The sequence below is a fragment of the Empidonax traillii genome, unplaced genomic scaffold (assembly GCF_003031625.1).
Source record: "Empidonax traillii isolate 1590-97213 ecotype Southwest subspecies unplaced genomic scaffold, ASM303162v1 scaffold230:size732421, whole genome shotgun sequence".
NCBI classification, from domain to species: Eukaryota; Metazoa; Chordata; class Aves; order Passeriformes; family Tyrannidae; genus Empidonax; species Empidonax traillii.
Genome location: NW_020955423.1, coordinates 66,999 through 204,387, shown reverse-complemented (window position 1 = coordinate 204,387; position 137,389 = coordinate 66,999). Strand labels below are relative to the sequence as shown.

The following is a 137,389-nucleotide window of genomic DNA, read 5'->3' as shown; positions in this document are numbered from 1 at the left end:
CTCTGTTCGCATCTCTCTCTCTCAGTCCCGGACGATCTGCTGGGCTCAGTCTCTGTCCCGATCTCTCGGTCTTCCTGTTTCGGTTCAAGTCTCTCGCTCTCTCTGTCTTGGTTCTGGTCTCGGTCTCTGTCCCGGTCCAGGTCTCTCGGTCTGGGTCCGGGTCCTGATCTCTCGTCGCGGTCTCTGTTCCGCTCTGTGACAGGATCTCTCAGTTTCACGGTCCCGGTCCCGGTCCTGGTGTCTCTGTTTCCATCTCTCGGTCCCTGTCCCAGTCCTGGTGTCTCTGTTTCCATCTCCCGGTCTCTCTCTGTCTTGGTCCCGGTTCCGATCGCTGTGCCGGTCCCGGAGTGCGGGTGACTCCAGGCATTGGGATGCGCTCCCTGCTGAAACTGACGGTGTCGCGCTGGGTTCGGTCTATTCCATGTTTATTTCGGAGCGGTACTTGGGGTGGGAACACGTGTCTTGGAGAAACGTCGTGCTTGGCGCTTATAAACTCTTTTTTTTTTCTCTCAGTGTGGGTGAACACGGTGTGGGATCTGGATTTCACGGACACCGAGCCTCTGGATTCCTGTATAGCAGAAAAGATTACGGACGACGGGCTCGACAACTTTACCAGCCTGTACAGTGCTCTGTCACCGTTTGCTGCTGAGGACTCGGAGAACAGAGAGGTGAGACCACCTGGTGTCTGCTGAGCACAGAGCCAGCCCCCCTCATTTTCTGCTTATCACCTCTGTCCTGCCTTGAAATTGGCAAAATACTCCAAGACTGCCCCAAACAATTCTTGTACTATGTGTTGGAATGCTTCAGAGAGAAGCTACTCCCAAGTTTTAGTAATATATTTATAATTAAACATCTTATTAACTATTATTAAGACTTATTTTAAAATATGTAATTTATAGGGAGTTGGTCGCAGTGACGGCTGTTCAAAATCTGAATAAGGGCTAATTTTGGACAGCTGTGTTGGTATGGGGTTTCTCACTGCCCTTTGCCTGTTTTGCCTCAGAATATCTGGACCGTGCTTGCCGAGAGCAGCCTGTCCCACCAGGCTCTGGTGGCCGTGCTCCACCACTTTGTGCACGCGGGGCAGGACAAGAGAGCAGATGCACAGCAGAGGGTTTATGGTCTGCACGCAGCTGGGCTGTACTTCCTGCTGCTGGAGATCCCAGGTGAGCCACGGGATGGGCCTCTTTATTGCTGGATGAAGCATCATTCAGGCAAGGTCTGAATGTTTCTAAGGATCCCAGGTGGAGCAGGTGATGGTGTTGGCACCGTTTACCTGCTGTCCCTGAAATCCTCAGGGGCCAAGCTGAGTCGTGGGGTGAGTGGTGAGTGTTACAGTCTGGTGGCAGCTTGGCCTCCTGTAACAGAGTGCTCTGATGGCCTCAGTCCAGATCTGTATCCCGTGACAAGGTTGACAGGACAACCTGCACAGTGCACAGAGCTGGGACCACACAGATCCCTCTGGTCTGACAACAATATCCTGTTCCTGCTCTGTCGCTGGAGAGGATTTCGCTGTGCGGCAGGTTTGGATGGGCTTGTTTGTGATAACAAAAAATATGAGTTTAAAGTAAGCAGCAGGTGAGATTTTCCAGCAGGTCGGTTCACAGCAGGATCTCTTTGTATTCAAGGCTGAGGCACGCTCTGAAGATTTACTGCTATTCATCTGGAAGGGGTCAGCCAGCTGGTGATCCTAGTGCAGAATGTCAGTGCTGATGACACGTCAATCCTGGTGCACTTGGGCTTTGTTCAGACAGTTCTTTGTTCTTCTCTTGAGCTTTGTTAGGCTCTAGGACAACACCTGTGGAGAGATCATAGAGTTACAGGCGGCCTTGGGTTGGAAGGGACCTTAAAGCTCATCCAGTCCCACCCCCCTGCCATGGGCCACCTTCCACTAGCCCAGATTGCTCCAAACCCTGTCCAACTTGGCCTTGGACACTTCCAGGGATGGGCCATGTTGCCTGGGTGATTTGGTGTTCTCTGTGTTTTGTCTGCCAGAGGACTGATGTTGTCTTTTGTGAGCAGGCAGTATCGGTAACCAGCTGTTCCATGAGGTGATGTTTGATAAGTGCCTTCACACCCTGACAAAGTGTTGGCCTCAAGAACTGAGGGGAAGAAAAAAGACGCATTCTCAAAGCTCTCAGAGCAATCCAGGACAGAATAGAAAGAAAGGAAAACGGCGCAGGAACAACAACTCCAGTGTAAGATGTTTGTGTAATCTCTTCAGATATAAATTGCTGTTAATAAGCAAATTGTTAGCTAGATGTTTCTCTTTTCTACCTGTGTAGATGGAAGAGAGATTGGAAGAGGAGGAAGAGGAGGAGGAGGAGGAAGAAAACGATGAACATGTTTACTTTTCAACACAAGATCTTCTTCAAATCCGCAATGCAGTCTTCCTTCTTTTGAAAAACTTCTTGAAGCTTCTACCCAAGTTCTCCCTAAAAGAGAAGCCTCATTGTTTTCAGAGCTGCCTGAAGGTAATAAAGGTTCAACTTGAGGAACCTTATGCCCCCTAACATAATGCAGAGCACTCCACATGGAGGGGTGGCAGCCCTGCCTTCCTTTGACAAGTCCCTGAGTTGTCAGTGGAAATCTGGAAGTGGACTGTCTGCTCCGTGTCTGACTCAGGCTTAGACTTGCTGGCTGGTGCCAGCTGTTTTGTTCACAGAATCATAAGTCTTGGGTTGGGTTGAAAGGGACCTTAAAGCTCATCCAGTTCCTCCCCCCTGCCATGGGCAGGGACACCTCCCACTATCCCAGGTTGCTCCAAGCCCCGTCCAGCCTGGCCTTGGACACTTCCAAGGATGAATGAGCTCAGCTTGGCTTTGTTCCCTGGCAGGTCTTTGTGGAAATGGCAAACTTTGAGCCAGAGGTGCACGAGTTCCAGTTTTCATCAGCAATGTGAGCAAATGATTCTTAATATTTATACGATGCTGTGAACAAGTGAAGCCCTCAGTGCTTGTGTTATTGTTCTGTTTATATGGAAATGAAAGTGATGAATTCTTTTGCTGAAGATAATTATAACATGTTCCACCTACTAAGAGCAAACAGCATCTTGTGAATATTGAATGTTTTCCAGTCAATGAGTTCTGTTAATTGTAATAGTTGTAGTAACTGTTTCTCTTGAGAGGGAGAGACATTTCTCTGCCTTTTTTCCTAGGGATGTTAATGAAGCCAAGAACATTCCTGAGCTGGCCTACTATGGACTGTACTCACTGTGTTCCCCTCTCCACAGTACAGAAGATAAGGTACAAGTTAAAACAACATCTTTTACATCCTCACAGCAGTATTGAAAAGGAGTGCTTTCTTTTTTCCTGTATGTTATTTTTGCTTACATGGTTATTTTTGCTTTTCACATCAGTTTTCCTTTTTGTGCATGTGCAGGCCTTTGCTGGGGGAGAGGAAAGATGTTTTTTTCCACCCCAGTCCTTATTCCCTTCGGCTTGTTTGCTGATGCGTTTGCGTGCGGTGAATTCCGTGCTCCAGTGACTCTCGTGGCAAATGAATCGAGAACAGAGGCATAGCTGCAGTAGCGTTAGACCTGTGTCTTAAAGAATAGAATTCCAGGTTCCAGCATTTGCCTGGAATGTTGTCATTCCCTGCTAGATGGAGCTCCAGCACCGCCTGGCAGCGTGTGTGGGGTTTGGGCTGTGCAGCGCTGGAGCATGATGGGGCTGTGTTATGTGCAGGGCTGGTTCTCGTTCAGGGCATAGTCTGTGATCATGGACCAGCCAGTTCTACCAGAAACCTGTCTGCAGCTTTACATTTTTATTTGGTTGAAGTCCAAGCAGTCTGGGTCGTGCCCCACTTCTGAGTGCTTCTGCTGTGGAGATGGGGCTTCTGGAGTGTGGGTGTGACCGGGCTCTGTGTCTGTGAGTCTGTGTGAACCCACCTGGGCTAGTTCTGGGCCACCAAGGCTGGGTATTAACAGCTGTCTGGTTAGGAAAGGCTGCAGCTTAGTACACACTAACCTGATGCATTGCTGAGCGCCTGCCCAGCTTTAGCAGCCTTAGGCCAGCGTGGTTCTGCTTAGTTTCTCAGCGCAGCAGGAGCTTTTTGGAGCTGTTGGCATTTGTGGTGGCAGGAAGGTGTAGTTGCCTCCCTTCCCAGACCTGCCTCACCTTCCCTGCCTCTCCTGTTTGCTCAGAAATTGTCAGGATATTGAGGCAAAACTGTGTTCCCAAGAGTGTGGCAGGGAGAACACTTCAGAAGTTCAAGTGCACATGGTGGTAAAAACAGGCATTTAGTTTAAGATGTCTTCTGGGCAAAACCCAATGAATTTACTCAAATTCCACGTGATTCTGGGGAATTAAAGTCCACAGCTTTAGAGAGGATCTGTTGATGCTTTCAGGAAGCCTTCTTAGGCTTTACTGAACTTACATGAGATTATGACAGCCAGGAAGGATGTTGTGTGCGTTAATGAACAGGTCCTCTTGGAATGATTCTGCCAGGAGTCACACTTTAACATGTGCTATTGTTTGGATCGAAGTTTGTTTGGTTCAGAATTACCTAGTAATTATTTCAGAAGGCTTATCCACAGAAACAAACCTGAAAATAACCTTTCCTTTCCAGGCTCTTCACTATGTCTTCTATCAAATGCTCTATGTCATTCTGATGGTGAAAAGTTCTTTCGGTTCCAAATACGAAGTCCTTCCCATCACATCAGCGGTGACCAGTGCCAGGAATCGGGCTGTAAAATTCATCAGGTGATGTACAGAGCTCTGGCACTGCCCTTCCTGGCTGTGGCTGCTCTTTTCTTCTCCTGCCTTCACTTTGCTGTTGAGTTGATAAAGGGATGAGGCAAGCTGGCGCTGGCTTTGAAGTTGTTTGTGCAAATGAGGTTTAGTTAAAATGTCTGTAATGGGAATTTGCTCAACTTGGTGGCAGAGGGGGAAGAAGGCGCTGTCTGACAGGAGAGTGGCAGTGAGTGGAAGGGACCCAACGTCTGTGTTTTGCTTTGTGTCAGTTTTTCAGGTCTTGTGTTTTACTATAGAGAATTGTAAAGGAAATGAAAGATTAGCATGGAGCTCATTTCTCCTTAGTTCTTTGCTTTCTCCTACTTAATGATATGTTTTGCCTATGTTTATTATTCCCCCTGTTGGGGATCCATGTGGTTGGAAAGTGTAGTTTGTGCAGAGATTCCCAGACAACATATAAAAGTAGATTGAGAACAAAGAAGCTTTTTTTTTTTTCTGTTGTTGTTTACTTGTGGAAGGGTATTGGAAGAAATGTTTTCTGCCTGCAAAGGCAGGTTAATGTGAATGTGATTCTCTGATCACATCCTGCTTCACTAGCACTCATGATTCCAGAATGCCCACTTTTCCTGCCCTTTCAAAGGCATTCCAAAAGGAATATCCTTGTCTTGATTTTTCTTCTGTTATAAACCAGCTTTATTAAAATCTGCTTCTCTTTCTGCTGTGCAGTTCCCTGGTAGATGAGCTGAAAGAAGCTGTATTTCGTCTTCTTCGAACGTTACTGCAACATATCTGTGTCAAGGTATGCCAGGCTTTATTGCTTCTTGAGCTGGAGAACTCGTGTGGATGCACTGGAGTGTCTGTAGTATCTGTAATAATTAGGAAATCTGTTTTCACAACGTTTTGTAAGGAATGAATGGATGTTATAGTGAAGTAGTGACCCAGAGAGCTGTGACTGTTCTCCCAGCCGTTGATGAATGTGACCATATCACCTCATTAAATAAAAAAAAAAAATACTTACCTTAAGCCCTGAAATGCCTTTCTGGCTTCTAGAGCAGAGCACTGAAATGTCACACCATGCCACTGCCCTCGTCTTTCAGGTCCCAGACAAGGCTGATTATCGCACGTACGCTGCACAGGCCCTGGTGACTCTGCTGAACAAACTGCCTCGTGTGGAGTTCGCTGAATTCATCGCTTGGCTGTATAAATTCTCACTCCTTAGCAAAGTAAGTGCATCTCCTTGATGTTCTGAAGATGAAAGGTTCGATGTCAGCGCTGAACAGCAGTGCTAGTGCTGGCACCCAAAGGCAGGTAGAGCGAGCAGGCAGTGCCTGCGCCTTTGCTTACATTAACAGAGCACCTCCTGTGCTTTTCCTTCCCACAGACTTCCTACAGAGTGTTTGCTCTTGACGTGGCCTTAGCTTTGCTGGATGTGCCAGAGAGGAGCCTGGATGACTCCTTGCCCCTGGATCACCAGAGGTTTCTGAAGCACAAGTTCTTAGTGCAGGTCATGGTGTTCGGCCCGTGCTCGGACAAAGCCCCCGCGGTCCGGAGCAAAGCTCTGAGCAGCCTTGCCCACTGCCTGGAGATGAAGTCTGCTGCTACCCTGGAGAGCATCCGGGACTTAGTGCAGAGCTGTAAGTGCTGTGGATGCATCACAGAATGGCAGAATCACAGAATATGCAGAGTTAAAAGGGACCTGCAAGGATCGAGTCCAGCTCCTGCCTGGCCCTGCACGGGACCATCCCCAAGAGTCACATTACAAAGAGAAAATAATTCTTGAACTTCCTGGGGGAATAATTGCTGGGAGGTAGGAGTTGTCAGGCACTTAAAAATTGGCACGTAGTATCCTTATGTATTGTGTCGTAATGAGAAGCAACAGATGAGTCTTACTACTCGTGAAACCTTATATTTGGAAGGGACTTATTCTCCTGTATCACTTCTAAAGAGATTCCTCTGTGAGGTCCCTTTGAAGGATGTTTACAGGCAACTGAAATTGCTCATTGGAGGTAAAAAAAAAAAAAAAGGCGGTTCATTCTTGCCTGACAACTGATTAAATCTTGAGTTGCCTTTTGCTTCTGCTAAGTTGTTCTGTTCGTGACTGGCATTCCCAGCTCCCTCAGGTGTGGTAAAAGGCCAGATGGCACCACTCAGAAGTATGCACAGAGCATCCCACGGTTAGATTACTTGCCTGAAAAAAATCTGGAATGACAGAATATCTGGAATTAAAACAACTGGTTTGATTTTTTTTTTTTTTTCTGTTTCTTTTCTTGGCAGCCTCTGTCCATACAGTGCTGGAGGCAAACACAAACACTGCCAATGGGAGAGTCAGTGCTGAAGGTATAGAGTCATTCTTTTCCACTAAGTCTGAGGGGTTTTTTGGCATGCCACTCCCTAAAAATACTCTGTTAAATATCTGTTAAACCTAGGGCATGCAGGAGGGCTCTCTGTTTAACACTGAACCTCCTTGCTGGGTGAACATATGCCTTTACGAGTCTTTAACTTTTATCTTTCAGCTGTGTCCAACCATCCACAGAAGGCCTTACCTGCTTTCAGAAGTACTGAGCTGACAGATAGCGGCAATACCGCTGTGCTTGAGGGTATGTCAAAAATTAATCCAGTCTTTTCAGATAACCATCCAAAGCCTTAATTGAAATTAGACTTTCTGAAGTGCATGTGTTGTCCATTTCTCAGAGGAAGTGGGGAGAGCTTTCTGTAGAGCTGTTAAAAGACACTTATAGGTGATGGAGGGGCTGGAAATGCCAGCCATAAAGAAATACTCTTGCCATCCAGTCTGAAAAATACGTTTTAATCTTGAAATACTGATGTTCGTTCTTACTAATGTGGTGGCAACACTTGTTGAAAAGCAGGTAATTTATTCTTCCCAAAAAGGATGGTAATTGATGTGGGATATAATACTTGGAGCTCCATAAATTTCAGGGTAATTAAATCTCTTGCTCCAGTGCACAAAGAGCTAATATATTTTGCTGCACAAGGCACAGCACCTTAGAGTAGCAGTGTTCTGTAGGGAGGGATTCATTTCTCTGCAGCATCAGGTATTGAGTTGAAAGCGAAGTGTCACATTAAATGTCCTGATGCAGCATGGCAGGCTGGGTCTAATTTGTTGATAGCATGAAATCAGCATGTAAGTTGGCTTTTGTGGCCGCGACGTTCCTTCTTTAAATCTCTCCCTTTCTTCTCCTCTTGCGTGTAAGAGCTTTTCTTCCTAACCTTTAGGCCCCTGCCGGTATCTCTGCCCTCAGTTCTTGCTGCTCACCTCCCTTGAACTGCTGACAATTCAATTCCCTGCTCGGTTCACATCCTGCAGTCGTGTCTTTGTTCCACGTCTCGCATGGGGATCTCCCTCCCTATCTCCAGGAGCCAGGCTCCAATCTTCTCCATTGAAAGCCTCCCTTTTGAAAAACAGTCCACTGATAAATTTGGTTAATCTGCTCTCTCAGATAGAAAAGTCCTCCAGGCCACTCAAAGTATTGTGTATTCCCTGCTTAGCTGCAGACTCCTCGTGCCAGAGGATGCCTGGTTTTGTATCTGATACCCAGCTGAGCATACACTTGGCACTTGGCAAAACAAATTAAGAAAAGGCTTGAATGAAAAAAAAAAAAAAAAGACTGTCTGGAGCTCAAGAGGATACTGAAATTCAGGCAGTCAAGGTGCATTAGCGAAGCTGTCTGGCACACGCTTGTGCTTGGCTTATGCCTGTGCTAATTTTGCACTTCTCTGAAGACCAAACAGCTCTCATATTTTAGAAGAGAAATAAATCTTGGCTGGGGGTAGTCAGAACGTGCTAAATGCTCAAGGGCAAAGATAAGAAGGGTGGGGATAAACTGCAAGGTCAGGTGTGCACTGCAGAATTCCCTCTGCCCAAAGGAAACAATCATTGTCCTCCCCAGAGAGTTCTCAGCCATTTAGAACTTGGGGTTTTTTTTTGTTGGTTTTGCTATTTTTTTTTCTTTCTCTTTTCCAAGTCACTCTGAGTAAAATCAATGTCAAAGTGTGATTATTTTAGCAGATTTGGTCACCTTCACAAGACTGGACTATTTTCATGGAAAAATCTTGCCATGAAAAAGTTCTGTGTGTGCCCTTTGTGTCCAGCTGCTCTCAGGCAGGGGGAAGATGGAACTGCAGTTAACTGCCCTTTAAGAAAGCCCAGATCAAAGTCCCTTTGCTTCCTTTGATAAAAATTTATTTTTAAACTAGTTTTGATTAGTTCCCTGTGACTAATCCTATTTCTTAATAGCAACAGTGTGGATGTCCATATGAATCTCTCTAACAGATCTCCAAATTTGGCATATATTTGGGAAATCTAACTTAATGCTGTGAGAAACCTAGCAAATAGCAATAAATAGAAACCTTGAAAGCACTGGTAAAATGTTTTAAGTCATTATGTCCAGTCAAATAGTCCGGTGATTCAGAAGGGAAGAAATAATTAATTGTGGCTCTGTGCATTCAGTTGTGTGCCATTTAGGAAGCCATCAGCTTGATGATGTATTCTTTTCTGACAACATGCAGAAATAAATGTGAATAGGGCTGTGGAAAGTAAAATTTGAGCCCTGACTTGGCATTCAGGGAGGAGAGATGTGTTCTGGCTTCCTTGTAGACTCTGGAGTGGTTCCTTGGAGCTGCCATTCTGCAGCCTCAAGGAATTCATAAGCAGAGTAAGTGCCCCTCTGTAGAACACAGCAGTTCATATGTGAATTCCTGGTACTGTGTGGAGCTCTGAGGCAGAACTCCCAGAAGGTTGTGGGTGTTCTCAGCTCCGTGTAAACCTATTTTGGCTCTGTGTTGTTTCCATTTGCCTGTGCTCTGCCCTCCACCTGCCCTTCCCACAGGTTACCTGTGCCACTGGCTTTTGTTGGAGCTGTGCATGATTCATCTGAGGAGCTTTCAGCCTGTGAGGGCAACCCAACCTCTTTTATGCAGGCAAATAAAGAGGTCAGAAACTCCAGATTTATAGTGAATTGAGTAATTTGGTTTTTCGTTTTCTTTGGTGGTACATTAAGACACGTTTTTCAAGTGGAAGCCCTTCCAACCCAAACCATCCTGGGATTCTGTAATTCTAAAGGGTGATGTGGCTAATTTCTTTTTTTTCCTGGTTTTGGATAGAAAAAGAAGTTATGGCCATGCTGAGAGAGAGAGCTGGAGATGAGAAAACCAACGTGAGGAAATCTGCTCTCCAGGTACAGTGCTTTTTACATCCTTCCCTGTTCTCAGTGATTACCCAAAATGTCATGTATATAAATAATCAGGCCATGGTTCTGTGGCAAACTCTGTCACTTTGCCCACTTGTAGCTTCCTGCTTTCCCTGCAGAGTTCCTCTAGGCCCTAAAGATCTTGTTTACTAGCTCCTGATAAGTAAATAATGCAGGCATAATGATGGAAATTTTTCTGATGCTCTTGCTGACAGTCTGTTATTCCGTCATTTGCAAAGAGAGGCTCTTGTCAAATGTCAATAGGCATTTCAATTAAGACACTTCCTCATAAACTGAAGCATATTAGCTGCTTAGTTTGTTTTGACCTTGTTAGCAAAGGGATTAGGTTATATCCAGCCTCTGTGTGTAGCTTTGCCTGTTGCTCATTTTTTTTAATGAGGTCGTAGCTTTTAAAGAGATGCTTCAATGGAAATTTCCTTGTTTTAAAAAATAGGTGTCTGCTGCTGCCTGCCTTCCTCTGTTAGTCCTCTTCATTCCAGCTCTTCCCCCTCAGTTCACACACTGATTTGAGCTTCCCAGTTAAGGCTTCACAGTTCTTGTTTTGATGCTTTTTGATTAAAAATAAAAATAACTCCCCTCTCCCTTATTACCGGGTAAAAACCGTGGCTCATACAAGAGACGTGTTATTTTCAGGGTGAAATTGTGAAATCCACCTTCATCCGAGCGCTGTTACAAAACAGGAACGAGTGAAATGATGTTTCCCTGTTTCATTTTCACATCTGGTTGTGCCCGGCACTCATGAATTGTTAATGCGCTGTTCCGCTCTCGGCGAGATGGATCTCCAGTTAAAAGTTGGCAGGGGGTAGATTGTGTTTTTGATTTGCCACTCAGCCCCCGGTGGCCTGTGCTCCCGACAGAGCTCTGCTGCTGGTTTGACTTGCAGGTCCTCACGGGCATCCTGAAGCACGAGGTGACCCCTTGCTCTGCAGAGGATTTGCTGCCCCTCCAGGAGCGGTGCCGGGACCCCGCCGTGTCCGTGAGGAAACAGTCCCTGCAATCCATCACTGAGCTCCTCCTGGTGAGGGAAAAACCGGGAATCCCGATGCACACCGAGACGGGCAAACTGGGGGTTAAAAGGAGGAGGATCCAGACCAATCAGTTCTTCATTCAGTGAAGTGCATTTCATGACTCTGTTCTGATTTTCTTCGTTCCCTTTTGACTCGGAAGTCATGACTCATCCTGGTACCTACTTGTGATTTATGGAGAACGCTTCCAACTGTTGGGAGCACTGATTCTTCTGGCTGTTGATTTATGTGTCATGGGGAAAATGTTTATGTTGCTGGCCTTCTCAAGTTACGAAAAAAAAAACCCTGAATCACTTTCAGATGTAATGTGTAGATGATAGCACTGCTATATTTTTCTTTCTTTTCTATTTATTCACAAAGGGTCTGTAACTCAGGCTTGGAGCACAGGGTTTATATTAAGCAAAGCTCTTTTTTTTTTAGTGTTAAATCATCTGCTGTAGAGCCTTATTCCAATGCTGTTATAATTCTTTACAGAGTTAAAAACAAAGTATTGCAGTACTTTAGCAGAAGCACCAGGTATTTATCATAGATATGATCAAATATCTTGTGATGTTGAGGAGACACAAGTTCATTTGTCCCACCTGCTGTCACATTGCGGTGCTGGGGTTCATTAAAATTCAAAGTTGGTAGCAGGAACTGAAGGCCTTTGCTGGTCTATAGGATCCTCTAATGCTTTAAAAATGCTTCTAATTTGTGTGTTTCTCTCAGTCTCAGCACAGCAATGTTCTAGTGCAGAAGGCCTGGTTAAATGGAGTGGTGCCTGTTGTGATGGATGCAGAAAGCTCTGTCCAAGAAAAGGCCTTGGAGTACCTTGATCAGCTCTTGTTGCAACATATAAAACCTTACCAGAAGTTCAGGAGTGATGATGTGAAGCAGGGGCTGGCGTGGGATCTGCTCACCCTCTTGTCTTCAGAATGCCAGGAGCTGAAGTAAGAGCATTCTTCCTTCATTGTGGACCCTGATGGCTCTTCTGAAATACCCTTTTGTCCAATGTATATGGGATGCTTTTATTGCCTTCACTATATTAACATTCAGGAACAAAATCCAGACTTGTTTAACTTTTTTAATCCTGCCAGAACACACAACTTTTCCTTTACAGAAAGAAATTGCCTCTTGACTGGAGGGCTAAGATAAGAATATGAGTTTGTGCTCTCATCCCCTGTGTGGCCACAGATTATTAGGTATCACAGTTGACACACTGTTAAAATGCACGTGCTGTCTGTTGTGCAAGGACAAGAAACTCAATTTCCCGGGGATTTCTTTTAAGCAATTTAAATTCCCTGCTTGAAAGAACGAGGGGAAGTTCGTGTTACTGCTAGGGATGGAAACTAGCACGTTGAGGTGCTTGTGGTGCTCTGCCAGTTCCTGGGACAGAGGAGCTGTTGAGCATGGACAGGCTGGCAGGTGGTGAGGAGGGTTCAGTTTTCCTTTGTGTCAAGTGTTTTTCACTTGCTGCTCTTGTTACCTGTGCTCTCTCTCCCTGGACTTGAGTGTTGGTTACAGCCTGTTCTGCATGCATTGGTAGCACATGAATATTCAACTCAAATGGAGGTGTTCCTCTGACAGAAGTGAGAGAGGATATATAAAGCAAGAACATCACCTTGTATTAATTCTTATGTACAATATGTTACTTGTCTTATGACAAATCGAATTATTCTGCCTTTTGCAGAATGCTGTGGGAAGAAGCAGGAGAAATGGGATGACACACAGTATGACAAGGACACAACATTGATTAAAGACAGCTGTATGTTTATTAGTCAACAGGGCATAATAGCTCAGAAATAGAAAATGAGATACTGGTGGTGCTGCTGTGCCAATCCGGGGGACTGTCAATGTTCTAATTTGGGCTATTTTGTAACAGAGTTTGCAGATTCATGGCACCTTCTTCTTCCTGACCTTAGAGTACCTGCCAGCTCTTCCAACATGAAGCAAATAATTAGGGCTAACCAAAAAAATTAGCAGGGTATGGCACCTTAAGATGACTTTTCTGTCCCATTGTCCCTGGAAGTGTTCAAGGCCAGGTTGGATGGAGCTCTGAACAACCAGTGGAAGATGTCCTTCCCCATGGCAAGGTGTTGGAATGAGATGATCTTCAAGGTCCTTTCCAACCCAGGCCATTCTATTTTGGGTATTAAATAACAACTGCTGGAAAGTCTGTGTTACAAATGGCTGAAATTATATTTTCTTGCTGTGTCGAGGCACCACTTGGACCTTCTGTCTTCCTGCCCCACAGCACTACATTCATTCAAGGATGCCAGGACTGGAGTGGGTCAGGCTTTTGAACTAGAAGACTAAAAATGCATATTAAATGTGTAAATTCTGAGTGTGAATAATGGGAATGCCAAGTGACAGCAGCTTTGTTTTATTGCCCAGCATTTCCTGGACAGGGATGTGGGATTTTTCGTGGGTTTTACCAACTGCTTTGTTTATTCCTCATCTAATTTACTCTTCTTTCTTCTCTGTAGTGGTTACTTGAGCAGAGCTTTCAGCACCTGGTCCCAGCAGAACAAGTTCACCCCCACTTTCATCCGTAACCTCCTGTCCCACGTGGAAACGGAACGTGCTGTGGCAGCTTGGATGCTGCTTGCTGAGGTGACAAGTTCTTCACCCAGGATGGATTATTCGGAGGTCATTGAGTCCTGGGACAGTGTGGGCAGGTTTGTGTGTGCACTTGAAACTCTGGTCTGTGGGAAGGAGGTGGGAGTGAAGAGGAGGAGCAAAACAAGGGAGCACTTTGTGTCTTTCTTCAGGCTGTGGGTTCTGCAGCTGGGAGGCAACAAATGGCCCCGAGATTCGTGCAGTAACCAACTCTTTCCTCAAGCTTTCTGAGCTTTCATTGGGTTTGACAGCTCTGCCTTAATAATGCATGTCCCAGATGAAAGGACTCTTCAGCTGTGGTTTGTTTCCTCAGCTGCTGTTCACGTTGGTTTGGCTGCTCCCCTGTTTTCCAGGCAGCAGAACACGAGCGCTGTTATCACCAGACACGTCCTGTGTGCCATCGGGCACGTGGCAAAGCACCTCCCAAAAAACACCTGCGAGAGGCTGATTGGTGAGTGGCCCTGAGGGGCTGCAGAGGGGAAGGGAGGCTTCCTGCCTCCCCTCCCAGAAATTATTTCTGCTATGTGTAAGCACTTGATAAGCTTAAAAAGTGCTCATTTTATGTGTGGTCTCCTTTCCAGACAATATCAAGTGCTGGCTGAAGGAGTTTCAGTGGCCCTTGGAGGTGATGAGCCCTGCTGTGGAGACCCTGCAGAAGCTCTGCCGTGGGTTTGCATGTGTGTCAGAGAAGGCTCAGGTGTGGCTTGAAATAACTTATTAAAATAGCCTTTTAAAATAGCTTGTTCCCCACACAGGGGGGGCTGTGTCTTGGAGGCAGCTTCTGTTTCCAGTTTGTGGGTTGATTAGTTCTAAAAAAGAGGATCTGACTTCATCATCTCAAGCCTGTTCTGCTCAACTCCGACTTGCTTTGCTGCAGTTGTGCTGGAGAACATCCTGTAGCTAAGGATGGACTTGTAAGAAATCTTCTTTCTTCCAGAGTATCTCCCCACACACCTCTAAATATCTTGCTTTTGCTTTCTGTCCGAGTTCACAGAACTCCTAAAGGAGACCTGTTGCTGTGGTTTTATTATAGCAACTATTTCTCAGTCTTGGTCCAGTCTGAAGCCATAGATTTATACCCTAATCTCTGACTATTCTATAGCAGAGCTGCTGGACATACACATATTTTCTAGATCTCTTCCATGGGACTAAACAGGGAGTTAATAACTTGCACATAACCTTTTTCTGCCCCATTTGTTTTATGCCTTAGCTTTGCCCTGCTCCCACAGTGGGATGTTAAGCCATATTTTGCTGGTAAAACAGAGATCTCAGCCACAGCACAGTTGCAAAGAAGCTAAAACTGATGCAGGTCTCTGTCTCTAATGATATCTCTTTGTGTGTGTTTTATATTTCTCTTTGTAGTGGGTTGACCTTGTCTGGACACCACCCAGCCTCTCTATCACTCCCCTTCCCAGAAAAGGGAGAGGGAATAAGATGGAAAACAACTCGAGGGTTGAGAGGTGGTGGAGTCACCAGCCCTGGAGATCAGACTGGTTTAAGATCAGACTAGACTTGTCACTCAGTGCCATGGTCTGGGTGACAAGGTGGGGCTGGGGCAGAGCTTGGACTCGATCTCAGATCTTTTCCAACCTAGCTGATACTGTGATGTGTGTCACAATCTAGCAGACAATTTAGACAAGCTTTTTCCATTTCCCTTCCATCCCTTGGAAGTGAAACATCGTGTTTTCACTGTCATGGAGCTGCACTTTCCAAGCAACATCTAAAAATTCACACAGACACCTCGAATGTGTTGAGTGTACATGAAACAGTCGCCTAAATCCTTTTTGTTTAAGTCTCTGTGATTTCTATAATGAAGTAAACTTAGACCTGTGGATCATTAAAAGCCAGATTTTCCAAGGTATTTTGACACTTGCACACATCCCTTGATGTGCAGGAAGAATTTTAAAGCTCTAAGGCACCGTCAGATTGACTTTAATAGGATCTAGATTATTAAAAGCATATAAGGACTTTGATATTAGGGATTCATGTGTGGACAGATATTACTGCTGCCTTTTGTTTAATTAATTAAGTGCTGAATTAATTTTGTTTAATTATGGAACAGGAGCTGCTCAACCAGGTGTTTGGAGATTTAGTATCCACCTGTGAGAGCTATATTTCGAATATAGTCCTCAAAGAGGATGGAGCAAAGCAGCTGCAAGAAGATCTCTTGGTAAGTTTGGTTCCCCTTCACAGATTATTCAAAGGATGTAGGTGTACTTGGAATTGGTGTTCCTGAAAGTTCATGCCAATAACTGGGATAATGGGAATGTGCATGCCTTGTGTGTGTAATGAAATCATGTATTTATGAGCCTGGGAGCATGCAACAGCTTTACATGTCAGCAGTTGCTTTAAGGATGTGATACCCCATGTGTTTTTAATAAAATTTTTTTTTTTCTTTGCTTTTCCACTCCAACTTCTTAGATGAGCTGTTTAGGAAACAAGTCTGTAAAAGGCATGGAGTGCTTTGAGGAGTATTTCAGTATTATTAGAAGTGTGGGGGGTTAGAGCATATCAAACACACCCACCCAGGACTTCTGTTTCAAAGCCTCACCTTCTGTTCAGCCACTGCCTTCTTGAAAGGACTGAGGAAACTTGTTTTTTTGGAGAAGTACAGACTCCTGCTGACTTAATTTGCAGCTCAGCCGTTGCCTTTTGACTGCAGTGGTGCTTTATCTGTGCAGGTGAGACACCTCCTCCTCCTGGGGCACGCTGCCCAGCAGTGCCCAGCCAGAGTGGGCGAACACACCTTCCTTCTGGTTCAGTCCATCCTGGCTTCTGTCGACAAGGACCAATGTGAGGCACTCCCCTTGCTGCCTTCAGCTCTGTGTTTACAGGCACTTTACCCTGTTTTCATTCCTGGCCTGCTCTTTTCCAGTGGCTAAATCTCTGGATAGTGAGGAGAGTGCGGGTTTTCAGCCGCTGTCCCAGTTCAGAGGCTCAACCATGCCTTCCGTGGTCAGGGCCCATGCCTTCATCGCTCTGGGTAAGTGTCCCCCTGCACTCAGCCTTTCTGGGGAAGTTCTGCCCAAAATCCTGGAGAAAAGGAGGCTCAGGAAGGACTTTTTTACTCTCCAACTTCCTGAAAGGAGTTGGGAGCCAGGTGGTGGTCAGGCTCTGCTCCCAGGTAACAAGTGTAGGATGAGAGGGAATAGCTTCAAAGTTCAGGTTGGACATCAGGACGAATTTCTTCACAGAAATGGTTATTAAATGTTGGAATGGGCTGCCCAGGGAGGTTGTGGAGTCCTCATCCTTGGAGATGTCCAAGGAATGACTGGATGTGGCACTCAGTGCCCTGGGCTGGGGGACAGGGTGGTCACAGGTTGGACAGGATGAACTCCGAGGTCTTTTGCTAAATAATTCTGTGTCAGCTGTGACAGATATCCACAGTGCTCTGTTTGCATTACCTCAGCTCGCAGCTTTTAGCAATGCAAATATCCATGGTAACAAATTGGGCAAGCCATAAAAACCCTGCCAGCTCTGTGACTGCTTCTCCAGGTGGTTAATGCATTAATAGTGATCAATAATTAGCAATGTCCTTCAGCACTGTGCTGTCCTTGTGCTCGGAGCTGGCTGCTGTCTGGCTGAAGGATCATCTTGCCTGTAAGATACCCAACAGAGGGTGAAGAAAACTTGGTGCTTTTGATGTAGTTTAGAGCAGCATGACTGTACATGGTTACTTGTTCTCCCCAACAAGAGTGAGGAGAAGCCTAGTCAATCTGTACCCCCAGGATTATGAAGAATACCAAGTGCAAGTTCTGTTTTTTAATACCACTGTGGTTCGGAACAAGTCTCTTCTGTTGGAGATAGACAGCATTATTCTTTCCTTAACTGCTTTGGAAAGTTTAATACCTTTGTACAGAGCTTAGAAACGGGGAGAAGCGATGTTAGAACGCAGGCTATTTTATTTTAAGTTGGTTCAGTGATGCTCTCAGAGGTGGGTGTCTCCCTGCTATGCCTATGACAGCTGGGGCTGTTCTTTTTAGCTGCTTTGAATAATACCCTGTACACAGAAATAGTTTGCTGTGAAGGAGGGAATTTGGCATAGAGACCCACTCTATAGGTCTAAGGGGAGTTTGGAAGAACTTGAAGTACCATCTCTTTGAGAGATCGTGCAGATTGCTCATCAAGTTTCAGCATGAGTTTCTTGTTTATTCCCCTGTTTACTTCCTGATTCCTTTCTTGGCTCCTCTTGGACTCGAAGGAAGGCAGTGAGCTGGGCTGGGGTGGTTGGGAAGGAGAATACATTCACAGTCTTGTCGTGTTTCACAGGTAAACTGTGCTTACAGCATGAGGAGCTGGCAAAGAACAGCATTGCACCTCTGGCCCGGGAGCTGGAGGTGTCCCAGGACGTGGCTGTCAGGAATAACGTCATCATTGTGCTGTGTGACCTGTGCATCCGTTACACATCCATGGTGGACAGATACATTCCCAACGTTTCCCTGTGCCTGAAGGACCCAAGTCCCCTCATCCGTAAGCAGACCCTGATCCTGCTCACCAACCTCCTGCAGGTAAGGAGAGGGTCTGAGCTGGGATGAATCCTGGCAGCCTGTCCAGTGCCTGTATTGCTTGTACCTTCATGAATCTACACATAATTAGGAATACTTTGAACTGTATCTCTTGTTACTTCCCTTTTTTATTTTTTTTTTTTTTGCTGGTTAGGCAGAAATCATATCAGCGACACTTAAAGTTGGATAATGAGGTTATTTTTAGTCAGTGGTTACCTCTTTTCTCGTCGTGGTTTCTTTGAACTCCCTTCAGCTTCACTCCTCTCTGAATGACTACAGCAGGTACCACAGCACCTTTTTCTCCTGCTGTCTCTGCTCATTGTTCTGGAGATGTGAATGTTGAGAGGCTCAAGATGTTTACCCTCCCAATGTTCACATGAAGTCACTCAAGGCAGGTTTGGAGTGCATGAAACTCTGAAAACAGTCTCTGCCTTTGGGTGGGAGAACAGAGTTTTCATTTTTTTTTTACTTTTTGCAGTGGCTAACCTGCTTGAAACATCCTCCCAAACACCGTTGTTTTGGGGTTTTATTTTGCCTACCTCTGGATGAGGTTTCATAGCTGCTTCCTTTGCCTGATGTACATTGTAGGCTCCATCAGATGCTGTCCTGACTACAGTCTGGAGGTTCACATGTAGTTTTCCTGACTGATGATTTGTTTTCTGCTGATTTTCTGGCAGGAGGAGTACGTGAAATGGAAGGATGGTCTCTTCTTCCGTTTCGTCAGTGTCCTGGTGGATCCAGTCCCAGACATCGCCAGGTAAAATCCTCAACTGGGAAACAGTGGAGGAGAAGGTCAGAGATGTGCTCAAAATCAGTCTCAGCCTTGCATCTCCACATGTGAAGAAAAATTCCAGGGAGAGAGCAGATTATCCCATTAATCTCCTCACTTCCTCAGCTTTTCAGGCTTTAGGATCCTCTGTGGTAGCAGAGGAGGGGTTGAGCCTCTATCCAGGTCATTTAAAGGTCCCAAAGTAGCAAGCTGTGTGTCCTTGGCTGTCCTCAAAACATGCTCTGCTTAGACTCCAGAAAAAAAAGGAATTTTTGAAACAAGCCTTTGTGAAATCTTTCTTGTGGTTTTCTGAGAGGCTCTGTCTTGACTGCTGAGTTTCTTTCAGGACTAGGATTAAATATTTTCTTTATTGTCTTATATGATATGCCCTGCCTTTTCAGCCTTCTGCCACCAGGAATTACGCACCCTGGCTTTGGGTGAATGTTTATGGAGGTTTCTGTAGGTTTCAAAGTCTCCATCTGCTCTGTTACCTGAGAGATGAGCAGGGCAGGTTTCTCCAAGGATGGGAGATTGTGCAGGGATGAGGGATGCTGGATGCAGAGGAGGCCTGGATACCTTGCTGCTTGTTTCTGCCTGGAGCAATCAGTCTGAAGATGGATTTTTCCAGGACCATCAACCTACTGTCACTTACTAGTGCACAGTGACACTTTCTTTTCTCTTCAGTGAGGTTTTTAATATCTAAAAATGTCTTTCCAGTAGATGGTGACATTGCAGCATCATGTTCCTACAGGAACATGGTGCTGCTTCTTTGGGAGCCTTCTTTCTTTGCATCTGCATTCAGTGACTGCATCCAGACAAAACCACATTCTTCAGGTCTGGGGTTGACTTGCAGCTCTTGCAGGACCTTTGGTGATTAACTTGTTGCTAATTGCTGTGCCTCAGCCACAGCAGAACGTAAGTTATTTAAATAATTGAAGTTCAGATTTATTTCTGACTCTGTTTACTTTGATGGCCACAAGAATAAGTAGGGTTGTGGATGCTGGAAATGTCTGTTTCTGGATGAGAAAAGACTGAAAGTCAGTGAACTTGATATCCTTGTTCCAGCCCAGATGGAGCTGGGCAAGAATTAAATGTGGTACTGAGGGAGACTTGGCAGAGGAAAACCATCCTCCTGCCTTGAGAGCCCCTGTACTGTGTTTCACAGGTGGCTTTTAGATGATAAGATCTTTCTTTTCCTCCTTTCCAGTCTTACAGAGTTCTGCCTGGCGCATCTCTTACTGAAGAGGAACCCAGTCATGTTCTCCCAACACTTCATTGAGTGCATCTTCCACTTCAATAGCTATGAGAAACACGGGAAGTACAACAGGTTCCCCCAGAGTGCACGGTCAGTTGAGCACATTTCTGTCTGATTTCTGCTGAATTTTGGGCTGTCTGGCCACGCAGCTCCCAGTGGCAGCAAAGCATTTGTGTCAGTTCCCCATTACATATGCAACAGGCTGAAAACAGCTGGGGGAAACAGCGTTAAATTGTGTCCTGCCTTCCCTGTGACACTGCTGGGAGGAATTCTTCGTGTAATTTGTGGGACTGTGTGGTGTCCTAACAGGCTTATGGGTCTTGAAAGTGGCACGCAAATATTCCTCGCTGATTTGAAGTCTTATTATTCCCTTGAGCTGGCATAACGTGACTCGGGCCCTTGTAAAACGTCTTGCTCTGCCACAGGGCGAAGCATCTCTTCTCTCTGAAGGGGAAAGATAACAGAGAAAAAAGGATGCAAATCTACACCTTCCTGCTGGAGCATTTCACAGACGAGCAGAGGTTCCGCATTACAACCAAGATCAGCGACAGCATCCTAGGTAAGGCATGGCTTTAAAAAATTGAGCAAACAAAGAACTGGTGTCTGTAAGAAAAGCCCCCCTCAGGCTCATAACCCAGGTGTGTTATCTTCCTGTCTTCCTCGTCACCGCTGCTTCTGGGAAAGTACTTCTTATTTCACTCCTCACTTCTTCCCTGCTGGTGTTCCAGCTTGCTTTGTGGATGGGGTCCTTCCACTGGACGTGGAAGCCGATGAGCTGCTCTCAGATACGTTCACAGTCCTCAGCTGCAAAGAAATCAAGCTCTCAACTCTGAGGTCCAAACCCGAGGAAGACCTTGAGACCGATGAAGACGAGATGACAGTGGCCAGTACTGTTGTACAGGTGGCACAGAAAAAGCTCATCTCGCAGGTAAAGGGCTCTTGGTCTGGTGTGGCGGGAGGGATGGGCACCTGTGGGAGCTCTGGGTCTTGTAAAAACAAAGCATTAAGGGAAAACTTGTGAAGGATGCTTGTTTTTGAGCTGGAGTGACGAGAAATGCGTTTCCTCAGAGCCCAGTGAAGCTGTGCTGAGCTGAATTTGCTCCCCAACTCTGTTGTTGGCAAAGCATTTGAGCGTAACAATGTTTTTTTTGGTGCACCTTTTGGGCAACTTGCCTTCAGTGTGAGAACTGAGTGACTTAGTGATGCATCTGAAAAGACTCCACTTAGGTTAAAAGCCTCTGTGCATGAGTAAGAGCAGCCTTAATTACAGTAATTCTCTTGCTGTGGAGGGACAGCTCCTCTCACTTAGGCCATTCATCTAACCAGAGTGGCTTCTCCTTTATTGCGTCGTCTAACTGTTCGTGCCTTGTTGAAAAAAAAAAAAAGGTTCAGAAGAAGAATCTCATAGAAAACATCATCCCAGTAATCACAGCACTGAAGTCTCTGATGGAGGAGAAGAGGATGGCAGCTCTTAAGGACCTGATGAACTACCTACGGGTAAGGGGAAATGTTTTCCTGCTGGCCTGGGGGTTTTAATCCTCTCCTGAGTTGGTGTGTTGGATGTGCAACCAGTAACAGAACGAGCAGCCCTCTTAGAGGGAAATTTAGCAGACAGATGATGTTGTGACACTGCCACTGTGTTAAATAATGTAGGAGGTGAAGGGATTTTAGATAAGGATCTTGGTTGTGTTACGTGTGAGCCTCCTCTGTGGAACGTGGGTAGAAAGCCTGAACGCTGGAAAAGCTTTTTTATGTTCTGAAGCGCAAATTGGAGTTGAAACTCTTAGTCTGTTAAAAACACCTCTGCTCCACCAACTGGTATTTCCTTTTGCGCCTTAAGCAGCTGTGATCTGAATGGGGAATGGGAATCAGGAGGGATTTCTGAGAGGGTTTCAACGTTCCTCGTTGCTGCAGGAAACGATGCAGGATTACCGAACCGAAATCAAAGACATCTTCGCCGCGGACAAGCGGCTGGCGGCCGAGCTGGAGTATGACATGAGGAAATATGAAGAGCAGCTGGCCAGGGAGGAGGAGTCAGGCCACCAGCAGGTCCTGGCAGCGCAGGCAGAGGTTGTTGGTGCTGTTAAGTCTGTGCATGTGCGGTCTCCTCTCTTGAAATTAGGGTGCTCATAACCCCCCAAACTCTGTCTGTGGACCTTCTTCCATCACTTATGAGAACATTCCATAAGCCTTCTGCTATATCTCTTCACATTTCTTGGCAGGACCTTTGGTTTCAGGGTTACTGATACGCTCAGAACATCAACACGTGTTAGGCAAAGAGGAGCAGCAAGTGATGAATGTAGAAAGAACTTAATTTAAAGGGAAAACTAAGTCTAATTTGGCACTGGCTGTGCTTAGTTGCTCTCTGTTCCCACAGTGATGGACTGGCCAAAGAGTTCACTTTGACTTTAGGTGTCTACAGAGTGGAAATTCACACCTGTCCTCGTCATGCAGGTCCTCTTTTAAAGTCAGTGTAAAGAAATAAGTATGTGCTTGAGTCAATTGTCCTGAACTATTTTAGATACCTACCTTAAGATGAGGTGACTTCTAGCCTGGAAGTACATTTCTCTGCAGACTTTAGAAGAGCACCTATATATAGACCTCTAAACTAGGACATGTGTGTCCCAGCAAAACTTTCTTTTCACTTCTTGTTAAAGTTTTGGCCAATAAATTCTTCCTCCCTTGCACCCCTTTACCTCCATCACACAAAAGGGCAGTTCTTCATCACGCAGCATGCAGGTCCAAGTGTCTTGTAGGGTTTTCTGCTCTTGTACCCACTGATATATGATCTCTTCTCCTGTTTTGCATAGGCATCTCCATCTTTGGAGGGAGCTGCACCTCTTGGTGGCCAGAATAACACTGCTCAGCCTCCTGGATCAGTCCCTTCCTCCGTGCCTTCTGAGCTGGCTGCAGCTCGTGCTGGTGCCCTGAAGGAGCAGTTCCTGGGTCGCAGGTATGGGTTTCTCCTTTGTTCCATCTTATGATGCCCTGCAGGGCTGTTGCTTTGCTGGTGCACTCCTGAGTGGTTTGAAGGTCACCAGTTTGTAGGGGGTTGGCCCTGGCTGGGTGCCAGGTACCCACTAAAACCACTCTCTCCCTCCCCTCGGCAACTGGGCAGATGGGAGGAAAACAAACAGCAAAGGATTCGTGAGTGAAGAGCTGGGAGAGGTCACTGACTGATCACCATCACGGGCAAAACAGACTCAAAGTGGGGATGTTCATCAAATTTATTACCAACAGGATCAGAGCAGAAGAGTGAGAAGTTTTTCTGTCCTGGTTTTTGTCCTTAGGGCACGATCCCTGAACACACTGGCCATCCTGAACTCTGCCAAGAAGGCTGTGGAAGAGCAGCTCAGGAAGTGTGCCAGGAGGAGTTTATCAGCTGCATCAAGCACAGCAAGCAGCAAGCATGGTAGGAACATCACTGCAAACTGCACTGGATCCAGTTTTACACAGTTCTACTTAGGCCCTTGAGTCTTGAATGCGTTTCTGTTCGTAATTATTTCCTTGTTGTTTTTAGTGTCCTTTCAAAACCTGAATGGACAGTCCTCTGGAGACAAGGTGGCCTTGGCAGGTCGTGCCATCAGCACCCCAGAGCGTGAGTATAACCCAGGAAGCCCTTCCCAAACTGGGCTGAGCGCTCCTTCTCTGAGAGAGAGAGAGGTATCAGTGCAGAGCCTTCCCTAAAGGGAGGGCTCAGAAAACCAGCCAGGAGTAGCTGTGGATTATTGATTTATGTAAGGGGTTGTAGTAAAGAAGAAGCACTCCAAAACTGGTGGTTTCATGGGAAGGGACAGTCCAGTAGTCCCCATGTGCACGTCCCAGGGTATCAGAGCTTTGGGTCAGGGCAGGAGAGAACGTGTTTTGGGATGCTGAAGTAACAAAGCCCTCTCTTCCTTCATCGACTCTGGAGTGCTGAGGAGGAATGTTGTTGTGGTTCCTTACTGGCACTGCCCAAAATGTGCAAGACTGCACACTTGCTCTCCTTGGCTCTGGAAGCAGAGCTGAGCATTTTTAGACTGAGTTACAGAACCTGCTGCAGAAGGAAATCCTCAAGGTCTGGCCCTTTCCAGCTTTAAGGGGGTTCCTGTTGTCCAAACAGGATCTGGGGTGAGCTACAACCTGCTTCTGGAGCAGGCAGCAGGGTTAAAAAAGTGCAGGAGAACACAAAGATCTGCCCAAAGGGGTTAACAACCTGCACAGTAACCAAGTGTGTATGTTCCATGCCGAGAGAGAACTGAGCTGAGCACCGGAGAAGGAGTGATTTGGTTTTCTTACTGCTGTGGAAATGAAAGTAAAAATACACAGAGAGGAATCTGATGGACAAATTGGGATTGTCTGCTGTGCTTATGTCCAGCTGAACTGCCTTCTCACAGGGCCTGACCATCCACAGGCAGGTTTTACTGGAATGCTTTCTGACAGCCCTGCAAGCACAGGAGGCAGTTACAGTAAAACACAAATGGATCTGAGTTCCAGCAGGAGATTCCCCTCCTTGCTGTCAATTTTAGGGCATCTCTGCTGTAGTGTGAGTTGTGTGATGAACACCCTCACGTGCTCCGGGGAGAGCTCCACATGAAGTGGGTGTGTGACAGGTCAGCTCTCATCAGGCTTTGGGGGTTGCTGTGGGGAGGGTCTGGCATTCCCAGACAGAGCTGTCTGAGCTGTCTCTGCCTGTGTCTGCATCCCCCTGCCCTGCACACACACAGCAGACAGAGCCAGTAAGGCAGTCTGGGAATACCTGACAGCCGTGAGCGGGCAGGAGCGAACCAGTGGTGTGCATCCACTGGAAAATCTGATCCTGCTCTTCCCTCTGTGCTCAGAGTTGTCCGCCCTGATGTTTCTCTTTTGCCTGAGCAACAAGCAACGGTCTTAGTGCAAAAAAAAAAAAAAAAAAAAAAAAAAAATTGGGGATGTGTTTTTTAGAGAGCAGAATTCTTCAAGCACCACGTCTCTGGAAGGCTGCGCGGCTGTTTCTCCCAAGCACCATATGGTGAAAAAAAAGAGGAAAAAATGTTAATCTGCAGTGGTACTAGGGCTGAATCCCTCCTCTGCTTGGAGGCAGCATGTGTCCTTCAGCAGGGAGACAAACTGTACAGAGCAGGATCATCACTTCAGTTGGCGTGTGTGGAGCCATCTGTATGGTGGCGCTGGGTCTCGCGGGCTGAGAGACAATCAGAATAAAACACGTCCATTACTCTGGTAGATCGTTCTAAAAGTACTGGAGATGCAGTTCTTTGTAAACACTTTTGTACTTGAGAAGTTGGGAGCAGCTGTGCCTCCTCTTTGCCTTACTCAGCTGTTCTGTCTGTCTCTCTCTTCCCTTCTGTCTTTGGGGCTCATCTCCTGCTTGTTACTCTGAGAATGGCCTAAGTGGGTCTGGGTGAGTGGGGATTGCACATGAATAAACGTGTTGTGAAGATACCACCTTCCCCCACTGCATGGGAAGCCCTACTTGATACTTCTTTGCTCCCCCCTTTCTTTGCCCCCTGTGTCTCATTACCAAGGTAAATTGTTCAGGCACACAAAGGTAAATTGTTCACTGCATAAAGTCAGGACACTGACACAGGCCATCCCTGAGAGATGCAGAGAAGAGCTAAGGCAGATGGATCAAGTTGGATTTCCACTCTTAAGCTTCAGTGATTCCCTTCCAGGACAGGGCAGGAGTTAAAAGAGCAAACCCAGTTAAAGCTGTAAAGAAAAGTCCTTTTAGCTGAGTTTTCAACTCCTGCCCTATGAAACACTTCCTACCTTAATTCCTTGTGAAAGGTTCTGGGAAACATGAGCATAAAACAGAGCGTTGAGTTAAGTAAAATCTGAATATTGTGACATCTCTCCTGAGATAAATGACAGGAAAGAGACAGCTGACAACTAGGGCCTATTCAGGCAAGCTAAATTCTACCCAGCTCCCTTGTCAAGTGATTCCTCTTGTCTGGCTGCAGGCAGCTCCCCATGGAACATGCTCAGGTCCTTTGGCTGTTTCCAGGGGCCCCTGGTTTCCAGACCCTGCCTTGACCAGGCAGAGCAACTGGTCTGGGTTGAACATGTTGCTATGAAAGAGGGCAAAGCTTCAGTGGGAGGTGTGGCTCTCCCTCCAGGGCAGGACAAGGAGGCACACCGTCCCCTATTTAAGGAATTTCCTCCACCCAGGAAAGCTGGAGTGTGAAGCTGATGTGCACAGTGGCCCATCAGACTCAGTACAGAGGCTGGATGGGAGAAACTGAGGTCTGGTGGGCTGAAAATACATATATATATATATATGTGTGTGTGTGTGTGTGTGTGTGTTTGCAATTAACTGGATTTACTTACTCTGTGACACTTAAAAATTTCACAGCATGCCTTGCCCTCTGGCTGTGTCACAAGCTGACTGTTAATATGTTCTTGCCTTTCTTTTACTTCTGTTTTCTTCCAGAGACCATTGATGACGTGAGTTTTGGTGCTGGGGTCAGTCGCATCAGCCTGACACACACACCCCGTTTGGCTCCAGGCAAGTCATCTCTGGGATCCCCCTCTGGGGAGGAGAGGGGGGAACCAAACCCAAATGATCAAACCTGTGGCTTTTTTTTTTTTTTAAATACCAAAATGTGTGTGTCCTTTGCAGAGGATGACGATGAGGATAAGCCAACTGATATTATCTGTTTGCCATCGCCGGAGGAACCGTAAGTTCAGCCCGGAAATTGCAGGGGGGGGAAAGGCTGGTCGAGTGCCTGGAAATAAATAAATGGTGGTTCTGCTTCCTTCTTCCAGCCCAGCCCCACCTCGGCAGTGGAACGTGGAGTCCCCAGCCAGGAGAAGGAGCAGCCAGCAAGCCCCTCCGAGACGGTCCCACCGCAAAGCCTCCCAGAAACCGAAACAATGAGCCTTTCACTGAGCTCGTGCACAGGATCACCACGGTGCCTTGCCTGAAACCTTCCCCTCTGCAATTATAAATTGGGAGCACACGTCCTTCCTTATCTGTCTATTCTTAGCTGGCTTTTTCCACAGCACTGCCCAGAACATGGGCAGACAAAGCCTGCATTAGCACATTATAAGCTGCTGCTCCTGACAGAGCTCACTGTGGAGGGCTGGGGAGCTGCAGCAGAAAGGGGGGTTTGCTCTTCGCTCTCAGGATGTGTAATTTGTCCACTTGAAAAAGTGAGTGTGCAGTGTTGCCACAATAAATGCATTTATCACAGCTTGCAGGGCAGTGAGGGTCTGGGCTTATTCACCCGAGCCCTTGTGGTCCCTCTTGGTTTTATAATAGTTGCTTTAATTTGATGAAAAGGTAAAACAGCTTGTCGCTGCCACACCCCTAAATCTGGTAATTGCACGCTACATCACCTCTTATTTGTTGCACAAACTCCTGTGTGTATGAACAGCCTTAATGTTCTTTTTATATGGAATATTTCCATTCCTGAACTGTGTTATTTCCAACTATTAGCATTTGATGAAAATAAATGGTTACAGAATTAATTCCGCCCACGCCGTCTCCCCTCTTGTTGAGCTGACAGAGAAATGATATTTTTTTTTATTTTCTATAGATTTCTACAGCCTCTTAAGTCTCTTCTACCACACCATTGGTATCTTGGGCCCTCAGTTCAATTATTCACGTTGGACCCAGCAGCTTTTAAACAGAGCCTCTGGTTTAACTGCAAGCAGGATATGACTCAAATCACGGCGGGTAAGTCAGAGCTGTGTGCCCTGTGCAGGTGACTTAGAACTGTGCTGTGGAAATGCTGGAATCTGAGCATTCCTGAGTCTCCCTGATGCCACGTGAACCTCACTGAAGTTTTCCTGTGGTTCCCTTCTGTCACAGAGCTCGTGCCCTGGATTTCATTGGAACTTGAGACTGGGATCTGTTTTATTCTTGCTGGTTTGTCTTACTCAGGCTTTGCTGCAGGAGTGGAAACAGAGACACTTCCCTCCTGCCCTGGAATCCCATCATTTGCCCTCACTTTCCCTACTCTGTTTTGGAGATCACAGAAACCTTCCAGTGAGGTTAACCTTGTATTCCCAAAATCGAAGCCAAAACCTGGGAACAGAGGATGTATGGAATGGCTCTGGCTTAAGGGATGGTCGATTATGGCCACATCCTTTTATTCCATACCTCTTCTCCTGCCTTAAATTATCATTTAACCACTCTGAGTGGTTCATTGGGATAGTTTATTTCCTACTTTGTGCTTCTGTTGTTTTTGTTCTGTCCTCAAGCAGTATTTGAGATGTGCCCTGTGTGCCTTAATGAGTTTTCTCTAGGGAAGAACCAGGAATACACAAATGTCCAAGGAAAAAACTGATTAACAGCAACACACCTTGGACTTTGACACCTTCATCCCAATAAGTGCGTGCTCTGACAGAAGCACTTCCCTTATTTCACTGAATTGAAAACAGAACCCAAACCCAAACAAAAACCCCTACAAGAATGCTTTATAGCTTGGTATTTATGTAAAACATTCTTGGCAAAGTTAAACGTAATACATTAGTACAAACCTGAATATTATTCACAACGATACAATGAAATCCATCCATCAGCTCCCACAAGCTGTGTGGGGAGGGGGGGATCACCTCCCCTTCTCTCGTTAGAGATGCCACTGTGCATTTTGGAACTGGAAAGAATGAAAGTTCTGATTCTTAGCTTTGCTGGTTTTTCACAGGAAGGCTGCTTGGTGAGACTGTGGATTGTGCTCCCAGAGTGCCCAGAGCTCCCCTGATTCCTTCCTTTCCTCTCTCTCCCTTATTACAAGTATCCTTGCAGCAGCATAGAGAAGGAGCAGTGGATATCCAGGGGGTGCCAAGGAATGTCAGAATGATTAGAGGCAGCAATCAGGACTGGGTGGCTTGGCTGCAGAGCTTGTCTTAGGAAGGTAACCAGAGTATAGTTGCAAAGGAGCAGTGGTAATGTCTGAATTACACAGAGAACATCTGGTTATTGCTGCCCCATCCTTATTTTTACTTTCATCAGCAGAAGGACGAGTGGAAATGCTTTGTTTAGGCAAAACAAATGCAGCAATGGCATGTCCAGAGAGGGCCTTAGGAAACAAAGCAGAGTAATGCAGAACACTAAAAAATAACACTGACAGTCCAAATCGTCAAGTATCCAAAATACTGTATACAGGAAAAGTTAAGACAACTCAATTTATATTGGAAATACAAGAACACTAAATTATGCTACATTAAAAAACTTCTTAAACCACAGCACAGTTCTAGTGTTGCATCCACATCTTGTATCACCCAGTGCTGTTCAACACTACCAGCGTGGATGTTTCCATGTGTTTCCAGCTATTCTCTCTCAAGCCAAGAGAACCAAATTCGTTTTCTTTTTTTTTTTTTTTTTATCTTTTCTTTCACCACCTAGAGAAAAGTTTCAACTGACACTATGAAAGTGCTTTTGTGTTGAGCTTTTGCTTTCCCAACTCCAGAAACAGTGGCCTTGGCCATGCAGTTTAAACCTCTCGGGTTGCTGTAGCTGTCACATTGTGTTAGTGCTTTAGGGAACTTGCAGAGGGGCAGCAAACACTGAAGTCACTCTGTCACCTCGTTGGAACTGAATCCAAAAGCCATCCCTGGATATTTCTTGCAACAACAAAAACAAAGTGTTGGTCACTGGCAAGAGAAGTTTCCTATATAAAAAAAAAAAAAAACGTTGATAGCTCCTGCCATAAATTTACAAAAACTATCCCTGAGTGACTCTGTTCTGTGTCTGGTAAGACCTCTTGTGACAAGGAAATGGCTGAAGCTGGTTTAAGAGGAAAGAGATGCTGTTCCACCTGCAGCTTTTTAATACAAATTTGCATTAATACTGATATGCTCTGACAGTGCCATATTAGAGCAACATTTGAGCTCCTCTCTGTAGCTTCAACAGTAAAAAAATAGCTCCGTTACTTAAACACTGCTGGCATCACGTATTTACACTTTAAATAGAAATGTTACCTTTTTCTGAAGTAATCAAAATAGATCTTTGCAAAAAATTTAGAAGGTGGGGTTTTACAAAAGAAACGGAGAAGGTAAAAAAAGCTGGAAGATATCTCAGTACCTTTTATGGCAATCTCAGCCCAGGAAAAAGTATTTGGCTTTTAATTTTCCTGAAGGGGATGTCTTAGCACTCGTTCTGTGCCTCCTCTCTAAGCCTCTTTCAGCACGGAAAGGACTCAGGAGGCAAGTCTGCTTTGTGCAGATTAGATGGAGGGGTTACCTGCGTGCAACGAGTTCTCTACAAAGCAGGGAACAGAAGCAATCCTGGCCTGGTGGGTCATCGTGTTAAATAACAAGAATTAAGTTTACACAAGGGCTGAGAACATTAGTGGTGTTCGCTGTTGGCTGTTCGGAGACGCCCCCCCTCTCCACCTGAGCAGTCAGAGTCAAGCACAGGACAACCCCAAATGTGTAGAAGTCACCAGCCAGGCCTGGGCAATGAGCTGCTGGGGGGAAAAAAAAAACCCTTGCATGGATAAATCTCGCTCTTTGAAGTCCATCTACTGCTGTATCAGCACCTTTTTTTTGTCTCCTAGTAACACGTACTAGCAATGTCTACTACACGTTTACCTAAAGCTGTTCCCCCTGGGTGGTTTGCACATTGTGGCCGTGTCCCTGCAGCACAAAGAGAAGGCAATTCCACAAACTTCCCCAGCCCAGTCTCTTGGGAAGTATTAAAATGCTCCCTTAGCCCAAGGACAGGGTTAGGTGATCCTGTTGGTATCTCCAGAGGCAGGGGAGACGCGAATTGGGCAGTGAGGAGTTACTTTAAAACTTTGGCAAAGAAAAAAAAAAAGATATACAGATAGCTAGCTATCGAGTTCTTGTGTGTTCCAAACTCTTCCAAGCGCACTTAATTAATCTTTTGCTCTTGCTTTGAGTTCCTGGAGGAGGTATTTTCACACTTGCTTTTGCTGGTTTTTGCAGAATTCTTTTGGCGTCCTATATGACGAACGAAGACTTGTGTCTGAAGTCGCCCTGCAACGAAAGAGTTTGGGATGGAGGAAGGGGTTTAGGAGCTTTCCAGGCAATGTGGCATTCCTGCTGCCCCCCAAAATGTAGATCCAAAGTGTTATTTTTAGGGAGCCCCATCTTCCAGCTGGGAAGGAGAGGGAGGCACCAGTTGCACTGGTGAGGTGCTGCCTCCTCCTCCTCCTGTCCTCACACACCAAGGCGTGGCAGGAGACTTTCCCATTCCCTCATCAGTGTCTCTGCTAATGGCAGAGGCTATTTCTGGTCTTAAGCTTTAGTGATCTACTCAAATCCCAAAATACAAATTCTCTCGTAAAAAGCATCATGTCCTGCCCACTTAATCCAATGAAACTCATCCCGAGGGGGTCAGGCCACGAGATAACTCAGAGCAGAGCTGCCTCTGATAGCTCCTGGCATCAGTCACTTCAGGCAACTTAAACTGTTCATCATTTCCAAGGAAATGACTCAGCCTTCACCCTTCTGTTTTCCCCGTGTTCTCCAGCCTTGTTTCGGAGTGGAGCCCACTCTAAGAGAAAGTCTGTGGGCCCTAAAAGAGCGGGTTGTCCTCTGCCCACCCTCCTCCTCTCCTCAACAGAGAGATGTTAAATGCAAATCACTTGTTACCTCATCATCTGTCCGGATATAGTTAACGCCATCGGGTTTTGCTGGAGCCTTGTAGCTGAAATAAAGAGGAAAAATAATCTCATTTCTGGGACAGGAAGGCTGCAGGATTTTGGAGGGGTGGTGCTGAGAAAGATGGAAATGAGGAGGAGCAGCTGAATGAAAAGCAAGCAGAGAGAAACCCAGTTTGTTTCTCAAATGAGAGGTCTGTGTTTATTCCATCATTTGTCATGACTGGGATTTTTTTCTATTTCCCCCTCAGCACAGGGTAAAAAGATTGCTGCCTGATTCCACAGGACTCTGCAAAGAGATTAACTGGTTCTTCTCTGGGCTCTCCTGCTCTGGTCCCTGTCACTACCTTTCTGTGCCTCCTGCACTGTTTCCCGTGGCAATTATAAAGTTCATTTTAATCCTTCACTGCCAGATGCCTTCAGCATTTTTCTTAGTTATAAGGAAGCACCACTTGTTTGCAATCCCACAGGAATTCAGGATTTATATCCGGCTGTCAGGCCCGGTGTATGCCAACCCTCAGCTGCATTTAAATAGGGTATTTGGAGCTTTCTCTGAAAGACAAACCAAACCAGAGAGGAGGAAAAAAAAAAAAAAAAAGAAAGACAGGGCTTGTGCTGAAAAGCAACATTTAGCACAGAACAAATCTATCTGGTGAGAATCTTGGGTTTACATACGTTATCTCTTCCACAGACTCTGTAAGGACATCGAGGCTTGTCTCTGATGCTGTTGTTTTTAACATTTTTAATGTGTGCCTACAGAATGGCTGTTTTTCATCCCAAATTTAGGTTCTCACAACTAGTGAGATTTCCTGTGGAGAGCCTACTCTGCTGCACACATTCCCTGTGCACATCCTGATGCTTCCAACTAACTGCGCAGCGAGCTCTGATCATCAGACTGAAGACCTCGTTCTGCCAGCAGCACGTGATCTATTGGAAAAACACCTGTAGGCTTTTAATTGTGCTGGTCCCCCTCCCCCCTTTCCCATGCAAATTATGGGGATATTAGAGCACAGTTTTCATCCTCTGGTTGGTCTTGGCACAAAGCACAAGAGGAGCCACATCGAAATTCTCCCTTAAGTGAATACTGTCCATTCCTGGAAGCGTTCAAAGGGCAGGTTGGATGGAGCTCTGAGCAACCTCATCTAGTAGAAGGTGTCCCTGTCCACAGCAGGGTGTTGGAACTGGATGATTTTTAAGGTCCTTTCCAACCCAAACCATTCTGTGATGATTCTGTAAGATAAACCTGGATGGTGCAGCGTTTACAGCAGGGAATTAGATGCCTCAAGAATTGGGCTGGCATGCAGGCTCTGGTAGGGAATCGGGAAGAAATATATCCAAGTCAGGGATTAAAATTCCAATTTTTGGTGCCCTTTAGCCCCCTCCATGCTGGCTGTGGGTGCAGGGACTTTTCTAACAACACCTGGGACCCCATCTTACCTTTCCCCGCTCTCTTTGCCATTGGCAAAGTATCCCCTCCTGTAGGCACAGCAGATCCCAAGGGTGATGAGCACCAAAACTGCCAGCACCACCAGGACTCCCCCGATTATCCCACCGATATTGAGGTCATCTGGCAAAGAGAGAAGCCCCCATCCAGTATTTCTTTAAGGCAGCAGTGACATTCCAGCTTTACAAACACTAAAAAGACACCTCCCAAATGTTTTACGCAAACCCCAATGACTTCTAGTGGATCCCTGGTTTCAAGACAAAATCTGTTCATGACCTGAACAGTGTTTTGATTGTTCCCCTGGATTTTGAGATTATTTTTTTTACATCCTATGTTTGGGGCTACGAGAAACCAGGAGAGACTTAACGGCCTTATGACGCCCCCCCTTCATTCCCTGTGGTGATGGCAATTTATTTATGGTGATGTATCAACCAGCATTGATGAAAACTGCATGTAGAGCTACTCACAGACTTCCATCTCCTGCTCCTCACACTTGGCAAAGCCAGCATCATTTGTTGCTATGCAGGAGTAACGTCCTGTGTCACCTTTGTGCACTGCGTGGAAAACCTGCCGAGGAGAAAAGGATAAAGGGAAGGGAGCAGGGCATGAGAAACACTGTGAGGGCATTAAAATGTATCTAAAAATGCATCTCTTCTAGGCTTCACGGTGAGACACCTTCCCTCTTTCTAAACAGGTAAGTGGCATCAGCAGTGATCAAAATCAAAGTACTGGGACGTCCTTCCATCAATCTTCCCTCTCCCTATAAACCCAGATCCTGGAACACCTCACCTTCTTCAAATTATTCCTTCCTTGAAAGCCAGGAAATGTTTGTTTGTTTATCTTTTTTTCTTTTATAAACAACCTTAAAAATAACCTATCCAGCGAAACAAGTCTTGATGCTGCCTGTCAGGGCATTACCAGAGTGCCTGTGGCGGGGTTCAGGGTGTAGGACGAGTTGTGGGGCTTCGTTTTCGTGTCGGGCGACAAAGGCTCGCTGTTGCGGTACCAGCTGTAAGTGGACTTTGGGAACCCTTCATTCTCGTGGCAGTGAAGAGAGGCTGACTTGCCAACAGGTACAGCTTTAGGCACGGTGCATCTGGGAGTCATGGGTTTCACTGCGGGACGACACAAAGCAGGTGAATGGCACTGCCGAGCAGAACTAAGGAATTTCTGAAAGCGTCAAAACTCTCTGCTGTTTCCAGCTGGGACACTGGAGAGAGCCACAGCCTCTTGCAGAGGTGTCTGGGTGTGGTGCAGTACCTTGGACTGTGAGCTGGATGTTTATCTCGTCGATGGTTTTGGTGTCGGAGGGCGCTGCCACCTCGCAGCGGTACGTGGCAGTGTCCATGCGGGTGGTGTTCTTGATTACCAGGGATGTCCGGCTCAGGATCTCTGCTCGGGTCACAAAGTCTCCTGACGCAGAGGAAAAGAGGGAGGAAAAAATCAGGGGAGTCACACAGGGCTCATTTTGGGCATAAAAATTAAGAGGTTGATCTTCGGAGTCAAGGGAACCACCTAAAAGGAACTTGATGCTTGAAAGGCCACAGAGGAAAGCAATGCTGCCAACCATGGAAGAGGATGAACTGGAAAGCACCATTCCAAATCTCACAAAGAGTGGCAAAATCCAGCATCCAAGAGAGCCTCAGGCCTTGTCTCCTCTGGAAGATTCATTTGGATGTGGCTGTTGGTCCCATCTAAAGTGCTGGAGTAATTCCAGATGGAGTCAGGCCCTCCTGGCACTGGAGTTTTCCTATAAAGCCAAGGAGCTGGCTTCTAATCTCGTGCTCCCAGGATGCTGCAGAGCCCTGTGCTGCCTCAGCAGTGGGCACTGACAGCTCAACACACACATCCCTTCTGAAGGGCAGGGGGAGCCCTCGGATGCCACAGGGAAAGACAGGAGGGGTCAGTGCCTGGCCCTGAGAGCTCAGACACCCAGTGATCACACAGGACCCAGCAGGCTCTGCAAAAGGGGAGCTGCAGCCTTTGCTTTCCTACCCAAGGAGTATCTTTTACCTTCTCCAGCTCTCTGTGGCTCCCTACTGTGACCTGTCAATAATGAGGGCAGGGAGGAAAGAACATCCTGCTCTCTCTCCATCCTGCACTTTGACTGCTGGACTCTGTTCCAGAAGAAAGCAGCAGGACAGCCAGAGCTCCTGCCTTTCACAGCCTTGTTTGTTCTCCATTGTGCTGCTTCTGAGGCTGTTTCGGAAAACCTAAGAGCAAAGAATCTTCATACCCTGCATTTTATTTTCAAAAAACACGTAAGAGGTCTCTCCATCTCGGATTTTCTTCCACTCGATCCTGGGATCTGGCGTTACGGTGGATTTAATGATGCAGGACAGCTCAACACCTAGCAGAAAAAATAATGGGAATGCAGATTAATAGGAAGCAGCTGTATTTTTGCTCTGCTTTAAGCAGCCTCACTCAGTGTTTTATTAGGAGATGCTGCCCACAAAGCAGAGCCTTCCCTTTCATCTGACAAACAGAAACACTGCTGGGTTCCAGGAGCTATTGGGGAAGATGGATTTTGGCCAGCAAAAATAATAGCCAAGCAGATATCAACTGTGGAGAGGAATGAACACACTGTTCTCTGCAGGCTGTGACTTATGGCAAACAAGCCCTGGTGACAGGGTGAGCCCACAGCACTGTCCTGCTGCTGCAACATGAGTCAGGGAGGCACAATCTCCCTGGGCAGTGTCTGGTGATGGGCTGAGACCATGATTCCTGGGGAGAAATCCAGAAAACACCCTCCCCTTTGAAGCTGGCGCTGGCATCTCATCTGTGCAGAACAGGGCACGAGAGGTGGCTTCCCAGTATCCCAGTGCAGCTTCAAGAGGACCAAGATAAAATATAAATCTCCTGACTCCCTCTTCAATATATTAATTGCAAGGCAACTGCTTTTCCTTCTTTTGGGATCCAGTTCAACAAAGCACTTAGGCAGACACTTAGCAGTGCCAGTGGCTTGCAGGGGGCCTCAATAAACCATTTTAAACAGGGTGAAATAAAGACATGTTCTTAGGCACTCCTCTGAATCGTGGTCCTGCCTCCCACAAGAAACCAGACACCAATAAGAATTTTCCCCAATTGTTTGGCCTGCTGCAAATCCCCAGGCAAGCACAGCCACTCACTTTGGAATTCCTGCACCACAGGCTTGGTGTTGCTGGATGTCAGCTCCACAGCCAAGAGTCTGCAGCCTGGAAAAACAAACAGAAGGGAATAAGAAATAGCACAGCTCATAAGTCACCCAGCTAGAAACACGCTGCCTGCTGAGAAATCATCTCTGAGGACTGGCTTCCCCAGATAGAACCTTTTCCTGGCTGCTAACGCTGCTCCAGCAGGACTAAGTTTATTTAGGAGTTGTGGTGTAAATACAGGAAAATATAATTGTTAGAAGTAGCAATTAAAGAGGAGGATTAACATAATGGCACAAAAGCAGTGCCAGCACGAGCCATTTCCTTGTGCCTTGTGCTTATTTAGGTGGTAAAAGAACTCTGATAATGCAGGAGTGAAAGTCTTTATTTTGCAAATGAATTTGGTGGCCAGGAAAAGGGAGGAAGCAGAGCAAGCTCCAGAGATGTGGTCAGTGTTTGGAAATGAAAAGTGCCAGGCCTGGCCCAGGACACATGCTGATTGCATCTGAAGGGTTTTAAGTGTGCTAATGCAAAATGTGAGGTAGTAAATCATGAAAGAAGAAGACAGGAGTTCAGATCTCTGTGTAGAGCCCCAGCCAGATCCACACTGGGGCCAAAGCTCAGCCCTGCAACACTGAGACACCCCTTGTACCACCAGCTTGCTTGTTCCCTTCTTGCTCTGAGCACCAACGTGTTCCCAATTAATCCAGTCATTTCCCCTCCTTCACGTGTTGTTTTGTTTTGAAAAATCTGCCATCCACGTCCCTTCTGTTGTTCATTCCCCCAGAGCAGGTACCCACAACACTCACGCTCTTCTGGATACCCAGCTCACCAACAGCTCCCTGGAGGGACGAGGAAACAAGCAGGGAGTGCCTGGCATGGCACAGGAGGGAAAAAGTGAACCAAACACTTTTATCACAGAGGATATTTTGCATCTGGATGTTCTGGCTGTTGCAAATCCTCTCAGTCAGACTCTGGTGTTCACAAATCAGGCTGCTCCTGGCACGGATGGATGCCCACTGACCTGGCTGGGCATCGATCACACAGCAGGTTAAAGATGATGGGAACCAGTGCCCCGGGGACAGGAGGTGCAGCTAAAGGTTAGGACTGTCTTAGGCAGAGGAAAACGCCATAACAAACACGAATAGAAAGCAGGAAAGGCAGCTGAAGGGAGATGTGGAGAAAGAAATGATCTTCAGCATCGTGACAAACAGCTGGAAATTCCTGTTGCTGGCTTTCAGAGGGGAAAGCTTTTGGAGAGAGACCCTGACAAGGCATGGGGGAAACTCCTCTGGTGGAGTGGCTCAGTCTAAGACAGCAAGGCAGCAGTCTGAGAAACACCCAAGAGCTGCACAGTCACTCCCACTGAAAGCTTCGAGGGCCTTCAACACCTAAAATCCTTCCAGGAATTTTGAAATGTTCCCTGCTGATTCCTGTCCCTCATTGTTTGCTTTCCTCGAAGCCCCGGTGCTGATACCCCGAAGACCACCAGGGAGAGCTGAAGTTTGGCAAGGTTCAGAAGCTGCCTTTGTGTACAAAAATCATTGTTAGCCACTGGCTGAGGCAAAATAATAGCTGGTCCAGCCAAAACTGCTCTTAGAAGGACCTTTGCACCCTTCCCCCTCCTGCACTGGAGGCAGTCATGCAGCATTTGGGATTAATCCAATACTGAGCTAAGATGACAGTGCTCTGGACTGTGGCCTGAACTTTAATGTAGATATTTGGGAGAAGTCTCTGTTCATCATAGATTCATGGAATTGTTGGGTTGGAAGGTACCTTAGAGCTCATCTCATTCCACCCCTGCCATGGGCAGGGACACCTTCCACCAGCCCAGATTGCTCCAAGCCCCGTCCAACCTGGCCTTGGACACTTCCAGGGATCCAGGGGCAGCCACAACTTCTCTGGGCAACCTGTGCCAGGGCCTGCCCACCCTCACAGGGAAGAATTTTTTCCCAACATCCCATCTAAAGCTGTTCTCTTTCAGTTTGAATCCATTCCCCCCTGTCCTGTCACTACATGCTCTTGTAAGACGCCCTTTGATCCTCTCAGGTGTTCTGCCTGTGATCCTTGCTTTGCTCCCTGGAGAGGTTTCACTGATCCCAGCAAACCCCCAGAGCACTGGAAGGAGTCAGTCCTGGAAGACAAGACTTTTGGGAAAACCCCTTTGAAATCTTTGGGGGTATTTTCAACAACAAGGCAGGGATCTTCATACAGACAAGGCACTTGGTGGCCTCTGCTGCTCCTGCTTCTGGAACCAAGAAAAAATTAATGGAGAGTCACAGAAGGCACCTTCCCCAGCACCCCTCTGGTCTGTGCTACCCTATATAATCTCTTGGAAAAAACTAGAGAAAGAAGGGGAGGGAAAGGATTCTTCTTTCCTTAAAGGAAACTTGTACCACTTTGGGTTTTGTTACAGATTCTTGCTTACACAACATAATTTTTCACAAAAATGGTGCCCTATCAAAGAGACATCACGATGACAGTCCTACTGAGGTACATCTGCTGCAGCTACAATATCAGTTCAGCTGTAGGAGGGGACAGTAGAACCACAGTGTTGTGTTGCTCTGAGGGAGTTATGACTCCAGAAATGTTCACTCCAAGGCAGTGGGACTCCATCAGCTCCAGCCCCATCTCATTGCTCAGAAATTGTTCACAGCAGGCTTTTTTCTCACCCACTAAACACAAGAGATTCAGGTCCATCCCTCGGGCACAAAGCAGGATGACAACAAATTTTAAGACAGAAGCTGAGTCCTTGGAGACTGTGTGAGAGGTTCTGACATTATTACGTGTATTGACCGTGGGCAGAGATCATTGTGGCTGCTTAAATCACTGCTAAGACAGATTTATTCTCCTCTCTGTGGCAGAATGCTGCAAGGAGCATGTTCTAAATTACAAGAAGGCGACAGCAAACCAAAACACAAACCTCAAGTGGCCACACAGACTGCAGAGCAGGGGCAGAATGCCTTTCTAGCTCTTCTTAGCATTACTTTTGGGTATGCCTTGTTCTCCAATCTCCCTGGGGCTGCAGGAATCTGCACCAAGCCAGTGCTCCCCAGACGTTTCTAAATCAGTGCTGGGGTGATCCGTGCTCTGTCCCATCTCCCTGCTGTGGTCAAGGCTTGTCCCTCTGGTGGCCACACTTCAGGGCTGCTTTGTTTTGCGTGTTAAATCATCGTTAGTGCTTAAGCCAGCTTTTAAAAGGAGTGCTCCCAAGGTGTTCCTTTAGGCCTCTTTTAGTCCAGTGCAAACAAGCAGCAAAGGTTTGGTGTTATGTAAATCTCGCTTCAAAGGCACCCAGGGTTTGGAGAACAGCAGGAATAGCCATGGATTCCCTTTCCAGAGCAGCATATGTGCCACAGCAGAGGCACCTACCAGATCTGCATGTTCTACATCCCTGCATTCCTCCCAGATCCGTGTGTTCGATATTCCTGAATTCCTACCAGGTCTGTGTGTGCTGCATCTCCCAATTCCTACCAGATCTCTGCGTGCTGCATCTCCCAAATCTCACCAGATCTGTATGTTCTATGCTCCTGAATACCTACCAGATCTGTATGTGCTACAGAATCAGCCAGACATATGGTTGAATCCCAAATGTCATCAGTCCTCCAAAATAGAATCCAGGACAAGGCAGTGAAGTCTATAGCATATTCTCATGCCACTTTTTTTTTTTTCTTTCAGCAAAAGAGATCCAGCCCATGCTTGTTACTGTGACTCATGTTATCTGAATCATTTTAAAATGCTGTACTGAAAAAAAAAAAAAAAAAAAAAGGCAGCTTTGTAGACAACTTGATGTGTTAAATCTCCTCTCTCTGTACTGTTCAAAGCCAAGCCTGACCTTCCATCTCCTTCCATCCCCGTCTCTGTTTGAAAACTCCAGGCAGAAACTTGAAGAGGGGGGTGAAGTGTTCCTGAAGAACTGCAGGCAAAAGTAAAAGGATGACCAGGAAACAGGTGGGATAAGTTGCTGCCAACAGTCTGTGCTGCAGCATCGCTCGATATCGCGGTTATCTGATACGGTAATTTTAGTTAATGCACTGTCAGGCACAAGCAGTACAAAACCACGCAGCTGTATTTAAACACCTGCCCACTAAACCAACAAAAATATGCCTTGCTTGAGGTGTCCATCATCACTAAGCCCTTGCTTGATTTGCAATTCAAAGCGTGTCTAAGCCATGTGGGAATGCTGCGATAAACCACATGCCTTGTTAAGCATCTTGGCTCTCTGGGTGGTTACTCAGTGTGGCAGGAGAGCTACTGAGTGAGTGATATGTTGTTAGGTGTTAAAACATGTTAGCTGAACCCTCTGCATGTCAGCACCGTTTGTGGCAGCCAGTTTGGAGGTGCCCCTGGAGCATCACCCTGGGAGTGGAGGGGACAAGAGCTGTGAGGGGCAGCTGACTCCAGCACTGTCCCTGCCTCCCAGGGGATGTGCAGGGAGGAAGCTGATGGTGAAATGTGGGGGAAACACCCAGAGGAAGAGGGAGGAAGCCACGCAGAGCTGGGCTGGATAAGGCAAGGAAGGGGGAGGCCGGGTTTCTGCCCGCAGCTTATTTTGAGGAAATCACCATAAGCCCTTTCAGGAACATCTGACCATCTGCCTTGAAATATCCATCCTTTTGTCTCCCAGTGCTCCAGGCTCTTAATCCCCCTTCCTCTCTATCCCCAGTGTGTCTCTTTGTGATTATACAATGCAACTTGTGCCAGGTGGTGGAGGGCAGACAACACAGCATGGCACAGGAACGAGAGACCAGAGCGTGCCTGGCATTTTCTGGTTATATTTTTGGGGGATTCTTTTGTCTGTCTTTGGAGCTTCAGGAATAGCTCAAGGGACTTAAATGTACTTGTGATACATCACGACTTGATTTATAAAGGGTGCATAAACGTTTTGTAGCACTCAGTCTTAACTTCTAGCCCCAGTGAGCTGGTTGGATGTTTGCTCTTGTGGCAGGTTCAAAGCCCCTTGAAGCTGATGGAAGGGAGCTGGTCCAGTGACCTGAGCGAGCTGCATGCCTTTTTTATTCCAATTTTCCATGGTGTCTCCCCGAGATCAGCAAGCCAAGCCTGACTCCGGGGTGGGAGAACAATGTAGATGTGCAGCGAGTGATTAGTGAACAAAAGCTTAGGAGTGTCCCTGTCCAAATTAAGTAACAGATGGACCTGGTCTGTGTGGGAGCTGATAACAGTTATAAAAAGGCCATCACCAGACTGTGGCCAGCCCACCCTGGAAAAAACCCACTCAGTCGTAAATCCTCTGTGCTGTTATAGCTGCTTGTGCTGGTGAGGCTTTTATTTTTACCAGCTATCATAAACCAGCATGGCTTATTTTAGATGCAGGGCTTGTACCGCTCAGCTAAAAGGGTGCCAGCTCCAAACAGGGGAGATGTGCCCGCCTGGGCAGGGAGCAGGAGGCATAATTAACCCAGAGAAGGCAAGTGCAATGTTACAGAGCAGTTCTTTGGCATTCCAAGTGGTCCTGGCTTTTGCTTTCCTCCTCTCTTAGGTAGCTGGCTGGTGGCCCTCTCTTCTGAAATGCTGATCACAAGGGTCTGGTGGTCCCAGCAGGGCCAGGACTCCACAGGATGAAGTTGTGTGGAGCACCATCAAGCACTTATGTTCATCTGAAGATGTAAGGACTTGGGATTTTGCCCTGAATTCACTCTCTTCCTGCTCACCAGCAGAGAAGGTGAGGAGATGCCTGACTTTCAAATAGAGTGTGTGCAGTTCTGGAACAAAATCTTAACCTGTTTAAATCTCCTGATTTAAATCTCCTGACTCAAACCGAGACCTTAAAGACCAGTCTGACTGCAGAGAAGGCTCATCAGCACCCAGGCCATGCACACAGTCCTTTTTTTCCCCCCTTCTTTTTTCTTTCCCTCTCCTTCTTTTCATCTTTCACTTTATTTTGTCTTCCCCCCTTCTGGACAGGAGGATTTACTGTTCTACCTCCTAATCAGGCAGCAGAACAAGCCCATCCCCAGGAGTGAAACAGGTTGCTATTGAGGAGATTTAGAGCCCTCTTAGGACAAAAGCTTCTCTGAAAACCCTCTGCAGCCAAACACTCCCCCTCTCTCCCGTAGGTGTTGCCTGTGAAGACCACACAGAGCTTTCTGATGGTTTCCCCAAGCTTGGTTTCATCATGCTGGGATGCAGCTGCAGACAGGCTGTCTCAAATCACCATCTGATCAGGGCTTCTGGAGGCAAGAGTTTCACAATCCCTGCTTGCTGTTGTGGCGTGGTTAGAGATGAGGTATCAAGGTCCCCCACATCTACATCTTCACAGAAACAAGACAGCCTGTTCTCAGGAGCAAATCTACACGCCACCCACTCAGCAAAGCCCTAGGCCCAGGCTGGGAGGAGGCACCCTGAGCCACGCTGCAGAGCTGTATGAGCAGGCAGAGCTCAAAGTTACGGTCTTGGCCTAAGTCTGGGCTTTTGTGGATGTACCAGCCTTGCCCAACATCTTAACCTGTGAATATCTGGTCCCAGCTCTCCTGTTTTCCCAAGCTCATCCCCTGGTTTCTGGCTCTTCTCCTAGAAAGGACCGACTGTGCCTGAAAGACGGGAAGGAAGCAATATTTCTGTGGATGACTAATGCCTAATACTTAAAAGAGATTAAGATGGAAGCAGCAAGAGCTAGAGAGTTTCCAGCACGTCAGATTGCATCTCCTTCTGGAATATATTTCAGGCCATCTCCAGATCTAAGAGAAGATGGAAAGAGTTAGAATTTGCCCCTGAAAATCTGGGATGATGGAAAGGGACCAGAAAGGAAGCATGAATAAGAAACCTGTGCATGGATGAGGCTGTTACTACCAGCCCTTGCATTGCTGAATTATTTCTACCATTCAAAAACAACAGCAACAACAAAAACAAAACAAAAAAAACACAAACAAAAACAAAAACAAACAAAAGCCAAAACCAAAACCAAAACAAAAACAAAAACAAAAACAAACAAACATAAGGCTGAACTGAAAGTCTTGTTTTCCTTGGGTAAGCAACAGGGAACAGGGCATGGAGCTTCTGTGTTGCATTAGATACCACTAACCAGGGCATTAAATCCTGCCTGCCCAGATCACTTCTTAGGCCTTGCTGGCCTCTGAGGTCAAGCCCTTTACACAGATGCCTTGGGCTTCCAACGCTAGGCTGACTCTCCAGGAGGAAAAACCAAAGGCAGGTGGCCTTGCTGGGTGGCTCTGAGGGATGGTCTTCAGGCAGGAGAGCTTCTAATTACAGCTGCACCGTGGTTTTGGCAAAAAAAAACAGATGAGAAATACAGATTGCTTGACCAGGAACGTATCAAACCAGTCACACTGTGCTGAGCACTGGTCTGGGCATTTTCATTAACAAATGGACAGTGTAATTACACCTTCAACCTAGGCTGGCTCACAGACAATAAGGACCATGAAAATCGGTGCAGTCGCAGAAAATGGCACATGAGGGGATCCCAGGAGGTCAACTCAGCCCCACCTCTGCTTTAGGGTGTGAAAACTCAGGGGATGCAGCTGGAACCCCGAGGAACCTGTCCCCATGATCATCTTCATCTGTCCAAGCGCTGCACATTTCTCAGCTGAGCCTCAATCCCTTCAAACTCAGTGTCCCCTGTAACTCAGGATGTACAGTTCCAGCTCACTGGAGGAAAAAACTGAGGAATGAAAGCCAGGAAGAGCAAGGAACATGCTATCTCAGCCAGCAGTGGATGTGCCATTCTGTGTGACCTGTTTACCAGATGAGAGTGCCTTGCAACAGCAAATCCCAGGAACAAAGATAGTGAGTACCAAAGAGAAGTGGGAATTTTTGAAAAGGGCAGATTCCAAACCAACCCTTCCTGCCTATTCCCACTTGCCTTCCATTGTTTCCCAGCCCCAAGAACTGCCATGCAGGCACATCCCACGTTATTTCTCACTTCAGCAAGTCCCCTTCCTCCCCAGAGTGGCAGATGCTGATACCAAATTAGTGCAAAGTGGGAGGGAACCAGCAGATAACTGTCACAAGAGCCAGGGGCAATGATCCTCCTCCCATCCTCTCCCTCCCTCCAGCAGGACCCTCCCTGCAGCACACAGATGCTGAGGGATGTCTCCAGAACAGAGAGGGGTCAAGCTAGACATGGCAGGGATCTACGGCCAGGATCAGGGAGACAGAATGAGTTGCAAAGGGAAAAGGGGGCAAGTTCCTTTATTTTTGTCTTGTGTGGGAATTTGACTCCAGGACTGCTGAGAATCTCATAAGCCAGGGTGACGTTTTCCAGGCTCCGCGCCAGCCAATGCACAGACTCGATCTCAGCAGGTATTTGACTTCCCTGGGAGCTGGGATGCCTGGTACCTGCCTGACCCTGGCTTTTGATGAGGACACATATCTCAAAAGCTGCCTGAAATGCAAAGACAGGAACTAAGAGGATATGCTATCAGCACCAGGCTTTGCAGTGCTCCTGAGTGCCTGGCTGTGTCCCAACCATCAATACAGAGACTTGCAGGGGTTTAGCCTCTAATCCTCTATTCCTCTGTCTGTGACTCTAATCTCCTGATCCTCCCTTCTCCTCCAGCCTATAGCTTGACCAGCAGAACACGGATCTGAAGTTCTGCTTATCGGGGACCAACCATGTCGTCTTCTTGTGGAAAATGGGAGTTGGGAAGAGAGCAGCAGTCAGCAGAGCCAAGAGTAGGCTGGAGAAGGGAACAGGAGAGGGCGTGAGCAAGCACACAGAGAAATCATTTATGACAAGACCGAAAGCAGCTCTCGTTTTAAGAACATTTCCTCCAATTTTACAGTATAATTTTTGTCCTTTTTTTGTGCATGTGTAATTCCAGCCCCGGGCGCAAACCACAGTTGTCTCGCTAATGCGCCGCACAAAACACGTACAAATGAACGCTGCGAGGGGCTGGCTGCAGGCACTGAGGGAACATCCACATCTGCCTATGAGCGTGAGACCAAGAGCCTGTGATTCCACTGCCGTCATTCCAGGCTGGAGAGGTGGGGCCCTGCCTCTGTGAGGCAGCTTTGAAGCCCTGCAGAGAATCCGTCAGAACAAAGGATGCAGCTTTGGGGGGGGGGGAGGAAAAAAAGGCATCCTGGAGATGTGTGAGTTGGGGAGACGTGATTTTGGGGGCAGCCCTGAATCACAGGAGCAGATCTGAGAAGACTTACCTTGTTAACGTCAGGCTGTGCTAACCTGCACGGGGAGAAGCGCCGCAGGGTTCAGAGGAGATTATTTTCTTAGGAAGAGCATCGGGGAATTAAAGGGAGCCCAAACGAAGGCACAGACAGATAAAGATGAAAAGCGTTGACACAGAGAGAGCTATTAGGGAGATGCTGGCATAAATGAGCAGGGGAGGAGGGAGGGGAGCAGTGCTGTGTCAGAGCGAGGAGTGACGACGAACCCCAGCCTGGTTGGTCCCAGCCTGGATTCCTGACCAAGGCAAGCTTGTTTAATAGAGCAGAAACGAGCCTTGGCATGGAGGGGTTAAGAGATTGCTTGTCCTGGGGGAGCTGAATTAGCCACGTATCTGGGAACTAACTTCTCCCAGACCCTGACTTGTTTTCCTCTTCAAACATCATCTGCTGCTATATTTAGCAGAGAATTTTCTCAGCCGAATGCTCCCAGTCGAGTCCTGGTCAGAGGCCCTTTTCCCAGGGAGATACAGGCCCAGCAGCACGTGCTGGTCCCCAGTTAAGCTCAGCTCTGCCCCGCTGCCCTGCCAGCTCTGGGGGTTTCATGCCACGCTGCCAGGTCTCTCCTGGGGAATGGGGGACAGTCCCCACCACCAGCCTGGTGCAGGTATATTAAATGCCCTCACAGACCCTAAAAAAGCCAGGGGATGCTGCAATCTGGCCTGCAGGGTCAGAAACAGCTGAAGAAGGGGGTGGACTGGACTTGGCAACTTGGCTGAAGGCTTTAGGAATGTGAATGGGAAAAAAGGTGGGAAGGAGATGGAAAGAAACGATTAGGCTGATATTAATAACAGGATCTGCTTCTCAGCACTGCAATCTTTTTGGATTCATTCCAGTTCCTCCAAGGGAAACCATGGAAGCCTTTTATTGTTCATAAAAGTTGCAACTAAATTCGGACTGTATAAACCTTAAGGAAATACCTCTCAGAGGACAACCCTGCCTCGGCTGCTGGAAACAAATGAGGTAACTCCCTTCCTCTTCTCTGCTTTTCTTCGGGCCTTTATCCCTCCTTAGCCAAAATCCCAACCTGTCCATCAGCCCACCCCTCCCTCCCCTGGCTCCTGAGCCTCCAGCACAGGGAGTTATCTGTCTGCCTGGGTGCAATTAGCAATGTGTCAGTGGATGTCTGGGGTGGTTCTCAGGCAAGCAACGCTTGTAATTGCTCTTATCTGCAGTTTGATTTAATACCTGCCTGCCATAGAGATCAGCATGGAAATCAGAAGGCCAGATCAGGACACACGGATGGACAAATTGAGTAAAACAGGAACAAACTCCTGGCTTGCCTGTGCTAACGTGCAGTTCAAGCTGGGATCCCCCCGGGGAGGATCGAGCCCTCTGGATGCCGGGGATGAAGTCGAGCAGCGCCAGGCACAGCAGAGCCACAGTCAGGAAGGTCCCTCTAACAATGGCCCCTTCTTGGTCAGTGTATCTGTTCCCTGTGTGTCTTGGAGTCATGTCAGTGAAGCAAACAGATTGGGAACATATTTGCACTCCCCACAGCAGTACAGAAGCCAGCCCTGACACAGAAGAGCAAGCTGGGCTCTTTGCTGCTCCGTTCACCAGTGCCAAGTTTCCAGCTCGGCTCGAAACCTGTGGCCGAGCCCTCCTTTGGCAGGGTCAGGAAACACTCTGCTCTCAGCTCCTGCTTGGAGAAGTTGGCAGCTGGCTCCAGGAGTGGGGGAGCCAGGCTGAGCTCACCTGAGCACCCCTGAAGGCCCCCAGGTGAGATTAAACCTGGCACGGTGTGGCTTTGCCCGGCCACGCTTAAACAAATGGGGCCCAGGACAGCAGGAACCCAGACAGATGCTGCACCAGGGCTCGTCCCAGTGGCAAGATCTGCCTTCAAAAAGCTTCCCCAAGCCCTGCAGGAATCCCAGAAGCCCCAGATCCCCCTCCTGACCTCCATGTACACATTCCAACACATGGCACTTAACCTCTGAGGCTCCTTTGAAAATCCCAGCGCCAGCGTTTCACGGATGAGTATGTTCCCCCTCACATCTGCCCCCTGTATCAGATGCTGCCAGCACCGCTCTCTCTGCTGGCTCTGCTCCCAGCTGAAGGACAGACAATAGGCATTTGAATCCAGCCTCCACTTCCCCTCCCAAACAGCCCGGGGGAGATGGTAGATCAGAGCTGAGACAGCGCTGAGAGCAGGGCTTGCCAGCCAGTGACAACTCTCTCGATCCCAGCCTGCCTTTGCTTTCCCTCCCAGTGCCACTGAACCACTGGCTGCAGTTGTCACTGGGCACACAGGCCAGCTCTGCTGGGCAAGTCCTGGCAGCCTCCAACTTACCAAACCAAGGGTGTCTTTTTTTCAGCACGGTGCTGCTGCCAAAATCGGCTGCTGTCCTGGATTCCCGACCCGCTGGCCACAGCACTGCTCAGTGCACCTCTCCTGGACCTCTCTGCTGTGCCAGCTCACCTGGAAACCCACCAGCCACCTCCTTGACCTCTGCTTGCTCACTGTTAGGAGCATCTACCTGCAATCAGCTGATCCAGGCAGTGTCTGGAGCACAGAGAGGAGCAGTTCCACCTGCGGGAGGTTCAGTGAGGATCCAGCGAGAGCTCCTTTGGATTCTCCTGAAAAACCACACTCCGTCTTTCTAGAAATAGCTCTGCTTCTGGAGCCATTCAGCCTGTTTGGCAACATTTCTGCTGCTTCAGAGATAACAACAGTAAGTGAGGAAAAACCTGTCTAGACACTGTTTGCCTTCCATGGACTCCCATTGCCACATCAAAGCATCCCTTCAAACAAACCTGCACATTGGCCAGGTAATAATCCCCAGCTCTCCTGTGCCTGCTCCAGCCAGAGGCAAGGACCCATCCCATCATCCTTCGGAGTTTATCTCTAATCCAGGGCCTTTTGATGGTAAGAGGAGAGGCAGGATGAAAAATCTCATTACAGGAACAAGAACAGAAGCTACCTGGCTTCACACTCCCCAGGTGGGGGCTACAACCCTCCTGCTCTCACCTCAGCAAGCTGCAAACCTCCAGCTCCTTTCAAAAGCTGCCATACACTTGTCCCACTTGTCCCTCCTGTTCTGAGTGCTGGATCCCTTGCCATTCCAAACCCACCTGCGTGAATGCTGGGCAAGCTCTGCTACAACCTGGAGATCAGAAAATACCTTCCTGTGGCACCCAAGGTCAGCTTGACCACCAAGAGCCACTAGCACAGCAGGGCCAAGGCACAGGAGCTCAGGTAAACCCTCGAAATACCTTGAAACCAAAGGAGCTGGAGAGGTTTTTAGGTTCCTTGAGCACAAGTTACTTGAAGCCACTGCTGTGGGGGAGCATCTGGCACGAGCATCAAGCACTGACCCAGTGCAGCCACCACAAGAGCAACATCTAGCTCATTATTTTAATCAGGGTCCTTTGAAATACCTCCTGTGTGAGAGACAGCTAAGAAAATCCCGTCTGGCTTTATTCTGTCTCAGGCAGAAACAGCCTTTATTTAGCAAACTGCTGCTAACAGCTCTGTCTCATTAGTCAGTGTTTAGGGAACCAGTCTGCAATTGTTCTGAAGTCTGGCATTGCAGAAAGAGCCTTGATAATGAGGTCTACAGGAGACGATTCCTCCTGACAGGCCCACAATGACCTAGAAATCCTACTTAATTCCCTGTCAGAGAAAAGTGCTGAGTAACAGCAGAGGTGCAGAGGCTCTGGGGGCTGATCCGAGAGGGAGCTGCGGCCTCTGCTCACACTTCAGAGCTCTGGGGTGGCAAAGCCAGCCCTGCTGAGCTGCAGCAGCTCCCCAGAGAAAGCTCGTGGGGCAGATAGATGGGGTTTGCCGTGGGAAGGTTTGTAGCCTCGTCTGTGAAAGGCCTGGGCTGGGAGCAGAAGCCTCGGATAACACAGCAGCATCAGGCACTTGGAAAAGCCTGGCACCAAGAAGGGCTCCTTTGAAGCCCCCTCAACAGCAGCACCTGGATGTGGGCTTCTCAGTGCACTGGGCGCTGTCTCCTCTGGATCTGCCTGCAGACTGTGCCAAAACCCTGCCAAAGAGCTCCCTGACTCAAGCAGCTCAGCTTTTACCTCTGCCCCCAGCTCTGGCGTGTCCAGGAGCTCACCAGCTCCACCTGCACAGCCACCACTGCCACCAGCAGAGACTGTGGAGTGTCCCACTGTGGAAGAAGCCTCTCCTGCCACACACTGGAGGTGCCTCCCCCCACCCCAAGGTGTGGGATGCTCAGTATGAGTGCCCCGGAGGCAGTGGTGAATTTTTGACCCGTCATGCCCCAACCCAGTTTCCCCCTTCCCCTTGGAGGAACGCTCAGCAGGCTGGGCCAGGCTTGGGCAGCACAAACACCACTTTCAGGTGGTTTCTGCCCAACAGTCCGTGCGTGTTTGTGGTCAGGAACCTCTGGGCTGGGTGTCCCAGAGCCGGCTAGGCCGGAGGATGAGGTGGAGGGACCCAGCAGGAATGTGGGCAGGATACAGCTGACCTTGAAGACCACCCCCAGCACAGACCCTTACAGGCATGTGCTTGCCACCTGTTTCAGCCAGCAGACAGGGGACTAAAGCAGGAATTCTGGAACTGAATGCACAGCCTGTTCAGGAGTGATCTGAAGACTCCCACCCACGTGAAGCCGATGGGTGCTGTCCCACAGCCCCTCGTCCAGGAATGCATCCTGGCCCATCACGTGTGAGGCTGCAAATGCAGCTCTGTTTAAAGCACAGCTCAAATCTGCAAAAGAAAAAAAAAAAAAAATGGGGAATGTGGGAATGAAATCACCAGCCGAAACAGTGTCTAGAGACAAGCCAAGCCAAGTCCCTCGAATGTCAGCAGCAGAAGGAGGGCTCAGAAATGGAGAACCCAGCTCCTTCCGCACCAGCTCTGCTGGCACACACAGAGGATCTGCCTCAGAGACATGAGGGAAAGACATATGCTGAGAAGGGAAGGACCAGCTTTATTTTACCAGCCTGTGTTCCCACCAGAGATGCGCTTTCGAGACTGCCTTGCAAAGTAGGAATTAAATCCAAAGGTGCCTATGCATCTTCCTCCCTGTCATCCCCTTATCAGTTATCTCCAGCCTGCTCTGAGCCAGAAGATGAAAGGGTCACAACACCACTTATCCTCCCACTTAAGAACATGTTTAACAGCTTGCTCCTAAAGAGGAGGACACTCAAGGCTGGGGGAGGCAGCCGTAAATTCTGCAAATGGGCTTCCTTGCATTTCTTTGAAGGAGTTCCTGCTTCTCACTGAGGGACACAGACACCAAAAGGAAGCTGGCAAGAGGGAAGCCTTTGTGGCAAAGATAGGCTTTGTCTCACATCCAGAACGTGGTGAAGCTGAGTGACAGATGTGAGATGTGTGGCACGTGTGCCTCAGAAGTGACCGAGGACGAGCCAGGAATTGAAAAGCTCTTGGGAAATATTGTAAGCAGCCAGAATGATGACATATTTGTCACTCCAAAAACACACTCTCCTCGGGACTGTGCAAGTGTCACAGCCAAGAAGGAGATCCCCTCGAATGCTGCAGGCACAACTGCTGCATGCAACCCAGCTCCAGCTCTCCACACTGAGGCCAGGACCTCTCCCCCAGAGCACCGTGTCTGAATTTGACCCTCATCTCCCCTCTTTGTAGAGCTACTTGTAATCACGGTGAACCTGGGCCCAGCTTGCCTTTGTCGTTTAATAGCTGAGTCAAACTGTCAAAACAGCCAAACAGGATCTGTTCCAAATATTTGCAGAGAGAGGAGGATCAAGGAGCCTGCAGCAGAACACCAGGAGCCTGCCCAGGCGAGGAGAACAATCCCTATTGTGGACCGACAGCGGGATGCTCGTGGGCAACAATCACGCCTTGGCACCGTGTCGGTGCCCCCAAATCCTCCCACGCTGATGGAGCATCACAAATAAACCGGAATCTGGAGTCCCTTCTGTCCCCTGGCAAGGCCCCAGTGCTCCAGCCCCACAGACTGATCAGCCCTGGTCGGAGCTCAGCTGTTGGCTTGGGGAACTCAAGGAGCAGTTGGCAAGTGAAGAAGGGGGGTCCCCGGGTGCCTCAGAAGCTGCTGCCAGCCCCAGCACAGACTTCAAAGGGCTTATCTTGCCCTGTGGTGTGGGAGAGCACGTGGTGCCCATGGGTGAGGACAGCTGTGTGGTGGCCAGGCCCACCAGAGGATTTCTGATGGAAGAGGGAGAGACAGTACCCGGCTTAACCTCCCCTCCAGCACGCACGAGGCAGCTCCGGCAGGCAGAGCTCCACACTGCCCTGCTATTTATGGGATCTTGAAAACTGGCCAAAATAAAGGGAAAACACCAGCTCCATAAGGATGCTTACCAACTCAAACAGCCCGTTCTGCTTGAGGGAGAGAGCCCATGAGGATCGGGAGGTGATTACAAGGCGCTCTGCCTTTCATCTCCACATCACCAGTTCAGAGGCAACTCCACCAGGCTGTAGCCAACTAAGAGCTGTTTGCTCCTGCCCAAGACAGGAGATAAGCCACTGCCTCCCTGCTCCCTGAGAAACCAGCCCAGCCCCATGAATGTGCAACCTCAGCAGAGCAGCCAAGACCAAAGAGGGAGGGAAACCAGCACCTCCTCTGCTGTAGGAGCCTCTACATCATCAGGGAGATCCATGGTGGGTGAAGCCAACCTGTTTTGTGGCACATGTGTCCAGTCCTGCCAGCGAAGCACAGGGCAATCACTCCACTAGAGGGTTATGTTTTACTCCTCCCATCCTGGCTGTTGGTACCTAAACACCTCAACAACCCACTCCCCCAAGGACCAGGGACTCCCACAGGCTGGGAAAGTCAGGGCTGGTCCAGGGGTCCAGAGCACAGAGCTGGGACTTCCCTTTCCAAGATGCCCTCACTACCACAGAGCAGATGTTTTCCAGGCTCTAAAAATAACCAACCCCAAACAACGTGGTGGGTTTATAAAGAACTATTTATCTTTGAGCTTCTGCAGAGATCAATACAGAAGAATGAGATTAAAGCAAAGATTTAAGTGTGTATTAAAAATAGCTGCTGATAAGTTCCTCTGAGGGGGTAAAAGCTATTTCACAGAAGCAGCAAGAGCTGCAGGGCTCTGCAACACCTTCCCTGCCGTGTGGGCTCCCGGAAATCATTCAGGAGAGTGTTAGCAGCCAGAGCCTCGGGAGGAAGTCCATTAGCAGGCAACAATCTCCTTAATGGACCCTGGGGTCCGTGGAAGAGCTGCTGTGGACACTGGGGTTCTTTCCACTGCTGTGATTCAAGCTCACGCAGCCATTACCATCCCGTTCCCCAAGGAACGCTGCTCATCTTTATGGCAGCACCATGAATTAATCTTCTGGGGAGCTCTCATTGAGAGAGGACACAAATTGGTACAGGGTTTTTGCTTTTTCTTTCCTTTGTTTTCTTTTTTTTGTTGTTGTTGTTTGTTTTTTGGCAGCACCCAGCAAACAGCCCTGCGTGCAGAAACCATTGCGTGCTACCATAATGCAGGGGAACAGCGGTAACATCCATTAAAACCTGTGTTTTCCAGGGATAACATCCCAGCAAAACAAAAATACCGTCTCCACGGGTGATTTTGGGCTGAAAGATCAAGCAGAGCCCCGTACATTTACATGCAGACAAAATCATTAAGCCCTCTGCTGTGCAACCACCTCCACTCGAGGTCTCAGAGAACGCTGGAGCCGCCCTGGAGAGATGAGAAGTGGCAGGAACCTTTCTGCTGGGAATAAAAAGCAGGACTGCTGTGCAGAGCACTATTTCTCTGTTGAAAGGTAAGCTTGGCTCTCAAAACAGCTCTCCTCCATGACCTTGCTTGCCAGCCTTATTCTGTATTGCTAATGAAACACAGCTCCTGGCTTGCTTTGGGCATGTGGAATTTTTTTTGTGCTCCTTCAGCAACCGCTGAAGGACTTCGTGGCTGTGCAACTTGAGATACACGGGGCAAGACTGTCAAAAATGGCAAGGGAATTGGGTGTCTCGAGCAGGGGGAGCGAGCAGGGAAGTCAGATGCTTTCAACAGGCGTGAATTTTTATAAGTATTACACTTCCACCCTTCAAAACAGGGCCTGAAAGTGTCCCAATCTGCCTCCTCTCTGCAAAATGCTGGCCACTTATATAAGAAATTGCCCAAAGTTTATTAAGGCAGGGATTTTCACCAGAGGTCATGGGCATTAGAAACCCAGCCTAGTAATTGGAACAAATCCCCTTAGATTTCAGTGGATTTCTCCAGCTCAGCAGAAAATCTTACCTAGGCCACCAAAATATATTTTTAATAGCGTGATTAAAAAAAAAAAAAAAATCTTAAAATACTGCTGAACATCATCAACTGCTGCCTTTTAGCCTCATGCCAAAGATATAGTAAGTCCCTGGCACGTTGCAGTTTTAAAGCTGAGTGTCTGTACATGAGCCAGCTGTGCTCAACTGAATTAAGAGGACTCTTAAAAACCCACTGATCTTACATTTGTGTTGTAATAATCAGGTACATTGAAGGGAGGAGGTTAGAGCGTGTTCTGGCTTTAACTCTGAAATCCCTAGGATTTATGACTTAAAAAAAAAAAAAAAAGAAAACCTTGGGCATTATCTGAACACAATTTAATTTCACCTATTGCTGCTCTGAAAACCCTTCATTTCCCCTTGCAACCAACTCTGTGTTAAGCCCCGTGCTCCATCCCATGAGGGCACCACAGGACCCAATACCTTGTATTATTTATAGTGACAAGGGATTCTCGCATGACAGAACAATTCCCATTAATTTTCTGAGCTTATCTAAAGTACCTGTGGGCTGTCAGGTTACAACATGTACGTGGCTTAGTTTCTTTTTAATTAGGTAATGTCAGCCCAGCGTTGAGTGGACTCCTATTTGACAGCTCTCAGCAGTTTACAGGTGAGTTCATGGGAATCTGCCCCAACTGTGCTCTCAGGAGCAGTGGAAATTGCAGAGATGATTTGTTTTAATTTATTTTTTTTTTATTTATTTCATCTTTTTTTTGCCAACTGCCATTTATAAGCTATGCTTCTGCCTTCTGCTGCTCTTTCCTCTGCCGGCTTTCTGGTTTGGAACAGGCACCAAAAGCAACTTCCTTCAACACCCAACAGAGCAGAGAAGGAGCTTGAAGATCTGCAGAGGAACAGCCTCTCTAGACCTCTCTTTTTTTTTTTTTTTTTACATGTTGTTTTTTTTTTTTTCTGAGACATTTGAAGGCCTGGCTTAGGATGCTGCTCTAAAGAACAGGACACCAGCCCTGCTCTGCAGCTGTCTTGGTGTTGCCCTCTCCCAAGCCTTGTGCTGGACAGCTGAGCTCCTGCACAGGAGACACACAAAGCTTCCTTAGAGTAGGAAATGCAGGAAGGCAACCCAAGTGATAACAGGACCTCAGCTGGCCATTCCTGTGCAGGAAACATCTCTAATATGCACCTCCCTCAACCTTTATTCCCTGAGGAAGCTGCTTGACCTCTAAAATGAGAAGCAAAAGCTTGTGAGGAGTAGGTTACTCCTGAGACCAAGGTTCTGGTGAAGTCCATGGAGTGCCTCGCTGTCCTGTTCCCCGTAGATGCGTTTTGGTAAGTCTTTACCAAAAAAATAAAGAATTAAACTCTCCAAACAACACCTCTCATCTCAGGGGGTTTTTTTTCACTGTGGGTGTGAGCGCTCTGAAGGGCCATGAGCAAACAACGACCCGAGCTTTCCAGCCAAAAAAAAGTTCAGTTTTCATGTTACTATTTATTTTTCTGAAATTGAAACCTCCCGTTTCCAGCAGGGAGTTCGAGAACCGTGACCCAGCAGGTATTTCCTCTGCCCCAAGCACAGCAATTGCCAGAACTGCACCCAACAGCAATCCAGGCCCTTTGGGTGAAATTTCAGCCCGCGTCCAGAACGTTCATCAGTGCAATTAAAGCCATTAGCTGGCTGCTGGGCCGTGTCCTGACTCAGCGAAGCGCTGGGATTTCCAGCACACACCCTCACTCCTCCACTGCACGGATCTGACGCTCAGTGGGTGATTCTGGTGTTGATCCCTTGTCTCATAAAAACATGATACTCCCTGGGGGTTCAGGGGGAACGTAACCAGCCCTTATCAATCGGGAAAAGATGGTGCAGTTCATATTCCAGTCGATGGAGAAGCCAGATTGAGAATGTAATTATCCTAATTAGTTTTATAATCTCGAATTCATCTCTTTTTTTTTTTTATGTAAACAGCAGTTTCCAAGCAGGCCACCGGCTTTCTGCACAGAGCAGTTTGGTTTTATCTTGTTGAGGGGCAACACTCACTCTTGTTTTGTAGACAAGGACTCTTGAGGACTCAGGATCCTGTTGGCCTGTGGAAATCTTTCCCGTTCCTAACTCCCTCCCACCACTTCAGGCTGGCTCAGTAAGGAGTTCACGAACCTTCTCCGGATCATCAGGGCTTGATGCAATCAACTGTGAAGCATTAGCTCTAAATATACAACTGGGAGGCCAGTTCTGCTTCAACACACAAACACTCATGGCAGAGGATGAGAGAGCAGCCAGCCCAATTTGCAAGAGAAACTTAAATAATAATCCGAGCAAGCTGCGAGGAAAGCAGGAGCAAGTGGGGGCTAGTCATCGCTTTGCCCTTTGGAGATGACTAAAGTTAGGGGCAAACTGGCACAGCCCTCACGCAGAGCAGCTCTTGCCCTTGTTTCTGGAGCTAAATGCAGCGGCTCATTCCACTTTATTTACTTGTTTAGGTGATTTTCTGGCAACTCAACGCATGTCCCTGGTGCAAATCCTCAGTGTGAGGACAGATAATTGAAAAACAGCTGCAGCGGGGCCAAGAGACCCAGAATTCAACTTGTACAGTGAAAATAAACAGCAAAAGAACCCGAGTTCACGAGCAGAGCAACATCTCAGTCCACAGCACTTTCTCCTCAGTAAAGAAAACACATTTTACTCTCTGAACCAACGTCAACCAAGTAATTGTCAGAAGTATTCAGGGCAAGAGGGAATGTGCTGGTGTCACGTTCTTTTGTCAACAGCTGTAAAGGAGATGTGCATCCAACTACTCTTTGGTGGCCATGCCAGATACTGCTTACCCAAATAGGAACACCAAGCCCTTCCCAGGAATTTTTTTGAAGATGTTATTAAGCATCTGATTTTGGCAGGGCTCTCAAAGCTGTTTGTCCCGACTTTTTTTTTTACTGCCTGTTGAAAAGAAAGCAATGCTGCAAATACTTCCCATCAGAAAATACCAACAAGCAACTTTTCATCACTGCAAGAGAGCTAACAACATTTCCAGCGAGTGATTCTTGGCACTGACAGCTGACTCGGAACAGTTGTTGGTGGCTGGGACAGATGGACTTCATATATTAAAAAAAAAAAAAAAAAAAAAAAAAAAAAGGAAATGAGAACTTCTACTCCATAGATTTCAAAAAGCCTTTTGCGAAATCCAACATATTACCGAACCCTCAGAATTAAATCGAAAGGAGATTTGAACGTAATGAGCTTTAAAACTGAAATGTGCCCGGGACTCGCCGGATCCCCCCAACAAGGGCTGTAAAGCATCAGCACGTTTTGCTTTCAGTAGGAAATACTTGAGAGTTTGGGGAAGGTCTCCACAGCCCGTGAAATCCTCAAAATCCAAGTATTTGTTTCCACAGGGAAGGTGGCAACAGGAGACCCCCAAGGTAGGGCACAGCACTGATATCAGCTGGAAGCCCCACTTTCCATCCCTGCCACCGAGAGCTTCCACTGCTTTAATTACGACCGTGGCATTTCCCTGATGTGCAGAATCTTTAGATGCTTTTAGTGCCTAGAGCTGGGAATGCACTGAATGCTCCATGCTTCACTGGTTCCCATTTCATGGCAATGTTTTAAGGCCACTATCAAGAACAGGGTTTGTTCTGGCAATAACACACGGGAGGAGGCAACCCCAGCTCACAAAACACTTTGGAGTCAAAGCAGCAGCTCATAGTCTAGAGCAGGTCAGAGTTTGACAGCTTGGGATCTCAGCATCTTGGGAGCTTTGACTGCTTCTGTTCATGCCTTCTTTTTTCCCCCCACCAAGTAGTCAGTTGGCACGAACACATCCTTCCAGTCACGCTCCCATCCCACCATCCAGCACCAGCCCCGCAGTCTCTAGTACGTTTAATTTTACACACTGCTGACAGTGTAACCCTGACTCAATGGGGTGCCCCCAGTACCTCAAGTCAAGTGTAATGGAACAAACTTTTTTATTCTCAGCCTCCTTTTTGCCCACTCTTTGGGACTGATGAGCCCAAATTTAAAAATTACTGGAAATCAATACAGGATGAGGCACTTCGATTTGGCCATAATCCATTTGAATTTAATGGAAAGCAAAGCCTGTTGCCCCGCTTGGTTTACTCACCAGATAAATGTTTTCAGGCAGAGGAGTGAAACTAGTGGTCTTTGGCTGGTTTTTAGCAACTATTGTTTCTCTAAAGAAATGCAGAAATATCTGTAGTTTTTTTCCAGGATTCAAGGAAAGTTTCTAGGCTGGATTCAACAGGACACGTGAGCGTAACAGAGGAAGGAAACGGGGCACCTTTCTACCCTGCAGCTGTGAGGAAAAGCTGTGCTAAGCCTGACATTTTTCCCATTCAAAGGGAGAAGCCGAATCCAGAGTTAGCACCTGGAGAGAACTGTGTGATGCTCCAGGATCAGGCACTCCCGACTTCTCCCACTGAAACCGCTTCTGCTCCAAACCACAGTAAAGCAAATGAGCACCAGACCCTGGGGCGCGTGACAACCATCTCCTCGCTGCAGATGAGTGTCACAGTCATCTCCTCGCCCCTCCACCGACTGTTTTAGTAAACAGTGCCCAAACCTCACTTTATTTGAGGCCCAGAGAGGCTCCGTTTGGAGAATTGTTTTTTGTCCTTAGGTAAACTGTTTGAAATATTTAGACACACTTCAGCCTTGAGTTGACCCAAAACAGTTCCTGGGGAGTCTGTAGACGGTCATGGGTGTATTTTGGTACTCAGGGGCTGGTTGTCAGCCCAACCCCACTCCATCCCATCTTCTCCTCCTGCCATCTGGGCGGACAGAGCGGAGGGACACGCGAGCCCACCGGCTGCTGTCCCCCTCCTCATCCCCCCCAGCTATTAATAGCCAGACAACAAATGAGCCCAAATTCATTCCTGAGCGGAATTAGCAAATGTTTTTGCAATTAAAACTGCAAACATTCATGCGGGGCCCCCTGAACAATAGGCGCCTGTGCCTGGTCTTGAATAGGCACTAGTGTCCGCCCTGCCTGCCTGCCGAGCCTGCACATTCCTGGCACCCTCAGCCCTGGACCCGCTCCTTGCTGAGCTGGGTTTTTGGATGTTTCCCCCCCTTGTCGCGTGTGTGTGTGTGTCCCACAGTCCCTGAAGCACCACGCTCCCGGCGCGTCCTTGGTGCTGGCCAGCCCCTTCCCGTCCCCTATCCCGGCGGCTCCCGCATCCCCCCGGGGCGAGAGCAGAGTATCCCTGCCCTCCCCGGGGCGAGGGTCGGGGCAGCGCATCCTTCCCCGCACTTAGCCCCGTACGGAGCCGGGGCAGCGCATCCCTTCCCTCCCCTTCCCCGGGATGCGATCAGGGCAGTGCATCTCCCCCTTTTCCCAGGATAGCGATCGGGGCAGCGCATCCCTTCCCCGGGACCGCGACTTGGGTAGCACATCCCTCCTCCCTCCCTTCCCTGGGATCGCGGCCGGGGCAGCGCATCCTTTCTCCCTCTCTTTCTCCGGGATCGGGACGGTGGCAACGCATCTCTCCTCCTTCTATTACTCCGGGATGGGGACTGGGGCAGCCAGTCCGTTTCCCCGGGATGGGGACAGGGGGCAGCGCATCCCTCCTCCCTCTGTTTCCCCGGGATGGGGACGGGGGCAGCGCATCCCTCCTGTTTTTCTCTGGGATCGGGACGGTGGTAAGGCACCTCTCCTCCCTCTGTTTCCCGGGATGGGGACGGGAGGCAGCGCATCCCTCCTCCCTTTCGCCGGGACGGGGACGAGGGCAGCGCATCCCCCTGGCCGGGGCGCGGGCGCGGCGGTCCGCGGGTGTCGGGGCCGTGCCCGGGCGGTGCCGGGGGGGGAGCTGGGGCGGGCGGTACTCACCGAGCAGGGGCAGGAGCAGGAGCCGGAGCAGCTCCGGCCGCCGCAGCGCCATGATGGGGTGTGCGGAGCCGAGCCGAGCCTGCGCAATGCCCGGGACCGCGGGCGGGGGGAGCGCGCCCGGCCCGGGCACCGCGGGGGGACCGGCCCGGGGGGCGGGACCGGCCCCGGGGGGGACACCCAACCCCACCCACCGCGCCCACCGCACCCCCGGAGGGGCGGAGAGGCGTGGGGACACGGGGTGGGACCCGCGGTGAGCGGGTGGGGAGAGGGGAACATCCCGGGGGAGGGATGCCGGGAGAGGGGATGATCCCGGCAGAGGGACGCCGGGAGAAGGGATGATGCCGGGCAGTGGGACCCCCGTGGAACCCCCGGGGAACGGGGAGAAGGAATGATTCCTGCAGCGCGATGATCCCCGCGGGTGGGGAGAGGGGATGATCCCGATCGGGACACTCTCGGAGGGGTGAGGAGCGGTCCCGGCAATGGGACTCCTGTGCGACCCCCGGGAGTTGGGGAAAGGGGATGATCCTGGTGGTGAGACCCTCGGCGGGTGGGGAGAGGGGATGATCCCAGCAATGGGACCCCCGTGGGACCCCCGGCGGGTGGGGAGAGGGGATGATCCCGGCAGTGGGACGCCGGGAGAGGGGATGATCCCTGCAGGGGGACCCCCGGCGGGTGGGGAGAGGAGCCGGTCGCGACCGCTGGTTGAGCGCCGTGGAGAGAAGGAAACTCGCCCCGAGTAAGGCGCTAGGAGAACTTAAAAGTGGTTTTGAATTGAAGTTAGCTTGAAGGCAAGGTTTCGGTTTTAAAACCCATCCAAGTTTTGCTCTGAAGTGGGTGTTTCCCTCCTGTATTTAACAAGAGCCCCTAAAGAGTGATTTTTCTGATCGTTTTCCCTTAAAAACCAACTCACATCGAACGGTGAATTTCCCTGTAAACTTTCAACAGTTTAAAGTAAACCAGAAACACAAACAAGCAGCCGAGGGGAGAGTGCTGCTCTTGAGGAGCTTCCTGAGTCATAGAATCACAGGACGGTTTGGGTTGGAAGGGACTTTAGGGATCATCTCGTTCCAACTCCCTGCCACGGGCAGGGACATCTTTCCCGGTTCCAACCCCCTGTAATGGGCACGAACACCTTCCCTCAGTCCTGGACCAAATTCTTTCTGACACAGCCAAGTGATTCTGCCCTGAAAACCGGCTTTGCACAGAGACCATCCCTCAAAAGGGCCCCAGGACTTTTTCCTTTGATTAACAGAAAGGAGCAAAAATTATCAGCATGGGACAGTCGCCTCAAATTCAGCGAGTCTGCCTGGGTTAATGCTGGCTCATGCGTCACTGGCTGTCAGTAGTGTCTGATGAGGATGTAATTAAGAAGCTGTTGAAGATCAAGCAGCTGGAATGAAAGCCAAGCTCTCCTCTGGTCTGTAAACCAGCTCGGGAGAGCTGGCAGAAATTAAGGGATGTAAAAATGTATTTAACTCGATAACGCAGCAGATCTAACTCAAGATGCTAATGAGTAGATTTAAAGGGCTGATCTGAGCCCGGTGAAATTAATACAGGGAGTCTCATCAGTTCTAATGGCCAGATGGGACATTCCCCCGGGGATGAAGGGGAAGAAATCACCTAATAAGACTGTATGGCTTAAAGCCTGGCTCTGGGGCTGGCTGGGCTGGGTCTCTGTTGAGTAAGGAATCATTTTAACACAGTCCGTTTGGACTGCCCTGACAGGAGATGTAAAATGTGATGACAGAGAATATAATCAGCTATAAAGTGCAATCACTGAGGTGTCAAGATCCACTTTAACTTCCAGCAGCAGCTTGATCAGGGAAGAGCAGAGATGAGACAGAGGAGACGAGGAAGGATGGGAGGTCTCTAGCTGGGCTGTCCTCCCCAAGCTGCAGAAAAAAAGAAAATTATTTCAGTTTGGATGGTGCTTGGATTAACCTGGTGCAGGGGAAGGTGTCCCTGCCCATGGCAGGGGGGGTGGAATCTGCTGGTCTTTGAGATCCCTTCCAACCCAAACCATTCTGTGATGCTGTGACTGGGGATGAGCCCACGCTGGGAGAGGCACAGGAGGACTGTGCTGTGGTGTGCTGGCTTCCCCAGGCCATCTGGGCCACTCGAGGGGGAGCTGCATCTACACTGAGGAGCTTCTCTAAGCCTTGATTTCCCTCTTCAGGCTGCTGGAGCTTGGCCTAGGCATGTGTTGAGGGTATGTTTGTGAATAATCAATGCAGACAGAGGCCAGGTTTGGAGTCAACTGGCCAAGCAGATATAACCTTCATGGATAACACCAGGGCATGAAACACTGAGCATCACCCTGGATATCCATCCCACACCGGACAGACGTGCCAATTGCTTGTCTCAGGCAGATACAGCTTGTGCCAGCTCCTCTTTCTGTGCTGCCCCCGTGGTTTCATTGCGGCCAGGTTCTGCCTTTTATTCTGCCATTTGAAACGTGGAACTCAACCAGCTCAAGGAGTCACAATAAATATTATACAAGAATTGCAGCGCCCACCAAGCTGGGATGGCAAAGGGCTGCACTGTAAAACATGGATTTTCACATGCAAACAGAGCTCCCATTTCATTATTTAATGGTCAAACAAGTCACTGGAATAAATTACACTCCAAGAGCAGCCCTGTGTAGGGCAGGGGTCTATTCAGCCACAAAGAGAGGCAGCATAAACCTGCTTCTTCCTATGATTTCTTTGTTCTCTAAAGAGATTCCAGTCCATGCTCAAAGCAAGAAGAATCTGCAGGATGATAGGGAGGGATCACAGGGAGTCTTCCCAAGCTCCAGGAAGGCCTGTGGTGGGGAGTGATGGAGAACCAAGTGCTGCATGACCTGGCCCAAGCACAGGCAGTGGAGAGGTGCAGAATAAGGCAGTAGGACCTTGCTCCTGGCACTTGTAAGAACAAAAGGAAGGTAGCCAAGGAATAAATTGGGAAAAAAACCACCTTAGGGATTTCTGAAGGTTCCATGGAGCGTGTTGTACACCAGGTATTTGGATCTGGAAGCAGCTGAAGGCGACTCAGAGAAAATGGATCCTTTTGATGCTTGTAATGCCTGGAGGCCCAAACTGAGGTTCAAGCCCTGCTGGGGAGAAGCTGCTCAGACCTGTAATAACAGGCTGTGCCTGTCACGATGAGTTTTCAACAGCAATCCACATGGCAGGCAGGAATGTGATTATCTGAGGCATCGGGGCTCCAAGGGACTCTGCCAGAGAGCTGTGCCATACCTTGCATGTGGAGGAGCAGCCTGTCTGAGTCCTCAGGGCTGTCCATCTGGACCTTCCCCAGGAGCAGGTTCGCTCCAGACCTCCTTAACTTTGATGCTGTGATTGTGGCAGGCCGGTCTGCTGGCCTGGGAAGAAGGAGGTCCTGGCAGAAACCTCCGCCAGAGCGAGGGTTTGGCTGCTCTCAGAGGTGGGAGATGGTTGTGCTGCCCTGGTGGGAGGGTAGAAGCACTGGAGGGAACCTGCTCCTAAAGAGAAAACTTCTTTACATGAAAGAGAGGGGTTCTGGACCACTCAGGGGGCAAATGCCAGCAGACACAGTTTTGTTAGAGGATCTGAAGCGTCTCTGGAGCCACCTTTGTGTGTGCCAGAGGGAAGGTCATGGGTGATGTAGGTGATTGGTGACAGAATCAGCCATCAGAGAGGGAAGGTCTCCCCAGAGCTGCACTGGGGTGAGCAGGAGCTGTATCCCACCCAGAGCTGAAAGGGGCTGGTCCCCCTTTGTGGGGACAGGACCTCTCCTGTTTGGAAGCAAAGTCTTGCCTGTCTTGGAGAGTTTTTAGACTCACTTTAGGCTCTGCAGGTATGCACTGATACATATCACTGCTGATCTCAGGATCTCAAGGCCCTTTACAGATATGCCATTTACCCAGCTGATTCTCAGCAGCTCTGCAAAGAGATGCAGGTATCTGGCCTGTGTCCATCCCTCTTTCACACCACTTCTGCTGCTCGGGCAGCTTTTTATGGATGGCCTGGTGCCACAGTGCCTCTCACTCCTAGCTGAAGACAGCATCTCTTTTTTTGTCTGCTGCAGTCTAGACAAGCTGTTGATTCCGTGGTGTCACAGACCATGACCCCACTCCTACACCAGCCCCATCATTTCCCCCTGGTTCACTGCTCAGGCATATGCTCATCTATTTTGAACCATTTGTATGTGTGAGGCTGAGTTGCTCCTAATCTCGTCTCCCTCCCAGGGCGTCAGTCACACTGGCATGTGCCTTTTCCCTGTCTGCCTCCCTCTGTTTATGGACTTACGGATATTTTTAACTCTACCCTCTAATTAGAGGTAGTTTTCTCCGGATATTTTGTGCTCAAGGGCTCTCATGTCCTTGGTCAGCGGGGCAGGCAGTAAGCACTGGGGACTGGCCATGCCTGGAAACCTTCCTGCTAAATAAATACAGCAGCAGGGACCAGGATGGGATGGAGGGAGAGGCTTTGCATTCCTCGGGGCTCTGCCTGCAGCAGCGTGGTGGGGTAGCAGCTATAAAGAGGAGCCAGCTAACACCCCTGAGACAGGGCCACAGCTGCCTCCTGGTCCTGCAGCCCTCTGCCAAGCCAGCTCGCAGCTCCCTGCAGCTGTCTCCAAGCTGCACAGTGACCTGGAGGAGCCACATCCCTGGGGATGCCCCTGAGCCCTGCTCCCTCACCCTGTGCTGGTGCAGGGATGGAGAAGAGAGCGATACTAATTAGAAAAGGCCTTGACCCAGGAGCTTCCAGCCAGGAATTTGCTCTCCTTGGCTTCCCCAACATCCTGCCCACCTGGATCCAGCATCCTCCCTGCGAGCCACAGCCGGGGTGGGAGCTGTGATCCCGGCAGCAGGCAGAGGAGCGAGGCAGCCGCCGTTGGTGTGTGCAGCGCTTTTCTCTCCCTGCCAAAGCAGCAGCATCTGGCTGGCCCAGGGCAGCGAGCACCCCCCGCTCCCTCAGCTGTGTTCACAGCCAAGTCTCGCTCCCCTGCCCTCCCCCCTCCCCCAGCCAAGCCGAGCTGCAGATTCCCGGGCCAGCTGGTCTTTTACCACGTTACACCGCGCTCTCCGGGGAGATGGCACCGGCTCCTCGAGTGGCAGGTCGGGCGCTCGGGCTGCTGACCCAGCTCGGGTCGCTGACCCAGCTCAGGTCTTCTCGCTGGCAAAGGCAAGCGCTGCTTCCCCCGGGCTGGGACTGCCTGGAGGAGGTGGATACAACTCCCTTTTCCTCTGGCTGGGGTGTGGGAGCAAGAGTGGCCTGTCAGGGGGAAGGGGATGCTTCCTCTCGCTCCTGATCCCACCTAGGCGCTGGTTCACAAACAGGTTAATCAGTGTTAGAGCTACTGCTTTGTTGAATTTATCTCTGTTCTTGATATAGAATGAAGGATACAGAAGGAAAAACATTTGCTTGAGGAGAGTGAGGATGTTCTGCAAAGCCCAGGGCTCACACAGTCCTGATCCCAGGCTGCTCATGCCCTGGGGCGGAAGGAGCTGCTCTACTTCCGTAGCAGGAGGGGATTCAGATGTACAAATCCACCCTGTGTGGGTCAGAGCAGCCTCCTTTCTCAGTGCCTCTCGCAGCCTCCCAGCAGACCCATCCCCCCGTAATCCCCTTTGCTCCTTCCCTTCCTGAGTCACTGTTTATTCTGGCTCTGAGGGCTCCTGCTGCTGCGGTGGAGCAGCCTCGTCTGCAAGCTGAATTTTCCAAGCCCTCCGAGGTTGTTTTGACATGCCTGACGAGCAGTTAACATGTCAGCCAAGGGTCTCCCACCACCCAAGCAGCACCTTGCCCGGCCAAACATCACATGCCCTGGGGCAAGCAGTTGGCCATGCAAACACCTCCCACACACCCACACAACCTCTTGCACTGCTCTATTGTTTAATAAGTGCCTTGGGTTTCACCATCCCAGCTCTCCTCCATATGGATCCCTGGCTAAAGCTGGTTGTCTTGATGGAAATCAGTCATGTGATTTCCATGGATTAGCAGATGTGCTCTAGTGCAGTGGTTGCTTGGGAGTCAAGGATTTAATTCTTCTTGGTCTCTCAGCTACCTGTTAGAGCTATTTCCTTATCCCCATCTACCTGGTGACTTAGGCAGGTGATGGGCATCCCATGCCTTTAGATCTGAAGCAGTCAGAGAGGAGGGTTTGCCTCATGAAGTGAACTGCCCAGGCTCCCTTGGTGGCTCATAGGAACAAGGATTCCTTGGTCTGAGGCCTGGCTGCGTTAGGATTTTGGTTTTCTGGAGGGCTGTGAGGAGGAAGGGGGAGTTGCTTTGTGCCTCTGAGTGTCACCCTTGGTGCCCTCCCTCCCTCCCACTGTCCCTGGGCAGGCTGGTGACACCAGTGTCCTGCTGCCTTGCAGTGGAGTGCAGGGCTTGGTTTGGAGGAGGAGCAGGGCCTTAATCTCTGCCAGTCGGGTGGCGCCTGCAAAGACGATTAGACATATGCCAGCTAATTCATAGTAAACAGGATGGAGGGAGAATTTGCCACTTATAAATGGCAGATGAGCAAGCCCATCATTCCTGTCACTCCCGGGTAATACATGCTGACATAAGCCCAGTTTAGCTGCAAGTTTATCGATGCTAATCCTGCTGGTCCATGCCTCTCTTCTCCATCCTCTTGGCATCTTTCTTCCCCTTTCCCTGCTTTGCCTTTCTCTCCCTCGCTCCTGGTACAGCATCTTGTGCCAGGGCACCAGTAGGGCAAATTCCCCATCGTCCCCCACCCTTCTCCCAGTACATAAGTGCTCTTCCTTCTCCTGAAAGTGTCCCTGTGCAGATTAAGGCCACAGGGAAAACACGGGTTTTGGATAGACAAATTCCCAACCCCACTGTAGCTTTCATCCCCTCTCTTTGCCCCTCTGCCCCACTTGGTGCTACAGCTCCATGTGATCCAGCATTGCCCAGGTCCCTTCCAGGTGTGCTTGGTGTCCTGCTCCCGATGTCAGTGATGCCCCTGCATCACCCAGATGTGGGGTTGGGGAGCTCAGACAAGTGGGAGGGGGTCCTGTGGGGTCTGGCCAGCCGTGCTCAGTCCTGGAGCCAGCCCAGCCTGGAGTTTATCCGATACTTTTACCCAAACAGACACTCCCGTGGGCTCCACGTGAGCAGCACCATAGAGAGCTTTATCCTGGAACTACCCTGGTGTTTGGAGAGCCACATGGCCAAGTCAAACACCATCCTCTGCTGGGGCAAGGAGGGGCTGGAGCCTTTAGGGAGGTGGAGGGGAAGGTACATGTCCATGTGGGAGAGAGTGGCCACAAAGCCTGGCCTGGCTGTGGGGATGGAAAGCTGGATGGCAGCAGCGGGACTGGGGACCAGTGGTGCTTATCTCTGCCCCACTGAAGGACTCTGGCCTCTCTTCAGAGTGTGACAAAGCCTGCTCCCAATATACCTGTGTGGGTGCTACAGGATAGTGGCTCGAGCCAGGCCAGCGACATTTTTCCTGGAAGTCCTGTTGGCTTTCCTTTCTGATGGTGATACGAGTGTCCAGGCTGTCCCTGCTTGACTGAGCCACCCACGCAGAATACATAGCTTGCTTTTTGTTGTAACTATCAGAGATGCCTCAGAAACGTTGCCCTGCTACACTCCTTTGTTCACATCCTGAGTGTGTCGTGTGTCCTGGCTGGCCCTCATCCCTTGGATTGGATCAGCTGCAAAAAGGAGGTCAGAGACAGGAATCCTATGAACCAAAACCCTTCCCTGGCGCAGGGGGATGGGAGGTGCCTTCAGGTAGTTTGGGGCAAAAGAAGGGGTCCGGGACCCCTTGGCATCGGGCTGAGGAGAGCAGAGCATTCTTCCCTGACCAGAACCCCTCCTTGGAAGCAGGGGCTGAGGGTGCAAAGCCGTGGAGCATCTCTGGGACGGATTTGTCCAGCCCAGGAGTTCCCCCTTGTGGCAGGAGGCTCGGGCTCATGCAGCGGGTGCCGGCGTGCGGGGATCTGCCGGGAAAAGGCTATGGATGTACTGATATCCTCCAGGAGATGATGGCTATGGGTGTGCGGGTACCATCTGCCAGGCTGCAGAGAACTGGCTCTGGGCTGGCTGTTCCTGTGGCCGCAGGGATGCCTGGCTGGGCTCAGCAGAGCTCCGAGCTCTGCATCTCCCCCTCTTGCCCTCAAGCTCACAGAGGTGATGCTCCAACCTCGGGTACCCCCCACTGGGTACCCGCGCACATCCCATCCCTGCGGGGAGGCTGAGGGGATGCTGGAGGACAGACGGGGGGGGGATGAGGAGCCTGGTGGTGTTTGTGGCTGCTGCAGCAGCCAGGCTTGGAGAGGGCTCCCATATGCCAGGTCGGGGGGCTGCACAACCTCTCTGAGCCCCGTCCCTGCTCGCTGGAGCCGAGGGGAGCCGGTTCCTGTGATGAATCAGCACCTCCCTGCGATGCTGAGCAGGGCTCGGCGGAGGCAGCAGCGCCCGGGCGGCACCGATGTTTATTAATGACTGTATTGGGGATGCTGTTTAGTCACTGCTCCCACGGAGCCCGAGAGGCAGCCTCGGGGTGGGAAGCTGCTCCGCCGTCCTCGGGAGACATCCGAGGCACCCAGGCACCGCTTAGCACGCTGATATCCAGTTCCCACGGGAGCCCTCCTGGCGTGTGGCTCCGCTGCCTCCCCTCCCTGCAGAGCCGCGGGCTGATCCCTGCTCCAGACACCGGGAAACTGAGGCAGGGCGGGGGCCGAGGGGTGACAGCAGGACACGGCCAGGCCATGCTGGTCTCCTGAGGGGCAGCAGAGCAGTGGGCTTAACGCGAGAGGAACGCAGATTGAACTGGGGAGAATGCAACAAAGCTATCAGAGGAGGTGGGGGATGGTCCTTAAAATGGGGTGTGCTCTAGGAACGCAGTGGGGACACTGGTGAGCTGGCACAGCCCTCCCCAGTGAGGAGCTCAAGGGCCGGGTGATGTTATTAAATCCCCCGACGGGCACCTGCAGTGCCATGAAACTTGCATGAGGTTTGAGATGAAAAGTCTATTTCTCTGAATGAAGTTTTAATAAGATCAAATTGGAAAAAAAGAAAATAGTGCCTCTTCTCCCTCCCCTCCTGCTCCCGCTCCCTGATCGCTGTTGTATTTAGTCTTGTGGAGGCAAAAGTCCTTGTACACTGGTGGGGGTGCCTGGGCTGGGTGTAGGGGCAGCTGGATGGACACCATCAGCCTCCTGGATGATAAAAGAAGAAGGAAAAAATACCAAAGCAAAAATATTGTGGTCCTGAGTGAGCCAGAGCTTGCTGTGTGGGAAAAGAATCAAACTATTCTATGAAAAAGGGGCCCAGGTCCTTGTGCTTGGTGTGCTGGGTCCCTCAGGATGCTGGGATGGGCCCAGCTGTGATCCCTCTCTTTGAAATGTGATTTGGATGGGCTTAAACTGAGTCTCTGCTGGGTGGAGAAGGGGTGGAGGGAAGGGGGATGCTGCTGAGGGGTGCTCTGCAGCTCGGGGCAGCTCAGAGGAGGGCAGCTGGGTGGCCTGGAGGACCAGAGGATGCTGCTGGGGGAGGGATGCTGATAACGGGAGATGCTGCTGGTGTGGGATGCTACCAGTGGAGTGGAGGGGGGCGGGATGTTGCCGGTGTGGTATGCAGCTGATTTGGGATCCTGTCGGTGTGGGATCCTGCCAGCGTGGGATGCTGTTGGTGTGGGATGCAACCAATTCGGGATGCAGTTGGTGTGGGATGATGTCAGTGTGGGATGCTTCCGGTGCGGGATGCAGCCGATTTTGGGATGCAGCCGGTGTGGAATGCTGCCGGGGAGGGATGCTGTGGGTGGGGAAAGCTGGCGGGTGGGATGCTGGTGATGGGAATACTGTTGATGGGAATGCTGCTGATGGGAATGCTGCTGATGGGTGTTGCCATCCCTGCCCGTCTCCGGGCGGGGCGGGGCCGCCAGGGGGAGCCCGCGGCCGCGGCGGGAGCTTCATCCACGGCTCATCATCACCATCATCATCATCATCATCACCATCATCATCATCATTACCATCATCTTCCCCATCACAGTCATCCCCGCCGCCCCGGGGCCAGGACCCAGTGCTGCTCTCCCGCACCTCAATCCCGAGCTGCGGCTGCACCTCGGCGTCCTCAGCACGGGGTGAGAATCCCCCCCTGCCCGGGAGGAGGTGCCCGGGACCCAGCACGCCCAGCAGCGGGGCCCCGGAGGGATGCAGCGGGGGAGCCCAGGTGGGTGGGAAGAGCTGAGCTTCAGCCAAACCGGATCCCGAGGGGGAGCTGCGTAGTCCGGGTTGTTCTCCGATAGCCACGAAGCCCAGCTGGCATCTCCTAATTGTCTGGTGATGGCTCGGAGCACATGGCTGCTCCCCACGTGCTGGCAGCGCTCTCGATGCTCGGCCTGGCTGAGCACCGGGACGGGGCCAAACGCCCTGCGGGCTGGAGAACGGACCTGCAGGAGCCTTCCCCATGTGCTCAGCAGCTGCCGGGATTGGCAGGTGGGTCGGGCTCCAGGAGGAGGTCTGACAGCTAGGGGAAACTGAGGCACATCCCGGCACCCGTGCTGGGCACAGAGGGACGAGCAGGTGGCCCCAGCGTGGCTCACCTGTGGGTGAGGACGGGGAAGGAGCTGTGCCCAGGTCTGCTGTTCGCCCTGAGCTGGTCTCAGTCCCATGTCAGCCACGCAGGACAAGAGACTCTGGCATTTGCAGTAGCATCTTCCCCTTCAGATCCTCCTGGTCATATGTGCCAGGTGCCACATGTGCCTCTGGCTCACAGGCTCTGACACACCACCAGCAGCCTCACCAGTGTGTTAATAAACCAATGCCAGCTTGTGTTTTGATGCCAGAGGGCTGGCGCTGCCCCAGCTGGGAGGGGAACACACAGGTACCTCCAGCATCACCTCTTCCATCAGCTGGGAAGGCCGAGGGAGAGGTGAGAAGCTACCTGGAGCTTGGGAAGTCTGTTAGCACAACTGACAGCCCTGGAAAAGCAGGCACAGATTCAATTCACTCGGAAGCGTGGGCTGGATCCTGCTGCTGGATCCTCCACCGTGGATCCCGAGTGCCTGAGGTGTCCGTGGAGGTGGTGCTGCATCCAGTGCCAGATACTCTGGGGAGGTGTCAGTGCCCCACTCCTCATCCTCCCTCCACTCCATGTGCCCTGGATGCTTGGGGGTAACATCCCAAACCAGTGGGTGGCTGGGGACCTGTGCAATCCCAAAGAACAGGCTGAGAGTGTGATGAAATGAGGTGAAAAGCTGTGAGGGACTGGGCGGTGCCCCCAGGATCAGCCCAGGGACAGAGGAGGGTGAATGACTGGTTGGTGGTATGTGGGCCCTCATCCAACCACCGTGGGCACGGCTGGCCCTGCCTCTCCCTGCCTGCTGGGGTGGCCCCTGTGGGTTCCCCTTCTCCATATGTCTGTGGATGTCTGGAGATGCATTTTATACCCTTGGATGGGTAATAAATAGAATCAGGCCCGTTGCCTTTTGTTTTGATTGATTCCATTTGTTCTGCATAAGCAGCTTCTTCCCCTTGCCAAGGCTCGGCTCCCGAGGAAGGAAGATGCTGAGAGATGGAGGGGCTCAGTTGGGCTGTGCTGGAAGAGGGGCTGAACTCTGGCAGGGGGGGACACTGAGGCACCCAACAGTGCCAGGTCTGCCTCTGCAGTGTGTGATGCTTCTGGACAAGAAGGGAAACTGAGGCTGGGAAAGGTGCTGTGCTGTGCCCTGGGGACATGGGGCAAGGCTGGGGTGGCTCTCAGGTATAAAAGCTCCTTTGTCTGGTGCTGGGTGGGGACAAAGCCACCCAGACTGGCTAGCAAAGGGTAATCCAGTGATGTCGGGCACCCCGTGGGTGACTGGCACTGCTCTGCCACCAGCACACAAAGAAAATGACTTTATAAAGGAGCTCGGGATGAAAATGAGCAGAGGAGCCAGGACTCCTGGCTTCCCTCGCTGGTTTGGTCACAAACAGCAGCCTCGGGCGAGTCTGGTGCCTCCCTGCCTCAGTTTCCCCAAGCAGGAGAGGCTGTTTATCCGTGGGGAGCTGGGGAACCAGCAGGTTTGGCAGCAGGAGGGATGAAAGGCACCGCTCAAAGCCAGGGCAGCCGGTCCAGGGGGCTCCCTGTGGGGCTGCCCAGCAGCGAGAGCCCGAGTGGGGGGCGATGTGTGGGGGCTGGACGGACCCCAGAGACACCATCCTGATAGTGTCCCAAGTGCAGCCCCTCCTCCTTCTCACCTCCCTGCCCAGGGACCCCAACCCCGGCGGGAGGAGGGATGGGGTTAAATTTGCACACACACCCCCCCCCCGGAGCTGCCGTGCCCCCCGGGTGAGTCAGAGCGGCCGGGGGCGCGTGTTCCTGTACCCCAGCTGCGGTGCCACGTCAGGGGGAGCGGGTGTAGGCCCGAAGGACACAGCTGCCTCCTCGCCGCGTCCTCTCGCTGCTCCTCTCCTCCTTCTGATCTGCCTCATTATCTCCTGAGTCATCATCGCTCCCACCTCCGCTGCAGCCACCGCCGCCCGCAGCCGGCACCGCGCAGGGCTGGGAGCTGCCGAAAAGGAAGCTCTGGGCTCCTGTGTGTGACCCCTCGGTCCCCAAGGGTGTCCCGGTGACTCGGGATGGGGGGCAGCGCTGCAGAGCATCTTCCCTACGCGCCCCTCTGGATGCCCAGACGGACATGGGGGAGTGTGGCTGCTCCTGCCCGGCAGGGAGAGATCCCTGGGCTCGGTGCTTGTCTTGCAGTGATGCTTTTGGGTTGGGAATCAGGCTTTGGCATGCCTGGCAAAGCTGCAAGCTGCTTCCCAAGCCCTGCACGGATCAGGAGCCAGGAATAGAGCTGGTCTGCTCGCTGCTGCCCGAATAGGTCCTGATCCAGCTGCTGGCGTCGCTGATCACACGCCGGCACGGTGCAGATCTTGCGTCTGGCAGGAGCAGGCTGTGGTGGATCCAGGACATGGCCGTCCCCATCAGAGAGCCCAGGGGATGCTGCAGAGGTTCTGCCTCTGAAGGCGCTGGGATAAAGCAAGGCCAGGGCTGGCTCCATTTTGCTGCTGGGACGGGAAACACATCTCCGAGCTGAGCGGAAATCCGAGGAGGTGCCTCTCCCTCTCCCCGTGGCCCTTGGCAGCCTCTTCCCAGCATTAATTCCTCTTGCCGCTACCAATTTGTGGCTTATTAATTCTAATTTGAGCTCTCCTGGTTTTCTCTGCCAGCCACCGCTCCTCGTGCCGCCTTTCCCCGGCAGCCCCGAGCGCCCAGAGCGGATGCTCCGGGGGGATCACAGCCCCCACGTCTCCGCTCAGCTGTGTGGGTGCAGCAGTTTAGGTCTCTTGTCAGAAGGTGTCTTCTCCCAGATCTTGGAATGTCGCCGTGGCTCATCATGACCGATGGCAGGACGAGCTGTGGTGGCTCAGAGCCAGGCTCTGCCTCGCAGACCGTTTCAGGAGCTCCCCGGCCCGGGGTTAACCTGTCCATCACCCACTTGTGTCTGGAAATCTGGGCCTGGGCTCTTCCCCCATCCCTCTCTGCTTTGTGCTTTGCCTCTATGCCTAATAACTAGGTCAGGAGTCCTGGAGACCAGAGAGCAGCAGCCGGGTGGGTGGTCATTTCCCATCTGCTTCCACTCCCTTCTTTCTTTTCCCTCCTTGGCAGGAAGACCCTCCAGCCCCCTCCTCTTCCTCAGGGCTGTGGAGGGTGAGAGCCATCGTGTCCATGGGATGATCAAGATCTGTTTTGCACACAGGAAGGTATTTTCAGGCAGTAAATGGATTATGGCCCCACAGCCAGGGCTGTCAGCTGTAGCCACGGTGTGGGGTTGAGCCAGCGGCTGCAGGGAGCCTGTCCTGGTAGGAGAATCCCTGGGGTGCAGACATCCCTGGAGGGGGTTCCCCAGCCCAGCACTGACGTGGGGATCTGGAGGGGCATTGCTGGGATGCAAAGACAGTGGTGGCAGTGGCCATGGACGTGGCAGGTGGGATGGTGCTGCGACAAAAGTGCTGGAGCTGCGTGGGGGACACTGAATCAGTGCAAGGTTAATGAACGGCTGAGTGACAGCTACAAGAGCCACCCAGAGCCTGCCACACACTGCCAGAGGGGCAGGAAACCAAAGGCTTGGAGATGCTGATGTGTTCAGGCTCCGAGGAAAAAGGCTGCTCTCAGGAGGAGGGACTCGAGTGGGGATGCAAAGGCCACCTGCTCGCCGTGCCCAGTGCCAGCGAGGACTGCGGATGACACTGAAAGAGCTGTTGGCGATGGAGACACGTCCCTTGAAGACTTGGCCCCCTGATGCCTCACTTTTCCCCCAAGGGCACAGTGCTTCCCCCAAAGCTGCAGCCCCGAGGCAGCTCTGGGATGTGGGGGTCCCGCAGCATCCGTTGGCGCTGGCAGGCGCTGGGAAGGCGTCAGCATCCCGCCAGGAGCATGGATGACTCCGAACAGGCTCCCCTTGTGTGGCGAGGCCGGCGGGCAGCTCTGACCCTCCGCCGGGGAGCGGGGAACAAGGGTGGCTGTGTGTGCCCGTGGCACTGCCTGGCCCACTGCCCCGACACGCATTCCCGACACGGGCAGTGCTTTCCGGGCTGCCGGCGCTGGGATGCAGGGTGGGGGGAGAGGGGGGTGCCAGCTACTATAGGGGGCTTGTTGTGGGCTTGGCTTTTCTTTTTCCCTTTCTTCTCCATTTTTTTTTTTTTTTTAATTTTATTAGCAGCCTTTGGGCGTCTTTTTGAGCAATTAATCTGGGTCATGACATTCGCTGAGCAGATCGAAGAGCCCGGGGCTCATTAGCACCCGGCCGAACGTCGCTGGAGAGATGCTCTCGGAGCTCCGCGGCTCTGCCTGCTTGTTATTCCGGGCGAGTCGGGGGCTGCGGCAGCTGAGAGTCCCCTCAGCAGAGACCCCACCGCCCTGCTGTGGGCAGGGGGGGTAATGCAGCGTGGTCGGGGTCCCCCTCCTGCTGCGGTGGCAGGGCTGGAGCAGCCGGTGATGCTGTGCTGGCAACTGGGGTCCAGTAATCAGCAGGCAGCACTGTGCTGCAGGGCTCAAGGACTTTTGAGGGTCTCAGCCTCCCTGCTTCGGCTTTGGATTGACTTCATTCCCTTTCTGTCAGCTGCTGGAGTCCTCAGAAGTGACCTGCAGCTGCTGCTGCGTCGGCACCGGGAGCGGTGTTTGATCCTGACAGCCCTTTGTATGAGCTGATGCTGCTCCACTCCCCTGTCCCAGCTGGGGAAACTGAGGCAGGAGATCCACCCAGGCCCCAGTCCAGCCTCCTGCACTGCCTGTCCCTGCCAGCAAGGGAGGAACCATCTCTCCTTGGTCAAATCCACCCCAGCTGCTATGGGGAAGTGGTCTGTGATTCCCCAGCTAGGAGTCATGTCCATCTCAAGAGTGCTGCTTCTGTGGGTTTGGCCAGATTTTGCTTTAAGTTTCCACAATGCGTCGTGACCACGAGCTGCACCCACAAACCCTGGCTTCCAGCCCCCTTGGAGCTTTCACCCCAAGCCTCAAACCTTCACCCCCCATCCCAGTGCTGACCTCCTGCCTGGCCCAGGCCCCTCAGCAGGCCTGGGGACAGGGGATGGCGAGGAACCTCCCTGCTCCTGGCTGGCTGCAGCACAGCATATGTGCTGGGATCTGCTCCCTGCCTGCTGTTTATCCGCTTCCTTCGAGTTAACTTATGTTTCCATTGCTGCCCATCTGTCTCCTTCTCTTCCTCTCTTCCCTCCGCTCCTTGCGTGCTGGCAGTGCCGGCGGAGCGCGGGGTCCCCATCCCCAGCAACTCTGGGTGACCCCCGCGGGTGGCAGGCATTTCTCTTCCCTCCTTTGCTCCTGTACCACTGCAGGGCACTTTTTTTGGCGGGGAGATCCCGGTTTGGATGCGCTCCGGCAGCTCCCTCCATCCACCAGGAACTCCGGTAGGAAATTCTGTCTGGAGGATCCCCCTCATCTGTTAAACCCAAAGCCGCCGGGGCTGTGACGGTGCCGGCAGCTCCCTCTCAGCCTTCCATTCCCTCCCTTCCTCCCTCTTCCTCGGCTCCCTCACTCCCCAGGCTCAGCGATGTCTCTCCCATCCATCCTGCACAGTATTTTCTCTTCAGATGTCTGTGCCTCCCCAGCTCGAGGGAGGGAAGCCCGGTTCCGCTCCCACCCGGAGCCCGGCTATTAGGGATACCCAGGCTTCTTCGGGAAACACAAAGCCATCGAGAGCCGGAGCCAACATGCACCTGCTTTCCTTGCTGCTTCAGAAAGCCCTTGTGGCTGCTGCCTCCCACTTCTCCAGCTTTTATTTATAGTCTGTCTTGCTCGCGCTGGGGATTTTTTCTTTCTTCTCCTCTCCCCGGCGCAGCTGAGCTGCTGAACTCGGAGCGCTGCGGAAAGGCTTCTCCCTCGGCTCGGCTGCACAGCCATGGAGAAGGGACTGGAAAAGAGACTGGATCCCCACAGGAGCATCCCAGAGCCTCGTCACTGTTCTCTCTGTCAGCCTTGGTCACCCCCCGTGGGTGGCTGGGGGGGTTGTGCACCAGGTCACCGCTGGTGGCCGTGACCCACATTTGGGTGCTGTCGGCACTGGCGGCGTCATCCTCGCTTGTGGCACCGGGATCTCGGGGCCCCTGCAAAGGACAGACCAGGCCCTGAGGAGGGACAGCCCTCGGGCTGGCTGTGCTGCTTGTCACATCGCTTTGGTGGCACCAGTCACTTGCCTGCCGGGAACTGGGCTGAGACCCAGCAAACTCGTGCCGCCCATGGCCCTTCAGGGAGGTGCTGGGCAGCGATGGGGCTGGTGTTTGTCCCTCTGCCAGCACTTCCAAGACCTGTTCCCTCCCTGGGGCACTGCGGGCTGTCCCTGTGCCCATTGTTGGATGTGCAGAGGAGGAGCATGAAACCTTCAGCCAGCATCCCCCACCCTGTCTGGCAGCAGTTTTGGTGCCATAGGAAGCTTGGAGGCTGCAGCACTGCCCCAGCCACTGCTGTCCCATCCAGGGCACTGCCAGCCTGCCATGTCCCAAGGGAAGCCACCGAGGGCTGCAGGGAGTCACTGAAAGCCGAGCTCTGTCCCTTTGTGCAGAAATGTGCTCTGCACGGCCTCCTCCTGGGGAGGAGGTGGTGAGGGGACACGGCAAGGGGAAGGGAAGGGGGAAGGGAGGGAGAGGGGGCCGAGGACCGAAATAACAGCCAAAAATTAAAGACTAAAATCACATCACAAGGCGAGAGGCTTGCCATCTGCCGTGTGGGTGCCGGAGCAGGAGCCACCCGCCAGCCCCGCACCGCTGCCTCAGCCTGGGCACTGCCAGTGCCAAGTGACTCAGCACCAGGAGAGAAGGATGCTCTGGGGTCCTTCGGGGCTTTGGCCCTGGGCATCCCAAAACATGCCCCGGGTGGGACGGCCAGGGGTGAAACCCCCACTCTGGGGACAGATGCTGGCAGGAGTTTTGGGCAACCCAGCGTCGCTGGGGTCAGACCCTTCACACCTCGGTGTTTCCTCGGGAAGGAGGAGAATCCAGGTGGAAGCACAGGCTCCTTTTTTTTCTCCACAGAAGCCACGTTTCCATGGCACCCAGCGGGGAGGTGCTTCTCCATGGACCTAATGATTCGCGGGGTCTCCTCCAGGTGAGGGGAGCCCAGGGTGCCCCTCGACCAAGGGCTCGACAACCCAGGGCACAAAACCATGGGGGTACCTGCTCAGAGGGAGCTGCCCAGGTGTCCCCAGACGGTCACAGATGCCACGACACCACGGGCAGAGGTGGCATCGCATGACGCGAGACCACCGAGTGTCACCCCCGAGGTGTCACCCCCGGGACGCTGCTCCAGCCGAGGTGGCCAAGGGGCTGCTCTGTGAGCGGCGTATTCCCGGGTAACACCGTGCTCCCGATGAACACCGTGTTCCCGGCTAACGCGGTGCCGGCACGGGAGACAAAAGCGGGATTACTCACTGCCGGGGAGGAGCGGCTCAGAGCATTACTCAGCCCCGCCAGCCACCGGGTCTGTTCTTTGTGCATCAACCTGGGGGACCGGGAAAGAGAAGAAGGAGGGCTTGGGACGCGGGGACTCATTTTCTCTATGAAGCAAAGAGAGCCCACCGCTCTGCTGCCCCCTCCTCCTCCCCTCTGTGTGTCACTGGAGGGGCATCAGCCGGGGGGGAGATGCTGGTGCCTCGTCAGGGCTAATTGGAGGTGATCAATACAAGGAGGAGGTGTACGAAGCTCACGTGGCCTCCTGCACTCCCGTCCCCTCCCTCCCCCAGGTATCTCCAGGTGGCTCACAAAGGATGTCCCCAAGCCCCCAGATGTGGAGCACAGCCGGGGCTGGGGTTTTGCCGGAGCCTGGTGGCTCTGGGAACAGCTCCGTGCAGGGACTGGCATCATTCCAGTGTGGAATTCCCTGGTGGGCCCCCATGCACGCGTGGGAGCACACATTCCCCCCTGCTGGCGGGAGGGGTGGGGGGTTAACTCATGGATGGCTTAGAGGATTTTTTGGAGGAGCTTTTGGTGAGGGTGATGGTGGGATGGATGGATGGATGGAGGCACTAATGGGAGAGCACTGGAGAGGGGAAGCAGGGGTGAGGGATGAGCTTCAGGCAGATTTGCAGCCACGGATGCTGCTTCTTAATGGAGGAAAATAATCAATGTGGCCCGAAAAGGGGAAGAGGATTTTAAGTGGGGCAGAACATCTCTGCCTTGGGTTGGGAGCATAGGGACTCCTATGGATGAGGGGAATGAAGGGGGACAGTGTTCCACCAATGGGAGGTGGGGAGGGATGCAGGAGTGACAACTGCCCTGATGTGAAGCACCTGGAGCCTCCCAAACCCAGGGGAGCCACAGCTGCAGAGCGTGAAGCTTTAAATAGGGGAGGGGGAAGCCCTTCTACCCTTCCAGTTTCTCTGCCCTGGTTCTTGCCCATTCTGCTGACCCTGTGGCTCTCTTGATCAGGTACTGGGCTGTGTCATGGGGGATGTGCTTGCTGTGTTTGGGGGTTGTTGGTTGCAAGAAGGTGTCCCCTCCATTGGGAAGCCATCCTTGGTGTGTGCATTGGGATGGGAAGAGTTGTGAAAGCAGATCCTTTCCCCAGCAGGACCTGGATTTCTGTGGTGTGAGGTGGTTCAAGTGGGGAGTCTGCCTTGAGCTCTGGGAATGTGGCACAAGGGGCTCTGGGCATGGAGTGGCTGCTCCAGACTGTTAGAGGAGTCCTACTTGCTCATGTCTTTGGTTACAGGCAGGAAAATGTGCTGGTGCTGCTCAGTACACAGGGAAATCGTTTCTTACTCACTTACCAGACACAAAGGGTAATTCGGGGCTGGACCAGACCTCCTCTGGCTGGCTCAGCACTGCAGCTCCCGCTCGTGCCTCTCGGCGGGGTCATGCAGTGCCCTGGTAGCCGTGTGTGTCTCCACGTGGCTTTGCAGGCACTAACGAACCTCCCCGTGCTGTGCTCTCCCCTCCTGGGGAGGAAAACCTCGTTATCCAGAGAGATGGATGCAGTGGCGTGTTCCCAGCTGCCCCGTGGCACAGCCAGGCACTATGCCTGGATGCCCGGGGTTACAGCAACGCCTGGGGAGGTGCTTTTGTTCACAAATCAGCGATTAATTTGGGGAGACTCGAGCCCCACCACCCTCCTGCAGCACACCGGGGGTCTCCTTACTCACTGCATCCCTAATATTGCCCCGGTAAATGCACCCTCAAGCCCCTACAAAGCAATTAGAGCCGCATTACCCATAAAAATTTATTGTGCTGTGCAACGTTGCTCTCTCGCCAAACGAGCTTGTCCCCGCCTGACCTGGGCAGGGGGACCTCATCCACGTTGGAGCCTGTCCCAGGGGGAGGACTGGGTACCTCTGCATCTGGTTGCCCCAGCAACTGTCAGTCTCAGGCGGCATCCATCACACCAAGCATTCCAGAGCCACTGCCGTGCCTCTGGCGCGGCGGGGCCGTGGTGATGGAGCAGTGCTGGGGGATGAGCGTCACCACCTCGCTCTTCATCTCACAGTGGTCATAAATATCCGCTGGCATCTGCGTGTCCCACTGCTCTAATCCCCCTCCCAGTGCTGCTCGTGGGAAGAGCTACCCGAGCACGGACCTGTGTGTGTGTGTCCGCAGGAGGCTCGGCAGAAAAACCAATTAGGAGTTTCCGAAGCGCGATGCCGTTAATTGCCTCTATGCTTGGAAATTAATAAAGCGTCGAGGCTATTGTTTGACTCTGCCTGGGCGTGCGTGGCCTCGGGTGCAGCCTGGGAATCTTAGAGGGAGTCTGAGGGATGGGAAGAGTCGTGGGGGTGACGGGGAGAGCGGAAATGTTGGTTGTGGAGCCAAGAGCACGGCTCGTGGGTGCCCAGTTGCTCTGCCCATTCCTCACTCAGTGTATGCTATTAAAGAAGAAAGTGGTCTGAAAACTGTGCCTACTCTTTCCCCTCTCCAAGATAATCTTTTTGCCACCTCTCCCTGCTTTCTTTGTCCCCCCAGCATCTAACTTGACTCATGTTGGGGGACTCCTGCTCCTTTTCCGAGTCTGCGCCGCTCTCAGTCTGGTGCCTTCCATTGTTTAAGGACTTAATTTTAAGTGTAAAAATATGTTGTTAAAACAGATCTGGCTTTTTTGGCGCTGCCTGCGACTAAGCAGGTTCTGAGGGCCAGAGCTGCAGGTGTCTGGGGCTGGGCCGATTTATCCCAGGAACGCTTGTCTTTCCTTAATTAATTTGTAAGGCCTTCTCTCATGGTTTTACAAAAAACCCCATGGTTTTGGCTCGCAGCATCCCTCCCGAAGGGAAGCCCAGCGTGGCGCTGTGGAAGACACCAGCTCAGCTTGGAGTCCTGTCCTCATCCAAGGCTTTTCAGGGGATGCCTGGAATAAGCGTGAATCAGCCATTCTCTGAGCACAAAGCCGAGTGAGCTCCAGCATCCCCCCCACCCTCCCCTCGGGGGCTGCCTGGGATGGCTCCCTGCCTGCTGCAGGCAGCTTTCCTGCAAGGAATGGGTAATTTCCTTGCACCCCCCTCGGGCAGCCAGCTGGGAATCTCCAGATCTGCCAGTTCCAATGGCCGTGCGGGGTGTTTGGGAGCAGCATCTCGTGCCCTTGTTGCTGCTCTGAGGATGAAAGGCAGGGGACAGTCACGGATGCTCTGGGAAGAAAGGTGTGTAGGGCAGTGCATGCTCTGCCTTCCCTGTTCCCAAAGGATGCTCAGGTTCTGGGAGGTTTTCCCAGCTGACCAGATGTTGGTCATTTCCCTGCCAGGGCTTGCTCTCTGGTGGGGGATCAGAAAGGGGGATGGTGGGTCCCCGCAGGTGTTTTCCTGCATCCTTAGCTTTAGGATGCAGGGATGCTCCGGCTGTGCCTGGTGCCGCATCTCCCTGTCAGCGCTGCAAAGGATGTTCAGGTATTCAAGTGCTTTTGCATCTCTGCAAGGGTTCAAGGAGCTGCACGTTTGTTTCCATCAAGATCAATGAAACCGTGTTTTTTAACTCCCTTTTTGCCGACGAGGAGTCAGGCCCGGGTGGGAGAGGGAAAAGCAGATGGTGGTGGAGGAAGGGGTGCACGGGGAGGGTTTCTGCCCCCTGAACCACCGCCCGGTGAGGTCCCGAGGAGCAGCCCGAGGAGCAGGAGCCCCGAGCGATGTCCCTGCAGAGGCTGTGCTGCACAGAGCCTCGTGCAAGGCCACCGTGTCCTTGCCAGCCGGGGGTGACGCAGGTACGTGTGACTGCTGCTCCACAGCTGCTTTCCCCGTGGCTCCGAGCTCCGTCCCACCTTCCCCGCCGCGGAGCCGTGCCCGGAGCGCCGGCGGAGCTGCAGCACAGCAGGGAGACGGCATTTATTTGCTGCGACAGCTTTGCAACAGATTCCTTGGCGGAGCTGACTGCAAACTGCAATCCTAAACTGTCGGACGGCTCCTTTTTCCAGCCTGGGAGTGTGAGAAACAAATTTGTTTGGGTTATAAAAACATATTAAAAAGCAACACATTTTGTTTTGCAATATACATGGCTCTTCATGCCAATTTTTTTTTTTTTTTTAATGACTGCCATTCTAATCCCTTCCAGACAAAGACGTTTCTTAATAACTTTTTGTGGAGGTAATTGCTGGGGAGACGCTTTGAGGCGGCGGGCAGGGAGCTGTGGGTTGCACAGCTGCAAGTGATGGCTGTGCACTGCTCAGGTATGGAAAGCTCTTGAGTGTCTCTAGCACGGAAAGGGATCCATATCTGGTGGCCAGAGAGGTGATGCCTGACCCTAGGATGTTTGGAACAACACGAGAAGGTGACCTTTAGCTCATCATGTGCGTCCAGGTGGTTGACATCTTGATGTACGTGTGCCTGATGTCTGTAGTTCTTTACTGGTTTACTGACCTCTCCTTAGCTCTTCTCAAATCCTGGGAATGAGTGTCTGGCTTTGAGGAATACCTTAGGGATACCACACAGCTTCCTTTACCCCTGGACTGGGGCACAGCAACCTCCTGCTTTGGGTCCTGGTGATGTTCAGGACCTCCAGCAATGGGTTTCCCTGGTAGGAACAGTGTGTTAGGTGGTACAGGTGGGTTTGGACCCCAAACCAGTTGGGATCCATCAGCTCCTCATCCGTGGCCTGATGATGTTTGTGGTCCATCCTGGGCTCTTTCCAAACCTCCTTTGCAAACAAGAGGATCTAGACTTGTTTTTCCAACTCAGTGTCAGCTGCTCTTCAAAACAAGGCAAATGCCTGTGGGTTATTTTTTTTAAAAATGGCACTAAGTTTGATTTGTAATTAAAACGCTCCATTTAATTAGGCAAATACCACAGAATCTTTAGAAACATGACTATTTTTATATATTTACTCCCCTTGTGTTTTTCTTAGTGACTGGAGTTCCAATTAAAACAACCTCCTTATTAAACTGTTGGCTCTTAAATAAAACCAAGAACTAAAAATACAGCAAGGCCACCAAGCTGCCCTCCTTATCTCCACATCTTTACCTTGGACTGTTGCCTCTGCTTTGCTTTGTTCCCCATGAGCTTCTCGAGGCACTTCGTGGAGCTGGTGCAATCCTGGTGCTTGACTTTGGCTTTGCTCCATCATTTCTCCCACCTTTGTGCTAAAAACTTGCTGGCTTTGGGCTCAGATGTGCCCACAGCTACCTCACTGGGATGCAGGGATGGGTTTACAGTGGGGTTGGGAAGGGATGTTGCAGCGGGTTTTCTCCCACCTCACGATTTGTGGCGCCCTTAGAGGGAGTTTCACCCCAAAAAACCCTCCTTTGTCGTGCCTCCAGCTCTGAGATGATGCTTGCTGTAGCAGGGCTGGGGGGAACAGCTTGCTTTCACTCAAAACATTTCTGTGTGATACATGCATTTGCAGTATAGGAACAATAGCCGTCCTGCCAAGCTAAACACGAGCTGTTCCCGAAGTTGCTGGCATTTTGCTTTTTGCCAAAGGTCTGGAGAGGAGGCGGGTAAACAGCCATCAGCTCTGAGCTGCAGCTCGGAGTTAGGAGAGGGGAGCTCGGGGCTGGAGGAAACCCCCTCCGAGCATCCAGGTTGCGGCAACATCAGCACCTGTTGGTTTGGGGGTTGTGCCGGGGAAACTGAGGCACAGGACCTTGGTTTCTGTGCACTGGGCACCCCGAGGAGCACCTTCCTGCCCTGGGTCTGCCCCAGCTGCTGAGCTCACCCCCCCCCCCACCCCAGGCACTGCGCTTGCTGCGAGCTCTGTTTAACGGGGAGGTAATTTCCCAGAGGTGCCTCAAGTTGCCTTAATGCGAGCTGTCAAAATGATGTACAGCCGTGCCGGGCTGCCTCGCTCCCCCTGCCTCTCCTGTGACAATTTTGTCAAAGATCCTTTCTGAGATGCTGTTTTGACGAGGTGCTAATGGCTCCTTCCCCATCAGGCGCTCGGGAGCACGGATGTCCCCAAACGTGCTGAGTGGAAGCCGCTTCTTTCTGTGATAATTAAGAAAAATGATAATAACAGGTTTAAAGGAGAGCAACCAGGGGTCAGTGCCGCTGGGCATGTTGGCAGCTTGGTGATGTTCACAGCCTGCAAAGGGCAGAGGTAGCATCTCCCCCGTGGGTTGGGATAAACCAGCTTTTTGGGAGTTTTTGGTGTTGCACCTCACAGGGTTTGCTGTGGGCACAGGGATGGGGCTGCCCTACAAGCAGGGAGCTGCCTCGGCTCATCCTGACAATGTGAGAGGTTAAAAATAAAAATCAATAGATTCCAGATTATCGAGATGGGATTAATATCAATTTTAAACACCCCCCAACATCAATAATGACCCAGCGTAGCTCAGCTAATGAGATTGGGAGCCTCAGCAATCAAGGCAGAGGATTAGAGATGATCAGAATAAATCCCAAATGATGAGGGACGTTGCCAAAGTCTATCCTTGGAAGACCCCACTGGCATGGACCTGATCCTGGGAGATACTTGGGACTTGCTTTGCTCTACCCCAAGGCTGGGTTGTCTGACCTGGCTGTGGGTTTGGACATGGGCTGCAACAGTTGGTGCCTGGTTGGGTGTTGGAGCCCAAAAAAACCCTGTGACACCTCAGTTTTGCACATCATGATCAAATCCCACTCGTTCAGCAGCATTCCATGGGTTCCCACCTCCACTTGCCTCAAGCTCCAAGCCTAGATCAGGACAGTGGGACACTCAGACATTGCCTGAAGCCTGTTTGCCCACAGCCCTTGGGCAGCCCCAACCACCTTCTCCCACAGCCACCCAAGGTCTCCAGCTGTGCTCTCCCTTCCCAGTTCCCAGCTTAATCCCCATGCGTGTTTTTAATGCCTCTGCATGTCTCTAAGCTCCTCTGTACCCAGAAGCCAAATGCTCCTTGTAGGATTCAGATGTCTCCCCTGTGGATTAGATGGGATGGCTGCAAATTCCTTGTAATTTGCTCACGCGGGGTCTATTATCTGCTCCTGGGAGGCACGGGAGGAGGGGGCTCGGGGTGGCCCCCCTCTGTTTCCCATCTGTGTCACGCTGGGCCAGGGGGGGATTTTAGCCAGCGATCCCTTGTTGGGGCTCTGATTCAATTATTCCCCACTGCAGCCTTGCTGGTGGCTACTGGGCAGCGCTGGGCTTTGTTCCTTGTGTGGTGTGATGGAGAACAGCCCATTCCTGCGCTGGGGCTGGGATGTGGCATCCCTATCCCACACAGGGCTGGACCACAGCATCCCCACCCCGTGCAGGGCTGCCCTCCATGAGCTCTCCCTCCCAGGCTGGCTGCTCCATCGGGTGTCTGCGCTCTTAAATATTCCTGGCACTTAGCTGAGGTGACTGGGATGCAGGGAATACAGGCTGGATTTGCTGATTCAACAGGCTGAGGGAAAATCCTTTCTCTTATGGCTGGGAGTGGGAGCTGGGTGGAAGCGAAGGAGTTTTTGGGAGGGAAGTCCTTTGCTGCCAGGGATTTCTGGCTGGTTGAGGCTGTGTGGTCCAGGAGCTTGGTTTCCTCGTATCCAGCGGCCAGAGAACAAGCGAGTTCAGGTCCTCAGAGGTGCTTGTCCTTTTTTTTCTCGTGGCTCTAGGGATGCAGAGCATCAAGTGAGGGCATCCCTGTGCCTCCCACATCTCGCCACGCGTGGTGACATCCCCCCTCCGAGGCTGCCGCCGCCGCCTTCCCGGGGCGGGGAGCCCGGATTTGTCTTTCTAATGCCTCAGTCAATGGCATCGATTGGGCTGGAGCAAAGGATCGATTGTAATTTGGTCGGAGGGCCCGGCGCCGGGTGCGAGAGGAGTAATTAGAGCAGCAGAGGAGGCGGGGACCGACTGCTGCGAGGTCGGGGCCCATCGCCTGGGGAGGGAGGGAGAGAGAGGGGCCACCTCCTGCTTCCTCAGCAGCCGGGATATCCTTTGGTACCCAAACCCCCTCCAGGGCTGGCAGGAACAAGGGGATTTACAGTGAGAAGAGCTTAATCCTAAAGCCGGGTGTTATTCCTCCCTCTTGCCACTGGAGCAGCATCTCCAGCCCCACAGAGCGATCTTCCCCTAATCGGGCAGAGGCCTGATGCTCCCCTGCAAGGCAGGGGACCCACTGCACTCCCCACGGAGTGAGTGGTGTGGCATCCCAGCGGGAATCCCGCCTTGCTTAAGTGGGGGGAAAATGGGAATAAGTTCCCTGCGGGCAAGGAAACGCACCAAGGAGCCCTGAGGTGGGCTGCAGTGCTGAAGCTTTCCCGGCTTTCCCTTGCCCTTCCAGCCTGCAACTCGCTGGCAAATCCCACCCACACGGATGGAGCCTGCTGCTTTCCCCAGCCCTGCCTTCACAGGGGGCTGCGGTGAAACAGCCTTTCTCCTCTTCCCCAGCAAGAATTATGGGCCATCTGGATTTCAAAGGCAGCCGGGCAGCTGGTTTAATTGGAAGCTCTTCCTTGCAGAGGGAAAGGAGGGGGCTCGTGCCTGACAGACACCCCCAGCTTTGTCCTCCCGTGCTGTCAGTGGGGATTGTTGGGGAACCACATCCCGGCTGGGCCCCGGGGGATGTCTACACATAGCCAGGCTTGGGAGCAACCCGGGGGTGGTTCCCAGAGCTGGGTGGGTGGAAGGGAAGGGAGAGGAGGATGTAAACTTGGGGAAAAGGTCAGGCGTGCTATAAATAAGTGGCATCCGGGGAAAGAAATGTCAGTGTGCGGCAGCAGAGACACACCAGTGCCCGAGATGGGGAGGGAAGTGGTTACCTGGGGGATCACACCCATGGGAATCGGGGCCAGGGTGGCAGTGGAGGGGGCTGTTCCAGGATTTGGTGGGTCAAAGTGTGGCTGTTGTGGTGCCCAGGTTGTTACTGGGGGTGCTCGTGTAGCTGAGGGGGATTGGGGCACACGTCAGTAACAAGTCTCCCAGGCTCTTGGCTTGGAAAGCTGTCCTGCTGGGAAAACAGGCTGGAGCTGAGGGCTTCTAGCTGCTCTGCTCCCAGAACCATCCTCAGTAAAGACAGATAGATGGAGGAGAGCTTTTCATGGTCCTCCTGCCCGAACTGGGAGCTCATGGATAAGGAGGATGCTGCAGGAGTGGGCGAGCACCCCCGGAGAGGGGGGTTGTTTTTGGGAATGGGGGAGCATCAGCAAAGCAGGGTGCTGTGCTACCCACGCTCACATCCTTCTTCAGGGCATTCCCTGGAGCTGTGCCGGCCTTCCAGGGGAGCGAGGCTGCTCCTGGGGGCTGATTGCACACTTGTCCCCAAAGTGGTCTGACTCGCTGCCTAGTCATCCTCCCGCAGCCTCTGAATGCAGGGCTGATTGCTGCCTGGCGGGAGGGAGCCTGGGGAGGGGGGAAGCTGACTGGGAGCCAAGCCCAGCTGCGGGAAGCGATGCCGCCGTGCCGCTCCCGGCCCGGGCTGGCTCGCCGGGCTGGTTTCAGCGGGAGCTGAGCACTGGCCAACTCATCTCGCTGGTTTGTGCCAGTCTCGATTGAAGGGATGGGTTTGGGAGCTGGATATCCCAGTGATGTGGGACCCCCATGTCCCCCACAGAGCCCTGGGGGGCTGTCCCCTGTCCCTGTGATAGCTGACTGCCTCATGCCTGCTGGGAATGCCATGCCAGGGTGGTAAGGGGGGACCTGGGAGGTCCCTGGACCTGCAGGCTGTTGTCACTGTGTCTGTGATTTCTGGATGGGCATTTCCTCCCCAGGGCTCGTTACTGTGTCACCTGCTCATGGCACCTTCATCCCCCGAGCCCCCAGGGCCCTCCTGATCCATGGAGGGGTTTGGGCTGTTGTTGTGTCCCTGAGCTTGGGGGCTGAGCTGGGAGCCTCCAGTGGAGCCAAACTGGGATCCAAGCGGAGCACAACCCATCCTGGAACGGGCACACTGACTCCTTCAGCCCTTCACTGCAGCATCTGGGCTGTGGCTGGAGGGAACCATGGAAGAGCTGTGGCCTGTTATCCCTCTTCCTCGGCTCATGTGCAGGACCAGACAGCTTGGAGGGCCGTGGCCTCGGGCAATCCTGTTACGGGTTGTCAGGCTCCAGTTTGCAGGAGGCGAGGATTTGCCCACCTGCTGTGATGCAGGGAGCAACAAGGGGCTGTGGCTGGGGCTGGAATGCCATGGCTGGTCTCCCCAGCAGGTTGGACTCTGCTTCCCCCCTCCACGATGAACCCTGGTTTTGGGGGCTACTTGGCATGGCCACGGGAGAAGCGATCCCACAGGGGACGGTCTGCGGCTGTTGAGCTCTCAGGGGCCACCCTGAGCCCCCCACCAAAGGTGATCACTTGGAGGGAGGAGAAATGCAGAGGCTGGTGCAGCTTGGGCAGGGAGGTGCGTGCTGCTGTCTGCTCCCCTCGAACAAAGGCGGCTCTGAGCCTCTCCTGCCTCTGGGAGCTGCACAAGAGAGCCCTTCTCTCTGGTAGCAAAAGCCTTTCCCAAGCCTGTCCCCCCCCTCCCTCCCCCTGCAGCCCTCTTCGCTGCCCTCAGCCAGCCCAGCTAGGCACCTGCCTGCCTTTGGGATGCTGTGGGGTCCAGCTGTGGAGGGCACCCCAACAGGCTTGGCCCCTCCTGCATGTCCCTGTTGGTGGGATTGGGGGGGAGGAAATGCTTGGATTGCAAAGGGTCCTGCATCATGTGCTCCCTGCCTGGCACTGACAGCTGTCCTGGGGGAGCAGGGCTTGTGTGCACAGGGGTGACAGCCAGCCCCCTCAATTAGGGGGGCACCAGGCTGGGGTGGGCTCTGGCCATGGGGCTCCAGGGAGCCCAGCCCGGCCGGCAGCAGCAGAGAACAGGGAAGGGGGAAAGAGCTCCTGCGCTGGTGATTACGGAGAGGTTGATGCCACATGATGCAGGGACGTCAGCAGAGTGTGTCACAGCTGATGACACGCTGCATGTGCAGGGGCCGGAAAGGATGCCAGGGCAAGAGGTTGGAGCACCGGGACAGCAGCGTGTGCCTCGCAGTGCTGAGCCAGCCTTGCCTCCCGACCTTCACTGAGTCACCTGCGCTCCCCAGCCTGCCGTGGCACCTCTGCAGTGGCCCAGCCTGTCCCGCTCCCTCCGGGAGCTCAGCCCCCCGTGCCTCAGTTTCCCCACGCTGCAGAGGGAGTTGGCAGCTGAGCAGCTGCCGTGGAGCTGTGCCCCCTCAGCAAGGAGAGATGCACACTCTTTTTGGGGAACGTTCTAAGGGGAAGCCAAGGCAAAGTGTGGTTACTCATGGCGATGACAGTGCCGATGACAAGTCCCCCAGCCCCCAGGAGCACGTGCTGTGCCTGTGCTCCTGCACGGGGAGGTGTGTTCCCAGTGCCAGAGAGGCCCAGTGAGTAATGGGGTGGGCGGCAGTGCTGGGCTGCAGTGGGGGGGTGGGAGCACTGGAGGGGGCTGCAGTTGCTGGCACCGAGCAGAGAACACTCTGTCTCATCCTTTTAGGATTGAGGGGAGAACTCCACCAGCCCCAGGAGTGCTGGAGCAGGGTATGTGTCCCACTGTGGGGCAGCAGGATGGGTGGCTACAACACGGTGTGGGGAAAACCTGTCTTGTGTGAAGGGTGACACAAGTCCCTTGCTTGGGGGAAAAAACCACCAGCTCACGGTGGCTGCTGTGGGTCTGGGGTCTCCCACCCACCCTGCGCTGTACCTGCCCTAGCCAAAATCCCACAGGGCAGCACAACAAGGCTGAGCCCCACAGTGTTGGCTTCCCCTGGCTGTTGCTGGGACAGGGATGCCCGGCACAGCACAGAGACATATTTTGGCTGGAGAGGCAGGGGACGAGATAAGGATGGGGTATCGTGTTACCGCAGTCGGATCCTTCTTTGAGGTTAATAAGACAAGACAGACAATCGCTGCTGCTTGATCCAGGCAGTGCCGTGTGAGTGAGTCTATTAGTGGGCTGATGAGTAATTAGCTACGTTGGAGACCTGCTAACAGGGGGAAAAAGTTGTTACTGTGACTCAACTGACCCCTCTCCGCAGAAGTTAGTGTGTCTTTTCTGAAATACCACAGGTGGATTACTCCACGACTTGGACGTGCAGCCGGCAAGGCATGGCAGGATATTCCTCCTTTCTTGCCAGCTGGAGTCACGCGGCGGGGATGAGCCACCGGCAATGGGAGAGGGGACGGGGAGGGAATGAGCCTAACCCCAGCTTGGCATGAGTCGAGCCCATCTGCCTGTTTGTCCTTCAGTGATTCCACAGAGGGGGCCTTTTCTGATCTTTCCAAAAACACAGCCTCGCTGTGCACGCAGCGACGCTGCAGGCTGGCTCAGCACTTCCACGCTCAGTTCCCGAATTTTCAGGGTTCCTGCGTGTCCCTGCCCTGCTGCTCTTCCTCGCTGTGTGGCAGGGATGGGGTGGGCTCCCTTCTCCCAGTCCCAGCACAGGGAGGGGAGGAGGTGACAGCTGGGCGATGTGGGATGCTGTGAGACACCGAGTCCCACTTTTGGAATGTGGGCCGTTCCCTCCCAAAGTACAGGAGGCAGCTCTCCCGGGAGATCAGGTGTTGTGAGACTCGTGACTCCACCATGCAAATGCTGGAGGCTGTGAATAATCATGTACTTGTGCAGGGAGACTCAGCCCCGTGTGGGTTGGAGCATCCCGCGGCCAGGTGGGAGGCAGCTGGGTCCAGATTCCTGCTTTCCTGGCCAGGTCACTGGCAGTGAGGGGTTAAGGGGAGACAGGCAGTAACACATATCCTGGGAAGTCCCATTTTCAGATCAGATCCTCTCCAATGTCAAGTATTTTTGTTTCCCTGTGTGAAGTGATCCAGAACCTCACTGCTCCAAGTGATGGATATCTCTGAATTTTCAGCCTGAGTTGCAGCTCATTCCCACTTTTCTTGTGCTGGTACCCAAACCTAAACCTCTGTCCTTGTTCCCAAGAGCCAAGAGCCCAGGGAGATGGCAGCAGGGCTCAACTAGGGCTGCAATCTCTCCCAGAGGACTGTGTGTGATGGAGAGAGCTGCATCCCCCAAGTCTCTTGCTCTTGTGCTAATCTGGGAACTCCTGCCTCATCTGTCAGAGTGGGTTTTTTAAGAGGAAACAATGACATTTTTATCCCTCTTGTTGGGCAAAGTGGTGAATTTATCACTGGGCAGTTGTCAAGTGACTCAGCTCAGTGTGGTAAACTCTGCTGCCACGGCTGTGTCCAGAGCAGGGGCATCTCTGGGTCAGTAGCACAGCAGACAGGTAAGGCTCAGGTCAGCAAAACACTGCTGCCAGAGCTGCTCCAGCTTGGAAAAAGAAGGGCCTGTGGTTTGGGAAGGTGCTGGCTCCAGGGCAACCTGAATCCCATGGGAACTGCACTGCCGTCCCCTGCGGGGATGGGGACAGGATGGGATATGTGTGAGTCTGGGGTGCTTGTGGCTGATCCGGTTCCAGCTCATCCCCTGGCATCTCCCATCTCGGCAGGGAGGCCTCCCTGCCTGCCTCCCACGTGGCAGGCAGGAGGTGGCCACGTCCAAGGACTTGGGGTGCTCCTTGCCTTGCCACCGATTCCTTCACCCGCTCCCGGCTCTGCCACCACAGACTGACGTGCAAGTACACGGAGTGCCCTGCTCATGTAAATAAACCCAGCTATAAATAGAGAGGGAGAGAAGTGTGAAAACAGTGGGGAATGGATTTCATAAAACCAGCAAATTAGTCTGGAGAAACACGGGTGTGAACTGACAGCCATGCTCCAACCCAAGCCGATATTTCCAGTTTCTTGAGGGATGTTGGTGGGGCCCCCGTGCTGGGCTTGGCTTGAGGATGCACACACTGGGATCAGGGCTGGGTCCCCTCCATCCACCATGGGCTCCTGGTGCCTCTGGGTTGGGCTGTGTTACCATATGTGCCATCAATGCCCTTAATTGTTTTTGGTTTGTTTTTTTTTTTTCCCTCTTTGAAATTGTGGTAATACCCAGCCAAAGACATGGAGATGATCTGGGTGGTGACATGGACTCCAGCTGGACCAGAATGTATCAGCTATGTCCAGCTGGGCGAGAGTAAATGGAGCTCTGCCAGCCTTGGGCTTGCTCCTTTGAAGTCAGTGGGGGATGGCTGGGAATTTTTGGGTGCTTTGAAGGTGGCAGGACTGGCAAGGGGAGGGTGCTGGCCACGGGGCTCTGCCTTCCCAGGCTGCTGCAAACCAGACTTTCAGGAACCAGGAGATCAGCTCGGAGAGCAAAACTGCCCCAGCACAAGGGTCAGCCTCGGCTGTGCCAACCCCCCTGTGCATATCTGCAAGCTTTCACTTCAGACCTCAGCACTAAGAGCTGAGTCAGGCTTTTATGAGGTCTTGGAATTTGCTAAGGAAGCAAACTGCCCAGGGAGCTCGCGTGAGCTCGGGCTGGGCGGGGGGGATGCTCCCCCTCCTGCCCAGAGCGTGCCAGTGTCTGACCCTCAATAAATGTAATTCTGGGCAGAAGGTGTGGGATGCTCCTCATCCTCTGCAGGGGCTGGGGGGTTTTTTTGCCTGTTTCCAGCACAGGAGGAGGTGGGAAGGCCAGTAGCTGCTCAGGCCTCCCCCCAGATACTCTCCCAATGGTGCGGGCAAGGGGGAAATGGTGAGTGCTGATGGGAAAATGCTGTGTGTCCCCTTCTCCATGCGAGCCTGTCCCCCCCTGGGCGTGCTGTCATCTCCTGGGAAGTTCAGTGGCCTGTTTCTGTGGCTGGCATGCTCCTCGGGGAGCCAGCCCGGCTGTTTGCCCATCTGGCATCACCAGGTCTTTGCAGGGAGGAGAGGTGGGCTGAGCACAAGGGGACTTTGTGTTCTCTACCCATTTCCCATTGGAGTCAACCCCAGTTCTCTCAAATGGGCTGTGACCAGCAGGGGACAAGGGGGGAGGGACAGGGTGACACGGAGCTGTCACAGGGGGTCAGGGATGGGAGCAAGAGGCAAGTGTAGAGCAGGAGCAGGGGCGGTGGCACAGGTGGTGCAGGTGGGCAGGAAGAGATGATACAGCTGGTGCAAGGTGTGACAGTGGCACTGAGCCAGTTCTGGGTGTGAGATGGCAGGTGAATGTGACACCAAGCTGTGGGGGTGGCGAGGAGGTGACTGAGCAGTGCAGGGGCCTGGCAGAGGTGACAGCAAGCTGGTGCAGGGGACCGGTGACATGTTCATCCTAGGCTGGCAGGGTGATGACCCTGGACCTTTGCCAGGGCACAGATGGTGGCAGGTACGTTGCCCTGAGCTGATATGGGGGTACAAGGCTGCAGTGACACCAAGCAGGTGGCAGGGAGGTGACCCCAAGGTGGTGCAGAGTGACAGGGACAGATGGCACAGCTGATGTTGGTCAGGGCGATGTGGAGCTGGTGTGGGGGGCGGGTGGCTCAGCCTGAGGTAGGGAGGTGACCCTCTGTAGGCACAAAGTGGCACTGGTGTGTCAGAAGGCTGGCGTGAGGCAGCAGGGGCAGAGGTGGCAGGGCTGGGGGCAGGGAGGTGACACTGATCTGGTGTGGTGAAACATCTGGAGGTGAAGAGGTGATGCTGTACAGGTGGAGGGGCACATTTGGGGATGGAGAGGTGACACTGAGACAGTGCAGGGACACATCTGGAGACAGGGAGGTGACACTGAGCTGTCATGGTGACACATCTAGGGATGGAGAGGTGATGTTCTTCTACCTGTGCAGGTGACACATCTGGAGACGGGAAGGTGACACCGAGCCAGTGAGGGGCCACATCTGGAGACAGGTAAGTGATGCTGTACTGGTGCAGGGGGCACATCTGGGGATGAGGAGGTGACACTGAACTGATGCAAGAGCACATCTAGAGATAGGGAGATGACACTGAGACAGTGAGGGAGCACATCTGGAGATAGGGAGGTGACACTGAGTGAAGGGGCACATCTGGAGATGGGGAGGTGACACTGAGCTGGTGCAGAGGCACATCTGGAGACAGGCAGGTGACGCTGCACCGGTGCAGGGGCGAATCTGGGGATGGAGAAGCGACACTGGGCTGGTGCAGGGACACAACGAGGTGACACATCGTGGGGGGGGTTGGGGGGGGGGGGGACACCGAGCCGGTGCGGTGACACATCCGCAGGCGAGGGGCAGACACTGAGCGGCGCAGGGCACAGCCGTGCCCATGCCGTGTCCGTGTCCATGCCCGTGTCCGTGTCCATGCCCGTGTCCGTGTCCGTGCCGTGCCCGCGCCCGGCGCTCCCGGCAGTGCGCATGATACTGCGGCGCGGGGGCCCCCCGTGCGCGCCAACCCACCTTGAACCGGCCCGGGCCGCGCCGGCGGCCAATCGCCGCCCACCCCGGCAGGGGCGCGGCCAATGGGCGGCGCGCGGGGGCGGTGCCGAGCCGCTAAAGGGCGCAGGCTTGGCTGCACCGCGCGGCGGAGCGCGGGCGCGGCGCGGGCATGGGCGCGGGTGCGGGCGCAGCGCAGGGCGGCCGGCCCTGAGCCGCCCCGGAGCCGCCCCTTGGGCCCCGACCGCCCCGCCGAGCCCTGCCCGGACACGGCCACCCCGGCCCGGCCCCGCCCCGCCCCGGCCGGGCCGCCCGGCGGGCGGAAGATGCTGCGCACCGGGGGCCGGTAGTACTATGATTTGGTATGTGGCCGCTTTGGTAGCAAGTGTGCTCGGCGCCCGCGGGCTGCCCGTCCAAGGTGAGTGCGGGGCCGCCGGGGGGGTTGTCCGCCGCGGTTAACCCCGGGGGACTGCGGGGCCGCCCTGTGCGTGCATCCCCCCCTTCCCCCTCCCCTCGCCTTGTACCGGGATGCGCATGGACCGGGAGGGATGCGCGCACCGGGGAGGGCATCGCGTCCCGGGCACAAGGGGCGGTGGGGGGAGGACTGCGGCTGCGGAGGGGCTTTGCGGGGTTCGCGTCCTCCCCGCTGCCGGCGCGGGGACCGAGCGCTTCCCGCTGCGGCGGGGCGCTGGCGATTCCTTCATCCTCCGCTGCCGGGGGGGAGCCGGGAGCGCCCGGCGCATCCTCCCTCCGCAGGCGCTCGGCGGGGCTGGCCGTGACCTCCCCGAGGGCAGCGGCTGCAGCTGAGGAAGTTCGGGAAGCCGCACTCTCTCGGTGCGGCGGAGCCTCTGCCCAAGGGTTGGAAATTCCCTCTGGGAAAACGCAAGCGGGTTGCGTGCGGGTCCTGGCGCGGGGCACGGCTGGCTGTGTGTTCCCCCTTGATCAGGGATGGGAAAGCATTTCTCGCATCCGTGTTTCTTCTCTCGTCCTGGGAAAGAAGCGCCTGCGGCAGCGCCGGGGGGTGCGGGCAGCGTTTGCCCTTCCCTGCAAGGGTAGTCCGGCTGGGCAAGGAGAAATGCAGGAGGGATTCGTCGCCTCCCCCTGCAGCGCCCCGGCTGCAGGTTTGGGGGTGACTTTGCTCCCCCCTCCCCGCCCGGCAGAGGCTGCCCTCCTTTCCCCCCCCCCACCACTGCAGGCTGGCTGCCGTGCTGGGGTAAACTGAGGCACAGGGTTGTCCAAGGTCAGGAGGGAGACGGCAGTGGGGAATAACCCTGATTTTCCTGCTCTGGGTTCTTTTCCTTCGGCTCCCAGCCCCTTCCCACCCCCCGAGCCATCCCTGCAGGTAGAGGGGAGCTGCCTGCCGCTGGTGCAGCACCGTCCCCCATCTCAGCCGCTGGTTCCTCACCGGGCACGGGGTCGTCCCAGCTCTCCGGTGGTCCCTGCCCGGGATGAGACGCAGGAGCTGTGCCCTGGGTGTCACTGTGCCCTGCCCATGGGGGTGCAGTGGCTGCCGGCAGCAGGCGATGCCTGGCTGGCAGCCACCACCACTCCCCTCCCCGTGGCGGCGGGGAACGCCGGCTCGGCGGGCGCGAGTGGGCTGGGAAGGGGCACTGCCAAGGTGCTGCAGCCCCCCCCCAATTCGCAGCGCTCCTCGAGCCCACGGGGTCAGATCTGTACCATGCCACGGTCCCTTGGCACCCTCGCCTGGCAGCCAGTTCCTTGGAGTCGGGGCAGGGGGTGTGTCAGGATGGGGCTGTGCTTTTGGGGGGGGCATCAGGATGGGGGCTGCCTCATTTGGGGGTACGTATCCCCTCTTCCTGAGCCGCAGCCGGCTGCTGCCTGCCTGAAATGCGTGCTGCAGTGTGGTGAGGCAGAGGTTTGCAGCAGCGGTCTGTGGAGGGATGCTCTGCCCGGGAGAGGAGCAGAACAGCCGAGTTCAGCATTTGGGAACTTGGAAATACCCTGGAGCCGCTGGGATGGGGCTCCGGAAGCGGTGGAGGGGGTGGGTGGGTGCCGGGAACCCCCGGGCACGGGGGTGCTGTGCGTGTGGAGCAGCGTGTACGCGGTGAATGAGCACGCCGTGAGTAATGCGGGGGTGGGCGCCGGCTGAGGGGGTGCTGTGGGCCGACATGGCCCCCGTGTGGGGCTTTGGGGCGATGGGGAGCCCATGGGGCTCACCCTAGATGTGCAACCACTTAACCCCAGTGCTGTCTTCTCCTCCTGGGGGGCTGCCACCCCTGAATTGCTTGAAGACAGGGCTTCAGAGCAGAGCTGGGGGTCGCTGTGTGCCGATGCCCTCACCGGGGCTTTTCCCCTTGCCGTGGCCTTCCTCCCACGCTGCCTTCTCCTTGCCAAGCCCTGGGCAGCCCTCTTGCCTGTCTCTCCGAGGGCTTTCCAGGCATTAATCGGCTCAGAGGAGGAAGGAGGGTGTGTTATCCCTTCTTATGGCGTGGGGGAGGAGAGGCAGGACATGACCGCACCGGGAGTGGGTGTCAGAGGAGGGATCCGGCCCCCTGGCATTCCCGGCAGTGCCGTCACACCGAGGGGCTTTTCCTCCCTCTCCCACGGGTGTGACGCTGTGGCACCACACGGTGAGCGGCGAGGCTCGTGGATCCGGCAGGCGGGTTTGCAGAGAGAGGATTTGGCTTTGCCAGCCCCGGGCGAGGACTCCTGTCAAGGAGGTTCCCTGGACACTACGGCGGGTGATGCTCCTGGCACTGACCTTGGCCGGTTGGAGCGGTTTGGCACGGCGCTGCATTCCCTGCTCGATCCCGGTGCAGAGCTCATCCACGCAAGGGATGGTGCCTCTTTGGCCGTGGAGGGGTCTGGACTGGCAGCCGCCGGATTTGGCGTGTGCGGCTTTGGCCCCACTCTCTCCTTGGCAAGGGGAGGGTTTGGCACCGGGAACGGCCAAGGGCGTTGGCCCAGCTCCCGTTTTCATCTTTCCCTGGAGGATTTGTGCTCCTCTGGACCTGTTGGATGGGAGCTCGCGGGGCAGGGAGGGACGGGAGCGTCTCGGTCGATGACTTGGCTTTGCCGGAGGGGTTTGGCGGCGGCGCTTTCCCGGCTCGGTTGGCTTTTGACTCGGAAGATGCTTCGCCGGTGATGGGCAAACCTTGCAAGTTCCTCTCCAGAGCTGCATCGGGGTGGGACAGTTCCCATTCACCTCTAGTCCCTCACCTTGGAGGTCATGCCTTGAGGCTGGAAGAGAAGCCCTGCAGATGGGCGAGCAGTGGGTCCAACGCTGTTCCGTGCCGATGGAGGAGCCCTTCCCTCTCCTTTTCCCTGCGGTAGGCATCTCCCGAGCTGGGAGCCCTGAGCGACCAGCTGGCCTTTGGAAAAACAACTCCCTTCCTCCCGCTCCTCGATGGAGAGGCTGGCGTTGGTGGGAGGGCTGCCTGAGCCAGGAACAGCGTGATTCAGGAGCTGCTGGCGGGCAGCTCGGAGCGCTGCCTGCATCCCAGTTTCCCAGGAAAGCTGTGAAGGCACTGGAGTGGTACATGCTCCTCTGTGGAGAGGGCAGTGGGCAGCCTGCCCATGGGTACTGGTGCCATGTGGGGCTGGGCTGGAGGGCACAGCACCCTGACAGTGTCTCCAGGTGCAGGAGGTCTCCTCTGGGATGGATTTGGGCTCCAGCCTTCCACTGCAGCGGGTTGCTCAGCCCTGTGGCACGCAGAGGGAGCTCTCAGGGAATGCACAGGTAGCTGCTGGTCGTTGCTGGGAGATGATGGTTCCCACGAGGCTGCTGCTGTGTGGCACTTGGGGACGCTCTGCACCAGGTGGTGTTTAGAGAGAGTGGGCGCAGAGGACCCCCAGGTGGGAGTAGGGTGACTGCAGGGAAGTAATTTTCTCACTTGCCCCGTCTCTGAGCCTCTCTGAGCACCAGCCTGTGCTACCACGTGCTCGCTGAGCTGCTGCCCAGCCAGGCGTGTTCCCACCTGAGTCATTCTAGGGAGCAGGGACCCACCGTGGGGCTGCTGTGGGGCAGCACTCTGTGCATGCACACTCCCCTGGGGATGCCAGGGAAGCTGCCAGCTCGCGTGGGGGGTGGCGTTGGTGGTCCCACAGGACAGCCCTTGTGCCAGGGACGAGGTTTAGAGTCACTGTCTCGCTGTGAATGGGGCATTGAGCCACCCCTGACAGCAGCTAATCCTTCTCCTCGCTGGCCCCGTGTGACCTTGAGGCATGTCACTTGACCTGCGCGCTGCCCTCCATCCATCTGGAAAATCGGGTTTAAAACGCAGGAATCGCGCTGAAAGCCCAGATGCTGCTTTCCAGCTGGGGGAGGGGGCGAGGGCTGCGCTCCAGGGGCTGCCCCCCATCAGGGCACAGGCAGAGGCTTTTGGGGGGCTCTGGGTACCTCTGGCCAGGGAGGGGGGGATCGAGTTTGCAGGAGGGGGTGCAACCCCCCCTGAGTTTTTTGGGGGGGTTTTGGGGAGGGGGGCAAGTGCCCCACGTGGTGCCTCTGCAGCGGGGTCCCTGCAGCACGTTGTCCCTGTCCCTCCCCATGCTGCAGTCGCCTCCCTCCTCGTTTCCCAGCGATGGCTGCCTGCTCTCCTTCCCTGCTGGCCTCCATATGCCACGCTGGTGGCCTTGTCCTCAGAGATCCCTGCCATATCCCGCCTCCACCGATGTGAGCGGGCTGTGTCAGAGCAGATCTCGTCTGCGCTCGGCAGGGAGGAGAGGTCCTCGGGCTCGGGGCCCCGTGCCTGCTCCCCCAGCCGTCCCCACGTGGGGACAGGGATGGGGATGAGTGCCTGGGCTAGGGGGGCAGTGTTGGAAGAGGATGCCTCCATGCTTGTTAGCAGGCTGCAAGGAGATAGCAGGTCACCTCTCTGACTCGGGGCATGGGTGTCCACTCTGCTGGGCAGGACAGTCTTCCCAGGCAATGATTCCTTTGGAAACCCCTCTGCCATGGCCACCTCCTTGTCATGAAGCACCTGCAGGAAGGGTCCTGCTTCGGCGAGTGCACCTGAGATGCTGGATGCCCTCTGCTGCACCGAGTCCGGTGTCACCTTACGTCTCTGCTCTTGGGATGGGAGGAGCTGGATGCCCAGATCCAGGTGAGGGTCTCCCCATCCTTGGCATTGCCATGCCGGGGAGCCCCGTGGTGGCACCGTCTCAGTGGCAGCAGCCTTCCCTCCTCTCCCTTTGGGATGCTGTTCAACTCCACCTCCGCATCTTGTATTCTTGCCTCCTGGCACGCGGCGTGCTTTTATTTTTCCTGGATCTGCTCGGATGACGAAGCCTGTTGATTACTTGTTTTTCTTTACGAGGCATCCCCCAGCTTCACGTGAGCTCCCACACCGAGGGGGATTCAGGACTCGCGTCCCTGCCGCTGCTCCCTGATGGCGGCCCTATTTCCAAACTGCAGGCTGAGCCTTGAAGCCCCTCTGAACTTGGCTGGGAAAACCAAGTGGGTTTAAAAATACCCCGTCTATTTGTGCTCTGTTTCTTCTGGCGTCTGCGAGTTGTTTTCAAGCGTTTCCCTACAAATGTGGGGGTGAGAAACGCTTTGGATCGAGAGCTGCAGCCTCCCATCACTCGCGTGCCTTCTTGGCCTGGACTCGGCAGGAAAACCTGGTCGTGGCTGGGAGCGCAGGGTTGGGTTGGGTTGGGAAGTTGAGGAGACCCAAAGAGGGTTTGTGAAGCATCTCCCCTTGCTTTCAACCCGCTCTGGAAGCGGGGACAGGAGGGCACGGGGCCGGTAGTGGGGCGGGTGGCAGCTGGGGAGAGCCGGGGGCCGGTTATCCGCCGTGGCTGCCAGTCGGCCATGCGCGTGGGGAGGTGATGCTCAGCCGTGCGTGCAATTCCCCACCGGCCCTGCGATCAGACACCGGCGCTCAGAGCTGCCGGGGCTGACCTATTTTCCTCCGCCCGGGCAGCCCTGGCCAGCCATGGGTCCGGCAGAGCGACTGGCTCGTCCCCTTCCCTGGGGAACGTCACCCATGCTTTGCTGGTGAGCCAGTCAGGGGATCCTGGCGTCGTGTGACGCCCTGGCGCCCATCTCCGGGGTGTCTGAGTGGTCTCTTGGGCACAGAGCTGGGCAAGCATCAGCATCCCAGGCTCAGTTTGGTGTTGAGCTGGAAACCAAGATCCCGCCTTGGTGCGCCGGGAGCTGGTGGGCTGGGGCAGGCAGGGGGCTGGGGAAGGGGCTGCAGTGCTGCCCTCCCCATCCTCTGCTGTCGGAGGAAGGTGGGCTGTGGCTTTGCAGGCGGTGAGGTGCTGGGGACCTGCTCGCTCGGGCAAGGCGGCCGGCGAGGCGCGTCCTTGGATGCTCTTGAGCAGCACGTGACAGCCGCTGTCCCCGATCAGCGCAGGAGGACCACGGGCAGGGAGGGGGGTTCCAGCCCCGCAGCGCAGCCCCCCTCCCAACCCCCGACCCCAGGATGGGCGCAGCGGGGTCAGGACGGGCTCTCACAGCTCTGTGCCGGGGCGGCAGGGGAGGGAGGGCTGACACCGTCCCTGCTGACAGGGTGCGAATGTGAGCTCGTTGGCGATGCAGCGATAACGAGGGATGGAGAGGTGTGAGAGTGTTGTCGGCGTGGTGCAAAGCGGGGTGCGCGTGTGTGCGTGCACGCTGCACGTGTGTGCTCAGCAATCCCCGCTCCCCCGTGGGGTCCAGGCTGCTCTGTGGCTGTGCAGGACCCCCCTAGCAGGGCCGGGTGCCTGCAGTGGGCGTGCAATGCAGCGTCTGCTCCTTGCAAAGCTCACAGCTCTGCACCCCCGGCCTCACCCGCCCCGCTGCCACCAGCCAGCCCTCCCAGTTGAACAGCCGCCGGTTCCCAGTTTGCTGGTGGTGTGGGGGCTGAGGACACTTGGGTGACCGCCAGGCTGTGACCCTCTGCGGTGGCACACCGTTGTGCGTGCCCTGCGAGAACCGTGGCCAGCTTTGCCCGTTGCCCTTCCCACGGGGACACTCGGCTGGTGGGCCCGTGGGGTGGCACATCACGGGCCTCTCGCCGGTACGCGCTTGTGCCAGAGCCAAAAATAGCCGGTGATGCTCGGCTCCCGCGGCGGGGAAGCGGTGATGTCACTCGCCGCCAATCACCGGCGGCCCCGAGGAGCAGCGCGGAGGAGTGGGAACGTGCTTCCCCGAGCATCCCTCCCCGAGCATCCCCCCGAAGCAGGCGGCAGCCGCGTGTGCCAGGAAAATGGGGTGCCCTTCCTTGATGGGCAGGGAGATGTGGGTCCGAACCTAGTTTTGCCCCCCCCCCCTCTTTCGGCTTCCCCGCAGCCCTGGGTTTCCCTTTCTCTCCCTTTCCGAACGCTGTGCTGAGGATGCAGCTTTGCTGCTGCTGGCAGAGCAGGATGACGCCAGGCTGCAGAGAGCAGGGCGGCACAGCCGGGGTGGAGCAGCCTCGGAGCTGAGACCAAAGTCCCCTGTAATTACCCAGCTGGGAGGAGCAGGGTGACAGACCTGACGTGCAGGTCGCAGCCGGGTTTCAGGCTCGGGGCTCTCAGGGATGCCCGAGGACACGTTGACTTGGCTGGAGCATCGCTGCTCCAGGGGCTCAGCCCACCCTGGCAGCTGCAGGAAAGCTGGGTTGCTGGGCTGGCACAGCAGAGCTGTGGTCAGTGCTCCCTGCATGCTCGCTGGAGGATGTGGGGGCACAAGCAGGGCTGCTAAAAGCAGCCTTTTCCCTGCCATAGGGATATGGGGTAGCCCTGCTGGTGCTGGTAGGTGGGGAGCAGTGCTAGGCATGTTCTGTGCCACTCTCTACTGAGAGCAGGGCATCCCCAGGCCCTGGAGCTGAGTGGACGAGCTTGGGGACTCCCTCTTGCTTCTGGGGCAAGGGATACCCAGGGGCTACCCTCGGTGGAGACAGGCAGCTGGGGACAGGCATCTCCTCTCCTGTGGCTCTTCAAGGGGGGGTCCCAGTCTGATGCTGGGGTCCAGCAGTGGGATCAGCCACAGTTTGTTCCTTTGCCCCCTCACAGGTGCCCTCGGCTCGAGGGAGGAGCCCGAGTTCGTGACCGCTCGCGCTGGCGAGAGCGTGATCCTGGGATGCGACGTGATCCACCCGCTCACGGGACAGCCCCCTCCCTATGTCGTGGAGTGGTTCAAGTTCGGCGTCCCCATCCCCATCTTCATCAAGTTCGGGTTTTATCCTCCCCATGTCGACCCAGAGTATGCCGGTGAGTCAGGGGGTTCAGGGGGACAGGGGGGATGTGCCAGGTCCCGGCTGCTGGCACAGCCTGGGATGCGCGGCTCCGCTCCATCCGGAAACCACGCGGGCTCTGCCTCTCGTTGCTCGCTTTCCACCCAGTTGGTTTTAATTAAGCAGCAGCGTTAGGAAGCCAGCTGGGCTGCGTGGGACGGGAGCAAGCGAGGCAGAGAAACCCAGGGTGACGCGTGGTGGCGGTGGCTGCTGCTGCTGCCGCTGCGCCCTGGAGCAGCTGTGAGCCTGGGGAGGGATCCTGGGGGGATGGAGCCAGGGCCACGTGCCGGGCGGAGGTGACAGGTTGGAGCTGCAGAGCCCATGTGGCCGCTCACCAGTGACACGTGGCTGGTGTCCTCTGGTGGGGTGTGTGAGCTGGGGACCAGCCCTGAGCAGGCTGGTTTGGTGGGACAGGCCCATTTTGGTACCCCATTCCCTGGGAAGCGCTGTCCTGGGGATCTTCCCTGGGTCTTGCGGGGCTCAAATTGTTCCCTGAGAAATGCTGCAGCAGGGAAGATGCACCGCTCGGGCTGGGCTGAGCCCTGCCAAACTCAGCTCATGAACGAGCAGTGCCACAGCCCAGTGGCGGAGGCTTGGGCTGCTTTGTTCCTGACCTAATTTTTTGGGGGCTGTGCACCGGGGGTCAGCTCAGGGCCATCCTGCTTTTTAGGAGTCTCCCAGGCCGGGGAAAGCTTTGGGGCAACGCCTGCATGCCGGCTGTCCCGCCGCCAGCCCCCGGCTGGGAGCAGAAGGCCGGTGTCAGTGCGGGCAGACGCCGCTCGAGGCACCTTGCCTGGCCGTGGCAGCTTGGCTCTGCCATCCCCAGACGGGCGAGCGTGTCACCGGCTGGCCGTGACCGGGAGGCTCCACCAGCCCCCAGAGCGGGGCGGGACGGGGTGTCCCCTGCGGTGGCACCCCCGGGGGCTGCCCCGGTGTCAGGGGGCCATGGAGCCAACGCTGTGCTCTCCCACAGGCCGGGCCAGCCTGCACGACAAAGCCTCCCTGCGCATTGAGCAGGTGCGCTCCGAGGACCAGGGCTGGTACGAGTGCAAAGTGCTCATGCTGGACCAGCAGTACGACACCTTCCACAACGGCAGCTGGGTCCACCTCACGGTCAACGGTGAGCAGGGCTTGGGGGGGCTTCAACATCCCCACTGGAACGGGATACAGGGTTTCTGATGGATGCTGGACCTCGGTGGCATCGGCGCCTCACAGACACGCAGGCCCGAAGCCGTCCAGGCTGGCTGGCTGCTCCAGCCCAGGGCGTGACTTCAAAAGGGACTAAGTTTTATTAGGGATTCCTCAGTTTAATTGCGTGGAGCTTGTTTAAAGGAGAGACATCAAGAAGCAGGGCTGGGAACCAATCTGCTCTCAACAAACAGATCAGAAAATCAAATCTTTGTTTTCTTGAAATTCAGATTTACTCCAATTACTTTTTCATTTTATTAAGGCCGTATATTAAACTAATTAGCAAATTGTCATTCTGCACATCAGGAGAGAGATCTTTATTTTTAGCCCAGCAGCAAGGCTCTGCCTTTCCTGCTGCAGTGGGGTGGCTGGAGAGGAGATATGGGCACCAGCAGCTCCTTGCTGGTCTTGCCTTGACCTTGAGCAATCAATTTAACCTTTGGGGGGATGGCATGGAGCAGAGCCACCTAATTGAGCCCAATTAGCGAGCAGGAGCTTTGCAAGCAGGGCTGTGCAGGCCACCAGCCCCATCCCTGCCTGCTGCCCTGCCTGCCGTTTCCTGCTTTCCCCCTGCCTGCTAATGAGCTCCGAGGGCTTGGGAAAGAGGGAAGGAGAAGGAGGAGGAGGAGGATGGTGCATGGTTCACCTCCACCACGTGTACAGATCCTGCAAACCTCCAGCTCAAGAGACTGGAAGTGGCCCCAGATGCCCTGTCCCTCCTCTTGGCAAAATGGGGCATTTTGGGGGGTTTATACAGCATAGGGCGTGCAGGGGCTTAATAACAATATAATAACCATAATCCTTCCAGCTCGAGGAATTGCTTTCAGGGTGAAGGCTGTGGCTTTCCCCCAGCGCATTACAACGCTTAATTTTCTTAGGGGGAAAATAAAAATCATTTGGGGAGAAACAAAATATAATTCTTTATTTTTTTCCTTTTTCTCCCGAGCAGATTAAATTGCCAACCTGTCTTCCTCTAAAGTGGGCTTTAACAACCGCGGGTAATTAGGGGCGGGCTGTAATCCTGCCAGCCTCTTTCATCAGGAAGGAGCCTTTCGATCTGCACTGCGGTGTTTTCCCATGTTTTGACAAGAGCGAGTTAATGTGCAGCGAGGGTGGGGGAAGTGGTGCCGTGCCCCGGAGCTGGTGGGGAGGAGAGGGGACAGGGCTGGGGTGCGGCGTGGCAGCCCTTGCTCGGTGTCCCCAGGGACAGCCGCTGTGACAGCCGCTGCCATCCCTGCCCCTGCAGCCTCGTTCGCTTTTGGGGTGGTCTCAGCCCCGCTGTGAGGATGTTTAGGGTGTCCCTGGTGTGCAGGCAGCTGCCTCTCTGTCCCCCTGCCCCCCCGGGGTCACAGTGGAACCGAGGGGGTCACGGTGGTCTCCTGTGCCCCGCAGCTCCCCCCACGTTCACGGAGACACCGCCGCAGTACGTAGAGGCGAAGGAGGGCAGCAGTGTCACCCTGACCTGCATGGCGTTCGGCAACCCCAAGCCCATCGTCACCTGGCTAAGAGAGGGAGACCTTTTGGGTGCCAATGGCAAGTACCAGGTAGGTGGGGGGGGGACAGGAGCCGTGGTAGGGGCTGCTGTGGGCACTCCTGGGCTCCCTGCTGGCAGGGACAGTATTGACGAGACCACGGCGGCGGCTCCGCCGTGCCTGGAGCCAGACATGCTTTCTCAGCACTTTTCCATGCTGAAATGCCCATTTTTCCCCATCCCTGCTGAGCTGCAGCTTGTAATGCTGCCTGACCTTGGGTGAGGGCTGGAGACCCACCCAGGTACTTGGGACAGCCCTGCTCCTACACCCGAGCTGCTCCCTGTGGATCTATCCCAGGGGCTGGGACCCTGGAGATGGGATGGGGGCTGCAGCCTGGGGCTGTGTGTCCTCCAGCAGGGATGGATGCAGGAGGGGTTTGAGCAGGGAGGATTTCCCCTCCTCCCCTCCCCTTCAGGACCCTTTTTGCATCCCAGAGGCTCCCAGGCAGAGATTCCCCCCTGAGCTGTAATTGGTAAATCAGGCATTGGAATCAGCGCAGGCACTAATGAGAGTAATTAGGAATCATTTGTTACTAATTGAAATAGAAGGATGAGGCAGAATAAGGTGGGGGGGGAGAGCTTGGCTGGGAGGGCTCCCTGTGCATGGGGGTGCTGCTACCCCGAGGGTGATGGTCCTTTGTCCATCCTTCCTCTGCTGTGTCCCTGAGGGGCAATCTGTCCACTCCTCTTCCAGCTGGGAGGTGTCCCCATGGGGGGAGGACAGCGGCCAGGCTGGGGTCTCCCCCTCATTCCCCACCCCAGCTGTGGGGCTGGCCCCTGGGGAGCAGGGAACGCTCTAATGAGGCATCCTGCTCCTTATGAAGCACCCTGAGGTGCCGGGGCGCTTGGCAGGAGCACTTTGGATCCTGCTGCCTGCCAGTCACTTCTCCGGGAGATAAATGCGTTACGATGGTTATTTATTTATTTTATGGTTTATTTTTTTCTCCCTTCCCTTCCCCTTGGCGTCGAGCAGAAGCGCGTGTGTTGGTTTATTAATATCCGAAGCCTTGCAGAGCGGGGAAACCCGTCTCTCATCCGGCCCTAAAAGCGCCGGCAGCTCCCGTGCCGTGGGAAGCAGGGAGGGTGGGTCTTCCCTCATCTCCCTGCGGGGGGTGGGGGGTCCCTGCCCACGCTCCAAGGGTCTTCCCTTGTTGTTCCCAGGTGAGCGACGGGAGCCTTACGGTGCTCTCCGTCAGCCGGGAGGACAGAGGTGCCTACACCTGCCGGGCGTACAGCATCCAGGGGGAGGCCGTGCACACCACGCGCCTGCTCGTTCAAGGTGAGCCCTCCCAGCCCCTCAGCACCCCCCCCTTTCCACCAGGAGCACCGGGAATGGGGACACGTGGACCACAGGGATGTGGTGCCACCCTAAAGCCTCTGCGCTTGGCATCGTGCCAGCTGCCCCCTGGCTCCACGTCCCACTTGGAGGACGGAGGAATGTGCTTAATTGGGCCTCGGCGGTGGCTGGGCTGTCCTGACGAGCAGCCAAGGCCCCGGTGGCAGCTCGGTTTTGCTGGGGAAGCGGGGAAAAGATTGAGGCTGTCATGAAGCGCCTCGTCAGACAGCGGTGATGCATGACAGGCCTCCTGCTCCGCGCTCCCGCTCTTATTAAATAAATCTTTAATTAGGTCAACAGCTACTGGCGCAGAGGGGAGAGCGGGGTGTCCTCTGCTCTGCTTTTGTGGCAGTGGTGAACTGCTGGCTCCTGGCAGTTTGCAGTGCTCCCCCCGCCTCCCTGGATTTTTCCCGTGGGTGATGCTTTTCTGGAAAAGTGCTCGGGATGAAGTGAGGCGTGTGTCTGTGTGCCCTGAGAGAAGCAGAGCCGTGCACCACGTGCATGGACCCAAAGCTGTAGAGATTAGGGAAAAGGTTGGGAATGACAGGGTCCCTGTGGCCCTCAGTCAGTCCCTGCACCCTGTGATCCCAGGAAACCGGGGCCAGCTCTGCCCCAGAGCCCTCCAGCAGCTCCCAGCCAACAACACTGTGATGGAGCTGAGCCTGAGCAACATTTGTGGGGACACCTGTAGTGGTGGGGGTGACACTTTCTTTTTCCCCCCGCCCAGGACCTCCTTTTATCGTTTCCCCTCCGGAGAACATCACGGTCAACATCTCCCAGGATGCGCTCTTCACCTGCCAGGCCGAGGCGTACCCCGGGAACCTCACCTACCTGTGGTACTGGGAGGAGGAGAACGTCTACTTCAAGAAGTGAGTTGGCATCTGGCCTGGCAGCTGGGAGTTGTGCCAGAAGCTGGGGTTGTGCTGGGCGTTGCCCTGGGCTTCCCAGTGATCCTCCTGTCCTCTTCTCTCGCAGTGACCTGAAGTTGAGGGTGCGGATCCTGATCGACGGGACGCTCATTATTTTCCATGTCAAGCCAGAGGATGCTGGAAAATACACCTGTATCCCCAGCAACAGCCTGGGCCGCTCGCCATCAGCCTCTGCCTACCTGACAGTGCAGTGTGAGTGCGGGGATGGGGCTGGGATTGATAACACCTGGCTCTGAGGCAGCCCCAGAGGCTCTGTTGTCCCAGTGTGATCCCAGGAGAATCGGGTTAATGTGACAGCAGCCTTTGGATGAGCATGGAATCGCCCTCAGCGGAAAGCTGAGAGCGTCTGAAATGGTCTGAGCATCCTGGGTGACACTGCTGAGCTGGGACAGGTGTCCACCTTTGTGGTTTTTGTCTAGGTGAGCATCATCCCATGGCTGCTGCCAACACTCTGCCCTCGTCACTGCTGGGAAGCACCGGATCAGGGCTCTCGGTCTCGTCCTTTCTGGTGTTTGCTGTGGGGTTTGTTCCCGTGGTGTGGCTGTTCCGCGAGCTCCGTAGCCTTGCGTGTCACATTTTTCAGGCGGTAACTGATCTAAACAAGCGGAGGAGAAAGGGCTGGAGCAGGAGCGCTGCTTCCCACGCCCGTTCTCCCGGGATCCCCGGGCGGTAATGGGTAGTGTGCCACCGGCGTCTCGTGGCATTCGACAGTAATGGCCTCAATTGCCGCCGCTCACAATTGCAATATTGCTCTGCTGTAAAAGACTGAGGCGCTTTTATTTCATAATGAAAGGCAGGCCTGAGCAAAGTGGGCTCATGGCTCGGGCTTTCCAGGCTGATGTAGAGCTGCTGCCTCTAGACCCGGTGCTGGATAGTGGGGAGCTGCTGTGAGAAGGGCCGGGAGGTCCCGTTGCTTCCCTTGTGGGCAGAGCGAGCAGGGGGATGGTGTGAGTGGTGCTGTGCCCAGGCAGAGGCCTGATTTGGGGTTGGATGTGCCCAGCTGGGCAGCTCTTGGGAAAGCCTGTGGCCTCAGGCCATTAAATCTGCCCTGCTGCTAATCCAGGACCGCTTGTCAGGGCTGATAGCTGTTAAAAATATCTCTAGTGGCAGGAGAAGCAGCGTTTGGACAATCTGCCGTTCAGGCACGCAGGGAGGGAGGGGTGCTTGGCTTTTGGTGCCACAAACCCTTTTCCTCCTGAGCAAACCTCGTCCATGTGGGGGCTGATGCCTTGGGAAGGAGCTTCCCACCCACCGAAGCGGATGGGGACACATCTCTGGGTCATCAGTGAGCAGGGCTGGCCCCCAGCCAGTGACCTAGTAGTGAAAGGCTCGATCCCATTACCCTCTCCCGCGCTGCTGGAGTCCTTGATTACATTTCCTAAGAGGTGGAGTTAAGCAGAGGGGGGTAAAGCCTGCTCCATATGCAGCACTCAGCAATCTGGGTTACGGTGCCACTGCCGGGGGCACACGGTTTGGGGGGGCAGATGGCGGGATGCGTTTTGGCAAGGAGGGAGAAGATCTCCCAAACTTTGTCCTTTTTGCCCCAAGAAAGCCACATCCGCCGTCCTTTCCTGCTAAGCACCCTGCCTTTAACCCCCCACTGTGTGTTACTGCATCAGCAGAGCAGAGGTGCTGCACCCCAAAAAAACCCACCTTCATCCCTTAATGCAGCGTAAGGCCCGGCGGGATTTTCCCGTAACCTCAAGCTGCCGGTGTCTAGACGAGATCGTAGAAATGCTCACTCTTCTTATTAAAAGTAACTTTTTTTTTTTTTTTCCCTTTTCCAAAAGCTTCTTATTAAAGAAAGCCTAGATTCTCTCCAACCCACTCGCACTTAATTAAAAAGCTCTTAGAAGTGCTGTTAATGACACATTCTAGACTGGAGGATTGCGAGACACCTCTCTGCGTGGGTGGCGCAGCATGGGGGATGGGGGGGTTAGATATGTGTTTTAAGGTTTTTAGCATCTTGGAAAGGGTGGAGGTGGTTGGTATTCAACATGACCCAGCCTCGATGAGGCACGAGCCAGAAGACATAGGAGGTTAAGGGCTCATGGCAGCCTGGACACGGGTCTCTTTGACCATCTTGGTTGCTGCTGTTGGTGTGTTTTAAGGCTTGGGAGTTGGAAATAGTTTTGGTCACTGGTGTGTCAAACCAGGCTGTTGGGTGTGTGTTATGCCTTGCATGTGTCCCAGTGTGATGGAGCAGCTCGGGCTTTGGCAGGTTGCAAGTTGGTGTGGAACTGGGAGCAGGCGTATCTCATGTTTCTTCATAAATGCAACTTTTAATGAGCTCCAGGTAGGAACACCCTGGGCATTGGTAAAGCCTCCCAGAAACGCCAGGCATTACAGTGGATTTGTGTGTAGCAAGGCTGGAGATAACAGCCTGTGGGAGCCAAGGTGGTGCTGGGCTTGGAATTCATTACAAAACGGCTGTAGATCCTCTGAAGCCAGGCAGGGGGGGGAGAGATGGGCTCTTTCCCTGTGCTAACGTGGTGCTACTGCTCTCCCAGATCCTGCCCGTGTGGTGAACATGCCCCCCGTCATCTACGTTCCCATCGGGATACACGGATACATCCGCTGCCCGGTCGAGGCAGAGCCCCCGGTCACGCTGGTCAAGTGGAACAAGGACGGGCGTCCCCTGCGAATCGAGAAGGTAACGAAGTCCCCAGGCAGGGACAAAGGGGGATTGGACCCTCGTGTGCTTGGGAAACCCTGGTGAGCACCACCAGGCACCCTGTGGGTCTGGCCTGGCTGTCAAGAGACAAGAAACCCCATGGGTGGGATGACTCTGCTTTTCCTTATCAGCTGTGGGCAGAGTTAATTCAGGTTCTCTTGTGGAGTAGTGCCTGCTTCCCCCCTAAAGTCATCTCCTGGTGGCCCTGGTTTATTTTTCCAATGGCAACGCATGGTTAAAAGACCCTTTTAACAAGTCTCTTGTCTTCCTCCAATCACAGCCTGAGCAAGGATATTGGACATTAAATATTTAAAGAAAACACTCAATATTTTAAATTTTTTGCTTAAATATTAATGATTTGAAGTTTTAAGTCCATTTAAATCTGTTGCTGCTGTGGCTTCCTGGTCCTTGGTACACTCAGCCCCTCGGGTGGAGTTCTCTTGTCCACTCCAGGACAAGTTTTATTTAGGATTAGGTTATGATCTTAAATCTTTTGGGCTACGTGAAGAAGCCTGGCTGTGTGTAGGGAGGAGAGTGGCTTCAAGATAAACCCCTTGGGTGCATACGGAGCAGGACAACCCTTCCCTGGAGGGCTGTGTTTGGATGGGCTGATCTTGCCCACATTTCCTCTCTCTGCAATTGAGGAGATGCTGGAATGGGATTGGGTATCTCCCAGGGATGTGACAGCCGCCCTGGGCGTGGGTGGGGGGGCTTGGCTGAAGGGAAAATAACAGGCTGTGGTGGGTGTAGGATCAGTCAGTCCCTCGCTCTCCCTGCTGCAGTATGCTGGCTGGAACCTGCTGGAGGACGGGTCGATCCGGATAGAGGAGGCGACTGAAGACGCTCTCGGCACTTACACCTGTGTGCCTTATAACGCCCTGGGTACGATGGGCCAGTCTCCCCCTGCCCGACTGGTACTGAAGGTAACCTGCCTGCCAAAATCCGGCGTGTCTGGCATCAGTTGTGTCCTCCCAGGGCTGTGTGGGGAACAGCAGAGGCTTGGGGATGAAGGTGTGTCTGTGCTGTGGTTGGAGATGTGCTTCCCACCAGGACAGGCAAACCCCCAGGGCACCCTGTCTGGTGCAGCTGGAAAGATCCCGCCGGAGCAGATTTCAGCACGAACTGGATCGGCTGCTGTAAGATAATATAAATTATCAGCTGGTGTAAGAATATAAGGCTCTGGTATTGCTGGACCAGGGTGGTTTGAGGAAACCTCTCCCTGGGACGGCCTTTTTGCCAACAAAACACTTAGCCCTGCTGGCCTGGGCTTGGGTTCTGGAGGATTTTAATAAATGGATGATTTGAGCTCCACGTGCTCCGGCTGCGTGCGGAGCCTGGGGCACGCTGGGCTCCCAGCACAGTTCCTGGTGCAGCTGGGGTGAGAGCTGCTGCCTCTTCCTTCCCTGAACAAGAAGTCCTGTGCCTGTGAGCAGCAGTGATTCATGGTGTCTCGCTGAGGTTCACATGAGAACGCTTTTTGTACCAGACACACACATCCGTTGGGGCGGCTGCCGAGGCGAGGAAATCAGGTTGATGTCTGATGTGGTGTGGGTGGGTTTTTTTCCTGTTTTAAGGAAGTAAAAACCCAGATGCTGTTCATCCTGGAGAAGAGGAGGTTGTGTGGAGCCTTTCAGGATCTGAAGGGTGCCTACAAGGAAGCTGGAGAGGGACTCTTCATCATGAACTGTAGTGCTAGGACAAGGAGAACGGGTTCAAACTGAAAGAGGAGAAATTTAGGCTAGATGTACAAAAGAAATCCTTCCCTGTGAGGGTGGTGAGGCCCTGGCACAGGTTGCCCAGAGAAGCTGTGGCTGCCTGGAAGTGTCCAACACCAGGCTGGGCAAGGCTTGGAGCGAACTGGTTTCATGGAATATGTCCCTGCCGTGGCAGGATGTTGGATTAGATAGTCTTTAAGGTCCCTTCCACTCCAGACTATTCTGTGATTCTGTGATTCTCTGCCCTAGTGCAGTGGTTCTTTGGAGAGAACCTCCCTCCAGGTGTATAATTTGGAGCCTCCTCGGCACACGCTCTCCACGCAGCTTTCCTTGCAATGCCTCCAGCTTATCCAAAACAGGGATTTGGTTGGTTTGGAAAAGGGCCTGTTTGGATGATGGCAGTTGGGGTGGGCTGACACTCCTTGTTTTTTTTGCCTTGGCTGCAGGACCCCCCCTATTTCACGGTGCTACCAGGCTGGGAGTACAGACAGGAGGCAGGGAGGGAGCTGTTGATTCCTTGCGCTGCTGCCGGAGACCCCTTTCCCATCATCGCCTGGAGAAAGGTACCCGGCCTGCCAGACAAATCTGCAGTGCCTTTGGCTTTTGGTGAATATTGCAGACAGAGAAGCCACACTCTGTCCCGGTAAGAACAAACTGCAGGTACAGCTGCTTCGCTTTGGGCTGAGCCACTGCCGTCCTGTCCCGCAGGTGGGTGGGGGAAGCCCGGCTTGTGGCCACCGAGTGCTGTAATCCCGGGAAACCGTCACGGCAGCATCCACAAAGCTGAAACACTGCTCCCACCCCGGCCTCCCCCTCCTCTTCCTCGCCAGCACTGCCCACAGGACACCTTCCCTCCCTGCCTGGGTGTGAGGTGGTCACCAGCAGGACGTGGCAGCCCCGGCCATGCCGCTCTCATGGCACAGACCTCCCCTGGATGTGACACCAGAGCGTGTCAGGGTGTCCAGCATGTCCAGGCAAAGGGCTGGACCAGTCAGCAGCTGTTTTGCTGCCCCATGACTTGAAAGACCCTGGGAAGAAGCTCCTTTAAATGCTGCTGGACAGGATATAATGATTGCAAGATGTCCCTTTTCATAGAGCAGGGTGTGGGTGGCACAACCTTTAGTCCTCCTGCAACCTTCCCTTTACTGCTCCCGTAAGAAAGCTGTACAGGAGACCTCCTGGGCTCTGTGCCCTGTCAGGATCTTATTCCAAGTCTCCTGTCCCCTTCTTAAGGCTTCTGAGAGTGAGCAGGGTCCCAGTGTCACCCAGTGGGCTCTGTCCCAAATCCTTGTGGCATGAGATGCTGAATCTCTAGTCCCTTTTACCAGCACTAGGAGGACCATGACTTGCACAGATTGCAAGTGACCTGCCTGAAGCCTGTTGGCTGTTTAGTCTTTTTCTCCACCTTATTTTAGTTTCCCCTCCTCATCAGTCTCATTCAGGTTTCTTTCCAATCCCTCTTGTGCCTTCTGATGGTCCTCCTCATATTGAGGGGATAAGCCCAGAGCCACAAACTCCAGTCAGGGCTGGTTTGGACTGGGCTCGTTTCCCAGTGGCAGAAGCAAACTCCTTTGCTCCCTATCAGCCCACCAGTGCTGACCAGTCTCCCGAAGGACTCCTGGGCTTGGCAATGGTAACCCCATGTGCCCATCGGCTTCTCTGCTCCTCCTGCTTGGCATCAACAACCCTGTGGGTCCTGGTGTTAATCAGCAGAGACCCCCACATGAAGAACAGCTGAAGAGGACTCTGGACAGCGCAGAGTTTGCACAACTTTGGCGGATGGGCATAGACAAGTTGTTACAAGATCCATCTTTCCGCTCAGCTTCCTCCTGTGTCCCCACGGGGCCTTTGCTGCCCAGACCTCTGACACGAAGGGTCCTGCCTCTCATCTGCTGCTGACTGAGTGAGGGGCAATTTGGGCATCTCCTGGGGCAGACAGCACCTTCCCCAGCCTGGGAGGGTGTCTGCTGGGGTGGCCGGTGCACCCTCATCCCGCAGCGGTTTCAGCTTTGGATGCTGGAGGTTGAGCCCTGGCGCGGGGCTCGCTGTCCGTGCGAGTGCCGTGGGGGTTTCCGCTGGTGTGTGAGTGCTGAGAGCAGCCTCCCTGACGCATGCCTCTCGCGTTGCCCCTCAGGTCCTCTCGGAAACGGGGGAACCGTCTGCCTTGCCACGACCGGAGAGACCGGAACCCCTGCCGGTGGCCGGCGGTGTCCCCTGGGCCGCGCAGGTAGCTTAGTGACCCCGCCGCCGCCTCGCCCTGCCCCACAACCCGCTTCTGAGTCGTGGTTTGTTTCTTTTTTTTCCCCTCTCTCTCTTTGCCCGGCTCCCCACCCCGCTCCTTGCCCAAGGTAGGGAAGCCCAGCAGGAGCAAGCACAACACGCTGCCCGGAGGAACCCTGCAGATCCGCTCCCTCGGCAAGGACGACCACGGGGAGTGGGAGTGCGTCGCCACCAACATCGTCGCAAGCATTACTGCCAGCACCCACCTTACCGTCGTAGGTAAGGGCAGGGAGGGGAAGGGGCCCTGGGTAGAGCCACCCCCCAGGCAGCGTGTTGGCAAGGCAGGAGGTGGGGATGCTCCCCGTGGAGAGAACTGTAGGGATGGGACAAGGGGGAATGGCTTTAAACTGAGAGACAGTAGGTTTAGGTGAGATATTAGGAGGATAGTCCTTGCTGTGAGGGTGGGGAAGCCCTGGCACGGGTTGCCTGGAAAAGCTGTGGCTGCTGCAATCCTGGAAGTGTTAAAAGCCATGCTGGATGAAGCTTGGAGCAACCTGACCTAGTGGAAGGTGTCCCTGCCCACAGCAGGAGGGTGAGAGAAGATGACCTTTAAAGTTCCTTCCAGCTTAAACCATTCTGTGACTCTTCAGAGCGATGTCTCCTTCAAATGTTATTTACTGGCAGAGCTGCCTTTTTCCGCCCTGTTATTGTGGCCTCTTGCAGACACATGTTGTCCTGCTATTTCCAGCAGGAATTCCAGGTGCGGGAGGAGCCCCCTCGGACCACGGCTTGGGAGCAGCCCCCTTGCCCTCGTGGCCCTGCTCCCCTTTAACCTGTGCCCCTGTCCCTGCAGGCACAAGCCCTCACGCCCCGACCAGCGTGCACGTCGTGGCCGCCATGACCTCAGCCAACGTCTCCTGGGAGCCCGGCTACGACGGTGGATACGAGCAGACTTTCTCAGTTTGGTACGGCCCTCTGTGAGTCATCCTGGCATGCTTTGCTCTCTGCTTCTTTTCCTTCCTAGCCGACCCGAGCTTCGAGCAGCCGGGGGTGGTGGTGGTGGTGGTGGTGGTGGTGGGGTGAGGAGGGTGGTGAGGGTGGCATGCCCGGCTCTGTGCCCCGTGGGGCATTGGGTTCCTCGGAGAGATGGGAGAGAGGGTGGTGGGATGATGTAGTTCTTGTATTTCCTCTCCCTTCCGTGCTGGCCACTGCCTCCGTCTGCCCCAGCAGGTTTTACTCTGCCTGTGGTACCAGGGAGGCGCTTTGCATCCGTGTAACTCTGCCTCTGGCATCCAATTTCAAGATAAACTGTTTACGGGGCTTAACAGCCAGGGAGAGGATGGAAAAAGCAACCTTTAGAGAGTGCGTCCTGGAAGAGCTGTGACTAAGCAGAAATGATCTCTCCTTGCTCTGTGGCTCCCTGGAGGTGGTTAAATCCCAGCTGGGATCATGACCAGCCACTGTGAGCTGCTGGCTGGGTCTGAGCCCCTGGGGCTTTGTTCCCATTGCTCCTGTGCCACCAGGCACCCGAAGCCAGTGGGTGCATCCCACCTTCCTGCAGCAGGGCCAGGCTCAGCCCTGTCTGTGCCTTTTCCCTGGGGCAGGGGAGGGCAAAATGTAGCTGCAGCAAAACTGGGGTTTTCCCTGGGCTCTGCTCTTGTTTTCTTTTGAAGAGTTATCCTTGGAAATGTGGAGGGGGTGATCCTTTCCCTTTCCAGGCTTGGGCTGCTTTTTCTTTTTCAGCCTTTTCTCTTGCTCTTTCTCTCCTTCCTTGCCTTTATATGCCCCAATGGAGACTGCTGATAGAGAGGAGAGAGGGAGATGCTGCCTGTAATGATTTCTGCTCTGCTCCAGCCTGGGGCTGGGCAGTCTGTCTGGTGATGGAGAGAAGGAATGGATTGAGCAGAGAGGGAAAATGAGGGAGTGAGCTGAGTGGTGCAGACCTTGCTTTGATGAAAATGTCCTTGGGAAGGAGTGGTTAAACCTCTCTGCTCTGGAAACGTGGCTGCATCTGCAGCTGCTGCTGCTTTTGCTCTGCAACCTTCCTGCCTCCTCAAGGCAATTCCAGACCCCACACGTAGGGAAAGGTGTTTGCACCGAGCTTGCCTTCAGGAATTTACAAGGAGCTGTGGGGACTTTGGACAGGGAGTCAGCAATCCATTTTGCCCTGACTGTAGAGTGGGATCCACGGGGACTGCGCTGCTCCCTGGGACCAGGGATCTGGGACAGTGCTGGGTCATAAAGAGCGCAGCCCATCCAGGCATTTTCCTCCCTGGTGTGGCTCTGGGGTGCTCCAGCAAAACATGGCTTCATTTACTGAGAATTCACGCTCTCCTCCTGCTGCCGTGGTTGCTGAAGCTGCAAATGCAAAGCCTTCTCCCCAGGGATGGCCAGGACCACCACGGCATCCCACCTGCACATGGGCTGTCCCTCAGCAAGGGCTGTCCCCCCTTCCCAGGAATGATTAGAGCTGCATTTCCCCTCCACCCTCCCCACCCTCAGCCCCTTGCCCTCCTGTACCTGCCCTCAGCAGCACTGGGGAGGAGGGCTGTGAAGGCAGTGAGTTAAATGCTGCAGGGAAACCTGCTCAGGGGCTGCTCCACTGCCCTCCTGCCTCCGCTGCAGTGGCAGGGGATCTTGGGAATTGTAGTCCCAGCTGGAGCAGTCTTTTTTTCCAGAGATTTTCCACTCGGTTTGGTGGAGGCACACTGCACACGCACGGCTCTCCACCCACTTGCTTCTGTCCATAGCTTGCTGCTGCTTCTCCTGCCTCACCTCTTGCTCCCTCATCAGTGATACTATTTCTCTTTGCTCCATCTTTTCCCTCCTGCTGGATTCCCCTGGCTGTGTGCCGGTGGCCGCCGACGTGCCCCCTTACCTGCACAGAATAGACCATCTGCACTGATCCTTCCCAAATCCAGTACCAGTGCTTGCAGTATCATTGCAGTGCAGTGATGCTGCTTTGGGACGTGGGGCTCTTCCACCAAGGTGCTTCCCGGCAGGATGATGGCTTGTGGAGGGGGCTGCGCTGCTAGGGTGGCACTGGGATGGCTCTGGGAGGTTTTTTCACCCTGGGTTTGTGGTTAGAGCCCAGCAGAAAGGCTGTGTCCTGCACTCCCTGCCAGTGCCTCTGCTGCGCTGCCAAACCCCGAGTGATGCCCCAGGCTGTGCTGGCAGCCCCCGACTTGTGCAAATGTGGCAAAGAAAGATGGGGATTTAGCTAAATGTCTCTTGTGGGATGACATGTACAGGGCTACAGCTGAGGGAGAACTTGGCTCTGGCTCAGGAGCTGTCGAGGTATAAATGGGAACAGGGCCCGTCTCCTGCGTCAGCCGTCCCCTTTGCAGCACTCATGGAGCTGAAATGCTCCAGCTTCCACTTCTGCCCATGGGAATCTGATGGAGATCACCTCAGAGCGGGGCTGTTGGCACTGCTGCTGTCCCTGACCCTGCTCAGGGGGTGCAGGTGGTGCACAGCAGAGGGGAGAGTGGTGGCAGTGTCCCTGTGAGCCAGGGGATGCTGCTGTGACGCCGTGGGACGGTGGCCTGTGCCAGCTCGTGGGTGGCAGTGGCTGCCCCACGTCCATACCACATCACTGCTGTCAAACCAAACCATCGCTCGGGAAAGCTCCATTTTTGCTCGAGAAGTTAATGCTGCCTCTTTTGTCCCCCCATGTCGAAGACACCTTCCCTGAGGATGCTTCCTTCTCTCTTGGCAGGATGAAGAGAGCCCAGTTTGGCCCCCACGACTGGCTGTCTCTCCCTGTGCCAGCTGGTTCCAGTTGGCTACTGGTGGATACCTTGGAACCTGAGACTGCTTACCAGTTCAGTGTCTTGGCTCAAAACAAGCTGGGCACCAGCTCCTTCAGTGAGGTGGTCACTGTGAACACTCTAGGTAGGTCCTCCATGGGCACAAGGGAGGGCAGGGATGGGATCTGGGAGGGAGAAGTGCCCCATGTGTCCTGCCTGCTGGGGATGGAGATGGTGATCATCAGCTATAGTTTCCAGCCATGTAGAAGATAGTTTGTGGAGGGTCCTGGATGAACCTGTGGACTTTGCTGGATGCATGAGGCTCCTGAAAGCTTGTCCTGAGATAGCGTGGGAGAGCTGTGCTCTATCAGTCACCTTTCAGATCTTCCTCAAGTTCATCTGGGATCAGGAGGTATTAATAGAGCACAAAAGCACTTGTACAGCTCAGAGCAGGAGGGCCTCGCACTGGGCCCTGCCTTGGGGCTGTCTCAGGTGGAGGTGGGAGGAAGCAGGAGGGTTTTTAATGCTGAGCCTCCTGGAGTCATGGCATTGTGAGTCCCCTGCTTTTTGAAAAGCCACTTCTCTGTATCTGTGATAAGAGACCAGCTTCCTGAGATGTGCCCCAAGCTCCTGGAATGTGGGAGCTGCTGCAGTGGTCCTGCTGCTGCTGATGGGCCCACGTGGGAAAGCATCTTCTGCGCTTACCCTGCCCCATCTCAAAGGTGTCCCTGTCCCCTGTGCTCTGTCCCCAGCATTCCCTGTAACAACTCCAGAGCCTCTGGTGTTGGTTACCCCACCGAGGTGCCTAACAGCCAACCGGACACAGCAAGGCGTCCTCCTGTCGTGGCTCCCTCCCGCTAACCACAGCTTCCCCATCGACCGCTACATCATGGAATTCCGCGTCGCCGAGAGGTGGGAGATCTTGGACGACGGCATCCCAGGCACCGAGGGCGAGTTTTTTGCCAAGGACTTGTCCCAGGTAAGTGGAGGCTGTGCCCACACCGTACCTAACTCAGTGATCTTGGAGGTCTTTTCCAACCTTAACAATTCTGTGATAAACTTGCACTGCCTGCCCCAGCTCCGGGGGAGCTTTAGGGGTGGCTCCATCCCTTTGCTGGGGTCTCTGAGGAGGTGGGAGGCTGCAGTGGGGGGACCTGACCGGATGTGTTTGGTGTTGCAGGACACCTGGTACGAGTTCCGTGTCCTGGCGGTCATGCAGGATCTCATCAGCGAACCCAGCAACGTCGCTGGGGTGTCCAGTACAGGTGAGGGGTGTCCTGCTTCTCTCCCCGGCTGTGGGGCTGTGGGCTGGGCTGGTGGGTGGGCTCGTGGTTGTGATGGGTGTCCAGGCTGCCTCCTGGAGCAGGAGAGGACAACCTGCCCCAATTAGTCCTTCCCGTGGAGCGCGGGGCTGTCGGTGTCCGCTGGCACATCCTGGCTCTGCGGTGAGCCTGGAGAACAAAGCTCCAGCCGGGCACTGCGCAGCCTGGAAATGGGAATGAAAGGTGGAGAGAGGGAAACGTAGCACTGCAGTGCGGGGTCCACAGGGAAAAGAGCTTTGCAACATGAGACTGCAACATGCTGCAGCTCCTGTGTGTGTTTACCCTGTGCCCGCCCAGGCTCGGGGGGTGCTCCTCGAGCCAAGACACAGGCGAGGGGTTGTGGTGGCGAAGGGGAAGGTGAGGGCAGCGGGAGGGGATGGGGATGCGGCGAAACCCTGGTTTTATGGCTCTGGTGGAGAAGCCGGCTCTGCTGTGCTGTGATGCAGCGGTCTCTCTCTGCCCCCAAGTGGTGCCGGTGTGGTGTGATCTTGCTGCAGTCTCCCTGCCTGCAGGCTCCCTGCCGCTGCTGCCCTTTCTCCTCACGCCCGATTTTTCTGATGGGGTTTGGCAGGTGCCCTGGCCGCGGGCAGGTGCTGTCCCAGGCTGAAAGCCGGTGCTCCAGCTGATTGCATGTGTGAGCACGCAGCAGGAGCACTGAGCTGTGCGGGGTTTGCATCTGCAGGGGCCCACAGCCGAGGTCTGCTGGGAGTTCAGATGTGCTCATGGTTAATGAAGGGGTATCCTGAGGGTTTGGAGCCCAGTTTTCATTGAAACGCTGAAATGAAGCACTGACAAACAAGTTAAAATACCTTGTGCTGCTGCAGCGGGTTTTTCAGCCAGATAACTGCAGGTTTGCTACAGCTGTGTGTGTTTAGACATAAATATGTATTTGTTGGCATGAAGGCTTCTTCCCTGGGTGTCCATCAGCTAACACAGGAAGGTTTATCAGGTTGCTTCGGGCAGCCTGGTCTAGTTGAAGATGTCCCTGCTCATTGCAGGGGTGTTGGACCAGATGGCCTCTAAAAGCCCTTTCCATCTCAAACTATTTTATGATTCTATGATCCGGTGTGAGGTCACTAAAACCCTCGGCTCTGAAGTGGCACTGACTGCTTTCCCTGGGTGGGCTGGCTTGGAATCTCCTTACAGAGATTATCGTCCTGATGTACAGTATCATCCCTGGAGACTGTCACTGCCTCCACGCTATGGCAGCTCCCTGTGGAAGGCAGCAAGCCTAACACCCCGTTGTGTCTGTCCCCCAGACGTATTCCCTCAGCCTGACCTGACGGACGAGGGTCTAGCCCGCCCGGTGCTGGCTGGCATCGTTGCCACCATCTGCTTCCTGGCCGCTGCCATCCTCTTCAGCACACTCGCCGCCTGCTTCGTCAACAAGCAACGCAAACGCAAGCTCAAGCGCAAGAAAGGTGAGTCCCTTCCTTCCCGGTGTGCTTCCTCCCTCCTCCCCCTCCTGTCTCCTCCTCGTTCCTATCCCCCTGGTTGTGTTGTGGTCGTAACCTTCTTCCCTGTGTCTGTCTCTTCTTCGTCCGTGCGCGTCCTCAGGTGAAGCCCTGACTTGATCCCTCGGCGGTGCCTGAAAAGCGCCCGTGGTCGGGAGCGGGAGAGGCAGGGTGGGTGAAGAGGCGCCAGAGAAAGTAGCCTGGGAATTCCGAGGGAGCTCTTCCCGTGTGGTGATAACTCCTAGAGCCGGGGGTTTAGGGCTGGGGTGTCCTCTGAGACACAGATGGGGGTCATCACTCGCCTCCTCGAGGTTTTCCCCCCCCCCGAGCTGGGCCCTCCAGCTGTTCCCAGCCCGGAGTTGGCAGTGCCACGCTGGGCTAGAGAAGACCCTACAAAGGAGACTCTGCTGCTCTGCTTCCCGAAAGCTGGGACTGCAGCCTCCATGCAGGAGCGGCCACTAGGGAAAAGGGCGGCTGGGGAGCTGGAGAGGGCAGGGAGTCGACTCCTTCTCCTCCAGCCCACGGGGCTGCGGCAGCAGGACGGGCAGGACCCTGTGACGGGAGCTGTTTGTTGTCAGCAACCATTAAAGCACTGGAGCAATGAAACCTTGGCCTCTTGTTGAGTGTGTTTTGTTGTCTTGATGTTGAGTCTGTCTTGTGTCTGTCGTGTTGCGCCTCCTCAGCGTTCTCTCTTCTTTCCCCTTTTTATTCTCTTCCAGACCCTCCTCTCTCGATAACCCACTGCAGGAAGAGTTTGGAGTCCCCGTAAGTATCTGTCTTAGATGTGGCACCAGGTTGTGGGTCTTCCAGGTGCCTCCTTCCGACAGTTATTGCAAAGCTCAAATGAAAATATCGCGTCATTACTTGGTTGCTTCTGACAAGTTGTTTTGGGTGTTTCCCTGAACTTTTGGGAGCACAGCGGTTCACAAGAGACAAATGGGCTTTGGAGCAGAAAGCAGCAGGGAATGCAGCAAACTAAGCTAAGAGATGACCCTGTTGGATCTGTAAACACTGACCAAGCTGGAGTTGGCTGGTGGAACTCAATGACACACCAGCATGAAGGGGCTCCTTGGGAGGACTAGCCTGCCGCATAGAGTCCTCCCTGCCAGCTCAGTATTTTTGAGTCATTCTCTGTTGGCTCTGTTTTTTACTTGGGAAACACATCTTTTCTCATCAAGAGTCCCCTGCTGAAGCCTCTTTCCACTTGTGCCCAAAGGTGGTGGATCGTGGTGCTGCAGTAGCCACAGCTCCTTGCGGAGCCCATCAAAAGCAGGCGTGGCTGCAAATCAGTGGGAACATCTTCCCAATGGGAGTGTGAGAGCCTGGGATGTGGATGCCTCATGCTTTGGCTCCTGGACCATTGCAAAATGTCCTGGTGCTTGGTGGATCTGAATCTTGTTCTTTTTCTGGTTCATCCACTGCGCCGAAATAACCTGTGCTATCTCTGCTGGATCTGCTACCTTTTGCCTCGCAATCCTGTTCGTCCAAGGCTTTCTGGATAGGGATGAGGGAACTCTTCTGATGCTCTCTGCCTTTTGAGGCTCTCAGCCTCAAATCTGAGTGTTGAGAATGGGAGAAAAAGTTGTTCTGAGCTGATCCATCAGCATCTCCAAGTGAGATGCTGAGTTCTGCAAGAGGGGACATTTACCTGATGTAACTCCTCTCAGGGCCTTTTCTGGGCATGAATAGCTCAGGTGAACATAGGAAGCCTTTGAAGGAGTTGGAAGGGAGCTCTGGATCTTTCTTTTGTCCCAGTGGGGCTTTGGAGCTTTGCTGCAAGGTGTTGGTGGAGCTTATTGCAAGGTGTTGGTGTGAAGCACCTTCCCCAGGGGGGAAGCTGAGCGTGCTGAGCTCTGTTCCCAAGGAGCAGGGATCTTGTGCGCAGCTTCTGGCAAGACTCTGCCATCCTGGTTAGGCCCTGCCCATTTCTCCCAGTTCCTCTTGTGAGGGCTGGTAGCACTTTGTTTTCCGGATCCAGACAGTGGTTCTTCTGGGCAAGAAGACCTCCTTTCCCCTCCGGGTGACCGTCCCCTCTCTCGGTTTTTCTCCCCTGTGGTCCAGGTTGTCTTCAGGCAAGGTGAGTCCCGAGAGCATCCGCACGCTCCGTCCCCCCTCGGAGTCCTCTGACGACCAGGGTCCGCAGGCCAAGCGGATGCTGAGCCCCACCAAGGAGAAGGAGCTCTCCCTTTACAAGAAGACCAAACGAGCCATCAGCAGCAAGAAGTACAGCGTCTCCAAGGCGGAGGCCGAAGCCGAGGCCACCACCCCGATCGAGCTCATCAGCCGCGGGCCCGACGGCCGCTTCGTCATGGACCCGGCGGAGATGGAGCCCTCCCTGAAGACACGGCGGATCGAGGGCTTCCCCTTCGTGGAGGAGACGGACATGTACCCCGAGTTCAGGCAGTCGGACGAGGAGAACGACGACCCCGTCGTCCCCACCTCCGTGACCGCCCTGAAAGCGCAGCTCACCCCTCTCTCCTCCAGCCAGGAGTCCTACCTTCAGCCACCAGCATACAGCCCCCGGTTCCACCGGGCGCTGGAGGGTCCCGGCGCCCTGCAGGCCACGGGCCAGGCCCGCCCGCCGGCCCCCCGGGGTTTCCACCACCAGTTTTACGGTTACCTCAGCAGCAGCAGCCCCGGGGAGGTGGACCCGCCGCCCTTCTACATGCCAGAAGTCAGCCCGCTGAGCTCGGTCATGTCCTCCCCGCCGCTGCCCCCCGAGGGGCCCTTCGGACACCCCACCATCCCCGAGGAGAACGGGGAGAACGCCTCCAACAGCACGCTGCCCCTGGCCCAGACCCCCACGGGGGGCCGGTCCCCCGAGCCCTGGGGCAGGGCCGAGTTCCCCTTCGGCAGCCTGGAGCTGGCCCCCGCGCCGTTCCCCCACCAGCTCCAGCCCTGCGAGGCAGCTGAGGGCTCCCAGCCCACCGGCTGCCTTCCTCGGGGGCCGCCCCCCTCCTCCCTCCAGGTGGTCCCCGCGTCCTACTCGGGCATCCTGCCCCTGGAGGCACCAAAGAGCTGGACCGGCAAGTCACCGGGCAGGGGTCAATCCTCCGCGCCCGCTACCACCAAGTGGCAGGACAAACCTATGCAACCCATGGGATGTCAAGGGCAGCTAAGACATACCAGCCAAGGTATGGGCATACCCGTGTTGCCTTACCACGAACCGTCCGAGCCCGTCGGCCCCAGCGGCACAAGCACATTCAGCCTGGACACCAGGTGGTACGAGCCCCAACCCCGACCTCGGCCCAGCCCTCGGCAGGTCAGGAGGGCTGAGCCCAGTTTACATCAGGTGGTGCTACAACCTTCAAGGCTTTCTCCTCTGACCCAAAGTCCCCTCAGCTCCCGCAACAGCTCCCCGGAGCTGACCGCCCGCGCCCGGCCCCGCCCGGGCCTCATCCAGCAGACGGAGGTGTCGGAGATCACGCTGCAGCCGCCCGCGGCCGTCAGCTTCTCCCGCAAGTCCACGCCGTCGTCGACGGGATCCCCCGCGCCCAGCAGCCGAGGGGACAGCCCCAGCTTCCGACCGACCACCGCCTTCACCCCCGTGGGCACCGGCTTCTCCAACTCCCAGGGCTCCTCCCTGCCCGTGGACACCATGGATGTTTTCGGAGACATCCCCTCTCCGAGGAGGGCTGGCGAGGAGATTCTCCAACCGGAGCCGACATCCACCACCACGGTAGCCACCACGGGGTAAGTGCGTGAGCCCCGTGGTGCCCCCTCTGGCCCCTTCCCGGCTTCCCCCACCCTGCCTCACCCGCTCCCTCTGACTCCCTCCCTGCCATCTCCATCCCAACTCGTAGGGTCTCTCTGGGCACGCTGCAGCATCCCTTTTGGAGACGGCGTCCCGCGGGCTTTGCTAGGCAGAGGTTGGTGCCGTGGGCATGGGTTGCATGGCCGCTGCCCAAGAGTGCTGGGTTTTAGGGAGGCGACATTCCCAGTGCCGGCGGCAACATTTGCCTCCAGCCTGGCCGCTCCCTTGGGAATCTGGGAGCGCTGTGACTCGGGCTACGGGCCGTCTACCAGGTGTTGCAAAGGCCTGGCTCCCGGCTCGCTTAGGTAAGTGTCCTGGTGTCACTGGAGGTTGTTTCCTCTTCTAGCTGCTGGCTCTTGGCTTTCTTCGAACGTTAGGGCCGCCGCCGCCGCGCCTCTTGTCTTCCTCCTCTTCCTTCCCGCGGAGTCTAGAGAGCTTTAAATGCATGACAGAAACAGCTATCACGGTCACCGCCCCACCTGCAAAAGGGATGCTGCAGCCCCAGGACGCGGGCAGGGAGAGATCAAGGACTTAGCCACACCAGCAGCATGTCAGGAGAGAGGAGGAAAAATAAAAATAAACTAAGCCCAGCGCAGATCGGGAGGCCGCCGGCACGCTCAGATCCTGCCCTAAAGAGGGATGTGGCTGCACTAGACAGTAGCGGCTGGTTTTCCAGGTACCAGGGTTGCTCCAGGCAAAAGCGTCTCTCTCTCTCTCTCTCCTCTCTCTCTCTTTCTCTCTATATTTCTCCTCTTTCCTTCCGTCTCTCACAGCACCTTAGACCCCGTAGCCGTGCTTTCGTCCCATCCTTTCGTCTTGCTTCATTCTGGCTTGTTGTCTGGCGGGGTCGAACCCCCTCCTCCGGCTTGTGGCAGAGAGGAGTCGAGGGCCGGGGCTCCCAGCCCCGCGGAGCCGGCGCGGTCGGAGGCGTTCGGAGGAGAGGCGTGTGTTCTGGGGAGGGGGGAGGCAGCGTTTCACCCCGCAGTGCCCTCTGCATTTCACTCCCTCCCTCTGGTACCTGGAAGCGTTATGGCCTTAGAAAACCCCTCCGGCACTGCACGGAAGGCAGGAGGGCTCAGGGGAAGAGAGGATGGGGAGGGAGAGGAGCTGAACGAGCCTGAAATGACTTCTGTGTGCCTCTGGAAAACCCAGCTACGGAGTGATGCAGTCAGGCGTGTAGTCACAGGTCCATGTCTCCTGGCAGGGCACCCCAAGGAGAGCCAGCTCCAGGACAGAGCCGTGTTAGAGCAGCACTGTTGTCCGTGCTTTTATGCAGTGTATCCATTCGCTTCGTTGATTATCGTTTTCGTTTCTTCTTTTCCTTTCTCTTCTGTTTCTTTCCCCCTTTCTTCTCCAGCCTCGTTTCGTTTGTGTTTCAGTTTGGTTTCTTTCCCTCCTTTTTTCCTTTGGAGTTGTTGACGTGCTGATGTGTTGCGGAGCTCGGCTCCTTGCGGGTGTTGATAACTGCTTTGTTTTTGATTAATCTCAGCTATCTGGGCAGTGTTGTCGAGACAAGCTTCTCCTCAGCTCAATAGGTAAGGGTGATCCATGTCCGAAAGGATGGTGTGGGTGCTGTGGAGGGTGGCCGGGAGCGGGGCATGAGAGGGGACACGGAAGGGGCTTTTCCAATACCATCTCTTCCTTTAAAGGGGAATAAGGAATCCGAAAACACTAGGAAACACCTCTGGACGCACAGTCTCTGTGGCTTTTGGGTTTCCCCTCCCAGCAGCAGGCCGCTGCTCCCCTGCCTTTGGGGTTTGGGGTTTGGGAGGAGCCGAGCTGTTGTCTCCCCATGGCTGCCCTTCCTTTCTTGGAGGACAGTGACACGTGGCACCTTTGGCCCTGGCAGGGTGCACGAGGGTTGTGTGCTATTGGGAAGGTGAGTGTTGAGGTGGGGCTGTCCTGGATGATGCAAAGCAGGAGGAGCCCATGGCCAACCCCCTAGAAGCAGGTAAAACATCCACATCTGGAGCAACCAGCTGCAGACAGCTCTGAGCAGCGCTCCAAAAATCAGTCTCCAGCTGCAGTCCAGCACGTGGAGAATTTAGTTTCCAGCAGCACCCGGATCTATTTTCTTTTTCCCCAGTCTCATAAATCCTGGAAAATAGGAGAAGTCTTTCTCTCAAGACAGATTGTACGCCTGGCAGCAGCATAACTATGGTTTCAGGCTGCCAGAGAGGTGCTTTATCCTTCCCAACACAAGTGTAGTTGTGGTAAAATCCCTCCCTCCCTCCCAAATTCTCCTTGGAGAAATCTTCAAGACTTCTTGTGACCCAACTGTAATTAAACAGCCCTAAGCAGACCTTGGAAGATTCTCCCAAGAAAATTACTCTTGGGCTGCCTTTATGAGGACAGTTTCCTAGATGGCCATGGGCATTCCTGGAACTGGGATGGAGTAATCTGGAGATAGTTTTCAGACCTTAGAAGCAGAGAATGTCTCTAAAACTGCTAAATCCAGATGGGATAATAGTAATTTGTGACGCTGAGGATTGGGAACACTGACCTGTTTGGCTGTCAGCCAGGCTGGTTATGAAAGGAGAGGTGGGATTTCAGAGAGGAGCATTTCTAGGGCCTGGCCATGTCCAAATTTCCTTAGGACTGGCCTTACAAAAACTTAAACTTTGCTGCCTTGTATGGGAAGAGTGAAGGTCCTTGCCAATGCTCTCCAACAACCTGAGGAGCCTTGCTGGGCTGGAAAAGAGCCTCACGAGAGAGATGAGATGCGTGGAGAAATCAGGGGGATGTTTGCAGGACAGGGAAATTCCTCCAGCTGACCTGGAGAGGGTTGTCCTGGGGTGTGGAGAGCAGGAAAGGTGAGGAAGGATTGTTGGGTCATGGTGATGGGAGCAGGGACAGGATGTGTGCTTCATGCAGGAGCTCAAACCCCTCCAGTCTGAGCCTCGCAGCCTCCAAAGCTCTTGAGCACTTGGCCACCCTCTTCTGTCTTCCCCTGCTGATGCCAGAGCAGCCTTGGTGAGAACTGGGCTGTGCCAGGCTTCTCAAGGAAGAGGAAAGCCTTCTGTGAGGACATGGCTGCTTATTCTTTTTTCTGTGGCACTTCCCCGCTCCGGGAGCACCGGGGACATGAGTGAACGTGGCTTTAGCACAGCACAGCTCAGTCCAGGCTCGTGTCTGAGTTTGGTGTGGCTCTTGCACAGATCCTGGCCAGCTCCCATCTGCAGTGCTGGGTGCTGTGGGCTGATGGATTTTGAGGAGCAGGATCATAGTGCCCAGCAGGACACTTGCTGAGGAGCGGCCTTGTGCCCTTCTCCGAGATGCTGCTGGGAGGTGGAGTTGCAGGAGCGACTCCACAGTATTATCCCCAAAAAGGCAAAGCCAGAAGAATAAATCTCAGTTAATAAGTGAGGAATCCCATAAAGAGCCCAGCCAAGTAATTTCTTGATGGTTTGGGGTCATAAAATTGTCAGTGCGTGCAGAGCACAGGGATTTTTACACCAGACCAGCCAGATTTCTGTGCTGCAGTAATAAAACCTGAGAGAAGGAGAGGGAGAGGCAATGTGTGGGCTCGCTGGTGGCTGCAGCGTGGTGGCTTTTGCGAGGTGAAGCTCAGGTAACTTTTATGGATGGGCAGGGATAAATAATGTCGGCATGAGGAGTTTTCCCATCTTCTCCTCTTAGGATGCAGCGTGCATCTCCTAACAGGGAAAAGGGGGCTGTCGTCTCCCTGCAGAGGGAAACCCAAAAACCACAGACAAGGCACCAAGCTCCCCTGCCCCTCGGCACCGCAGCCTGCCCTGGGTGGCCCTGCAGGCCTTCCTTGCCAGGACAGCACTGCCAATGCTGGGAGTTGGGGGGGCTTGGCTGTGGCGTAGAGTTGAGTGACGAAGGGACATCGGTGCCAGGAGTGTGGGAGGAGCAGCACCCCTCGCTCCCTGCTTGAAAGAAAACAGGTTCCCCTTTAAAGACTGTCCATGTGCTGATCCTCTGCATGTGTTTCATGCCTCCTCCCGCTTGGAGAAGTTGTGAGTCCGCTTGTCTGAGTGCGTTTCTCTTTTCTTTCTTAAGTATTCTTATTCTTATTACTATTATTTTTACTTTTTTTTTCGGTCTCTTTAATTTACTTATATATTTTCTCACTCCTGTTTTTCATTTATCTTCCTCTTTCCCCCCTCCCTTTCCCCGTGACTGTATCCCCCTCTTCCTCTCCGGTCCGGCCCCTTTTCCCTCGCCCTCTCTCCTCTCCGTCAGCATGGTGGTGAAGTCCGTTGTGTAGATGATGAGTTGTGGTGTCTGCAGGCCTGTAGAAGGTGTGCTCCTTCCCTCAGCCTCTTCCTCCCTCATTGCTGTGCCTCGGTAGCAGCAGCTCTGGGGCCAGGGGCCGTCACCGCTGTGTTTCTCTAGCCCCTCTCTGAAGGATCCCAAGCATTCCGGGATGGAGGCAGCAGGCAGAGCTGCCTCAGAGCAAAGTGGGAATTCTGACTGGCAGGAGCCTCCTGTAGGAGAATTGAGCTCTTCATCTGAGGAGGATGAAGGGTTGAAGCACATGGTGGCCGAGACACAGTGGGCTGCTGTCCAAGTGGATGCTCTAACTGGTCTGAGTGGATGCTCTGCCTCGTCCAAGAGGATGGTCTAACATGCCCAAACTATTTCTGGATGTCAGTGTCTTGACTCAAGGAGAGAAGGAGATAGGGAATGTGTGCTGAGACCTCCATGAGGTTAAATATATGTATTGTGCTCTTGAATCTCCTGCACTCTTCCTTTATATGGGTTCCCTTTTTGAGTGGAAAGAGGTCAGTGATGCCTTCAGGGGTCTTCTCCCTTACATCTTTGCTTTGTATGTGGAAGGACATTTGAAGAAGAGCAGCTGAGATATGTGCTGAGTTGGATACTTCTCCCCCTGGCTACCTGCTCCTGTCCTGGGGCTCTCACACGTCCCTCCAGTATCTTTGGGGCCTCTCCAGAACCTCCCAGTCCATGCAGTTCAGACCCTTGCTCATGCAGTAGGGTTTTCCTTGGAGACTTGAGGAAAACTGCTGCTCCAGGTGTTTGTGGTGCCTCTCAGAAGGCTTGTGTCAGGAGTTCACGTGGGCTTCTCAAAGCTCCTTTGCTCAGCTCTACACTGAAGTTTCTAGAAGTTTGCCCTCCTCCCTGAACCTCTTGTCTGTTGGTATTCAAGATCTTCTTCGTGCATGGGCAGCTGCCCAAAATGTTAACTCTGGGGGCAGGAAGAGGCTTTTGGCTGAGCTTAAATTGAAAATTAACTTGAAATAATCAGAGCCCTTTGAAAAAATAAAGGGTGGGTAGAGCAGATAAAATTTGGCTGATGAGTAGCATCATTCTGTCCTCCTCTGTATCTCTTCCTTGCCAGAGGTCAGACAGTATTTATGGTGACACATGGGTTCAGCACACTCACTGTTTATGTTTGTGTGTATAAATACGAGTCCAATTATGGAGAACTAGTGGAAATGAGCTTCAGGCAATTTCCTCATAATCCCCTGCGTAAATCTGTCTAATTTTGTCAACATGCCACAGTAGCATCTTCTTAGAAAGAAAAAGGAGTGGGAAGAGCAAAAGCCTTCTAAGAGCTGAGCTTTAATAATATCAGCAAATGCATGGGAAGAGGTGGTAGCAAGCAGGGGCTGATGGGCAGGATGGTGGCAGGATCACCGAGCCTGATGGTATCCAGGACTTGGCACACGTGAGCTCCGTGGATGATGGACTGGAGGTGGCTGAGGCCACCATTAGCCAAGTACCTGCATGAATGTACCTTGTGTGCAAACCATAGAGATGGTGGATATAAAGGGGAAAACCCTGTCATTGACCATTCAAGCAGGAACTGCTGCAGGGAATCCTGTGCTGTCGGACCCGTGGGTCGCTGTGGTCCCACTCGGAGCCAGCACGTGCGTGGCTGTCTGTGTTGGTGCAGCTCAGTGGCTGGAGTGGGTAGTGTAGCCTCTCTCTTAAGAGGCTGGATGCACTTGGGAGGAAGGTGTTGATGCTCTGCAACTGCAAATGTCATCTTCCCAACGAGGGAAAGCTCTCGCCTGGATCCAGCCAGCGGGACTACCAGCATGTCTAATGAGTTGCTTCATCTTGGGCTGATGTGCTGCTCTGCTGGGAGCTGGAACAGAGGCTCTCAGGGAGCTCTCCGCACATTCACTTCTCTGCTGCGACGGGAAACATGAAAAGGAGCTTTTCTATGCCCAGTGTTTGGGTTTCTCCTGCGTCTGCTGTGCCTCAGCTGCTTCGTCACCTCGCACTGCACTTCCCTGGGTGCTCTCCAACGCTGCCAGCAGAACTGAGATGCTTTGCAATCGCACACATCTTCAAAAGAATCCCCACCCTTCTTCTCCCCAAAGGGAAAAATCCCTTGGGAGCTCTTTGCCTGTGCACTCCAGCTGAAGCATCACTGCTCTGGAGCCGCTTGGGATGCTGGATGTGAAGTGTTGCTGTTGTGCTCTGTGGAGATGCACAGCTCTGTGGTGGTGCACAGCTCTGTGGTGGTGCACAGCCTCCACCTGGAACCCAGGGGAGATGAGGAGCTCCAAACTCTCTGTGGGAGGGTGTACTCTTGTCCCACAGCCCAAGAGTGCAGGGTCTGTGCTCCAGCCTGTGTGTTTGCCCCTTCCCTGTGTTCTTGCAGTGCTGGGTGGGTCTCACCTTGCTGACAGGCCGGGATGACATCACCCACAGCGTTTTGGTGCCAGAGCAGGAGTCTGGACATGCTGATGTTGCCTCCTTGCAGCCAGCTGAGGCAGCTCCTCTGCCTGCCCATCCTGCTGCCTGTGGCTTGCAGAGTTTGCTGATCTCTGCCCCGGTCACGGACACCTGAAGACGCAGGAGCTGCTGTCAGCACCGTCCTCTGCGTGGTTGTTGTGACAAGGTTTGGTCTCTGACCTCTGATGACTGAGCTGTGAGAGCAGAAGAGCGTCATCTCCTTTGAAGATGAAGGCACGCTGGTTTAAGTGTTCCTTTCCTCGCTGGATCCTGGCTTCAAGCGTTGGCTTTACTGCAATAAAAGGTGCTTTGTGGATGCCTCCCCTGCTGTCTCTGGACACCTCATCTACAGGTTGCTCGGTGATGACTCAGGTTGATCTGTGGCCTCAGACTTGTCCCTCTGTGCCACTAGGAGTTGGTGCAACTTGGAGGGTCATGGAAGTAAAAAGGAAGCAGGGGAAGGAGATGGGAAAGCAGCAAGAGGGGGGGATGCTGTGATGTGTTATAGATAAGAGCTGGACTGCCCGCTCTCCTAAGGAAAAGGTTTTCCTCTAATGCTCTGCTCTCTACAGCAGTCATGCTTTCCAGGCCTTGGATGGGAAAAACAGGTACAGTGAAGGAAATAAAGTAAAAAATCCCTTTGCAAAGGGGGAGACTGTTTCACCCTGAGCTGGTTCCTGTAGCAGAGTTCCTCGGGTGCTAGAGCTGGAAAGCTATCCCTTGCAACTGCTGGCTCTCCTGCAGGAAGCACCCCTTTGCAAATCCTCTCCTTGTCCTTGCAATAAAACCTTGTCAGTGTTTCCATCTCCAGCTCCCAGCCTCTTGGTGTTCCAGGAGCAGGCGCTCCCGTGCTGTTGCGTTTCTGTTGTCGCTTCTCACAGGGACCTGGGAACGAGGTACCTCTCCCGGCTCTGTCGGTGTGTGCCCTTCGTGTCCCTGTCTGTCGTGTGGCCCCTGGTTTTTTTTTTGGCTGTGGGAGCAGGGCCAGCAGGATCCTGCCTCCCTGCTGTTTGTGGCGCCGGTGTTGTCCGCCACGGATGGCTCGTGGCGCCCGTCTCGACGCTGCCGTGCCGCTTCTGCCTGTCTCTTTCTCTCTTTCTCCATCCCAAGGGGGTTTCCAACCACTTCCCAGAAATGCCTTATCGGACATAGGATCTGCCCCGTCCTTTTTTTTGTTTAGCAGTGTTGGCATGGCAGGCAGGTGGCAGGTGAGCTGGGGTGCCTGTGTCGGACGTGGCTGGTCCAGGTCACGGTGCTACTCGGCAATGTGGAGGGCAGACGTAGGGAGACAGCGGGCACGCCTCGCTCCCTTTGTCCCGCGCTCCAGCACGCCTGGCTGGCCCTGCTCCCTCAGCCCTGGGTCTCTCACCTCTTCCTTTTCCACGACAGAGCTGGCTGGGGTTCACCGATCCCCCACCGGGGACGTCCAGAGGCCGGAGCATGGCCGAGAGCCGCTGACGGCGCCTGTCTGCTTTTCCTTCCTAGAAAACGTCCATCTCCGCCCGGGGACGCTGCTGCACCTGAGAGGCTCGAAGCTCTGAAATACCAGCGGATAAAGAAGCCCAAAAAGTCATCCAAGGGCTCCTCGAAATCCAGAAAACAACCCAGTGAGTGCGAGGACCCTGCAGTCCCCAACGACATCCCTTCTGTCCCGCTGTGGGCAGAGCTTGAGCAGGTCCCTGCCAGCTCCTGCGCTGGGGGTCTCCAAACCCATTCCTGGATGCTGCCCTTTGTCCCCTGCCTCCCAAAGGGACGGCTCCTTGCCTGTGGGTTGTCCCTCCCTTGCTCCTCCAAACTGAGTTCCTTTTCCATGCATCTCCCTTCTCTATTTATTTTGGATTTGGAGTGTTAATTTCATTTTCCCTGATGCCCGAAACGTGCTCCCTTCTTGCTACGCGGCGGGTTCAGGGCCAGGCTTGCTGTAACCTCCCTTTTACAGCAGGCTCTGCCCTGCTGCTGGCTCTGGTCCCATCTGCCTTCTCTCCCCCCTTCCCAGACGGCTCTGCCTCCCAGGTTCAGCACCCTCCCAGCTCTCAGGTACTGTCGCCTGACGAAGCTGTCTGCCTCCGCAAGAAGAAGAGACACCCTCGTCAGGACCCCTTCGCCCGGCTCTCGGCGCTGAAGGACGACCTCTGCCACCGGCAGCTCCCCGAAGACCAGACAGCCATTCTCAACAGCGTGGACCACGATGACACCAGCGGGCACGCCACCCTGCTTTAGCCTGCGCCGGCCCCAGGAGGTTGAACAGGAGCGGTGGAGGGAGCTGATGGGGATGGAGGTGATGGGAGACAGGGGGGGACACCCCGACGCTGCCGCCTCTGCCGGGGGGGTCGGCGGCTCGCAGCGGGGACGAGCTGGGGGGACCCTGGGGCAGACGGGGAGGATGCTTTGGGCCTGGGTGCTCCTCGGATCCGCTTCTCCCCCCACCCCAAACAGCTTCGGTGGTGGGGTGGGAAGGGTTGGGGGGTATTGCACCTCGGTTTTGGGAAAGATCTCTAGGCTTTAAAGGCATGGATGGATCCTCTGACATCTGCGTCCGCAGCGCGCGTTTAGGGAGAAAGTGTGGGATTGAGCAGCTGGCCCTCAGTCGCCGGAAGAAATTAAATGACACAGGGTGTAATTAATTGACAAGAACCTAACAACCCAGATGGGAACTGGTAATCCCATGAATCTGATTACGATAAAAAAAAAAATGACCAAATAATCCCAGGAAAGCTGTAATTGTGAGGATCTCCCTGCCTCCCCCTTCCTGGCCTCCTTTGACGTGAAGATCACAGCAAAACCGTGCGTGGCACTTTTCCTTACCTATCTCTGAAAGGGAAAAAACCAGAAAGACCCCGAGCCTTCCAATCAGTCTGAGATGTGAGAAATCGCCCTTTGCCTGTGCAAATGCTTTTGAGCCTCGGCGCCGTGCGAGCGTGCGGGGCCGATCCCATCCGAGGGTGCTTCCCCCTCCAGGTACACGGTGCGTGCCAGCTTTGATGAGGGGTGGCTGTGATTAATTCTTCCCGACACTCTGTATATCGCAGGCGAACGTTCGTCGGTGCCGTGCAGCGATGTGATTTCTTGCCGCGTGACGTTTAAATCTTGACTCGCAACCGCCGAGCCGGGGCGACGCGGGCGCGCGAGCCGAGGGGGTTCGGCTGCGCGGGCCCCAAAAGCCTCCGTCGGCAGGTGCGAGAGCGGCTGGAGGTGCCCAGCTCTGCGGATGGACACGGATGGCTCCGGGGAGAGGCCGCGCAAAGCTAAGCCCAGCGTTTCGCGTCAGCCTAAAACACTGGTTCCTGCTGGTTCCACCATTCCCCCACCCTCTCCTTTCTCCCGCTCCAGCCCGGCCGTGTCGGCTGTGACACCCGTCGGGGTCGCGTCCCTCCCTTTGCCCCACCCTGTTCCCCTCGGTAATGCTGTTCTAACTCTTCACCAGAATGTATTTCCTCTTCGAAGTACTTAGGGTAGGTTTGGTGGCTGGTGGTTTTCTGGATTGCACGGGCCTTTTTTGGTTTTTTTTTTTTTTTTTGGTTTGTTTTTTAGCAGGAAAGGTGGAACCCGCTCCGAGAACAGCTGGGCTCGCTTTCCTGCTCTGCCTCCACTCTCTGACTGCGTGGCCTTGGGCAAGTCACTTAACCTCTCTGTGCCTCAGTTCTCCCATCTGTAAAATGGGGATAAGTCATATTTGAGCACTTTGGACAAGCACTTGGTGGCCTATAGACTGCAAGTGCTACGTAAATGCTTAGTGCTGATACCAAGCAATCCCTACCTTTAAAATATTTAGAGTTGTTGTTCTTGTTTTTTTATTTAGTTTGAAGTGGTAAAATCAACCGCTGTATCCAGGTTTGCACAGTTCTTCCTCTGTGGTAAAGTGCTAAACCCTCCAGCCTGCCTGGGAATAAAACACCAAGTGTTTCATGTAGATATTCTTGCTTTGAGTGGATTCAGGCTGTAGAAAAAGCATCGGGAGAACCAAAGAGCCTGCAGGCATGTTTTTGCCCCAGGCTCTCTATTTGCATATGAAACTTTTGTTTATTCCCAGGTAGAATTGCCAAGAGATTCTCTGCAATCTCGCCTTTAATTCTGCTTTGCCTTGGTTTTTGCTCTTGCTGCTGGTTGAACCTCCAAGGGCTGAGATGTTTGGAGAAAGACGTGAGCTCTGGGTTGTGATCCGGCACTCCGACCGCGCTGTGCTCCCCAGGAGCTTTCAGGTCGGAGCCTGTTTATTGCTCTGCCGAAAAAACACCTGGTTTTAGAGGCTGTGCTTCCTCTCCCAGCAGGAGGCTCGGGAACCTGCGACCACCAAAAGCAGAGCACCGTGTCTTTTCCAATCTCCAGGCCCTCAGTAAGGTTTGAACCACTGGACAATGAACCCTCTGAATCGATAATGAGATATTTCTGAGCTTTAACAACTTTGTGTAGGTGGTCTTCAAACCATCAGCAGGTTTGTCTCGGGAAGGAGGGAGGGCCTGGCAGAAATGTCCCTCTCTTTCCAGCCTGCACCAGGGCCTTTTATTGACGTGACGAGTGACCTGACGTAAGAACCTCAACTCTCAGAGTGAGAATTCAACTTTGCTAACAGTATGACTGCGAATTTCTTTTATTTGAGCGTGCTTTTAGGGTTTTTCCCTAGAACCCGCTCGGATCTGAATTGATTTAATGCCATTCTCCCGCTCAGCAGCGGGGAACACTCTGCCTGGCTCACTTACTCAGCTTGCTGGTAACCTCAGCTGGGCTGCTCCCCGTGGGCTGGGCTGCTCCCGACGGACAGGTGACCATCGGGGCCGGGGGAGGTGTGGAGGCTTTGCGCTGGCCATGCCATGGGCCAACTTGCTCTTCCTTTCGCTCTCGTTGCCTCAACCTCTCCAACAGGGGGCCTGCTTTTTCCTTTGAGTGCTTTCCAAACTATTTACGGTGCCCATTCGGATGGGCAAGGCGCTGTCTTCAGGCTCTTGAGGTTGCTACCTCGGGACTGTGCCCCATCCCGTCTTAAGGAGCTCTAGAGGACTTGGAGCGGAGGGAAGGTTGACAGAGCGTGCCGGCTTGCTGCGTCAGTCTTTTGAGAGTTGTTTTCCTTTTGCAGGTGTTTTGAGCCACTGGGCTTTTCATGGTCTTCGACCTTTAGAGCCTGGAGCTGCAGCCCTCTCTCTTTCAGCTGTGCACCTGCCACGCTGCTGGAGTGGGAAATCCCGCCCGGGCGCCTCGTGGAAGCAGCTCCTCCCTATAAAACCATCCTTAACTCCTTTCCCTGCTAGACCGAGTTACCTTCCGATAGACTCGGGCCGCGCTTTGGCTGACTGGCTCACCTCTTGCTTTGGCAACCTCCTCGCTTCTCCCAGCCCTCTGGTTTCCATGCCCTCCAGGGGGTCGCTCCTCTCTCCTCCCGCGGACCTGGGACATCGAAGCCGTGTCAGACGATGCCAAACGCTCCCCCCATTTCACCCCCGTTTGAACAACTCCGTGTCGCTTTGGTGGTTTGCAAACACAGCTGCTGCTGCTGCTGCTGCTGCTGCTTCATTTCTTACTTTTATTTTTTTTCTTTCATGCTGCAAAAATATATCTTGATTTTTATCTTCCTGGGCCAAACTCTCTTATTTTATAAGATGGTCTGAGGTAGACGGCTCTTTCCTTATCAGTAACCATACGATTCCTCCTTGCACATTGTGAATGCCGTGTTTCATTAGATCCCTTGGCAAATCCTGGACCACGGTGAAAAAAATGCCTCTGAATCAAAAGGATACTTGTCCCTGGGCTCCTCTGAGGTGACAGTGCAGGGGTGGCAACCCAGTTTTGGGGGGTCCTTGCTGGTGCCTCTGCCTGCGAGGTGGCCACGGTGGGGTTGCTCCAGTACTGTTCTCATGCCACAATGGGGGCTGCGGGATTGGGGCATCCCGAGCTGGGGGGAGACGACATGGAGAGGTAGGTACAGGGTGTTGCTGAGATCCCTTGGAAAGAGGGCATGATTGTGGGGTGCCATCCCTCACAGCCTCTCCAGTAAACCCTGTGTGTCCTGGTGCAGTCAGGGAAAAAAGGGCAGGGAAAGCGCTTTGCCTGCTTTTCCAGCAGGACTTGCTGAGCTTTCACCCACGTGTTTTCGAGGTGACTTTGCTGTGCAAACCCATCAGTGTTTCAGTTTCGCAGTGCTGACGTGAAGGAAAATGCAAGTTACTGTCAGTGGGGGGAGAGGGAGCGTTCAGGGCTTGTTTGTGGGGCCCCATTTCTGTGCCTGCCACTCACTGCATCCAGAGGCACTTGGAGCAGTGGGTTTGTAGGATGGGGGCAGCTGGAGGGTCCCAGGGGTCTCTTCCCAGTGTGAACCTCAGCATGGTTTGTGGTCTGCCCCCTGCAAGCAGAAGGGTCTCCACAAGCCCCCAGGGTAGTGAGGGGTGTCTCTGTGAGCAGGTGATGCTTTTCCCAGGGGGATGCTCATTCCTGCTGCTGTGTGCTGGTCACCTGTGACTTGGAGGCTGATTTTGGGCACTGCTGGGCTCCAGGCTGTTGATCTGGTGTTTGTCACCTTGTCAGCTGGCTCGGTGCCACCTGCTCTGAAGGAAGTCTGGAGATGACAGTGTTTAGTAAAGGGAATACAAAAGGAATAATAACTTGCTGCACCCACCTCTGGGGCTGTTGAGGGCTCTGGTTTTGGGCTCAGCATCCCAGGCACGGTCCCGGCAGGGCTTAGTCATGTCTCGTGGCATCCAGGCACGACACACGTTTGTGACTTGCTGCTGCTCACACCTTGCAGCCTGTATCAGGACAAAACCCTCCTGGCATTTTGGTTTCTCCTCCTGCTTCAGGCAGTGACGTAGATTTTGGAGTTCTCGGAGTTTCAGGTTGGTTTCTGCTGTGGCTCTTGTCTGGGGGTATTTTTCCACGAGGCTGGACCTTCAGGGATTTCCACATGTCCCACATGGGCTCACTGCGGCCCCGGGCTGGCGGAGTCGATGCTTTTTTGTGGAGGGAAATCTTTTCAAGGAACTGGAGTAAAATGCACTGTATATATGAGATATAAATAGATAGAGAAGCGTAGGACAAAGGTAGATAGGTTTGCAGAATTCAGTAGATTTGCATGTCAGGGGTATGTGTGTCTCTAGGGGAGAGTTAAGAGCTGTGCTGAAGGGGGGATTGTTGGGATGGGCAAAGCAGGGAAGGGGCTGGGAGCAGCTGGAGCCTGAGGGGAATTGGGAATGGAGAGGCACGCTGCAGGCGTGACCCGCTGCACACAACAAATTGCTTTTTTTCTCATTATCTCCCCGCCCTCTCGCCCCCCATATTTTATTTTTGCTCTGTTCATTGTCTGTGACTCACCCCTGGGCCGTGACATTGGGAAGCAGGAGGGACAGGTCCTCTCCTCTGCGTGTCCGACGCAC

At 53.7% G+C, this 137,389-nt stretch overlaps 3 protein-coding genes across 11 annotated transcripts in view; 2 read left to right on the top strand and 1 right to left on the bottom strand.

Annotated features, from left to right (window-relative positions):
- The window catches only part of NCAPD3 (non-SMC condensin II complex subunit D3), a 27,347-nt gene extending 417 nt beyond the window's left edge, over positions 1-26,930 (top strand). Inside the window, exons 2-35 of the mRNA XM_027888057.1 lie at positions 1-134; positions 514-668; positions 1,004-1,166; positions 2,023-2,198; positions 2,286-2,474; positions 2,837-2,898; positions 3,158-3,245; positions 4,570-4,703; positions 5,421-5,493; positions 5,792-5,917; positions 6,076-6,328; positions 6,969-7,031; positions 7,208-7,291; positions 9,816-9,889; positions 10,806-10,940; positions 11,656-11,876; positions 13,413-13,604; positions 13,899-13,996; positions 14,127-14,242; positions 15,608-15,715; positions 16,227-16,338; positions 16,421-16,528; positions 17,815-18,053; positions 18,728-18,809; positions 20,029-20,164; positions 20,500-20,633; positions 20,803-21,002; positions 21,461-21,571; positions 21,989-22,165; positions 22,885-23,027; positions 23,365-23,486; positions 23,595-23,672; positions 26,484-26,730; positions 26,819-26,930. The exon at positions 1-134 is cut by the window's left edge and continues 49 nt beyond it. Coding sequence (XP_027743858.1) covers positions 1-134; positions 514-668; positions 1,004-1,166; positions 2,023-2,198; positions 2,286-2,474; positions 2,837-2,898; positions 3,158-3,245; positions 4,570-4,703; positions 5,421-5,493; positions 5,792-5,917; positions 6,076-6,328; positions 6,969-7,031; positions 7,208-7,291; positions 9,816-9,889; positions 10,806-10,940; positions 11,656-11,876; positions 13,413-13,604; positions 13,899-13,996; positions 14,127-14,242; positions 15,608-15,715; positions 16,227-16,338; positions 16,421-16,528; positions 17,815-18,053; positions 18,728-18,809; positions 20,029-20,164; positions 20,500-20,633; positions 20,803-21,002; positions 21,461-21,571; positions 21,989-22,165; positions 22,885-23,027; positions 23,365-23,486; positions 23,595-23,672; positions 26,484-26,730; positions 26,819-26,930 — 4,645 coding nt within the window. The remainder of the gene's footprint in view (positions 135-513; positions 669-1,003; positions 1,167-2,022; positions 2,199-2,285; positions 2,475-2,836; positions 2,899-3,157; positions 3,246-4,569; positions 4,704-5,420; positions 5,494-5,791; positions 5,918-6,075; positions 6,329-6,968; positions 7,032-7,207; positions 7,292-9,815; positions 9,890-10,805; positions 10,941-11,655; positions 11,877-13,412; positions 13,605-13,898; positions 13,997-14,126; positions 14,243-15,607; positions 15,716-16,226; positions 16,339-16,420; positions 16,529-17,814; positions 18,054-18,727; positions 18,810-20,028; positions 20,165-20,499; positions 20,634-20,802; positions 21,003-21,460; positions 21,572-21,988; positions 22,166-22,884; positions 23,028-23,364; positions 23,487-23,594; positions 23,673-26,483; positions 26,731-26,818) is intronic.
- JAM3 (junctional adhesion molecule 3) lies at positions 20,684-59,445 on the bottom strand. Of its 2 annotated transcripts, XR_003571686.1 has the most exons (10): positions 59,366-59,445; positions 36,196-36,261; positions 35,304-35,417; positions 34,328-34,480; positions 33,986-34,182; positions 33,535-33,634; positions 33,061-33,190; positions 31,616-31,670; positions 30,485-30,997; positions 20,684-20,694 (listed from the first exon to the last, which is right to left on the bottom strand). XR_003571686.1 is itself a non-coding variant. In XM_027888065.1 (9 exons), exons 1-9 carry the CDS (start codon positions 59,415-59,417, stop codon positions 30,962-30,964), a joined length of 903 nt encoding a protein of 300 aa, XP_027743866.1. In that variant the 5' UTR covers positions 59,418-59,445; the 3' UTR covers positions 28,471-30,961. The 2 variants fall into 2 exon arrangements, 1 of the variants encoding a protein (XP_027743866.1); XM_027888065.1 differs by lacking the exon at positions 20,684-20,694 and having other exon boundaries at positions 28,471-30,997.
- A 34,194-nt stretch (positions 59,446-93,639) lies between these two features.
- IGSF9B (immunoglobulin superfamily member 9B) lies at positions 93,640-135,592 on the top strand. Of its 8 annotated transcripts, XR_003571683.1 has the most exons (23): positions 93,640-93,737; positions 101,261-101,458; positions 102,455-102,610; positions 104,062-104,213; positions 105,362-105,479; positions 106,264-106,405; positions 106,512-106,657; positions 108,976-109,118; positions 109,922-110,062; positions 111,301-111,417; positions 112,989-113,081; positions 113,203-113,353; positions 113,928-114,051; positions 116,793-116,968; positions 117,576-117,802; positions 118,004-118,088; positions 119,405-119,566; positions 120,319-120,364; positions 121,661-123,292; positions 123,403-123,468; positions 123,700-124,029; positions 124,843-124,888; positions 131,517-131,585. XR_003571683.1 is itself a non-coding variant. In XM_027888060.1 (21 exons), the coding sequence occupies exons 1-21, from the start codon at positions 93,674-93,676 to the stop codon at positions 132,249-132,251; spliced, it is 4,407 nt and encodes a 1,468-aa protein (XP_027743861.1). In that variant the 5' UTR covers positions 93,641-93,673; the 3' UTR covers positions 132,252-135,592. The 8 variants fall into 8 exon arrangements, 5 of the variants coding, with proteins under 5 accessions (XP_027743861.1, XP_027743860.1, XP_027743864.1 ...); XR_003571684.1 differs by lacking the exon at positions 124,843-124,888; XR_003571685.1 differs by lacking the exon at positions 123,403-123,468 and having other exon boundaries at positions 93,641-93,737.
- The last annotated feature ends 1,797 nt before the right edge of the window (positions 135,593-137,389 follow it).

Excerpts from the sequence above, each read along its gene's own strand:
- IGSF9B (XM_027888059.1), top strand. The coding sequence starts at position 93,674 with ATGATTTGGTATGTGGCCGCTTTGGTAGCAAGTGTGCTCGGCGCCCGC. Across the intron at positions 93,738-101,260 it reads CCGCGGGCTGCCCGTCCAAG|GTGCCCTCGGCTCGAGGGAG; the intron begins GTGAGTGCGGGG and ends GCCCCCTCACAG. Across the intron at positions 116,969-117,575 it reads GGTCACTGTGAACACTCTAG|CATTCCCTGTAACAACTCCA; the intron begins GTAGGTCCTCCA and ends CTCTGTCCCCAG.
- JAM3 (XM_027888065.1), bottom strand. The coding sequence starts at position 59,417 with ATGGCGCTGCGGCGGCCGGAGCTGCTCCGGCTCCTGCTCCTGCCCCTG. Across the intron at positions 31,671-33,060 it reads GGCAAAGAGAGCGGGGAAAG|CTACAAGGCTCCAGCAAAAC; the intron begins GTAAGATGGGGT and ends TCTTTATTTCAG. Across the intron at positions 30,998-31,615 it reads ATATCCGGACAGATGATGAG|GGCGACTTCAGACACAAGTC; the intron begins GTAACAAGTGAT and ends CTTTCGTTGCAG.